General features: G+C 41.0%; 2 protein-coding genes across 9 annotated transcripts in view; both read left to right on the plus strand.

Annotated features, from left to right (window-relative positions):
* Nucleotides 1-4299, plus strand: part of pacrg (PARK2 co-regulated) — a 275559-nt gene extending 271260 nt beyond the window's left edge. For 5 of the 6 annotated variants that reach the window (XM_054796973.1, XM_054796971.1, XM_054796972.1 and 2 more), the window contains one exon: nt 2153-4299. In XM_054796973.1, the coding sequence (XP_054652948.1) occupies nt 2153-2313 (161 nt within the window). In that variant the 3' untranslated portion in view covers nt 2314-4299. The remainder of the gene's footprint in view (nt 1-2152) is intronic. The other variant, XM_054796970.1, reaches the window with a different exon arrangement.
* A 17741-nt stretch (nt 4300-22040) lies between these two features.
* Nucleotides 22041-116841, plus strand: qkia (QKI, KH domain containing, RNA binding a). Of its 3 annotated transcripts, none has more exons than XM_054796672.1 (8): nt 22041-22497; nt 53310-53452; nt 72347-72463; nt 84097-84240; nt 105377-105464; nt 107678-107977; nt 110927-111001; nt 113636-116841. In XM_054796672.1, the coding sequence occupies exons 1-8, from the start codon at nt 22353-22355 to the stop codon at nt 113650-113652; spliced, it is 1029 nt and encodes a 342-aa protein (XP_054652647.1). In that variant the 5' UTR covers nt 22041-22352; the 3' UTR covers nt 113653-116841. The 3 variants fall into 3 exon arrangements, with proteins under 3 accessions (XP_054652647.1, XP_054652648.1, XP_054652646.1); XM_054796673.1 differs by lacking the exon at nt 113636-116841 and adding an exon at nt 110750-110762 and having other exon boundaries at nt 110913-113629; XM_054796671.1 differs by lacking the exon at nt 113636-116841 and having other exon boundaries at nt 107702-107977; nt 110927-113629.
* The last annotated feature ends 27338 nt before the right edge of the window (nt 116842-144179 follow it).

Genomic DNA, 144179 nt, shown 5'->3' on the forward strand with positions numbered 1-144179 from the left:
TGTTGTGCAACAGCTGAGCGGCCCACTAACTAGCATGTCCTCTACGCTAGGTGTGCTACTCTCTCTGCAAGCTGCCTCATTAAACTTTCCGCTCAACTTCCACTGCCGCTGACACAGGGGCAGTAAATGGAATCCAGCTTGTCCGTGAACTTGGGGGGTGGGGTGGGGGGATTACACGACAGAATGGATAACAACAATGTCTGCAAAATAACGACAGAGTTGGAGACTGAAAACACAAGCATTTGGTGATGCAGATAATAGACAACGGCGCACGGATCTGGAACTGGATTTTCAGGACATTCGGCACCCTGCAGAGGTGTACCCAGTTCTTGCACGGAACGGAACACATGGCGCGAGGGACAGGAAGTGTAACTGCCTCTCACAGCTATTAAACACATTTGAATTCCGTTTTACACATGATTACAGGAAACGGTAATCCCTCATTTACTGCACTTCCAGACCCGACGGTGATAAGTGAATTTCTGCATAGTAGGATTTCTTATTTAGAAAAGAAATATTTTGGTAGAGCATAAAAAAGTTGTTTACAACCTTCTAAATACATTTTTTAACATTATTAGAGCCCTTTAGACATGAAACAACACGACTATAGTCACTTTCATACTTGTATTAGTGGCCATGATAGGAGTAAATAAGCCATTTCGGACATAAATAAGACTCATGCTGGTGTGTGTTGCTGTAAATGTGTTCCGGTGCTCGGGGAGCTGAGTGGGGGGTGGACAGGAAGTGACATCGGTGGTTCGGAGTTGGGTTTTAGCTTGGCATGGGGGTTAAGGCCGCAACAGTTGCCCGTGTTAGGGATTATTGTGACTGTATTGTGATGGAGATCATTCAAACCTGGAATAAAAGCCTGCTGTTCCGGCTATCAAGTCTACTGCTTGTTTGTCTCACCGACATTTGCAGTAACATTACTGACACCCAGTGGCCAGTGTAGAGTACTACAAATCATCACAACATCTTTGAATGTGTCGATTGAATGCCTGATATTTGCAGTTCATTTAGCCATTTTTATGCTTGAAAATGCTTACCTGAGGCAGAAAATACATAACATTTGCTTAAATATGCATATATTTTTACTAATAGGCCGTATTCAACCACAAAACAGCATGATTTATGAATTAAAAACATGCAGTTACACAACGTCACGTCTTGATGACGCATCTTCCTGCTGGGAAATGTTGAATGAATTGACTTAGATAGCTGCAGCACTCTTTTCCCCATGCGTCAAACCACTTTCTATTTAAATTACCATTTTTAAGAAAAATTTCAATTCAAAACAGAGTACAGTCGTCCCTCGCTACATCACAGTTGGAATATTGCACCCTCGCTCTTTTGCGTTTTTTGAAAAATGTATTAATTAATAAATGATCGCAGTTTTGTGGTTGACTACGGCCTTTTAGTAGTCAAAATACATGAAAAGACAAGTCATATGTAGCATTCTGGTCACTAGGCATCAGTAACGTCACATTCATGAGACATAGATAGCATTACCTGAACACTGCATGGAGTCATGGCATGTCCAATATGACAGAGTGAAAAAAGTTCTCCTCCCATTCAGTGTGGAAGTGGTAAGTTTTTCGCCTCTTACGTTGTCCTTCTTCCCCACTCTGTTTTAAACACTTTCTTAAGTTTAGAACAAATAAATAGGAGGCTTACTAGTTAGCTCGGTAGCTTGCTATATGCTATGAGCGACAGCCGTCTCTATGTCCCTACAGAGATCCCGTAGCCTGCGCATTAGTTTGCACAATGTGGGTGTAAATCAAGAATAATAGGAGTGTAAAGGTCACTATGGGGGTGTTATTTCATGTCTACAGGGCTCTAATAATGGTAAAAACCGTATTTAGAAAGTCATAAACGGGTTTTCGAAGGTCTAATTATGAAAATATTCAGTTCATTCGGATTGAATCCTACTTCACTCATTGCGGTCGGGTCCAGAAGCAATTAATAGCGAAAAACGAGGGACAGCTGTAAAGAAATCCACAAATATGCGGGGGAGCCGTATGCCAAGCCATGAATAGGTGGGCATGTAGCGTTACGCCGCTAGTGTTGTTTGTAAGTAGCTAGCTGTTAAACCTGTTTTATTCCTCCCGAAAACCAGAATGTGACTCAATGTCACTTCTCTCTTGTCCCGCAGTCAACTCCGGAGACGCCATCGACTACAGCCAGCAGAAGCGAGAGAACGTGGGCGACCTGATACAGGAGACTCTGGAGGTGTTGGAGCGCTACGGTGGGGAGGACGCCTTCATCAACATCAAATACATGGTGCCCACCTACGAGTCCTGCATGATTAGCTGAGGGCGTGTGGGGATTTCACTCTCGCTCGTTATTATCCACCGACTCACTTTTTTGATTCTTGACAGCCTTTTCCACTGCATAATGTCAGCTCGGCTGTTGTCGCCCGTCGTTTTTTGACCCTGGGGAACGAGTGTCTCGTGTCTTTAGGAGACACTCATGTTTTTCAGAAGGAGATTGAGGGCAGATGCAGCAAAGTGGAGACTGCGGAGTTTAATCCTGCAGGTCCAGAGCTAAGGCACAGCAACAGGGTAAGGTCATGTTAGCATTTGTCATTATTTTTTTGTCATTTCTCGCCGCAAATGACGCAGTAAATCTGCTTGGCCAATAAGCAACCAGCAGTGGTCACCCATACCATATTTGGTTTGGCACTCTTGGAACCCTTGGCTGACAGGGTACTAAAATTAGCTCATGGGGTGTTCTAATTTTTTCATATGACTGTAAATGACATTTGTGGCGCCCCCTATGAAATGTGGCAGTACATGCTGAACATCCTTACAGTTTTAGAACCGTTAGATGAATGCTCAATGGCTTATAGTCGATTAGCCCCGCAGTGCCCCAGCAATGGCATTTTGCATGATGGAAGCCATGTTTTTCCACCAATCTTCACATTTTACACACATGTGCTCGACAGCCCCCTTTAGGTGTTCACCACATCTTGTGGCAATTTGGTTCAGCACCTTAAAGTTACAGTAAACTGTCCTGAATATCAAGTCAATTCCAGCCATGGGGTCAAACTTTAGGGGTTAATAACAGCGCCACCATGTGGTGTATTTGTCATCAAAAATAACAGCACAGCAACACAGTAGCGGTGCACGTTACAGTATGTGCACCAGCAAGCATCGATTGTGAGTCGATACTGTGCAGTGGGAAAGGCAAATTATTTGGATTATTCCTTTTCCGAACTGCATCATGACAATTTTATCCAAATATATTTTTAACCCCTTGAGTAACGTCACAAAAGAGGGTTTTTTTTACCCTGCTTAAATGTGAACGTAACATATACGCGAATTTAAAGTCTCAAATGAAAATGTCTTACAATCATTTTAGATTTCCACACCTTCTTATGAGAATTTAGTGGGATTCTGTTGAAAATGCAATGTAATACGAGCAAAAACAGATTTTAGAGGTTACCTGAAAATGTGATTACTGTAATGCAGGGGTGTGCAAACTTTTTCCACCCTGATTTTTGTGAAGCAACACGTGTAGATATGCTAAGAAGTTGTACATATTTCAAGTAAAAACGGCATCTCAGCTTTGCTTTGTGATATTGGCGAAACAGCGCATTGTTAGTATGAACTTCGGTTTCTTCGGGTCTCCCATTTTTGCTGTTGTTGTTTTTTTAATTTTCCAAATATACCAACTCTCTTCTCAAACTTCAGAAATGTTCTTTTTGTGATATTTTGACTTTATTCCCATAATATTATAACTTTTTCCCCAACTAAAAATTACAACTTTACTTTGTTTTGTTTGTGTCTCGTAATGTCCCGACTTAAAAAAAAAAAAAAAAAAATTGTCTTTAATATTTCAAAGCTCCATCCGTCCATTTTCTCACGCTTTTCCGGGCCCGGGTCGCGGGGGCAGCGGTCCCAGTGGGGAAGCCCAGACTTCCCGTTCTCCGGCCACCTCTACCAGTTCCACCGAGACGTAATCTCTCCAGCAATATTTCCCTCCAGTATTTCAAACCTATACGACTAAAGTGATGATTTTCCCTCGTAATATTATGAATTTATTCTCGGTAAAATTCTGAATTTTTTTCTCGTTAGAACATGAATTTTTTTCCTGAATATTTTCACTTCATTCTTGTAAAATTACAGCTGTTTTTTTTTTATGTCACAACTATTTCAGCTTTCTTCTTGTGAATTTTCTTCTCGGAATGATGTCTTTATTTCCATAATATTGTGACTTTATTCTTCTAACATTATAACTTTTATGGCAACCTAATTCCCCCCCCAAAATATTAATAATTATTTGTAATTACAATGAAATCTCATTATATATTATCTTATATATATTATCTTATTATAACTTATTTGTCTTCATATTTTGACTTCATTCTCATATCATTTTTGCAGATTTTTCAATTTTTTCTGTTTTTTTGTTGAGTTTTCTTGTTAAATTATATTTTCACAATGTGCCGCGGGCTGCAAATGGCCCCCGGGCCGCAACTTTGGACACCCCTGCTTTAACAGATGATAATACAGTGTACTCTAACCCGAGGGTGTCCAAAGTGCGGCCCGGGGGCCATTTGCGGCCCGCGGCTGCGATTTTATCGGCCCACCGCACAGTCTAAAAATGTAATTTAAGAAACAACAGCAGCAAAAATGGGAAAATCAATGAACAGTCAAAATATCAAGAGAAGAGTTGTAATCTAGCAAGGAAAAAAAGCCATAATTTCTTCAGAATAAAGTAATAGTATGAGGAAAAATGTCATTTTACTAGCATGAAGTTGAAATACTAAAGAAAAAAGAAAAAACAATAAATTAAGTTGCAATTTTTGGAAACTTAGGTTGGCGCAAAATGTATAACATGGGAATAAAGTCAAAATCTAGAAGTCAAAATAATAGAAGTTGAAATATTTGGAAAATTTGAATTAAAACAAAATTTGACCAGAGTAAAGTCCAAGTATTAAGAGGAAAGAGGAAAAAATAGTTTTCTAATTTGAAAAAAGTTTCAATTTTATGAGAAGAAACTTTTAAAATGACGAAAAATATAATTTTAGTAACAATGTTGAAATAAAGAAAAAATACATTATTGTTTTAAAAGATATAAAGTTATAATTACGAGAAGACAATTTACAAGAGGAAAGCTGCAATGAAATAGTTGGACAGCTGTAATTTTATGGGAAAATAAAGTCAAAATATCAGTCATAATCGAATGAAAAACAAAAGTCCCAATTTGACAAGAATAAACTCGTATTATTATGGAAAAAAACATCATTTTTTGTAGCATTTCACCTTATTCCAGCTCCATTCCAAAGGTGGAATGCTTCTTAGCATATCTCAATGTGCTGGTTTAGAAAATATCATCCTGTCATTTTCCAGTATGTGGCCCTCGCTGGAAGACGTTTGGACACCCCCGCTGTAACCTAAACAATACCCAGCTGTTACACTTGTGGCAAAAGACATCATTTTGAGGCTAAATGTTAGCATTTTTAGCTTGTAAACATGTTTGTGTTCCACTACTAGAAAACAGTCCCTTTATGAATAGGTTTTTCTTACTAAAACCCCCCCTGCACAAACGCTGCACGTTTCCAAACGTTTGCATATGCATGTATGATATTTTGGAGTGAGTCATGTTTCTGTAACTATGCAATAACCACAGGAAGGCCTTATCGATACATCTGCTGTATACCGATGCAAAACTTCCATTAAAAAAACCACCCTGATTGAAATTCACGGGGTATTCCTTGACTTCATGCCAATTCATGTCCGGGCTGTTATAGATCTGTGCCGCTCTACTACGCGCTTCTTTCTTTGGCTGAAATCGCACAGCTCCGACTGTACTCATTCTGTCACCGCTGGAGACGAAGCATGTCGAAACACGCAGGGAAGGAAAGACGCTCCGGAATGACGGCCCTCGGCATTCCGAGACAAACTCATAAACACAAGTTCTGCCTGAGCTTCCCTCTCGACTCCACGCCCCGCAGTCATCTTAGAGGACTCGGTGTAGTGCCGCTATTTGTTTTATGCCCGACTACATGCACGAGATATTTGCTTCTGAGTGACACTGCACTCATGCACACCATGGAAACCTCTTAGAGGCTTTTCTTCCACACACACCTGTGGATTTACTGGACATATAGACACACTATTAGCTTCACATGCACGACCGACTGCTCCAAATGTTTACCTTGACAACGTTCTTTCCCACAGGAAATAACGTCCAGCGTAATATCGTCATTTCAAGCTCACAATCACAAAACATCCTGACATGCAACTGTAAAGACATGTTAACTATGGCAGTGACTCTCAGCTGGTACGTCAGGACCCTGAAGTGGGTCACGGATCCACTCTGAGTAGGTTGCAGACAGAGAGTCAAAAATGACATTAAAAATTTGTATGAGCGTAACCCCTCGTTTATCGCGGTTAATTAGTTCCAGACCTGACCGCGATCAGGGATTTTAGCAAATGTGATCATAGAAAACCTGTTCATGACTTTCTAAATATGTTTTGGGTTTTTCCGTAATGAGAGAAAATAAGCCATTTAAGACACAAATAAGACGCATGCTTGTGTGTGTTTTAAGAAATGTCTTCCGGACGTGTGGACAGGAAGTGACGTCAGGGATTCAGAGTTGAGTTTCAGCTGGAATACGGCCACAACAGTAGCCTGTGTTATTATTATGATGACGATGGTGACTATTATTATTATTATCATTATGTTATTATTGTTGCGAGATCAAGAATTATAAAATAACAAAAGCCTGTGGTTGGCAATGAAGTCTGCTGCGTGTTACTAGTGAAACCTCGTGACCAGTGTAGACTGCAGTTCATCAACGTCTTGTATTTCCTTAAACTGTATTTGTATTTGCTATGCATTTTTATGCTTGCAAATGCTTAATTTAGGCCAAGCATATGTAACACTTGCTTAGATATGCATTTTTTGACTAATAATAGGCTGTACTCAAAGACAAATCAGTGATCATTTATTAGCATTTTTAGTTGAACTCAAAAACGTTAAGTATCCCATATTATACTATTTTTCCACCCATTTTAAATAAATCTCAGAGGTCCCACAGATGTGTATTGTCCAAAATCTATCCTTGATGCTGAAGATGGGAAGACACCGTTTTGTGTGTCTTGTAGGTTTAATGCTAATGAGTTGTGTTTCCATGCCACGTCTCGAACAATGTTTCCAAAAAGTGCACTTTTATGCACTTTTTCCATATACACTGAAACTCTGCACTTGTCCAAGGTCATAGAAGCCGTATATCACATCCAAAAACGTAAAATTGAGGTGTGGGATAGCGGGACACTAATGTTAGCAACACTAGTATACTGTAGCTATGTGATCTACAGTGCTAACAGCAATAGCATGATCGGTTAACTTATTCACTGAAGAAAAACAAAAACAATCAAACTTACCGCTTTCACATCTGTAGCTGACTGACCGATAGTTGGCAGAGAGCCAGGCTGTGTTTTAAGATGTGTAGCAAAGCCTGCTTTATTTTTTATTTTTTTATATTTACAAAGATGTCCTCCGTTTGGGGGGGGGTGCTAATGTGCATTGCAATGCAGGAGAAAAGCTCAAGTGGGATACATTTGGGACACCATGTGTTCATTATTGTAATCTACCCCTGTTTTTGTGGACAAAGGACTTGGTCCATTGCCATTGGACATATTTTAAGATGTGTAGCGAAGCCTTTTTTTCCAAAGGATGTTATGGGAACTTGCAACTTAAAAAGCAAGCATTTGAGTGCCTCTTCTCTCAACAGTGGACTACTATTACACTGCATCGAGTTCTTTTTGTTTGTGAATGGATTTCGGTGGAATTTTGTTTAGTTTTGTTCAATAAATTGATTTCAATCTGCGATCTCCATGAGGTGGTTTAACAACACAAAAAACCTTCGAGTGAGATAATGACTTATCTCCAACAGATATCATCTGCTGGTAGGAAGTAGAGCATGAAGTTAAGGCCTACTAAGTGCACAAAACATGCACACTGAATATGAAAGCGTTTTTTTTCCTGGAGCATGATAGGCCACCCGCAGTCCAAAAATGATAAATTGCTCATTATGACTAAAAAAAGAGGTCACGGTATTTTAATCGGACTTGCGTGATTTTCCGCTAGACAACACGTACGGAATAATAGGCAACATTTGCATCAGGTCAAATGTTTTTTCCAGTCTGCAGGTTTGGACCAATCATGCACCGATGCCTCTGGTAGGCAAACTCACCTCATTGGCTGCTCATTTCACTCTGTTACTTGCATGAGCAATTACGGCTTAGTGATGCTGTTAGGTGCTGTTTGACATTCACGTGTGCGTGCAGGCATGTTCAAGCTCTTGATGCGGGAGACCTCGTCCTCCGATGTCCCTTTTCCAGGCGGCCACCTTACCTAATGAGCGGCTCTGACTTTCCAGAAGAGGTCGAAATGGACACAATTTAGCATTTAATGCCCATTAGCGCCTGTGATGTGACCTAATTGAGCCATCACATGGCCTGGCCCTTTAAGTAGAAGTACACTGGAGGCCCTGTCTGGACATTATGGTTTCTGTGACATTGAACGCTCGCTAAAGAAAAAAAAAAAAGGTACAGACGACGCAACATGTCAGTGGAGTTCTACTCTAGAACCGTGAGTTCCCCCCCCTCTCTGTGGACCAAAGACCAAAGCCTGTGGCTCAGTCAAATTGGGCAGGTGAGGAGGGACATTGATACACTTCAACTCAACCGCAGGCTAGTCAAAGTTTGATCCACCAATCAAATGTTGAAGGGCACCCACACTCAACCACCCTTTGTCTGCAGTGGCATGGCACGGCTTTTTCAGTTCCATCCCTTAAAAACTGAATCCAGATTGAATCCTTAATCAGATGTGGATCAAAAGTTAATATTTTCTTCACACCAAAATTCACTGAAATCCAATCACACGCAGAATGATCTGGATCCAAATAGATTTGGATGCAGATCCTGATTGGTGGTGTGAACTACTGTCTTTTCTGGACTAGAAGTCATTCCAGAGTATAAAAGTCGCATTAGTCAAAAAATGAGGAAAAAAAACACATACCGTCATCCCTCGCCACTTTGTGGCTCACTCTCTCATTGTTTTTCAAAAATATATGAATAAGTTATACTGTTTCGTGGTTGCATACGGCCTATTATTAGTCAAAACATGCAAATTGAACCAAAAATGAAGCAGGTCCAACTTGTCGTGGTATATCAATACAAAACTGATGTGGATAAAGACTGCAGATTGTGATCCAGATCCTGATTCAAAGGAGATTGATTTGTCCCTGGGTCACACCAATGCTACACTCCAAATTTCAACATGATTTAATTGGAACATGCGGGTACAACGTTGGCCGCGCGGCGGCCGAGTGGTTAGCATGTTGGCCACACATTCAGGAGATCGGGAAGATCTGGGTCTGGAATCTTCGTTGGGCATCTCTGTGTGGAGTTTGCACGTGGGTTTTCTCCAGGTACTCCGGTTTCAAAAAACATGCATGTTAGGCAACTCTAAATTGTCCATAGGTATGAATGTGAGTGCTCCAGCATGCCCGCAACCCTACTGAGGATAAGCAGCATAGAAAATGGAAAATGAGTGGATGGTACAACATTTTGATATGTCAGTACAAAAAGTATGTGGATACAGATGTGCAAATTGTGATCCAGATCTAGATCCAAAGGAAAACAACTTGTCCTTGGGTCCCACCAAAGCTACATGAGAAAATGATACCTTATCTCCAAAAGAATCCTGGACGACTATAACCCAAATTTAATTGAACAGCCTTTGTGATTCATGGTCGATGCAAAAGCGATCTTGCCTCACATCCAAAGTGAATCCATTGGCTGCACACCAAAATATATTCCCTGTTCAGAGTTGTGCTGGTAACAAACCAACATACTGTACATATGTGGTCAGAGGTAAAAATAGCAAAACTCCATGTGAGAGAAACCACTATGTGTGTTGGTGCAAGTTAGCTATCAGACTGCTAACTGGACTTCCAGGGAAATCACATGACGGCGTTTTCCAGGAGCTTCCAGTCCTCCACAAGTTACAACCCCACGTTTGACCACCGGGTGCGAGGCATTCCTTTGCACCTATTGGTCCTTTTCAAGGATAAAATGGCTTCCTCTAATCCACAACCAGGCCTAATCCTCGCTCACCATTGTAACCCGACTCCAGGGGTCAACCCAAGACGGCGCTTGGGCCCCCCCTCAGGTCCTCACTTAGCTGCGGGGGTTATTATTACCACGACAGCTGCCACTGCCCTGACTCCCCTTGAGAAGCACATGTGAGTCATTTGGGGATGAACTTCCTGAAAGCTCAAGTTTGTCCTTCTCCATCCAACCCTCCCACGTCCTCTCTTCACCAAATCATGGTCACCGGCCAGCACAGGCTTTTGGCTCGCATGGGGGAACGCCGCGGAGAAAAGCTGTCCAAACACGCTGATAGCGTTTTGTTGACGCAGGGGAAAATGAGATTGAGAAAAGTAGAGAAAAGACAAAGAATGAGAGAGAAGATAATCACACCAGAAGAGAGAGAGTGTGGATGTAATATTTGACTTGTGTGTATGTTCAGCAGATAGAACAAACTCAACTGGAATGGCACTCCACAGAGAGCAGACCTCTGCCAAGGACATATGCCTTACAAACATGGAAGCAAATGTTCAATTCCAACTGTAAGACAATAATCTTACAGCCGGAATTCAAAAAATTACAGGAAGTATTGAAGAAAAAAATAACCAAATTCGTAATCTACGATACTTTTCTTGGCCCTTGCTACAACCGTTCACTGAAAAATTATGGAAAATGTGTGTACGTCAAAATAAAAAGAAATAAAACAATTGTCACTTTCAAATCTTTAAAGCATAGAAGAAATAAGAAAAATAGATCCAACAATTATTTGGCTTTTTCCATGACACTTGCCATAACCATTTACTGAAAAAAATAATACAAGAAATCATAACAAAGTCACACTATTAACAAAATTTAAAAATAAATAAATAAATACATTTTCACTTCTGTTGCCACTATTTAATATATAAATATAATCTAAAAATATATTTAAAAAATAACCAATTATAATAAACACAATTACTTATCCATGTTGTGCCAATTTTGAATGGCAGGCATTTCACTGAAAAATTATGGAACATGTCGAAAAAAAAAACAAAACAACAATAACAAAATCTTCCAAGATTGACAAAAATAATTGTATTTCTACATTTATACTTAGACAAAAGTTTAACTTTTTGGAAGGTGTGTGTCCCATTACATCTGGCATAAAAGTAACGCCACATTTCAGAAAACGAACATCATACCAACAGTAAAATATGGTGGTGGTAGTGTGATGGGCTGGGGGTATTTTGCTGCTTTAGCACCTGGAAGACGCGGTGTGATAAATGAGACCATCAGACAATTCTACTGTCTACCAAAAAGTCCCGAAGGAGAATGTCTGGCCATCGGTTGACTGGCCATTCCGTGGCCTCAACCTGAAACAAACTTGGGTTCTGCAGCAGGACAATGATCCAAAACACACCAGCAAGTCCACCTCTGAATGGCTGAAGAAAAACTAAATGAAGACTTGGGAGTGGCCTAGTCAAAGTCCTGACCTGAATCCTGTTGAGATGCTGTGGCATGACCTTAAAAACGAAAACCCTCAATTGTGGCTGAATTACAACAATTCTGCAAAATTCCTCAACAGTGCTGTAACTGATTGCAGTTGTTGCTTCTAAGGGTGGCCCAACCAGTTTTTAGGTTTAGGGGGCAATCTCTTTTTTGCACAGGGCCATGTAGGTTTGGATTTTTTTTCTCCCTTAATAATAAAAAGTTGAATTTAAAAATTGCATTTTGTGTTCAGTTGTGTTGTCATTGACTAATATTTACATGTGTTTGATGATCTGAAACATTTAAGTGTGACAAACATGCAAAAAAATAAGAAATCAGGAAGTGGGCAAACACTTTTTCACGCCACTGTATGTGTTTGAATGACAACTCTCTACAACATAATCATGTATTGACATCAGGTTTTACAACATCGGTACTCCCTGTCACTCACGACTGTTTCAGTCATTTTTGTACTATTTTGAAACATTTTGACAACGTTGTCGTCTCTAAGTGAAACTAAAAAAAACAACAAAACTCCTTGGCTTAGGTAATAGGCCGAGGGGTGATGCTCTACCAAGCTTGACGACGGGTTGTCCAAGTGAGAGGAGTCCAACAATGACAGACACATTGATGAAAGAAGACATTGTTGTGGTCAGAGTTTGGATTTAGGGGCAGTCAGCTGCAGAGTCAAGAAGCCGAGTCAGCAATTCAATCCTTCCGTTGATCACTTCCTTCCCTTTTCTTTCTTATTCTGCAGCTTTCTCTCTTAGTCTGTTACTCGGACAGGGGTGGGCATATTGGATTTAAAAAATGCCTGAGGGGCCGGGCTATATACTGTATATGTATATGTGTGTTGAATAGTATATACTGTAGGTATATATCTGGATAGTATGAAGGTGTATACCCACCTGGAATTATTTTGTAGCTGTAAATGTGTCATATGTGCTGGGGTCCCTTAGGACTACTTGAAACATTTGGCGATTGCTTTGCATTTTTGCTTCTTAAAGTGTTATACCCAGGAATACCAGTTTTTACTGAATAAGGATGTACATGAATAATGAATATAGGATTTACATGTTAACTATGGATTTCAAAAAACTGAACATCAAGAGCATGTAAACACCCCTTCTTGTTTACCTCCAGCACCACCTCCTCGACATGTTTTATAATCTGGCAAAAATGGGACAAACAACAAGACGAAACACAAAAACAAACTGTAAAAAAACCACACAAATGTCCGGTTTCTACAGTACGTCATAGAACGCTTGCTGTGAAACAGGCCTCATCTTCTCTGAGCTGCTGTGATGTTGTCCCTTGAACTCACATTCTGATGTCATTCACGGACAGGCTGAATAGCGCTGTTGTATGCCATTAGATATCAATAAAGTTGCAACAATTTGCCATTCTGATTGATACTTAGAATTTGGGAATGAGCCACCGTGCCATCTTTGTCTGGCACTACGCTTGGCATGTAGGGACATTTTCACTCATTCATACAGCAGAAAGGCAAGGGTGAGGGGTGTGTTTGTGTATGTGTGTGTGCGTGTTTCGATTGCAAACCACACCGCCAGGTCAATCTTCCTGTGAACGCGCATGATCAATGAGGATTCTCTATCTGGCTCTCTGTCACACTCCTTCCTTCCGTCCTTCCTTCCTTCCTTCCCGCCTGTGAGCTCCTCGTCCGCATCCTTATCACTCACAAACACTCCGTTGTGTTACCGTTTTGGGAGTGTGCACATCCTCACAAAAACGGTTGCGCAAACAAGCAAAATGTTTAGCCTTGAAGTGAGTCTTGAAAGCCAGTCGGTATGTTTTCAACTGTTACCCCCAGCCCCCAAACTTTTAAACAGAACATGTGACTTCCTGCAGGTTGATTGACGATTAACAGGTTTGGAGGTGATGCTTTTCTATCACAAGAGGCTTCAGCTGTCCTTTAATCCCACCCCCACTCTAATATGTGACAACAGGCATGTATTGCTTTGGTCTGTCCTGCAGCCAGCCCCCCCCCCAAAAAAAATACATTGTAATAAATACATTTAAAAAACCACCACAATGTTAGTAAAAGGAAAAAAAAGTCCCACTTCTATTTCCGTTATGAAATATATAAATACATAAATACATTTCTATTAAGAAGTACAGTTAATTCTCTGGAAGCCCATTTCCCCCACTGAAAGAAAACAAATCCTAATGGTAAGTCATAATTATGAGATTAAAAAATAGAAATTATGAGATATGAAAGTCATAATTATGGGATAAAAATTGAAATTATGAGATAAAATGTCAAAAATTACAAGATAAAAAGTCATCATTAGCAGCCAGGAGGCAATATGTGAAGCTAGGAGAACATACATGTGCAAACTTGATTGTATCGTGCGGCGTACCTCGGGACCAAAACTTCAACCTATATATAAACGACACCTGTAAAGTCACGAAGGGCTTGAAGCTGGTATTATTTGCAGACGATACAACCGCATTCTGTTCTGGAGATAGCACACAAGAGCTAATTTTAAAAAATCACAGATGATTTAACTATACTGAAAAGATGGTCTGATAAAAACAGACTATCCCAGAACCTAAGTAAAACTAAAATTATGCTATTTGGTAAGTGCAAAAAGGATACGCATGCGCAAATACAAATTGACTTTGTGGACATTGACAGGGTGAATGAAAATACATTTCTCGGGGTCATAATAGATGATAATATGAACCGGAAATCTCCCATTAAAAATATACAACATAAAGTGGCAAGTAATACCTCAATACTAAATAAAGTAAAATTTATTCAAAATGAATTCAATCATGACCATTGTTATGAGATAGGAAAGTCATAATTATGAGATGAAAAGTTTGAAATTACAAGATAAAACGTCATAATTATGAGATAGGAAAGTCATAATTATGAGATCAAAAGTCGAAATTACAAGATAAGTCATAATTGTGAGATAGGAAAGTCATAATTATGAGATAAAAACTTGAAATTATGAGATAAAAAATCATAATTGTGAGATAGAAAAGTCATACTTATGAGATCTAAGTCAAAATTATGAGATAAAAAGTCATAATTACGGGATAAAAGGTAAAAAATTATGCGATAAAGAGTCAAAATTGTGAGATAAGAAAGTCATAATTATGAGACGAAAAGTTGAAATTACGAAATTCACTCATCGCTGTCGGGTCTGGAACCAATTAACCGCAATAAACGAGGGATGACTTGATATGGAAAGATCACAAACGACTACGAGTACGAATCAAAAAGCGGCAAGCCAAGAAAAACTGACCTGCGACCACATTTCATGTCCCAACCCTGATCTGAACCGAAACACTCGGCAGGGAAAAGAACTGCTGATGACAAGAGCAGAAAATGTCTCAAACAAATGCAGATACAGCGTCAGATTGCAGCGATATAGACTTCAACTGGAAATCATTACTAGATTCTTTGGAGTTGCAGGGTAGTGTCGGGGTGGGCCATTTCTAAATCATTCCACAATGCTCGTAAAAATCAAACTGGCTTAACTTGAAAAACGTTTTTGGCCCTTTCGTAACCCTGTCATCCAGTCAGCAGGTGGGTGTCAAATGTAACATGATGGCTAGAAGTCTACCTTCCCACCTAGCAAACCGTAATAGAAATGTGGTGTTTTCGGCCCTGGAGAGCCTGCTCACATCGAAACTGAGGCACATGGTTATGTTATAATAGACTACAACTTAGGGGTGTGTATGTATTCAAAATAAGATTTTTTTGGTCCTGAACTGAAGGCATACCAAGTTCTCACATGGTTCACATGATGCAAGTGACAGGAAGTATAAGCCGCCTCGAGATATACTGTAGTCACGTCTCTACTTCAGAAACAAATGCAGTGCAGACCAGACTTTGGCTAGTGGCTTCCAATAGTGCCAAGGAGAAACCAGAGCTCGAAAAACCCTCTTCTGTCTTTAAAGTCTCCTGGCCATCCCAGTGAAACACGTAAAAGGGTAAAGGCACGCGGATAAGACGAAAGCAATGTGCTGACATTTTTCTGTAGAGATGGGGAAGAGCGCTCCAAGCTGGAACTGTTAATGCTGCACTTCAGCCAATAAGGAACTTTCATTTACTAAACATAAAATAATAATTCCGACTTTTCAAAAAATAAAACCGTAAACTATTACTATTACTAATAAACTATGACATATTATTTTGCAACCTTCCTGATTTCTTATTTTGTGCATGTTGGTCACACTTTAAATGTTTCAGATCATCAAACAAATTTAAATATTAGTAAAAAATATACTTCACATTGAATTTTACATGCACATGAAGTCATTCATTGATCCAGGTCATTGTATTCTCAGGGCGTTGAATTGATCGCAACTGGACCATGAAAGCTGTCTGAGAAGACGTTTCTCCTCACATCTGAGCAGACTTCATCAGTTTGAAGACTAGACAGGACCGCTCAAGTCTGAAGGAATGGTGTAGGACCCAAGTATTTATCCGGTCAGATCCCAAACAAGAATGGCTTCACTCTTTTGGGACGCAAATCGACAGTCGTTCCGATACAATGAGGTAAGACCTCTCAGCCAACGACAGTCGTTTGGGTGGAATCCCCCCGGTTAGCATTCCGCTCAGTTGTAACAATGGCCACGGACGCACCTGAAAGCCAAAAAGAAAGTATGCTGCCACAAAGAAACTACCAGCTCCTGTCAATCATGCTCACTAACAAGAGTTAAAAGACATCCTGGAATAGTCAGCATCATCTATTAAAAGCTTTCGGTATTTATATTTCAGCCTCTATGTCAAATTTGGACCCTGTGTAAGTGAATGAAAGTTGGGCCACTGTTCTGGAAAAAAGAAAAAACACCGTTTGTAAATGTGCCTCGGAGCTTTTTTACTGCCATCCTCAGGAACCACATCACAACGTGTCATTGTACAGTTCAGTCCCGCGGCGCCAGGCTGCTACCAGAGGCATTATGTCGCAACCAGCCAGCTCGGCAGCCAGCGAACGCTCCTTGTGAGGGAGCTAACAGCCTCAACGCATGTTCCGTAATTATCTGGATCTTTGTTAATTGGATTAATTATTGAACAGAAAGCGTGTTATTAAAAATGACGAAGCCACAAAGGCAGGGGCAGCCAAGGGGATGTGGCGGATTAATATCACCGCTGTCTCTCTCACATACGCAGTCTACCGTAATAGGGAGGGGAGCTCATCCTATCTTTTTCTTTCCAAAAGGGATAAAAGAGAAATGTGCAAGGTAAAGACAACGGAAAAGACAGCACACACATGCACATTTAAGTTTGCATGTCTCCACTGTGCATGTGTCGCTCTGTTGACATAACACTGCAGATGGATGAGCTGTACGAGCAAAGATGTCAAGGTTCAAATTAGCATGCGCCCCATTACAGATAAGAACTAAAGCTATTTTCAAAGCCGGGGAATAAATGCCAGGCTCCATTTGATGCCAGACGAGTGTGTGACTTTTTCCACCCGCGTTTATAGCGGAGAAAAAAAATAAAGTCAACAACTCAAACACGTAGATGTCTGCAAGGAAGCATTTTGGTTTCTTTCTTGACTGCATTTATTTGTGTTTTGACTTCTAGGCCGGTTTTACTCACAATCCTATAATCTATAATCTAGATCCACCATTCATTTGTCAATTTCTCAAAATGTTCACTCCGGTATGTATTTACTTATTCATGTGTTCACTTATTCTGTACTCACTCTAATGTATTTATTTTATATTTATCATTCATTATGTTTCTTCTTATTTTATTTGCCTTTTTACATTTTTATGTATTTGATTTATCCTATATTATATTAAAGAATATATACAGTATGTCATTAAACATTGCGCAAGCTTTACACTGTCATGTTTTTAAATTCATAAAAGCTCATTAGCACAGTGGAACCTTGGTGAGCCTCATTAATCCGTTCCAGAATTTCCGACTCTAACCAAAACATACTCTAACCTCGGTGTTCTCAAATGGTCTCAACCTGGGACACATACTTTCCAGTGGTCATTAAGTCGCCACCCACTTTTATTTAAGTTATTTGAAATTGTATTTCTTTTTATGTATATGTTTATTTAAGTCATTATCATTTTTATATTCATTGAATTCCTTCGTTATTTTATTTGCATTTTTTACACTTTTATTTAAGTCATTTTCATTCTTATAATTGTTTATTTCTTTATTTCATTTATATTTTTTATTCTTTTATTTAAGTCAAACCAAGCAAATGTATTTGTTTTTTTAAAGCCACTTGTCATCTTTTCAGTGATGAATACACGTCCGAAGTGCATTTTAGAAGGCTTTTTAAGGCATTTTGTCAAGGAAATGAGGAAGAACATCCAGAATGGATCCGTGACCCACTTTTGGGTCCCAACACACCATTTGGGAACCACTGCTCTAACCGAATACATGTAAAACTGATAAATCTGTCCCATGAAGCCATTTTTATGGATTTTCAACTCTACTTTCCCATGCAGAAAACACATTGAAATCCACATAAATGAGGACTCCGAAGGATAAATGAACATTTAACGTCACTTACCTGAATTAAAGACGTGACAAGGATGACGATGTGGCAGCGAGACCCACTCGAACACCACCTTCGTGTTTTGCTATGAGTTATTTCTTGAACTCAGTAGTGTTTGCTCTCCTTCTTTTTCAGAATGCTGGCAATTGCAACTTTCTTTGGCTGCATTTTGGGTTATTTTGCAGCCGCGATCAAAAGAAAAGCACAGACTTTTGTGGCGTAACTGGGTTAGCTAGCAAAGACCTACAGAGTCAACCGTTGATGACATCATAGACGGGCAATGTTCCTGTTTCCATGTATTAGCGAGCTAATAGGATGCTAACAAAAATGTTTTGTGATAAAAAAAATACATTAAGGACACAGTTGGACTCACAGTGTATTAATATGGTGCGACAAGACGCCCGCCATATTGCACGCTAACCGAAACATTTATGTAAACCTTTGACGTAAATTTTTGCAAATCACGCATATCCATCGATACACATTTCTCTATTATTTTCTCTTTCATTAGAAATGCTGACACAGGTAGTGAACAAACCGTAAATTGATATCCATAGAGAAGGGGTAGGATTAAATAAGATCTGCTTCTTCCTCCTTTTTTTTGGACATGTGAATTGCTGTGCAAATATGATGTTGCTTCATCTAACTTGTTGAAGCATGTCCCAAACAGAAAACCCTATCATACCATACCATACCATACCATACCAGACCATACCAGACCATGCCATGCCACGCCACGCCACGCCACACCACACCACGCCACACCACGCCACGCCACGCCACGCCACGCCACACCACGCCATGCCATACCATGCCATACCATACCATACCATACCAGACCATACCAGACCATACCAGACCATACCAGACCATGCCATGCCACACCACACCACACCACACCATACCATACCATACCATACCATACCATACCATACCATACCATACCAGACCATGCCATGCCATGCCATACCATACCATACCAGACCATACCAGACCATACCAGACCATACCAGACCATGCCATGCCACGCCACGCCACGCCACGCCACGCCACGCCACGCCACGCCACACCATACCATACCATACCAGACCAGACCAGACCAGACCAGACCATACCATGCCAATCCCAACTGTGAGGAGGTTTGTAGTCGTTAATGAAATCAAACTGCTTTGTGAAACATTTACTAACTTAAAATGCTAACTAATTCAGTTTCAAATATTACAGTATATGCAGTGTTGTTCATGACTAATATTTCAAATACTGTATATGAAGCAAAATACAGAGATACAGTACTATGATATCTGTCTTTATTTCCATGATTGACTGAGGGAGAAACTCAATTAATTATTTAAGTGTAGTTGTTCTGAATTCCCTCATCTCTGACTGCTCTGAGCTCCTGTTTCAATGCTGGCGTTGTACTTCGCAGAGTAATGTTCAATTTCAACTGCTTGAGACGGAATCAACAGCGCCTCTGCTGGCTGCAACCAAGCAGTGCACTCCATTTGGACTCAATTGCTTCAAGACGTGATTAATCACAATTATAATTATTAGCAGTCAATTAATATATGAATGCCCATTGTTAAAAACACACTTAGTAGAAAAAATTTGATTTTGTTAGTACGACTGAACCAAACTTGTAAACAACTACTGTAAGTTAACAACTGTAATGGATGCTAGCTGGTACAGCTGTGCTGATGTGTGTTGGTAAACGTTACTCCCTGACACATTAAGAGTTGCGCTGGACATCGAGTCCGGGATTTTAACTCGATGGCTGGTGCTCTTGACTCTCATTCTGTGGACCCTGATAACAGTAACATAGCGCGGCTATATGTAAGCACTGGCTAAAGGGTGTGGTAGCACGAAGGGCATGCTTGTTCAGACAACTGCATAACAGCAGAACTACAGGACGTTCAGTCTAATTCACATTAAACCCATCCAAACACATCTCCCAATCTCCATTTGTTTGATCAGTTTACCGCCACCCTTCTCTTCGAAAGGTTCAGACTTAGCCGTCACCAACACAATGGTGACAAGCTGAAGCCAGAGAGGGTCAGAGTGCAGCTGTTGGAGAATTCATCGAGGCGGCAAGGAGGCTGCTTTTACAAAGACACGAGTGGGCGAGCAGCGAGTGTACAAATTGAACGAAGTCTCAGGTTTAACAACTCGTCCCTCCCCCACTTCCTTTTTTTGCAGTCAGCAGCTGCTTAAATCAAAACTGGACCAGTTGTGCTTTATTTCCGAGCCGGGTGTGAGAAACTGGAGGTAGCTGGTTTGTGTGTGTGTGTGTGTGTGTGTGTGTGTGTGTGTGTGTGTGTCCCATTGATCAGGGTTGTTAATCTTCAGAGGATACGTAGAAAGGTCCTCCCAAGGACAGGACGATGAAAAGGTTCTATTGATTACAGCAGCGTTGATCAATCGGTCCCAAGACGGATAACAAGATGTACAGGTCTTGAGTAACAATAGGCGTCGTGTAGGACGTGGACTGCACATGTTGAGGTTACGTTTTTGCTCATATTTCACCTTTTTCAAGCTGAAATGACCTGACTTAACATATTAATAGTTGTCCAAATGAATGAAAAAACAGATTTACACTTTAAAAATTCTATAATCAGAGTGCCAAATTGGTGGCGCTCGCCAAAGCCAGCGTCAATGACCTTGTGCTACTGATAGGATCTCTGCATTAAGTAAAAGTTAATGCAACGCCGTGATGCCTCGCAATCATGTTAATGAATTTTTACCATCAAGGACTTGGCTGCTGGGGTCCACGCATCGTACAATGTCGCACAACGCTCTCATTGGGCCTCATCAGGCTGTCCTGTTAATCACAGCCACAGCCTGTCCTTTAAAGCAACACATCACACCCAACCAGGGATTCTCAAACTTTTTCAGCTCAAGGCATGAATTTGCTACCCAAATGTCATTTATTTACTACAATGGACATTTACCCTGCTACACACCCGACGAAAATGACCCTTTTTGGGTCTCAACCCTTTTGGGATCATTGCATGGACAAACTAAGTTATAATTGCATCACACAAAAAGTGGCAATATTTACGAATAACAAATGCAAAAACATGAAACCCAAGTTGGAGGTTTTTTACATTTTTTTAGTTTTTTGCTATTTTAGTCTTTCTAGTATGCATTTTACAGTATATTTAATACAGAGTGATTTTCAAAATTAATGTAGTAAAAATGAATGTATCAATAAAAATGTCTCATGAGCCTTGTAGTCTTGTTTTTGTATGATTGTACACCTGCCGACTCTCCCTGTCCTTCCATTGCTGTGTGGTAAAGCGTTGGGTTTGTATAAAAGGCACAAGCAAATACAGTTAATGTGGGATCTACTTTTTTTGTGGGAGGATCTTGGTGTGAAAGTAGCTGTAGCTTTCCTACCACTTAGTGATAAGATTAGCTAAAATAACAAAGATAAGTTTTAAGCTATTTTTGGGTTGTCTACAGTGCGGCCCACAGCTCGTTTCTTATTGACCGATTGGTTATTGGTATATTCTACAGACATTATTAAACATGGCCAGCATTAGAATGTTACACTACAAACAATGAAAAAATGCAAATGACCCAACTCCCCCATAAAAGACTGTATACTGAATGATAAAAAACCAATGCAAAAGAAATGCTTCAAATGCCAAAAACACACACAAAACAAAAAAACTGCATGAGAGAAATGTTGCAAATTCACAGCATTATTTAATTTTAGCGTTTTAATCTGCAGCATTTGTGTTTTGTTTTTGTTTTTGGATAAATGATATGTATGGAGCGTATGGACTTTGGACTGTACTCCATTGGCCCTTAATCCTGTCAATCACCTTCCGCTTCTCGATCGAGACACGCCCCTTGGGGGGCTCAGCTCTGAATGTTGATTGGTTGAAACATTAGTCCAATGAAAGTACACTGGCCTATCGCGGACGAGGAAGGAGGGACATTCAGTCCTTCGCGCCTACAGTGTAGGAATCGACCGTCCCTGAGCGCACACTGTTTGCAGGAGAGTACCAAGCGCCGCTCTCGGGAAAGGAACTAACGGTTTCTTTTTTTTTTTTTTTGGGCTCCCCGTCTGCGATCTAACTACACGAACAAATCGAGCCTGATTCCGGGAAAGGGGGGCTCCCATTACACGTTATTGTTCTTACGAGGAGGAGGGAAGCGAGGGATTGGAGCTGCAAGTTTTTTTTCTCGCCGCTTTTCTTTATTTCTTTTCTCCCCAGCAAAAGGATTCTGTGTTCGGGCTTGTGTGTGTTCCGCTCTCGCCGCAAAGATGATGGTCGGAGAGGTCGAAGTGAAGGAGCGACCGAGGCCGAGTCCGGACTATTTGATGCAATTGTTGAACGAGAAGAAGCTTATGACCAGTTTGCCCAATCTCTGCGGCATCTTCACGCACCTTGAGCGGCTTCTCGATGAAGGTAAGCGGCGGTCATGGTGGTGGTAATTAGCAAAGGCGATGTCCGGCGTTTGCACCGATCTCACATATCGGTGTCCCCTATGGACACACAACTACAAAATTAACACCTTATTTAATCCAAATCGCCACAATTAACACTAATGCTGACTTTGTTTGCATGTGAGAGTCATGGGGCTGAGATTAGCAGTGTTATTGACTTTGTGACTAGACGAAAACTTTCTCTCGAACGCTTAAACATCATACTCCCATCAATGTGGTTAAAATAGGCAACCTTAGGGTGTGTTTAATGTGGACTTTGAACTACTTAGGATGCATTTTTAAAGTTAATTTAGCCGGGCCTTACTTCCACATGTTCCAGTAGTTTTAGCTTTAGCCACATTTGAAGCTAGCCACACTGGGTGTGTGTGCACGCGTGCCGCTGGACTCGGTAACGTTTGCTCGTCACTTCATCTTTTCCCCAACTAAACACACCAAAACGAACATGCCCGGCCACTTTTAACACAATCGAAAAGCTTTTCGTGTCTTTGTCGTATTTCTTGTAAGAGTTGTTGCCCAGTGGCCGAGTTCATACCGCGGAGGAATGCTGCGTGTGTGTGCTGTGTGTTGACCAAACAATGGCCACTGCTCCGAAGTTTGGTAAGCCTTCCATAACTTCTCCTTCAAATTAAACAAACCTCTCTTTCACTTCTCCTTGACTTCCCCCGTAAACTGTCTTCTCTACCCCCTTGTAAAATCTTGTTTTTGTCTGCCATCTTTGATAGCTGTGATCTACACCAAGTACTCATCGGGATTATTCGTCCTTTTAAATGTTGCTAGTTTCAACCTCGTACCCACGTTTTATGTAATCGAACTAGGAGGCGCTCCCTCCACACGTAAAGTGATTCACATTCTAACAGACTATGAATATAATATAAATAAACCTTGTTCACGGAAATAACATCATACTGTAGTTTCAGTGTTGCCCCATTGCGTAGGCGCCCGGAGTATGTTGCTGCAAAACCGGTCTGCACAGATTTCAAGTCTCCGTTCCAGATGGATGATAAGCAAGTCACATAAGAGGAGTGAGTTAGCCAACTTAAAAAAAATGCCTTTATTGCACATTGTAGCTCAGCTGAAGAAACCCAACTATTTACTCAGTTGTGTTGCCATAGGTTGAACACGCACAGAAACAGGCTGACAGTATTAGGAAAGCAAGTGTTACACTGCTTGGACAGATTCAAGTTCTTGAGTTTGTGAGGTGGATAAAGCACGGAGTGTTTTAAGAAGAATTGAAGTTGAACTAAAATTACATTTGAGCTCACTGAAGGAACAACTCGATCCGTGCTTTTATAGCGTGGGCATCAGTCTAACGTAGATATCCTCTCTCATTGAACATTTGATTACAACCCGGTGTTCTGTCGAGTTGTGCGTCCCGCACAGCAACAATGATGGATCTAACTAGTGCTTTAGTAGCTATATAAGTACATTTTCCATGTAGTCACATGAATATTGTAACCTAATAAATGGAACATTGAATAGGTTGTAGCGTAAAACATGTTTATTAAACGACAAAATTAAAAGATACCCATTTGAAAGATTACTTCAAAGGGGATTCACATTTTGAACTTTTAAAACCGATTTCCTTGCATGCGCAGTAGCGCTAGGTAGCACAACTCGACAGACCACCCGCTCCACAATTTTGGGTTTCTGGTCCATTTCCCCCCCCTACATAATGTATGTTCATTGCAATCATAAAATACTCACAAAAGAGGCTTTATTCTCAAGTATGTTGGGCAATAAATTGAGCAGAATGGAGTGGAATTTTTGAAGGTCCTCGCCAACTAAAATGGCATTTGGTGGAAGCTTTGATATGACTAAAGAATAACTGGAATCCCGGCTATGATCAGTCTATTGCTACAGTTAGGTTGGCATAACTCTACAAAATGTGCACAGACTTCCATTATGCAATTTTTTCTGTGCACATTACTATGCGTATGAAATGCTCACCGAAGAGAAAGTTTGTTTGGGGATAGGATCGTTAGTGTTGTTGATAGAAGATGGTTGCCTTAATACGTTTGGTGCTTTGTTCCAGTATGACTGAAGAACAGAAGTACGCACATATATATCTATAATTGTGATTAGTTTGCAAGAAACTAGTCATGAAATTGCAGTGCAACCTCATGAAGGATTCATTTTTGATTGTGTCTGGATTATGGATCAATGTCTGTACGCAGACACACCACTGTGTTTACATATTGAGGATTGTTACCAACGGGGACACTTTTCTGTAGTGTCTGCAGTTTTGTTAGTCGTCTGTATGTGGCACTGTGGTGGTACGCAGTCCCTCTAGTTCCCATTGTCCCAAGCTGTTTCTCAGCCCGCACGGCATACCTCTACCCGTCCCCCGATAAGTCACAAAAGACCTACCATGTACAATGTCCAGATGTGCCTTACAATTTCCCAGAATCCAAACCACCATGGTTCTTAAAAAAGTCAGCTTGTTGTTTTGTAATGCTGATAAAGTGCAGGAGCTGGAGCATTGAAATAATTGGCAATGAGATCATAGCGTGTGTGGTTTTTGTGAGAAGATCAGCGAGGCCTTTGGAGCAAATGCTGTAACTAGATACATTTTTATATGCATTGTTGCATTTCCTAAAGTATTTTTAAAACCAGTTTGTTACAAAAAGTTCTTTATTGGTCCTGGTAAAGTCTCGGCGCCTCCTGGACCTTGCACACTAATTGCTAAATTCGATTTTGACCCATGAGATGTGGCATGATACTAAACACACATTTTAGTGTGTTTTTCTGCTGCCAAAGTAGGAATTTTAGTACTTTTAGTACCATATTGCAGTTGTTCCGGGAACAGATGCAAAAAGAACAAAACATAACTCCCAAACCTCTCACTTCCATCCCCACCCGGGCCGCTTAAAGTTTACAAGGGGGTTTCCACAGCACCAGCCCAAACATTACCCCAGTGCCAGAAATTGCGTGTGCGTGCTATGAAAGTCACCCCAGTGCAGAGAAAGGCCGGACCGTCTGGAGCTTGTTAGGGAGTTTATTTGCTTTTCTTGCCCCCTTCGACTGGCTTGCCGCCCTGGTGCGACATTCAGGGGCCGACGTTTTCACAACACATGATGTCAGTAGACCCCACCCATGGTGAAACTTTCGGTTAAATCTTGGACTCTGTACACCAACTGTCTAAGTAGTTACTACTAAATGTGAGATTGTCCGAAAGTATGTTAGCCTGTATGTTAGCCCCCCCCCCCCCCCCCCCCCCCCCCGCACACACACACACACACACACACACACACACACACACACACACACGCACACACACGCACGCACACACACACACACACACTTCACCCACCCAGTTTTTAGTGCATGTCTTCACAGCTGTTCCTATGACTGGGAGGGGAAAGCCAACCCCACCCTTGTGTCTCTCCCACCATGCTCCATGCACTCACATTTTGTTGCTGACACGCATGTAGTGCCTCAAGGTCATTGTGGCAGATTGACAGGAACGCACCCCCCCCCCCACTACGTTGCAGTTGTTCATCTCCCTGAGGTGACACCTGCTATGGAGGTTTTTTTAATATTTTTTTATATTTCTCTTTACGGCCTGCTAGTCAACAAGCAGCATCAAATTGCTATATTTTTCTCTTGTTAGGATATGACCATAGAACATGTAGCGATGTTGGGAAGTTTTGTTAATGTTAATTTTTTCCCCTACGATGATCCAAAGAGTGAGGTATTGATTTTGAATTGTTTAATCAAAGCCAACCTCTCCCTCTGGGCTTGTTTCGAGATGCGTTTGTTTAATAGATTTAACGGGCCATTGTTGCATTGCAAAAACGCTGCTGCGGAGTAACGTGGTGCATGGTACCACTTGTTCCCCCCGTTTTACAGCACCACTTTTGTGTCTGCTTGTTTTTTTCCTCCTCCACGAGCTTGACTTTCCCCCGGGGAGCTGTCAACAATTGGAGGACAAACGGTCCCCTGTCCACCGCGGAGCCTTTTGTTAGGAGGCTGTTCCTTTGGGAATGGTTGTTTAGAGAGTTTGATACAATGCCGTACATCTGCAGTTGTTTTCTTTATCCTCTCCCCATCCTTGTCATCTGGCTCCTTGTTATCTCTGTCTACATCTGGGTAGAGTGAGCACATTTTCTAGGTTAACTCTGTGTATTCGGCACAGGACAGGACCCACGCTAACCTCTGACACACAATCAATGCAGTATCTATTAGGATAGAGCGCAGCACTGCTTAGAGCGCCGATAGAGGCTGACACAATGAGTCAATCGGGGGTGTTTTGCCGGGCCGTCGTCGCAAGCTGAAACCTTTTTTTATCCCCCATCAAACCCCCCTGCTCCTACCTCGACATCCTCTCCCAAAGCTCCACTTTATAAGCTGGGATTTAATTAACGAGCACCATTCCGCGCAACGCTTAACTGAGCCGTCGCCGCCATTGAGAAAATACAATCTGGAGGTTTTGTAGGGTCTCGTTCTGTCTGCCTCTGTCTTCCTCTCTTTCCACAACGTCAGTGTGGTCCCCAGGAAATCCCAGGAGATCCAAAAGTAACTTCACAAGCCTCAATTTAAAATTAAAAATAATACAGCTAGTTTAAAGGGACTGTGTGCAAGGGGTTCCCCAGCTGCCTAGAGGGCGCCAACATTCAATTGTGCTGCAAGCATTATATCCCGCCCTCTTCCTGCTTTGACAACATACAGTAAGTACATAAATTATGTTTATTGTCAGCTAAGGATGGCAATTTGACAAAGTTTAGCTATTCACGTTAGCTATCATTGAATGTGTGGCCTATCATAACAACATTAATGTAAATTGTTGGTGGCCTCTCTGAGACTGCGTTTGTGTGTGTGTGTATGCGCCACGACATGTACGTGAATACCAGACAGCCGCAAGTGACAGACGTGAAAGGCAGTTTAACAGGTAATTGTGACAAATATGTTCTTAAATTTTTGGTTGGGGAAAAAAATGTAATATTGAGCCAGTTGCATACCGTGACATTTGATAAATAGTAGCCTCTTTCAAAGAGAAATCTCGCAGGGTAGTCTCATCAGATCTAGGAATGAAGCGATTTATTTGTTCATTCATGTGCCTTTTTTATAAACAACCCACTTAAGCAGAATATTGCTGCAACTGTGTGCACTTTCACCCAGCAACACAGAATCTAGCAAAATGGGTATTTAGATGCAATGTCGGATTGAGCAGCAGATTTCAGACCCGTTATGGATTACCCTTGCACACAGGTGGCGTCCTTTCTCTGTTGCTGCTCTGATGCTGCCCCATAGACGGAAAATCACCATATCTGTGCTGTTTATAGAGAACAGCGATATGGAAAAATGCCAGTTGTTGGGTCTGGACTATTTATTTACTTTTGGACTGCTCCGGTATGACAAACGCTGTTCTACAGTAGTAACTACTCTCAGTGTCCTTGTGTAATTAGAATTTAAGGGTTTAGTACTGGAGGCAGGATTTAAATTTGCCTTGCCTTCAGGGGGCCTTGTGCCAGAGCTCCGCCACATGGCCCTGTTGAGCTTCGGGCCCCTCATTCTGACCCCCGCCCCATTCCACCCTTGGCCCCGGCATCAGCAGCGGCACCTCCCAGCGGGTGCTGCGTGATAAAGTCATCCGACATCAGCTTCGGGGCTCTTATCTCAGGCTTCAATCCCACAAGTGCCGGGGCCCTCCTTATCAGCGCCTGCCTCTGCTCGGCCTCCTACTGTCTCTGACTGCTTGACTTACTATCAGAGTCGCCATTTCCTGAACGTAACCCAGCTTTAAGTCAGGAGTTTTAGGTAATCATGCGTACATGTAAGGACGTAGCTTGTCTTTTACACCTTTACCTTTACCGCAAACCACAGATCCTCCCTCTGCCCTCAAATTATGTCAGTACGGATCGACAGATGCTCTTCCGTTTTTATTCGTGTCTGGAGCAAAAACACCTACAGGAAATGACACAATAAGAGTCAAGAGAAGGCAAAGGCTGTGGTTTGTTTTCCCTCTTTCGAGACAGGGAGGAGACAGCCGGCTGTGACAAGCGACGCCTGTTTTGCGTCCGCCCTCTCCCACAGAGGCAGAGTCGTCTCTTTGATTTCTTTTTTTGACAAACTAAGATTCCATAATGACCCGCCTCTCGTCCTGTCTCTCCTCCACAGGTTCCTAAAACTACTACTATCACCTATCCACATTCTTTGAATGGCAGTCATCATCTCCATCTTCAACTAACATTGTTTCTTTCAGATTCACAAACAGAAGAGACTGTATAACAGCGACAACATGAATCACGCGATCGACATTTGGCACTGTCTGTCTCCTCCCCTTTTATCCCAGGAACGAGGCAGCAAAATGAACTGAATGCTCACTCTGTCTCCTTGCCCGCCCACCCCTGCTGCATTAATTTCCTGTGTCCTTTCACTGGAGGAATAGGAAGCAAATTTTGGCAACCAGCTCAGGAATTTCTCTGCACTTAACCTCCACCACGTTTGTTTGTTTTCCACAGCTGCACTCTGTCGGCGCAGGTATACTGAAATATACCGACAGTTTTCACAGCATGTCAACTCTAAGCGACTCTAAAGTATGCCTAATTTTTTTGCATTTGCCAGACACTTTCAGTGTTAATCTCCCTTTATCCCGGTCCAGAGCCTTTAGTACTTTGGCCTCCCTGCGGTTCTGAGCCTTTTACCGTGGCGTCTCACTAGTTTTCAGCCGGACGATAAATCAAAGGTGAATAATTTACCTGTCCGATTCCTGCCTGTGTTGTTTCTGTGAGGCCTGGCGAGAGCAGGCGGAGCTGCCATCACCTTCCCTGAGGGGCCACAAAAAGTGCGTCAGTTTGATGCCTCTGAAGTTCTCTGTCATCTGAATATGAAGCGCCGACACTGTCTAACCTCGCTGTCAGCTGCTTGTCTCAAATCTGTGCGACCTCCGTGCACTTCTAACGCATCACATTCAACGTTGCACTTCTCTGGGATAACTGACTTTATTTTTCAAGTCGGTATATACTGCTGTCAGTGCAATTTTGCCATCAATCACAATCTCAGTCACCATTAGGTGATGTTGCTATTTGCTTTCATGAAAACTCGCCCTGGTTTCCTTATTCACCTCATGTGTGTTTAGTTTCTATGCTTGGATTAATCCATAACTTTCATACTCCCACTGCAATTGTCTCTTGAGTCATCTCCAAACAATAGTTGTGCAGCTCTAACTCAGACTGTGTCGTGGCAATTGTATCTTTTTATTTTTTTGTGATTTTACCACAGGCAGTCTCCATTTAACAGGCTTTGTATCTCCGAAGCCTGCGTCTCGATGTAGTCCGTTTAGATTTCCCCAGTCTTTGAATGAAATTGACACAGTGTGTGAAAGTCTTTCTAGCGTGACTGCCACCTTGGAAATAGCACCGAAGACAAGCAACTGACTCTTCTTAAATTCTCACACATTGCTGTCTTTTTTTTTAAAATATATCGTACCATTACTTTATCCCTTGCTAAAAAGCGGCGATACTGGATTCCCCCAGTTCTGGGCACAGTGAGCCTCTCCTCAGAGAAATATAATATAGCTAAGGCCTCCACTATTCCCTAAAAACTGATTTGCTGGAGCATATTTTGGGGAGCTTTTTGCTTTCCCCAGCTCCTGCTTACTTGCTCACTGTAGGAGGTTAAATTTGCCATTGAAATTGATTTGGGATAATGCTCTTGTGTACTCCCAAACAGAGCAATGTCCAGGTGTTCTTCTGGATGACTGGGCAAAAAAAATCCCCATAGACTAAGGATGCGACGGTATGTGGTAAAATACTGGACTGTTCGGTCAACCCTGTGCGAACACCCTTACAGACCACAATACCTGTCCAGTATTCGCCGTGGAAGTGGCGAGCTAGACGACAACAGCCCCGCTTCTTCTGTTTAGCCTTGTGCACATCGACAGATGTGCCCCGCCCATCTGCGTTGGCAATGCTCAGAGGCAACGCTGGTTTTGCATTTTGTCCCCTTAGTGTACCAGAAATTAATAAACTGTGACGTCAGTAACGACGTACGTATGGAACTGTGAAGGTGCCATACAGTTACACCCCTGACATAGACACACCTAGAGGGATGGTTTGGATTTTTTGACATGAAGATGTATGACATCCCAATCAGCAGTGTATTACATCAACAGTGACTTACCCCTCCACTTGCTCCCGCGAGTCAATTTCCGGTCAGATTTCTGTGACAAGGAACGTAGTTCCGCTTAGTTGCTGGTGCCACACGAATTCCACTCTCTTGCAGTGACCTGGAAAAAGTGTCTTAAAGGTTCGATAAGTTGGCAAAAAGAGGAGTCACAATGTCAATTTTAACATAATGGTGTTCAATGAAGACGAGCCATCAACTGTCCAGTAGCAAATAAATATATGTTTTAAACACTTTAAAATGATTCTGTATTTTAGTCTTATATTCGGGATTGTATTATATTTGTGTCAGTATGGTACTTTATAGTTCATATAATACATCTGCCCTTAAGATGCTTCTAACAACTCAACAGTTTTAAGTTCGTGCCAATTGTAAACCTTTGCATCACCACACACACACTGCGTTTTTTCTTGGATATCATGCACTTTGTTCATACAGGTCATTAATCGACTGTGCCCCCCACGATACTTAGTCAGCAATGTTTAAGCTGCTGCAACAGGGGCCTCAGCAACACAAAGCAAAGCACAGGCTGTTTAGTTACATGTTGGACATTGGAGCAGTGTCGCCCGGTGCGTTTTTGTAGACAACGCCATGACAGTGCTACTGTATGTTCCACCCTGACTGTTTTGACTGTGGCTTACCCACGCATGTCCAAAACGAAACACATCACTTTTCAATCAGTTTTCAGGTGTTATCAGTTCAACACAACCCAAGAGTAACTGCAGTTCTGTCTCTGTGTTGTTGAGTCTTGCTGTTTGTCGTCATGATGAGCTCTGCCTGTCCTTATCAGTGCAGTTGTTGGGGACAAGATTACTGTGCCAAATAAAAACAAAGGGATGTTTTATACTCATGAAACAGAGAGCTCATTTGTATCGTGCAAAGATTGGCATGAAAAGCCCAAAGTCTGCTGCTCACTTGATGGATTGTTCCCACTGAAAGGAGGAAGGCGTGTCAGGGGAAGGAAGGATAGTAAGTATGATAAAGAACAGTGGTGCTGGTTGTGGGGCAGAATTCCTCCCATGTGATGTGAATGAGGTCATCTTGTTAGCTATGGGGAAGGTTATTGACCCCCTTGCTCAGCTCCACACGCCACCCCCCGGTCCCTGCCTTCCTTGCCTCTACCAATAATAGACGCAATCGCACACAATGGCTGTTTTGTGTTGTTATTGGGCCAGACACACACTGCTGTGGTCGTCCCTGCTGCACACAAGTGCTGTCTGTCCAATAATGAGTTGAACCATCACTATTTCATGTCTCCTAATGTGGGGTCCTTGATGGAAAGGCAGATTTTTTGTCAGGTTTGCTCTGAAAAAGATTACTTATCTGCTCTAGTCTGTCTGGTGTAAATATTTCCTTTGAGGGCATGTCAGGGCAAGCTGGAGGTTTAAGCGATCCCGTCAGATAAAATAAGAATGTTATTTTTTTAGTTCGGATGGATGGTTGATAACACTTAATTTATTGCTTTGCTGTCTGTCTCCTTGGGTAAAGTGCACACTGCTGGGCAGTGATGATGCGTAGCTACAGCCAGGACAGGTGTGTGCTGGTGCAAGCTGTCAAGGTGCTGTCGACACCTAAAGGTGCTAGCGTCAAGCCATGGACTTGTCTTCCCTGCTCCTGAAGTGTAGTCTTATTTATACTCCGCCTCCATCGCCATGCACTTCATCACCTTTATCTGTCTAAAACCTGCACATGCATTCCACTAGCTGGTAGGAGGAAGCGTCCTGCTTGACACATGGCATGTTCCATTCTTGTCATCATGTTTTCCAAAGTAGAAAATTGCTGTTCCCAGGAGAATGACTCATTTTCCTGTTTTTCTTTCTTTCTTTCTTTCTTTCTTTCTTTCTTTCTTTCTTTCTTTTGTTCTGTGTTTGATCGGAATGACTAAATTTCATCAGTTCATCATCTCTTCCTCTCATACCCGAGCTCAGCATTTCCCCCTCCTACTTTGCCCTCTTTTTTTTTTTTTTTTTTTTTTTTACATATGTTTTCTTTTTGTAGCTCCTTCTTGCACTTGTGTGCGAGATATTCCGCCTTGAGGCGCCCTTTGCCTCGTTCATGTGAGGACCAGTGGTGACGTTAAAGGCCCGAAACGTGGCTTGTCGCTTCGCATCAGCCCAGTGCTCGCCTGGGATCCTAGCAGTGCGCGGTGGCTCTTGACACAATCACTCCAAGGCTTAAATGTTGCTCGAGAACAACACGGCGGGAGCGACGACCGCAGTCTTGTGTACATTCTCCCTCTCGGATTTGCGAATGCTTTGAGAGGGTACACTGTATTTAATGACAGTGGAGTAGGGGTTCTTGTGTTTTTCTTACAGCCCTGTCAATGTGCCTTTTTAAACATTACTTTGGACCCTATCCAGAAGACATAACAGATCCACCAGACAATCTCAGAGTAAACAACATGTTGTGAAACAGCAGCTCTTTAGAGAAGGACTTCCTCCAAGGGAGTTTTTTTCATGCCTCCTTCATAATAAGCAACCACTATAAATACGCATGTGTCCTTTATAGTACATGTCATAGTAATACTACCGTTTCTTATATCAGCAAACGTAGCCAAAAAAGTATCAGTGAACATAACTGGAAGAATATCAGCAAATTTATCCAAAAGCGTATCAGTGAACGTGGCTATCTCCACAGATGCACTGCTAGTGTCCTCCTCACTTGCGCCATACACAATACAACACTCCACCTGGCACGTTCAAGGCCACACAAAGCAGTCGGACATCACACACTCTTTGGCTGGCTGTGAAGCTGAGCTCTTGTTTGTGTGTGCGTGTGCAGCACTGCAAGTGTGGAGAAAGCTACGTTCGCTGATATTCTTCCAGCTCCATTTGCTGATATTCTTGTGACGTGTTTGCCACCGACAGTAACCTGTTTTGTTCAGTAAAACGATTGTTGATCGACAAGCTCCTCATTTGCAGACACTACAATAATAATAAAGCAAACAGAGCTCTGGTATCGGCATAGTATTGGTAGATATCCAAATTCAGGATTGGAACGGAAGTGGACAAAATGTGGATTTGTACATCCCTCGATGAAAACCAGCAGATTTGTCTTTGACTCCACAGTCTCCACTTTGCTGCAGTGCTTTGTTTTCATGATGTCCTCTTGGATAAAATCAACCACATGCCAAGAAGTAAATACAGGAAAGCTGTGTTCTGTTGCTTTTTGTTCATATTACTTGTTCCGACAAATGCGCTGTGGTACCCACAAAAAGCCAAAAATCCTAGTTAAAGGCAAACTAGCATGGTATCACACCAAACTCACCACAGATGAATCAAAGAAACGTCATTGATTGTTGAAGTAGTTGCATGTTGAGGTAGCCTTTGTTTGGCTCTTCATAAACAATTCAAGCAACAAAGTGCCACTGGGGAGTGTTTATAATAGCGTAAAAATGTCCAAAGTCTCAAAACTCCCAAAACAACTGTGAAGCGTGTTTACACGCCAAGGGACAACAAGTAGCTGTTAGACTGGAACTTAAAGACACTATCTCCAGGCCTCAACAGGCCGTGTGATGAAGGATGGATCCTTTTTTCCCAAAACTAAATTAAGTCCATAAATGCTTTGGCATCCCTTTTTTAGTTTTAAAGTGATTTAAATGTCATGTTTATGGCTGGCGGTTGACACATTACCATGCTATTCTGGAACAACTGTCTACCTTTTTCTCTTGTTTCTCTGTGTTCAATTTTAATTTTGCACTAGAAAACTGACATGTCTGTCAGGGACAAACAGATCTTGCGACGGGAAATTTGAAAGGTGAAGACAGTCGTCTCGGTTTTCTTTTGTCTGGTGGCATCAAAGCTTTTGGTGTAGTAATCGAGTGACCTCATTCTCTCGTAATGAGAGGGTAGTGAGGGGAATGTGCCTTTTCCTCATTCTGTCATGTTTGCTCACATTCTCAACACTTATTTTTTTGTTCCTGATGCTACAATCTTGTCCTCAAACAAAAAGTCAGCGGAGGTTTGGAAAAATTTGTTAATGCCTTACAATTACTTTGAATGGAAGAGTGAAGGATTGCCATATGCCTCGAATAGTGTGTGAGTGACTCGATTGGGGAGAAGTCGTTAAGCGCCATCTTGCTGGTTTGCTTGTATAAATCCCTACGCCCCCGAATGTGAGTCGACATTTCTTTCTCTATATTCTGGTCTGTACGGTACAAATCTAATTTCTACAAAATGTTTTGAGATGCAAGTCCAGACAAAGGCACGTTGATTAGATTGAGAATTCTGTTGATGTCTAGAAGCAATTATCGGGCAGTTTTACCTTGATAACGACAAATGCACGATAAACCCCCGACCACTGTATATCTTCGCAGGAAATGCAAATTAACTGCTTTTCATCTGGCAGACATTACTTTCAATGAAATATAAAATAAGTATAAAAATCCCTTGTAATGATTCAAGTATAAACTTTTGTGAAAAATATTTTTGCGATGTTATGGTGTACCTCTTCTCGGCTACTTTCATGAGGCGTTTGCGCTCCGCTGTAGCTATGTGGTAGGCTATCGCTTTTGTTATTTCTGTCCACCTCGGAGACGTTCTCTCGTATGGTGTCGCCCCTGCAAATGCCTCCGTTATGGGCTGCTGTCTGGGGGTGGTACTTTTCGAACCTTGCTTTTTAGCTTTTCGCACAGTAACGAGAGAACGTAAACGTGAAGCTAGCAGGGAGTTTGGAGGGGAGCGGGATAGACATTTTTGCCATTTTTGTCTCGGAACATCCACTTATCCCAGCTGACTTTTGGGCGGGAGGCAGGGTACACCCTGGACTGGTTGCCAGCCAATCGCAGGACACAAATAGACAAACAACCACTCACACTCACATTCATACCTTAACCCAGTGCTTGTCAAATAGTGGGGCGGGCCCCTCGGGGGGGGGGTGTGGTGAACTGTCAGGGAGAGCAGAAGAGGCAGGGAGTACAGTACTTTCAAGGTTAGTGCACACTTGCCAACATGTACATATTTATTGTACTCAACATGCAATTTGATCTCTTGAATACGCTTGTATGTGCCACAGCTCTCCATTGTGTGGCGTTGTCCTGGTTTCAGTTTTGAGTTCAGTTTGTACAGGACAGATAAATAAATAGATATTATCAGTTTCGCAATAGTACTTTAAATGAGGAGGGACATTTCCGTCCCCTGGGGGGTTGGCCATGACATAAAATGATTGAGAACCACTTAATTAACCTACCGTGTATTTTTGGAATGTGGGAGGAAACTTTGCAATCTGCATTACGGCCACCTAGGACTCGTACAGTATCAACCACAGTGTTTTTACAAGTTGGCCCCTGCTTTGTGTTTGCTCTTGAAATTCTCCCACATTTGTTGTGAGGACGGTGGTCTCCTCTGTTGTTTGGGTGAGGACAGGAAGCGGAGCTGAGGTTATCTTCGCCACCTGTGTCTACAGTTTAACTTTTCCTTCCTCTCCCCCTACTTCTTTCATTTCCTGACTGCTGGACTCTTTCCGGCCATTGTTGCCCCGAGCAGTGTGCGAGCTTAGTTGCAACTTCTGTGCTTTTTTGTAACTTCTTGATTTTTACATTTTGTCACCCTTCCTTGTTGACTGTTTGTTTTTTTTTTTCCAGAATGGGACTAGAGCCGTCCTATCTAGTTTGACTGGTTTGTGTCCCACCTAGTCTTTCAGCATGAACTGATGAAGCATGAACTGAGCAGGCGAGACGAAACGTCTTCTAAGACAACCTGAACAGTTGCGAGAGAATACAATGACCCGGATGAATGAGAATATTCACAGGCATATTTCAAAATGTTGCTGAATTAGTGCTGGCTAGTGCGGGTTCTTTCGCTTCCGTTTGGCATCACGTTGCATTGCTGGAAGGAAGTGTCCGTCTTTATATTTGCGCCACATGTCAGGAAACGTAGTTTGGTTGTGTCGTCTACAGAAAATGTGACCAACACTTGCTCTTCCAACCCACTTCTTAGCAACATCCTGTTATTCTGCTTTCTTCCTTATCATACACTGTCACGTCACATGGCGCTCTTACAGGGTGCATCCTTTATTTAACATAGCTATTGTTCTGTGTTCTGGTGGTCTTTGCAAGGGTGTTGTAAGAAAACGCCCAAGGCTGCTGTTTTTTGTTTTGCTGCTGTGTGTGTACATCAACAAAGCACAGCAGGCAGCAGGGATGGATTCAACTCCAGCAAAAGTAAAGTAGGATTTCTTACGAGCACTGCTCAACTTTGGCCCCATCTGTTTGTTTTAATGATTTAGCAGGGAACACTATATGATTTTATACGCATGCCGGGTAAGGGTAAAATGAAAACTGTGGCAGCTACTGGTTTTTACAGTACCTGAGGTTCCCTTTTTTGCCGGCGAACACAGCAATAAAATATGTTTACTTGGTCCTTCAGAGGGAGACCTGAGTTTGCATTTTGCGTGCATTTCAGTTCGAGCTGAGCTGCGTATTTGTGCAACTGATAAAGCTGTGCTGAGGAGATGTGCTTCATTTGCTGAAAGCCTCAGCTTGGGCTGCACTGAATTACTTGTTACAACTACAAATACAGGATAATTACGAAGGAATTGGCTTCCAACAGTGTGTTAGCGGGCACTTTTTTGATGAACAGTGGAACCTATAATCTTCTGGAACACTGGACTTCTGGTTTGTTTAGAGTTTTTAAACTTTTTTTACTGATTTGGAAATAAAAATGGTTGTAAATCCTTTTTTTATATATATATTCAGGCAAATTTTAAGTTACATTGTAACTTTCTTGACTGGCATCCGAGTGTAAAAATAAATTAACCACTGTCAAGATTTCAACCCAAAGACTATAAAATGGAGGTGAATCGTATATACTAGTGGTTCTCAACCGGTCGGTCGGGACCCAAAAGTAGGTTGCAGATCCATTCTGGGTGGGTCGTGGACAGCAAGCCAAAAATGACATTAAAATATGTAACATACAACTGATGTCTGACTTCTTTTGAAGTAAAGTTGAGCAATATTTGAGTAATCTTCCTCCTTGGCACATGCACATTGCACAGTTATAAGTGAAATATCAGATTTTTGTGGTCTTTTTGATATTTCATTTTACTTTATGCATTATTTGTATACATGCAGTTACCGCTCTTACTCATTTCTTTGACAAAATGTCCTCTAAAATAGACTTTTGACATGTAACTATGTGTTTGTTTGACTTAAATGAAATCATACAAAACAAAACAAATGAAGGCATAAATATATATGAAATATAAATTACTTAAGTGTAAAGTAATGCAAATAAAAGTGACTTAAAAGTGTAAAAAACAATAAAAAATAAGTGTGAAAATACAAATGAAAAAAATAGAAATGACTTAAAGTGTGAAAGTATAAACAAATAATAAAATTAAAAAGAACTTAAATGTGTAAAAATAATTTAAGTGAATACAAATAAACCACCGTATGGTGGTCTAGTGGTTAGCACGTTGGCCAACACAGGAACAGCCTGGAGATCGGGAAGACCTGGGTTCGATTCTCCCCTGGGCATTTGGAGTTTGCATGTTCTCCCCGTGCGTGGGTTTTCATTCCAAAAACATGCATGTTAGGTTAATTAGCAACTCTAAATTGTCCATAGGTATGAATGTGAGTGTGAATGGTTGTTTGTCTATATGTGCCCTGTGATTGGCTGGCGACCAGTCCAGGGTGTACCCCGCCTGTCGCCCGAAGTCAGTTGGGATAGGCTCCAGCATGCCCCTGCGACCCTAATGAGGATGAAGCGGTATAGAAAATGGATGGATGGACAAATAAAAATGACTGAAATAAAAGCGTAGAAATAATCCTAATTTAAAAATGGCTTCAAAGTGTAAAAAAAACCAATACAAATAAATACAAATAGAAATGAGAAAGTGTAAACACTTTTTTGAAAAATAAAATCAATAAAAATAACTTAAATAAGAGTGGGTCTTAACTTAATGACCATTGGAAAATGTGGGTCACAGGTTGAGACCAGTTCAGAACCCCTGGTATATACAGGTATGTTGAATCCATTTCACTTTTTAGCATTCTAAGCAGTCTTAAATTCTTAGGTAGTCTCTCACGCTGCTAGATTTGAATGACTACAGTTACATTTTTTGAGGATCCACAATTTGTGAGGATGTTCGGCTAAAATAACCGTTGCTAACCTGCTCCCCAGGGAGAACTCCAGTAGCTCAAACAGCTGAACCCATTCCCACATAGAGAATAATGAATGTTACCGTTTTAAGTTGTGTCTACCCACCTCAGTCTATGGAAGGGGAGACCATTACATTTGCACAAAACTGGCACTCCTATGGCTCATTGAGCTGCCCGCCTCCCCCATACACCCTGCCTATTACCACAACAAACCCCCCATAGAGCAGTCTCACATCATCAAATATGACGATCCCCAGTGCTAATTTTAGTATAATGGGGTCTTAATTGCAAGGAACTTGTTTTGTTGCTGAGCCCAGTAATGTTGTTTTTATAAATGTACAAAACGCTTACTTTCCAGTGCAGTTTAAAATGAAAGAGACAGTCTTTAGTTTCCACTTTCCTTAAATACACTTTTGGCCAGCACTGTTTCAAGTGTTTTTCAGAATGTTGTGTTTGTCTTACAACATGTTCGCCTTTCCTGCAGTGTCTCTCCTTGTCTGTCTGCATGGTTTGTCTAATCCACACAGCGACATGCCGTGACACACTCCTGGCGCACGTACAGTAGTCACTGCGTCACCACCAAGCGGTCAAAAGACTCTGGGTGTCTTTTTCCACCTTCTCTTCTCTCCTCTCTTGCATGCATTCACACAATGACAGCTTCAGAAGTCGTGCATTTACTACGGCCTATGATTAATGGCTTTGCAGATAGCTCCTCCAGGATGCCACCACACCCACACACTATACTGCTTTGCTATGCTCTGCTGTCCATTCAGAGGTGAGCAGAATGGCAACATGTCTACAGCTCAGTCAAATCAGTCAATTTTTAAAAAACTAAAGATGAAGGGTGCTTTCACGCTGTTTCCACCCTGGTTTGTTTTCTTTTCGCATTATAAAAAAACAACAAAAAAACAACAAAAAGACAAGTGAATGGTTATTGACGGGTGTAGGAAGATTAATAGGAAGTTTATAAGCACATCCTGGAACTAAACTTGTGTACAGTACAGGACATGCAAAAAAATAACCATGTCCACTCTTGGGGGACGATTTCGCACAATGTTCAGTAAATCGCCAGTCTAATCTGTATACTTTTTGTTGTTACGTCACCACCATTACGGCACTTAGAATAGGGATGGAAACAGTATTTATCGATAATCCGTGATAACATTTCAGACAGTTATTGTATCATTTTAAAATGTTATTAAAGTAATCTCTCATTTATCGCGGCTGATTGGTTCAAGGCCCGACCGTGGTAAGTGAATTTTGGCTCACAACTCACGCCAGTCACTACCCTCTCCACGACAGTGTCTTTGCTCCACTGCTGCTAACACTCATCTAAAGACAGTAAACTGTAGCTAGCTGACGTCACACACGTCACTTCCCAGGCCTTGCTTCTTAAAGGCGCACACAGTGTTGTTTTTACAGTGTTATATTACTTATATTGCACGAAGGAAACTTGGCAAATCAGTTGACATCAATATATTTTTGCGACTACGTCCAAATCGGATATTGGGATTACTGAGAACCGTCAAAATTGTGGTCACTAATCATGACTTAAATGTATTAAAATGAAAGCTGATTGGTTCATTGGCCAGTGGATGGTTGGTTTGTTCCACACCTGTGTTCACACCTCAGCAAACAAACCACACCCCATTGGGAAAACAAACTCAAATTCGATTAAACTCGTTGTTCCTACACATTGCATTTGAGTTGTCCTGCAATAACCTTTTTTTGGTCGTGAATTTTTATTGAACATTTTTCAAACACCAAACAAAAAGTGCAAACATGGCAGTTCTTTTATCAACAGCATTTCAGTAGTTCCATATTTGTTTCTCACTTCCTGTTTCCATTATGTATTTTGTCGCTGCTGAGATGCAGATATTGTCCATCTAGTTCATTTCACCTTGAATCGGTCTCCTGCAGCCGTAGGTGATGCTTCGGCCTTTCCATTATGTGAATTTCCTCCGCCATTGCGTTCCACTGATCCTGTGTAGGCATGTCCTCCTTACCTGATTTCCTCATTATGACGTTTCTTGCCCGCTGACGAAAAAACTTTGCCAAATAGGTTTTTCACACATACATTCCTCTCACGTAGATTTCCCCAAATATATAATCGTGCAGGACATGGGGATCTTCTATCCAAATATTTCCATTAACACGCCACTCAACATTTTTCCAAAATTGCGTTATTGCATATTATATCTTCTCACATTTCCAGCAGATATGTGAATGGTCTGCATTTATTGCGCTCCATTATCCCCAACATGGCATTGTTTTATGGAGTAGTTTGCTCTTGAGCGGTGGCGTGACAAGAAAATGCATAATATTCTTCCAGGAGAACCAGGTCTTTGTGGATGTATTTCAACCTGTTTAGCCATTCTTCATCTGGGATTTTGATTTGAAGTTCTGATTCTCAGTTTTCCTTTATAATATGTGAATATTAAAGATCAATATTCCACAGTCATAATGTCAAAAAACGATTAGACTACCCTTGTTTCTTCAGTTTCTTGTTCATTTTAATGCCCGATACAACTAAAGGTACTTTTGTTTGGACAAATATAACAATGACAACACATAGCTCATAAGAGGTACATTTTTTGGCAGTACAATGCTAGAGCTATATTTGTTATCATCATTATATTTGTCCAAACAAACGTACCTTTAGCTGTACCAGGCATTAAAATGGATCAATAAACTGAAGAAACAAGGGTGGTCTAATCATTTTTTCCATGACTGTATATAGTTCAGATATAATTCCGATTCCGGCTTCTTTATGTGCTTTCAGTATGATTCAAATCAGCCGTAGGAGCTGTGGTATAGATTCCTGTAAACATACCTTTTTCAGTTTAATATGTTCTCATCGCAATACATTCTCCTTTTTGAATTTTATTGAATTTTATCATGGCCTTATTTCTTTTTAGTGGACTGTTTAGACCAGTTACATTCAGCGACATTATGTTAATTTTATTCGACCTCTTTATTCTCTACCATCCTTGACCATATTCTCCCAGACAATTACTAACCAGGCACTTATACAAAAAATGTCCAACGGCAAAAACAAAAACAAAAACAAAAACTGGCTTCCATCTGTAGGGTAGTTGACCGCTCCCTATGACTCCCCGTTGGTGGGTGGAAGAGAAATCCTCATCACTAAGAGGGGCTCCTCCCTATACTCAATTGGTTCCCGCTTTGAAAAGGGGCACTTTAAAAAAGGTCTAGATATGTCCAACTGCTTATAAAATAAACATTAACATCTCCCAGCTGGGTGAAACTATTATTTTGAACTATGACGAAGCCTTTAATGGGACCATGGTGTTACCTCCCGCGCTCATTCTTGATGAATTCCTGGAGTTTTCCCCTCACCCTTAGGCCGTCTCACGTCGAGTCTCCCCTTTCCTAGCATGCTGCCACTGCGGTATTCCTGGTGTCCTCCCTGCTGCTTTCAATGCATTGTCATCTCCCGGAATATCCATGGCATAGCCCCTCGCTCTCATCTCCCGTGCGGGTGCTGCGGCACTGTCGTTTGTCTCCACTCCATCACTCCAATGAATTGGTATTTTGGCCAGCGGTGTCTGAAACCGAAACCTTCTCTCCTTTTAGCACCTTTTTTAATGCTCGAGCAGGACTTTCGCTTTTGGACAACTTTGGCTGGATAGTTGTGGTCAAAAAAACTTGCTTGTTTCCTGTTTGCACCTTTCTCTTCCGTGCCGTCTTTCAAATTGCTTATTTCATCTCAAACTTCAGACAGTTGACAGTAATGGATCTGGGTGCAACATTCGGGTTAGTTTTTTGTGTGAGAGCATGGTGGGCACGTTGAATGGTACAGCTCTAGTTCCTCTGGTCGTTGTAGCTCTGTTTTTAGCCACTGCTCGATGTATCTACTCACAGGGCCCTCCTCCAGGATGCAGAAGATTTGGATGTTACTCCTACTGGATCTTCCCTCAAGGTCTATTAGCTTTTCTTGCGTCCAGCTCGCTTGGTCCAGCATCTCTATCATCGCCTCCCCAGTACCTGCCCTCCACCCTGCCAGCTCTGCTGTTCGTTTCAGAGCACCGGCCGGAGTTACCTTCTGTTCATGTAGCTTATTTCTACTAGCTGTTAGCTTGCGCTCGGTATCCTGCTGCAGGACGTCGATTTCTTCCTTCATCTCCTGTTTTAAGAGTGGCAACCGTGTCTTTTTTTTCTTTCACGCTTCTTTTATGTCTTGGCTGATGACAGCAAGCCGAGCCCCCGAAGTCTTGTTGTGGTCCTGCTCGACCATTTCCCCTCTGCTGCCCTCGTGTTCGATAGCTTCGCTTTCTGTGTTTCACCCGGGTGTTTCACGGGCTTGGTCCAGCCCACAATAAGCTTTCCTACTTCCTCTTTTGATCCCCTCGCCCATAATGTTTCTTGGAGCTGTCGAATTGTGTCTATATGGTGCGTTTTTGATACCCGACTGGTATCCCAAGAGGTGACGGCTACGCGTTTTCTCTCGCCGTCATCTTACCGGAAGCCCCTGCAATAACCTTTTTAATGTTTCTACAGTATATCAGTGAACATTTTGTCAGGAAAAACGTATCTGGCTGTTTTTTAGAGTTGTTTAGTAGAGTTGAGGCCGCTCATGCTCACTATATTTCTATATTTAGGACTTCTGTTGAGTTGTATTTATTTATCAACTTGGAACAGTTTTCATTTCAGTTTTTTTCTCATTAACCATCTAGCTAGAATTAGAAGATGCAGAAGGCATTTGAGGGTGGCGAGAAGAGGTCTCCAAACTATGCTAATCACAAGACTGCACACATAACCGCAATGCTCCCTGAGTGATTGTTTTGCTCTCCAGTGGACTGTAGGAAAAAATGAAAATGACCTCAGAGCTAATGTGACATTGAATGAGTGTGTTTTGTTACCTGTGCATAGACACCATGTGCAGCTAGTGTTCACACAAACAGTTATACTAAAAAACGTCTCTACAATCGTTTTTTTTCTCCAGTTTCTATGTCACCGGACTTACAATGAGGTCTGGTCTTGGAATGAGGCAGTTTTAAAATAAATAAATAAATAAAATGAGGTGTGACTCTTCATTTCCTGCCCTTTGCGTGCGATATTTGTTTAACAGATATTTCTCTCAGGCACTTCTCTGCCTTCTACCTCCTTGTCTCTGGGGAGTCCAGCCTTCAAACACAACAGCTCATTAGCCGGGCTATGTGGGTGTTTTAATGTTAAGCTGGGTGTTTGTTTTTATCTATGTATTACATTTAGTTAAGTTGGTATCAGGGCACACATTCCTCTGCATGGATTGAACTGCAGCTGAACTAAAAAACTTGGTTTGTGTGCGCGTGTTGTTGTCTGTGTGTGTTCCTAGGCTCATTATTGATGATCACAGAGCGTAACGTGCTGATTTCTGGGGCGAGTTGGCTGCAATATGCATGTACACACCCGCTTCGTATACACTTAATGCAAATTCTGCATTATAGACTTCGACAAACATTAAGCTGCCTCTGTGATTTTTATTGGAGTTACTTTCCAAAAGCATCCATTACCAAGGGAGGCTCCGGATGAGAGTCGTTCTTCTTTGTCTTGTTTGCTGTGTGCCCACCCACGTTATTACTTTCTTCACCTTGCTCCCAGAGGAGCACATCGCCAAAACCTTGTTACACCAGTCTTTTATTTAGTGGCCTATGTACTTAAAGACCTGACACCAGAGCTTTTCGCCCAGTGTGCCTTTGGAGAATCCCTGACACACACATCATAAATCTCTACCCGTGGCTGCCAGCAAACTACACTGTAATTTCTGTCTACAGACGTTTAGACCTTTCCACCGATAGGGGGGATGGTACTTCAATCCACGTCATGTATGGATACAGGAACTACAGTATGTGCACAAGTCAGTATAGCTCAGCCATTATAGGTGTCTTGAATAAGCATAGTTGGCTTCCAGGACAGGCAAAGGCATACAGTGTAAAAGTAAGTTACCCCCTGTTAACAGTAACCAGACATGTAAATAAAACACGCAATCTTTTTCCATTAGAAACACCGCAAATATTCCTGCATGAAAGCTGTGACAGAAGATCAGACATCTATCTGCCTTTGCTTTTTACATAAAACCTAGCAAAGCACGATATTGCCGCAAGCGGGGCATCCTGCAATCAGGTAATGTGTGACGTATAAAATACTTATAAAAATACAGCAACATTAACGTATGAACTGCAGTCCCGCCTCTGTACAGCACGAATATTTGCTGGGTGACCTCTTTAGAGAAAAACGTGGAAAATGACATTACAGGCAGTCTGAAAGGGACTATAGATTTATTGTAATTTCCGGACTACAGAGCGGACTGTTAGTCGCACCCACTAAATTTAAAGAGAAAATAAAGATTTGTACATATACTGTATACTGTATAGGCCGCACCCATTCACAAGCTGCAGGTGTCCATGTTGTAACATGGGCTATTTAATTAGTACACAGAACGATTTTTTTCAACTTTCAATTAAATAAATGTTTTTTTGCAAACTGTGCGTGTAACAAGTCTGGTTAAACAGTAGCCCACCAGAAAAGTCATGTATTGCTGTTCTCCTCCTGAGAGGTAAAACCTCTGAAGCTGGATGTTGGAACCGAACAGCACCACAATTTCCTGCCGTCGGCATCTCTCCTTCTTTCATTGTCGCTACCGGCGTCTCCCCCGCCCTGAGGCAAATCAGCCCACGAGCCTGCACTGTCCCCCCCCCAAAAGCAAAAGCCGCTGGATTGATCGCCTTCAACATGAAAGCCGCGCATCACATGTTCTGCCAATTCATACTGCAATATCAATACCTCCGATACCACATCTTTGGGCTCTAAAATCGATTCTCAAGTCAAAATATCAATACTTTGACACTTCAGTCATTTGAGGTAAAGTATATCATGAACAGGAACACAGTGGGAAGTTACTAAATTATTGAGACCTTGTCTAAATGTTATGCAGTTGTTTAAAATACATGAATGAATTACTCTTCTTTATTTTATGATTTCAAATACACTACTTTTTCAAATTTACTTGACACGTTGGGGACACGCGTAATAGCGATATCAGATCGGTATCCCTGATACCAGCCTGAATTCTACTCCGCATCAAATTGGAAAAGAAATCAGTGGTATCGCACATCAGTAATGATGGGAGCGCGCACACAAAGCACAACGTGACTGCTCCGAAGCACACGGGATGTTGCAAGACCAGAAGGCGACCACAAGTTAGCCGTTTCACTGCATACGCTGGAGGAGGGTTCAAAGCAGCGGCGCTTATACGCTGGAAATTATGGAAAGTTAAACGACGATGCAATCGTGTCACAGAGCCATTGAATTTTTGTCCCTACATAGGTCAGTTATTGTTATTGTATCTTTCAAAGAGTTGTCAGTAGCAAAGTGCACTTTTATGAGTGGGACCGATTTGGGACCGGTAAAAAGTATATGTTTTAAAAGGGTCTTGTGGGTTAAAATTGGTAACTGTGACACACAGGTGTAAACCGATGTTTAACCTTTGTAAAAACAATATTGACACTGGAATTGTGGTAATTGTGACTTGTGCACTCACATTCTCGTCGTAACACCCCTTGCTGAGGCCACTTTTCTTCTTGGCAGTAAATATTGCAAAAAAAGCCAAAGGAAAAAAAAAATCAGTAGCTATCCCTTATGATTCTTACTCAAGTGAGTTTTTGCTGGGGATTTTGTACGACTTTTTGTTGAATCCCGACCTGTACGACGACGGGGGCATTTGATAGAGGTTTCACTGTATGGGGATCTTTGCTTGGTGTGTCTACTTTTTGTCTTTGACCACCCAGTGTCCCAAAAAAACGTCCAGAAGTCGCCATCAAAGTTGTTCACTGCAAACTTTTTTCCGAAGGCAAAACTCCTGGGACATGAACTTTTTCAAACCTAATGTGGGATTTTCCTTGTAAAAGCTGCAATACATATGCCTGTTGTTCACGACGCTGATGGTACATCACACTCATTAAGAGCCCTGAAATAGTTTGTGCATGAACATCAAAGGCTTGCGTCTGGTCTACTGTTAAATCAAAGATTAGGAAGTAAAAATAAGACACAGGCATGAGAGGAGGGAGGGGGGAGAAATCCTTATAAAGAAGTGGATGGATGGAGAGAGAGGAGGCAGCTGTGAATGTGATGATAAGCCCCAGAAATGCATATGTTTTCATGGCTCAAACCCCTCCCCCCGCAACACACACACACTTCTTCTGCTTTTTGCATTAAGAAAAGAAAGTTCCGTCTTTTCACATGCTTGGCCCGTCAAACCCCTAAACTGTTCAAGTGGAGTGTCGTCTCGAATAAAGTCGTCCGTGCTGCGAATAAAGGGCAGCGATGCATTAAACATCCAAATCCTTTTTTCATAGTCAGACTTTGTGATGGCTAAAGCGCACAACTTCTAAGTGAAAAGGCTTGTTTGTCGCCCGTGTCTTGTTTCACTCGGCGCCAGCACACCTAGGCGTGTCTGTGATTGACTGGATTTCTTTTTTTTTAAACATAGATTTAGATCATCCCTTTCCATTGTGCCGTTTACCTTACCTAATGTGACGTATCAACTAGGAATCAGCATTTGAGTACATTTGCAAAAAATAACTACATATGGAAATGTATGAAAATGATCATTATCAATATATTAGACACTGATATCAACATGATAATGTTGAAATCTGTTTAAAATGGAAATGCGGTATGCCTGCACCTCAACTGTAATCCTCTAACATTGGTTAGTTGATTTGCCTTCCGCTATGTTTCCTTTGTAATTAGGGATTCACTGATCCACATATTTTTTCACTTTACATCCCTTGCCTGAATCTGGATATCCACCTGTAACGGTACAATGCTGATACCAGAGCTCTGTTTGCTTTGATACGTAATCACGCCAAATGAATATCAGCAGACGTAGCCGTCTCCGCACACACAGCACCACACACACACCGGACGCGTTCACAGTCAAACACATCCCACATAACTTCCATGTTGCTACATGATATTTATTGTTGACTTTTTTTTATGAGACTGGAGCAAACGTCTCTCTACAGGCAATTATGATACTGCAGCGTGAGTGAGGAGGACGGCTGCGGCGCATGGGCGGAGACGACTGCGTTCGCAGATACACGTTATTCGCTACGTTTTTCGAGCTACGTTTGCTGACAACAACAAAGTACAGACGTGGCTCACGAATTTGAAGTCTCTGCCAGTAGCATTGACAATTTCCGAAACGTATGCATGCATGCATGTATCGGAACCCGATACCGATACTGGATCGATCCCTAGTTATACTAAGGCAGACAACGTCTGATGTCCGCTCTTTTCCAAGACACGTTTTTGGGAAAATATTTTTTAAGACGTTTGATGTTGTTTTCTGACAGAACGATAAAAACATATTAAAGCAGAACACAGAACAAACGTTGCTTCTTAGATGACTATCGGTTTACAATGAAACTAGTTTGTGCCATGTACATAAATGAGAAGGAGAGGGTAGCGAGGCTTTCATTCATTCGGCAATGGCAACCTAGCCTGCTAACGTTAACAGCAAGCTAGTATTCACACCCAAAACTGTGCTGTAAACATTAAATTACACAAATACAACTTGCGGGTGTCCAGGCAGGTCTGACCTGTGCCTGGGTCGTCTTTTGTGATGGCTTCTAGGGTTTTGGTGGAGTTTGGAGAGAAGTTCAGCATTGTGGTATTAAACAAAGCAGCACCAGCAAGCTGACACGGCCGTGTCTGTGGCCCAAAACTTTGCTGAGCTCCTCAAAAGAAGGCATTACTCTTCGCCGACCACTGCCACTCCTGCTTAGGTCTTTCTTTTGGTCTCTGCAGGCCTTCTTTAATTGCCGAAGTTTGTTATTTGTTCGAAAGACCGAAACCCCCCCCCTCCTCCGCAGCATCCATCTTGCCTCTTGACGCATTCCAGTGTTGGCATGGTTCTTGTTTCAGAATACTTCGGCACACCTTTCTTTGACTGTCCAAATGGGCAAGAGCATGTTTCCTCTGGTGTCCATGTTTTCATAGTGTTTTCCATTGCTAGAGTTGCAATTCAATATAAGAAAATTGGAGGTAATTTGTTGACTTTTTTTTTTTAAGGTAACCCCGCCCACCTTATTATGCAAATCGTTTGCTCACTTGGCCCAGCAAACTTTTGGAGCCAGAGTTGACCCAAAAAAGACAGCTTCCGTTTGAACCATTGTGGAACCATGAACCAGCTCCAAAAAAGCTCCGAACCAGTCACAGTGGAAACAGGTATTATTGCAGATCCGGAAGCAGTTAATCGCAATAAACGACTCTGTATGCAAGAATGTTTTGATGTTCAAGGTCACCATGAAGTGGATTTACATGGTTTTCTAGACAGCATTTTAATGCATACTAACCCAAATTGGTACTCGCAGTCATTCAACAGCAATGGGTTTTAATTAGAAAGTACCTTGTTGGACTTTTTTTTTTGTTGTTGTTTCCGCTTGTCTCGTATGGCTTGCTCCATCTTTGATCTCGCCGCTAACCCATCCGCCAAGTTTATCCCGATGCACTGTTTACTTTTCATTAGATCAGAGCGACTGGTGCATTTAAAAAAAAAAAAAAAAAAAAAAAAAAAAAAAGTAAAAGTTTTCCTACCCCCCATTCTGTCCTCATTTCAACCTCTCCTGGACTGTTTTTTATCCTCGCAGTTGTTTGTGTGTGTGATCACATTTTTGGCATCAGAACCTGTACATAAACACAAAACCTTCATAATCGCAGTGTTAGAATGCCAAATTGCACTTTTCAGAGTGCATCTAATGTGCTTTTTTTGACAATATTCAATGATGAATGGTCTCTATTGGTCCACAGTCTTTTTTTTTTTTTTTTTCACTGCAGATTGAAGGCGATAGGCAGTAATTGAGAGAAACAAAAAAGATAAGGATAAAATGAGCACTTTTAGCTGGAACAAAAAAAAAAAGAAGTGTGAATACAGCTGCTTGCTCAGCAGTCCTTTTCTTCTTTCTCGCTACCCTTCAGCCACTTTCAAGGGCGATTCCCCCCGCTCTCTCTCTCTCTCTCTCTCTCTCTCTCTCTCTCCCCCCCTTCTTTTGTCTGAGAAAAGCGGACAATTAGACTGTGTAAGTGTGCTGTGTCCCTCCATTAGGTAAATAGACAAGATAGCAGTTTATATGTAGATTGCTGAGTCATGTTGCAAGATGACACAGTGGCACACAGCTATGAGATGGTCCAAGTGGAGGAAGTGCTAACATCTGGCTGGCTCCTGCAAAACATTTTAAGAAAATTGCCTGGCCTGCCCTTGCCTGCTAATATTCCTGTTTTCCCTTCATTTTTTAAAAATCTCATCTCCCAAGATAGCAGACTTTCAGTACCCACCCCACCCCCACCCCCACCCCACCCCACCCCCACCCCCCGCTCTTTCTAACGCAATCAGCCTTTTTTGTCACGGCGGACAACTAGACAAATGATTTTGTCAGTCTCGCAAGGTGTGGGGTAATTTTTCGGTGAGTGCAGCGCTTCAGAAAGGACTCCCCACATTGAAAATAGGGGTTGTCAAATGCTACACGTCTCCACTGATAGCCTAGCACGGCCCCTTATGTTAATGTGGCATTTCGGCAAGAGGAAATAGAATTAGGAGGCAGAGAGGGTGCGAGAGAGAGAAGGGGGGGGGGGTGCACGTGGTTGTTGTCGCACTTTTTTTTTTTTTTTTTAAGGCTCATACAATCCATTTGAATGATCCATTTTACAGATGGCTTTTTTTAAATGTTATTTTTAATGCTTCTGTGAGTGACAAGCTGTGCTGCTGTTACATCGACCGCTTTCAAATATTTGAGATTGTTGTAGTTTAAGACCAAGCAGCACGCTCTCTTTGCAAAAAGGCAGTGCAAAGTGAACAGCTGTCCAAGCGTGTGCACAGCATCAATCGATCATATAACCACCACTGAAAATGGCTTTGTCATTTTGCCACTATGCAGTCGGCTGTTTTATAGAAGACTTGTCGTAAATCTGTTCTACAAGGACGTACATCATATAACAGCCCATGTTTTTTTTATGATTGTAATTTGGACAGATACCCACCTCCTGCATATACCCCATTCCGTCCTTGAGACTCATGAATTATTCACTAAGAAATTAAGGAAAATGTGGGGGGAAAAAATGCCCCTTGCAATTTTAACATAAGGTTCTTCCAGTAGTAGGAGTAATCGATTAGTGGTTAAAAATTCTGTGCAAGGCTTCTGTGTGAAATGTTGATTGAGCCAAAAAAATAAAAAGAGTGCACTACTTGTCTGCAAGAAGTAAAGACGTGGAGCGTGACACCCACCATCCTACATCCATGTATGCCCCCACTATGGCAGCCTTATACTTCGTAACTGGCATGGAAACAGGAGCTCAGAAGAACATTCATATATAGTTTCCCCGATCTTTCTGCAACCCTACAGACTTGCAAGAAGTAAATACTGACGAAAACCAAGAGGTACAAAAATTGGGGTAATAAAAAATAATAAATCCAATTAATCCGTTCCAGACATGAGAAAATATGAACAAAAAAGGCATTTTATGGCGAGTAATTATAGTTTTACACGCAAAAACAATGTGAAATAATTAAATATGGCAGCTGGATGGCTCTTATTGTTGCTGCAGACTTCCCGTACAGAGAATTCAATAGGGTTTGTCGCCTTCTTTATTGAAGTGCTGGCACGCCCAACTTTTTTTGGCCCCAAATGGCGGCTTGTGTAGTGGCCAATAAAAAATAACTCCACTCATTAAAAAATGTGAGTCAGCAAGGCGCAGGGTGCTTTGTTTGACCACGCGATTTTTAAGAACACTACAGTACAGAGCAAAGTGACGAGTTCGTTCCATGCAATATTGTCGGAAAACGGAACATTTTTGTCAAACTGGGGCGTATGAAAATAGGTTTGATTGTAGATTGACTTTACCCAAGCTATGAATTTAGCACGCAGGTTAATAAAGTTAGCAGGCCCTAGCATCTTTCACACAGAGCTCCTGCAAAACCTGTGCCTGTTATACAGAACTAAGTGAAGCGTCATATGGCCATGTCCGTGTGTGCTTTCACACAGCAGCACATAACCCTACAAGAGGAAAGCTAGATGCGTGATGCATGAAGTAATTGTCGGACAGCGACATTTGCTTACAAAACAAAAAATTGGGAGAAGTGAGTCTCCCCTTGCGCACACAGACATAAACTCCTTTCCCGGCATTGCGAAATACCCTTGCACGCAGACGTTGTCTCTCTGGCATTTGTCCATCTGTGCCTTTAACACAGAATCAGGAAAAGCAGGATACTGACATAAATGTGTGCGCTTGCACACAGTGACAATTGATTGTGTGATGAAGTTTGGAAAAAAAAAAAAATAGTGGGACAGCGGCAGTTGCTTTTAAAACGACGCGTCTTGAGAAGTGAGTCTTTTTCACAATTTCACACTCTTATCCCAGCTTTGTGGAATACTGCCCGTGTTACGGCTCTGAAGTAACACTGCCTCGTGAGCCGCAAAAGGTCCAGGTTGACCTTGTCCATTTGTTTATTCCATATTGGTGCAGTTTATACATAACAGCAACACTAAAAAAGGTGGAAAAATGCCATCTTTTTGCTGCTGATTTCTTTTGGGAATGTTCAGGAGTGGTCTGCGAGCTTTACCATCATTATTTTGGAGGACTAAGAGTATGTGTGTACCTGAGTGATGAGCTAATATGGGAGGGAAGAAGTTGATGCGTCCCGAAGGTGTTGTCCACCAAAACTGCAGGCCAGATGTCGATGTCCACGTGCCCATGAGCTCATCAATCACACATCTCTTATTCACGGTTTTTCCACAGCAACAGGAATTCCCCAGCAAATGAATCAAATGAGTAATTCCATTGGATGTTTTTTTTTTTTTTTTTTTGGTGTGTAACACAATATATACACCTAAGACCCCTCTCTCTCCTCATGGGATACTTGGAGTATATAAGTATGACCCACCTTCCAAATTAAGTTTCAGTGCAAGGTTAAGACATGGAGGCCAGCCGTGCTTCAAATTAGTAGCTATAGCCGAGTGTCAAGTTCCCCTGCTGGTGTTTTAATATGGAGCTCTCCCAACTGTCCCTATGCCGTTTTAATGTGCTAATTCCGTCTACGGTAAAACAGATCCTATATTACTGATGCTTTAGCTCAATGCTTCAGTGCTGGAACTGTGAAGTGAGCCCCCCCTGACCAAAATGTGTGTCATTTAGCAATCGATTCCCCCTACATTACAAACTGAACACATGCCCACCTTGCTCACCCCACCCCCTGCAGACTATTGGACCATGTGGCCTTTTACCCTGTCATTATGCACCACTTAATGGCTGTGTCTCTGTTGTGTCCAGCTGCTATTTTGTGCACTTGTGAATAATTGCTACCTGTCAAAATTAGGCCTAACTTTTTTTTTTTTTTTTTTTGCAACACGCTTTGATAACACCTTAATCCTTTGCCTGGAACCAAAACAACAAAAAAAATCAATACAAGTGACACATCTAATACCAAAGCTTGTATATTTTTATTTTTTTGCCATCGACTTAGCTTTCTTTTTTGTGTGTGTGCTTTTTTTCAGAGATCAACAGAGTGCGCAAACACATGTACAGCGACACAGTGAATGGCCTTGTGGACAGACACCCTCTAGAGCTGCCAGAGCCTGCGGGACCCGTGGTCTACCTGCAGGAAAAACTGTTTGTGCCTGTTAAAGAGTACCCAGACGTAAGTAGCGAAGCACCACAGATAGTTTTGACTTCGGAATAAAGCTGATCGGAAACAGACGATGGCGTCTGCATTATTTATGGTTGAGTTAATCGCTCACCTTCCTGTCTTTTATGGTAATATTGGGACATACACTAAAGGGGTTGTGCACCAACAGCACCAACAAATGAACAAACAAACATGGACGAGGTAACGTAGGATAAGACTCATTTCAGTGCATAGTCTTAGCCAAGTCATGGATTGCATTTCCTCTTGAATTCATACTTGAGATTGGTTTGGATTATTTTAGCTGCTGCCTACCGTCAGACCCTCCCTTGGAAACTATGGAAATATGAATAATCTGTTCCAGGGTCAATCAGTTGCCATTGGCAATGTTTTTAACATTCTTAGCTATCTCAAAAATAAGCTAATTGTATAATTAACTATAATAACTTAAAATAAAAATGCTTAACCGTGGATGACTGGTGGTTTAAGAAAGTAAGGCCTAAGTTACCGTCATAAAATGTACTAAGAAACTCTTTAAAATCAAACTATTGACGTAATTCTCAGGGCGTTGAATCGATCACAAAGGGATTGTTCAGGTTGTCTTGGAAGACGTTTCTCCTCTCATCCACTTCATCAGTTCATGCTCAAAGACTAACTTGGATAATCACTAGTCAGACTAGATAGCGCATCAATGATGGTCATAGACCCACCTGAAACCAAGGTGGCTGCACCTTGTTTATTTGTTAGAGGCTACATGATGAAATCAGCATTGTATGTGGGAGAAAGGTGGTGTCGCAGACCTCCCCCCTGTTCAGAGATAGTTTATCAACTTTAAAGTAGGTAGTTTTCCTCACTCCTCTTTGAAACCATCTGTCCATGACCATGATTACATGTGAATGGAATGCTAATGAAGGTGATACCATTGTTAGGGGGAAGAGGCCCCACTCCGTTGTATCCTAACGACTGTCATTGACATCACAAAACAGCAAACCATTCCTGTCCAGACATGCCTCCTCTTTTAGAGGATAAATACACTGGATCTTGCACCAAATTCTTAGATTAGAGCTAGTTTATGAGTATGAACTGGTGAAGCCTGATCGGATGAGAGGTGAAACGTCTTCAGAGACAACCTGAATGGTCCAGTTGCCATCCATTCAAAGGCCTGAGAATCCAGTGACCTGAATGAATGAGAATATTCACAGGCATATTGACATAAAATAAATCTACTGATCCTTTGACACGGGGCATGTCGACCTCATGCAGCGCCATACGTGTGTAAAAAGAAGTAAACCTCAGAATATTGAACGCATCTTAATATAAAATAAATCTACTCACCTTTTCACACGTGTCTTTTAAGGTGTGCCAGGGAGGCGTAATATTCCCTTTTCTTCTTTTTCTTGTTATTGTCATTCTGATTGTTCATTGACTTCATTTAATGTCTATTTAGACACATTGTACTGAGCAGCCAGGACATAGCGCATCACATTTTTCCTCATTTTTGCAGTCACACATCCAAAAAAACACTGAATAAGACACCTGGAATGTACATGAATAGAGCATGTGTGATATACAATATGAACTGCGAATGATAAAACATTGACTATTAAAGAGTCTGTGAACGTCCCTCTTTTTTTTTTTTTTTTTTTTTTTACTTCCCAAACGGTGCAGTGGTAAGTTAAGCTGCGTGTCACATATTTGTTGACTTGTGTTTGTTTGGCACTATCGGTGAGGTAGTTGTCTGTTTAAAACCATCAAAAGGTTATCTCAGATTGACTGACTGTGTCTACTTGCAAGTCATGTTGCCAGCTTGTATGTTAAAAGTTTAAATTCAATACTTTGGAAGCAACTGGCGGGCCGGATTCAAATGCTTGGCGGGCTGGACGTGGCCCCTGGCCCGTAGTTTGCCCACCCCTGCTTTAGAGGCTTGCTTAATTGAAGCCTCGCTTAATAAGAGGGCTTCTTGTGTAGCGCCACACCCAGTGATGAGTGTATTTGCCCCCAAAATTACCTTAGCAATTTGGAGGTTGCGCTGCCTCAAGGTCGTCGGACTACCTAATTAGCTGCAATAATCATCATACATTTGAGCTTACACACGCAACTATTAAATGTCCTTAAATGAACCGTTGCTTTACCCCCAACCCCCACCCCTGTGTGCCCGACGTGCTTTGCTGCACTGCACTGAGCAGGGCGGTAAAGTCAGCATTGTGTTTACAAGCTGCCAGGAAAGCTACTAAATTAATTAGGCCTCCCCCTTGTGGCTGACATGATTCAGTGACGACCTTAGCAGACACACACATTCATTCAAAGGACAGACAAATGGGCGCAACACGGTGATGCAAAAAATGGCACACAAATCTTTCTGTTTCAGTTCGCACATGTCGTTGAGTGTACACCCCCCCCCCCCCCCCCCCAACACACACACACACACACACACACACACACACACACACACACATTAGGTCATTACAAGACAAGAAAAAATGCCAGATAGCTTTGTTATAAATAGACATAGTGATTGGAACCAAGGGAAATCAGCTGCTGGTCTTAATGGAATTATTTGCTATTCATGCCTCCTGTGTGCCTCGCCTTGTGCTTTGTGATTCACGCTAACCTTAGCTACATGGGGTGAGTGTACAGTAGCTTGTTTCAAACATACTTCCACAATTCAGCATGCCTGAAAGGAGTAGGAAGAAGCAGAGCTTATTTAAAGCTACCCCTTATCCGTCTGTTCACCTCCTGTGTTTGAATATGTTAACATCTTATCATTTTCTTATCGGGAAAGAAAAGAATGATGACAATAACGATAACAGAATATATGCAAGAGTAAATACTAGGCTTGTCATGATAATCAATAAATTGATTAATCGAATGATTAAAAAAACAGGATGATAGCCATGACGCCCTCAATAAATTGACATGTGCATGTATGCGGGTGTTTCATCTGCTCGTCTCTCTGTGCCACACAGGCTGGATGATGAGGGTTTGCTCTGCATCTGTTTGTGCGCATTGGTTCTATAGTGGAACGGAGAGAGTGGCCCCTCATCTCATTCAGCCTCTTTGTGGAGGCAGGACTACTAGTGAGTGGATACAGAGTGTTTAAACTAACAGGCGAAGGCGCAGAAGCGATGTTTCTGAAGCAAATGCCACAGCCGACAGCCCCAGTGTGGGACTATTTGGTTCTTAAACAGAATGATCACATGAGCGCATGAACGGTGACGACCAACACAGACAGTTTTCTCATTTGTGGGGGGAAAAAAAACCTACCGTTGGAGGTCCCTCGGGCAGCAGAGCCTTCGCCCCGACAGTCAACGCTTACTGAGGTGTTTGCTCGGCAAACATCAAGAAAACAGTGCAAAATGGTGTGCGCTCACTATGTCGCTGGCTACATTGTAAAAACATACATACAGGAAACTTCTGTGTCAAGCTAATGTCTCACACAGGTTCATCGTACACTATACTTGAGTACCATCTAATGGTTAAAATGTGAATTACAGCTCATGACAAAGGAAAAATGATCTCAAAAAATGTTGTTGATATCATCGATTATCGACAATAATTTGCAGCACAATTATCGACCAGCAAAATTTATCGTGACAGGCCTAGTAAATGCTGACAAGCTTTGTACAGTAATTTCTGGTTTATTGCAGTTAATTGGTTCCAGACACCTGCTTATGACCTGCTAAATACAGTCGTCCCTTGTTTATCGTGGCTAATTGTTTCCAGATCCGACCGCGATAAATGAATTGCCATAAGTAGGATTCAATGGAAAACCTGTTTACGATCTTCTAAATAGGTTTTTTTAACATATGCACACTCAAGACATGACTTAACATCACTACGGTCACTTTCACATTTGTATTGCCCAATAGAGTAGATGTAATCACAGAAAATAAGACATATTAGACAAAAATAAGATAACATAGACTTACTTTAGCAGATTCTTGTTTTTTTCTCTGTACAGCGTACTTCCAGCTTAATTCTGGCTTTAAATGGCTTTGCACTTGTATTACCCAGAATAGTAGACAAAATGCGAGTAAATAAGCCATTTCAGACATAAATAAAAATGCTGCTCGAGTAGTGTCAGAGTAAATGTGTTCCCAGAGGAACCTTATGATGAGTCTAGTGCCTGTCTCATCGAACAATTACTGACACCTAGTGGCCAATGTAGAATACCACATTCACAATTGGAATCCTCCTGCCTTTTATTTCCATTTTAGTTCATTTAATTCATTGAAATGCTTATTTTATGCCAGGAATTAGTACAATTTGCTTAAAATTGCATCTGTTTTTTTTAACCAGTGATCATCCATTTTCTGTGCCGCTTGTCCTCACTCGTGGGGGTATGCTGGAGCCTATCCCAGCTGACTTTAGGTGAGAAGCAGAGTACATCCTGTTCTGGTTAGAAGCAAACAGCCATTCACACTCTCATTCTGGGAGCAATTTAGAGTCTCCAGTAAACCTAATATGCATATTTTTGGAATGTGGGAGGAAACCGGAGCAAACCCATGCGCGCACGGGGAGAACATGCAAACTCCACACAGAGATGCCCAGACGGGGATTCGAACTCGATCTCCTGACTGTGCGGCCAACATGCTAACCAATAGGCCACCGTGCGGCCCCAAAAGCGATCGTGTATTAATTAATTTCAAAAACCCAGCCCTGGACCAACACAGCCAAGAATGCCGATTTTGGACACACTTCTCCTTCACCTCGCAGCACCTTGCCTTCCAGGGGCAATCCCTGTACCGTGGTCCTTGCAGATGTAAAATAAACAAAAACCTAGCGAAAATGGAAAAACGGACCAAAAAGTCATAATATAACTTAAAAAAGCCAGAATGTTGGTATTAATAACTACTAAAAACACAAAGATGATCATAACAGTGGTTTATATGGTAATATGAGTGTGAATGATTGTCTATACTGTATGTGCCCTGCGATTGGCTAGCGACCAGTGTAAGGTGTACACTGCCTCTCGGACAAAGTCAGCTGGGATAGGCTCCAGCATATCCGCGACCCCAGTGAGGATAAGCCCAAAGTCAGCTGGGATAGGCTGCATACCAGCATACCCCTGCGACCCGAGTGAGGACAAGCGGCACAGAAAATGGATGGATGGATAATGTCTTTGAGCGTCAATTTGTGGGGAAAAAATACACACCTGCATTGTTTTGGGACTCAGTAAAATAAAAAAGTTTGTTTGTCCAGTCATAATTTTCATTGCACTTTTATTAAAATTAATGTTAAAGTCTCGTCGCATCTCGTGGACCCATCGTACATAATCTTGTCTTGTGAGTTGGGTGTCTCGTGTCACCCCTAGTACTTTGTCAAAACCATTAGCTTCGACTTCTTCTTGAACTGGCTCATATTAGCATATTGCTTGAATCTGTTGCACAATTTTACCCCGCATATTGATGTGCTCAGAGATTCTACATGTTTTAATTGCAATTTTGAAAAGAATCATTGAACATTCATATCAGGTTTAGCTTTAGCTTTTTCAGCTTTAGTATGAAAAATGTACCAGTTCTTTTCTTTTCAATATTTTCCATTGATGAAGGCCCAGGTTGCTTTTAGGAGTCTTATAGGGGAGTCATTTTCCAGCAGCAAATGGGTGGATGATGTAGCATGAGGGTGAAAATTGAGACGCCAGGAATGATGAAGGAGAGAGCAGCCGAGAAAATTCTTATCTCCATCTGCCCAGAGCTAAAGGAAAGGAGACGGTAATGATGATTGGGGAATATTTTCCACTGCTCAAATTTCCAACTGATTCCCCAGATTTCCCCTCAGCTGCTAAGGTTTTTTTTTTTTTTTTTTTTTAGTAGCATGAAGTTGAAATATTAAATAAAAAATACATTATTTGAAAGCCTTAATATTATGAGAAACAAACAAAACTTAGGTTGGGATTAAACTATGGCAATTATGAGAATAAACACATAACATGAGGAAAAATGTCATTGTAGTAGCATAGAGTTAAAATATAGCAAAAATACTTTTTATTTAAAAAAATCTTAATATGAGACCCAAAACAAATCAAAGTTGTAATTTTAATTAGTTTGGGGGGAAAAATGTACAATATGGAAATAAAGTCAAAATATTATGTCAAAAAATTTATAAGAAGAAAGTGGAAATAGCTGGAAAATTAAACTACAGCCAAAATTAAAAAACAGCAGAAATGAAAAAAGTGCTGTATTTTTACAAGAATAAAGTCAAAATATTAAGAGAAAAAATCACAAGAAAAAAAATCTTTCAACAATTTCACGAGAATAAACCTGAAAAATGTCATTTTTGTTGCATATAGAGTTAAAATATTAAATGAAAAATACATTAAATCGAAAATACATTAGTTTTTTTTTAATTGTAATGACAAACAAAACAAAATAAAGTGTTTTGCTTTTATTGGATTGGGGGGGTTAAAAATGAGGAAAAAGAGCAAAGACCGCCTTTCCACCCATATCACAAAGATGAGATGCCCTTTTTTTGTGAGATATATATATACACACACACACACACACACACACACACACACACACACACAGTCAAACTTGTCTATAGCGGCCACTAGAGGGGGTCTGCAAAAGTGGCCGCTATAAACAGGTGGCCTCTATAGACAAGTTGGCGTCCAGTTTGAATGTTGACCAGGAGAGGAAAAAAAAGAAAAAAAAAAGGGGGAAAAAAATTAATAATAATGTTTACCAGTAGAGGGCACTGCGGACTGCTGATAAAAGTTGTACAGCACTACTAGGCTTGTTATTATCATGGTTCATGGTTTTAATCCTGAACATGCATGAGTCAAACAGTAGTACATCACATAGTACAATTCACAATTTTGCATGTCCAAAAAGGAGTAGGAAGAAGCAAAGCTTATTTAATCCTACCCCTCATCAGTTTCACATCAGTTGCAATACATTTATTCACCTCTTGTGCTTCCAAGTGTACTTTGTAGGTCTACATGACAATGTAGTGCAATCATAGCCAAGGTTTTTACTTACTAAAAGGAAGCTAGAGGCTTAATAATAACTGATAGAATATATCCACGACCCACAGAACAAAGCTGTGCTAGTAATGTCTTACGCTTGTTTTTAATATTTTACGGCAGACAGTTTTAGTTCATCAGGAAGTGACGGGAAGTGACGGTGGGCGTCCTGAGCAGGAGAGCTAGGCTCAGTGCTAGCTGTGAGTTTGGAGAGAGTTGGGAAGTGTGTTTATGTTGGCGTGGATGTAAAGTCCTGCAGTGTTCTCCGCTGTTAATAAAGCCATTAAAGTGCATCGGCGACGTGAGTCTCTCCTTCCCCACAACAAGCGGCATTACAGTATTGACCAGTGCACACCAGGAAATAAACAGTGTCACTTGTTACAGGCATTGGCTGGACAGCTATGTAGTGGGGCTTGTTTAACCTTTGACTTGTGGGCAAGCAGGAAGGAGAGACAATGCTGAGAGATGTGTGTGTGTTCTGAGCTGCTGTCTGGTGGCCGCGTTCAGTAAAAGTTGGCCGAAACAACAGGAGAAGTTTCCTTCTTTGCTTCGGAGCTGAATAACACTGACAAGTTAACAGACTAGTAGCGAACAGAAAAGAAGATGGCTTTTTTTGTGTCGAATACAGAAGATGAGGACTTTGATGGATTTGTGGATGAGGATTGATGAAAAATAACGTGAGTACATTCTAAAATACTTCAATTAAGTACAACCGAACTCAGTTTTGCTCCCCCTGCCGCATGCATGCTAGCGTATGTTTTTTTTTTTTTTATTGTAGCGTCGCTGGGAGCACGTCCTGTTCCCAGCCTAATTTGCGGTAATGTTTTGGTGCAAATGCTCTTAAAGTTACATGTTTGACCAGGAAATAGCAAGCTCAAAAGAAGACGGCTTTTTATGTGGAACAACTGACAGTTTGTGTGGATCTTGTGAATGATTGTGACTGAGCTAGGACTCAGTAATTAAAGTCTACACACGACGGCTTCATTGATTGAAAAACGAAACTTTTTTGTGCATGAAGCTTTTACTTGAGTTGGTAATTTGGCCGCTATATGCAGTCAGATATTGACCAAGGGAGACAAAATGGGTGGCCGCTGGCCGCGTTGGACAGGTGACTGCTATACACAGGGTCTATAACATGTAAATTTGCTGCGGGGGGATTTTTCAGTGGCTGCTATAGGCAGGTGGCCGTTCTATAAAGGTGGCCGCTAAGACAGGTTTGACTGTGTGTGTGTGTGTGTGTGTGTGTGTATATATATATATAATTTCTTAGCATATGCTTTACAAAATATCAAGGTGGCCATTGCATTCTCAAATTTTTCAGTATGTGGAAAAAGCCCAGAGACCCCTGTATTAGGACATTGCTTGATTTTACTTTGCATGCTGATATGCTGAAAGTTATGTTTCTTTCTTTATACAGTGCAATGTACTGTACTTGAACGTACATAATGAACCCATACTTATTGTACTTCCCACGTGCACGTGTCCCGCCCTGTTTCTTTATTGTACTACTGTGCCTCTCTTTGCTCACTTGAAAGCCAGCGGTGTTTGCCTGACATCGTCAGCCATGCCGAGCGTCACCGTGGCGACCGCATCTTGACTGACAGCTAAGTCACAGGCTATCTGATAGAGTCCACCTTCAATTAAATGCTATCTGTGGCGCCGCTTCTCACAGAGTATACACACACACACACACACACACACACACACGCAGGCAGGCAGGCAGGCAAGGCAAGCCGGACGAGAGCTTGGCACGTCATTTCCATTGACCTTCAGGCATCTGACGTGTCTTTTAAATATGTCTGCCATTTATTCCGTTTGTCTTTGTATTGGCCAGCCGTGAAATTGCCAGTTTGAGTGCAGGCAGGTCATTGGGGTTCAGAACACTTGTGTACATGCATATTGACTGATCATTTTAACACAATTTCACCCTAGTTTTAAGCCATTCCTGCTTTCAGAACTGCTGTATAGTTCACTTTCTCTGGTCCAAATCAGCTGATGGGTTTGTAGTCGTTCCCCTTGAGCAATGTAGTGACGTTATGCTCTCTGAGTGTACATCCGTGAGCTTTTAGAGTGTGGAAAATTAGCATGAGTGCCTCACGAGGATTTGATTCTACTGCATGGTTCAAAGAATAGGGAGGGGAGGGAAAGGGGTGTCCTGCACTTTGGCTGTAGTAAAATTACTTGGCCAAATCGGGGAGTCATTAAGCTACCTTCCCATGAGAGTGTCATCTCATATCGTACCAGCACCTGATATCCTTCTGACCGCCCCTTAAGTCATTACCAAATGTACCACCTAACACCTTTGCACGATGCCAGAGAGGCTGCAAATGAGATTCTATGGTGTACAGCGATTCACATAGCTGTCTTTCATGCATCAGACATGGGGTTAATTCCCTGCATCATAAAGCCTGCATCAATGTGCAAATGAAAGCTGTTGGAAAGATTTGAGTTGGTTAAAGTGGAGGAAAAATGATACAGTGGCACCTGGGTTTTTGTTATTAATTTGTTAATAAGTTCATATTGTACCGCTCACAAGCCTGGGAGGAAAAAGTAACTCTTCATTTAGCAAGCAGAGTAATAACAGAGCTCACAACGAACTTACCAGCTCCGTAGAAATCACTGGTGGATTATCATTCCGTTATCATTCCACATGTCATTCTTACTCACTAAGAAAGAGCTAAAGAAACATCACACAGCAACGTAATTGGTAGATAACAACAGACAAGACACTACCAGCAAACAATGCTGACTAATCAACAACAATGTGAGCCCTAAACGTGTAACTTGGCAGCCATTTACAACAACAGTACAGCAAAGCACGCTTGGAAACAGGAAGTGCTGTTGTCAAAACGATACACGTAGATGCAGCATCGAGCGCTGAGCCTTACGTCCATGTCACCGCCATGTTGGATGTGGCAAGGCTGCGCTGTAAGCGAATACAAATAAATGTACTTACGTTCATAAAGCGCCTTTCTACAGAGAAATTTAACTTTTAATGCCTCTCGTTTATACATTCACACACGCACTAATATACTTGGCACCAAAAACAATGTATTTCATCTTCTCAGATGGCTAAGATAAGAACTTTATTGATCCCATTGAGTAGTTGTAATGCAATAAAATAAGAACATGAAAGTTGGCAATCAAAATAATAATCGGCAAATTTGTGTATCTTAAGAGAAAATAAGGGTGTAATAAAAAAAAATCCTCTAAATTGGAATTGCATCGGTAACTACCGCTTCCTTAACCATAAGCACAACCACTATTACACTATTTTTCACCTCTAGTAATATGGAATCCATGATAGTTTGGGCTATTATTATTATTATTATTATTATTATTATTATTTTTCCAACCCTATATTTAGTTTATATAAAACTTTTAAAACCTAATATGAAACATTTTTTTTCTGCAATATTTTCACTCTTACCGCAAATGAATATCAGCTCCAAATATGTTTTCGGACTCCTTGACTACTAAAAATCGGTATCTGCTCTGAAAAAAACCACATCGGTCGATTTCTCGTAAAAAGTGTAACTTAATTTTTCATGAATTAATTGTGTCGCTCCTCTTGTATTGGGCAGTAAGACCCTTTCTTATGCAGGACTGTCTGATCGTTTCATACAGGGATTGACTTTGAGTTGAGCTTAGGTCACATATTACCACTGCAGACATGGCTTTGTAAAAGCTGTGGCATTGGAGTATCAGTCCTCGGTTGTTTATGCCGAAGTTTGGCAAAGTCTGAACTCAGCCGATGTCGATCTTTTTAAACGCTTTCCATTTTTCCTTTCCCGCTATTTCCACTCTGCCTGCAAACCCCACAACAAATCCAAACAGAATTATCAAAGGAGGCCACGGATTAGGTGCTAAATGCTGGATGTGCTAAAAAGAGAGCTTTGAAGTCTACGGGGGCTTTCAGGCGAAAATGTCACCGTTGGAATCAAAACAAAATTTACCTTCCCTCTATCGCCCGGCTCTTGCGCCCTCAGACCCTCTCATATAGGTCGACTGATGCTGTTTTGACATTTGCCAATTCTCGATTTCCACGTTCCTTTTATCCTTTTACCATATGGAAATGTGCCGAATTGCTGTGCATCGGGGGTTTCAAACTAAGGACCTCCTAAAGACGAATGGCTGACCAGAGGGAGGCTGCCCAGCAGGGGGTGTGTAAGCTTTTGTGCTGTGCATGACCCAAAGGCATACCTGCTCAAGCTATGAATAGAGCAGGAAGGCAAATACTGTCAAAAATAGGCTTTCTTTCGATAAATGATTGGAATTGACGACAGGCTTTAGAAAGCAGAGATGGCATTGTCTGGGCTAACCGTGGCTTCTACCTTGCTTTGATAACACTGATGAACCATTCCTCATTTCCATAAGCCCACCACAGCCAGCTAATAAGTAATTGGTATTCTCAGTCGCTCCCCCGGTAAACCCTGCACGCACACATCCAGAGCCCCTCAGCATGATCTCATTTCCTGTCTCAACACCGCCGCACAACACACGCTGTTAAAGCAACAATTGTTCAGCTTCTTCGGACATTGTTTGGTGGAACTACTATTGTTTCACAGTGCCTCACCTCAATACACACACCCACGCACACACGTATGACAATAGGCTCTGGGTGCTTTGGGTGTCTACAAAAGTTCACGCTCACATGGTTGTTTCATACACAAACACACACACACAACATAACCCGCCTGTGGTGTAGCGATAACTGGGGCTAAAAAGAAAAAAAAAAAAGTTCCTTTTAATGTCATTGTAAGCCCTTGTCCTGAAGGGGGCTTTGTGTGCTTGTGTGTTTGTCTCACACAGCAAGGCGCTTTTTCTGCAATTGTGTGTTTGGGGAAAAATGGCTAAAAATGGGCACTAACAAAGTTCAGAGGGAAAGAGTTGGTCCAGGAAGATTCCACTGGATTGCACATGCTGGTGATGAGCAGAGGAGCAAAAGCATAGTTTTGGTAGTTAGGAATGGGCGACATAAAGGATATACCATAGAGACAAATGTGGCCTATGATAGAGATTTTAAGTCTCATCACCCTATCGCAATAATGCATGCGTGTTGATGGAGGGCCCTCCCGATTAAACCGGTTTGATTTTTTTTCCCCCCAAATTCTGTTTTAGTTTTTAAAATTCTTCTTTTTTATACCTTTTACACTTATTTTACCAGCATAGAGTGTGTACGTTTGTGACTGTTACTAAAATGTTCATTCATTTCATGCAAAAAATCCCTACATTTATTGGTGCGATACCTCCAGTATTTCAGAAGCAAATGTAGCTTGGCTAACTTTTCTCATGGGGATGCCAGCCTCTGCACACATTGCTACACAATCCTCAGCAAACTGTAATGCCCATGCTTGTGGTTATGGAAGATCTAGACACCATGGCAATTCCAATTGCGTTACTAATGTAAAATATTTTTTGTGACGCCCTTATTTTGTTTACAGACAGAATGTGGTGAACAGTGATCTTATTTTGAAGGCTGGAAGTGTGTTGCATATGTTGAGAATGTCTGTTGGCGGTTAAGACCAGCTGGGAGCAAGAATAAACGTGCCTCTCGTCCTTATTTCACTCAGAACTTGCACATCAGCAGGCATCATAAAACGCTTTGTTTGCATTAACAGTAGTGGTAAAACACAACACAGTGTAAACGGCCTGAGTCACACACACACACAGCCGCACTAGCATGCGCTGCTAAACAAAGCTAACCCTGCTAGCTTCTACTCAGTTCCAAATTTTTTTCGCCAACTTTCACCGATGTTTCAGGTCGTCGTTTCAACATGTTTAGTTCGATTGAGCGGTCTGCTGGGGAGATATTTAGAAGGTCGTGAACAGGTTTTCTATGCTATAAGAAAATATTCAAAATTCTAAATAACGAATCCTACTTTGGAAATTGAAATTCACATATCATGGTCGAGTCTGGAACCAATTAACTGTGAAAAATGAGGGACTACACTATGTGTATTGAAGGACATTGGTTTTGTTGCTGCTATGTTGTGCAGTAAACATGTTAAGGTAGATGCATCTCACAAGCTACATTTTCCTTTCCACTTTCTCATGCAAAGCAAATCATTATTAAAGTTTAAAAATCAAGTTGTATTTAGGTTTTAAAACTTAATTTAAACTTGACACTGCTAGCGTCCCATCTACTGTATGTCACAGCTTTGATACTACCTCCAAACTCCACCGTAATGGCATAGTAATTGTCGGGTGCCTGTGATACAAACACCTCGGCAAACCTCAATTAAAAGCAATGGCGCATTAATTACCTTCTGTGTTTACAGTATAGAAAAATCTTTGAGTTGGTGTGGCATCATGCCAGTTAGCTGTTATGAGTGGATTCAAAAGGATATAAATACTGTGGTGTCACATGAGAGTTAGAATAACTAGCTACTGTATGTAGTAGAGAGGAAGCTGTCATCTGTCCTATTTCCTTTGAATGTAATGAGTGGAATTCCTGGTGTGTTCATTGGCTTTCTGATAACTCTGCAACTTGGCTCTCTAGTTTTTGTATAATGGAGTGCAAATTTAAAAAAATTTAAAACCTCCATCAATGGCAGATTGCCATTCCATTCCATTCCATTTTCCTCCGCTTATCCGGGTCCGGGTCGCAGGGGCAGCAGTCTTAGTAGAGGAGCCCAGACTTCCCGGTCCCCGACCACCTCCTCCAGCTCCACCGGGAGGACACCAAGGCGTTCCCAGGCCAGCTGTGAGACATAATCCCTCCAGCGTGTCCTAGGTCTTCCCCGGGGCCTTCTACCGGCTGGGCATGCCCAGAACACCTCACCAGGGAGGCGTTCGGGAGGCATCCGGAGTAGATGCCCGAGTCACCTCAGCTGTCTCCTCACAATGTGAAGGAGCAGCGGCTCTACTCTGAGCTCCTCCCGGATGACAGAGCTCCTCACCCTATCTCTTAGGGTGAGTCCTGCTACCCTACGAAGAAAACTCATTTCAGCCGCTTGTATCCGGCAGATTGCCATTTATGTTTTATTATTTGGACAGGCAAGATTTAACAGAATGAGGCAGTGTTTTTAAAGTTGCTGTCAGAAGTCTGAATCATCATTTGAGAGTTTGTGTTTCCATAAAAACACATGTGACAAGCTGGTCCACGCCTGCAGAGTAGTTGCTAAAGCAGGACGAATGTTTTTTGGACACTCTTTCTCCCTGCAAGATGTCTGTTGTCTCTTAGCCTACTGCTCTCGTGTCATCAACTCCTTAACCTTTTCAATCTTTATTTGTCCCGGCTTTTCCTCTGTCATGAATATGTTAATGACAGCGTTGGGCTCTCTGTCAAGTGCAATTGTTATCAACATATCCGTGTCCTTTGAGAGTAGCTGGTGTCGTCGGCAGTGGGAGAAGCAGCCTAGTAAAATATTTAATTGCTCTTTCGCTATGATTTGGGGATTTGGCACTTGAATGTGACAGACCGTTTCCCGTTTATAGACCCATAAACATATACAGTAGGAAAGACTAGGGTTTTCCAAACTACGGCTTGGTGCCCAAAATGAGTCATGGTTCAGTTACTATTGGGTCGCTGCTTGTCAGAGTAAACTATATTATTAATCATCAAAGAAGGCACACGATTTCTTGGCAAATGGCTTTGGGGGGGCATATTTGTTGTAGCAAATTGTTTTTTTTGTGTCCTTTAGTGTTAGTTTAGGTACAGTCAATATTATGGCAATTAGGGCTGTCCCGATCCGATATTGATATCAGATATTGGTCCGATATCAGCCAAGAAAAGTATCGGATCTCTTGCCACTTCAAGGCTCGAACTGCGCTCCCTCACTATATTGCGTTTTTTTCCAAAATTAATTAAGTAATAAATGATCACTGTTTAGTGGTTGACTATGGCTTATTATTAGTCAGAGGTCTTGAAAGACAAGGCATATGTAGTATTCTGGTCACTAGGCATCAGTAATATTGCATTGATGAGGCATTACCTTACATTATATGGAGTCATGGCATGTCCGACATGACATAGTGGAACAATGTTCTCCCATTCCATGTGGAAGTGGTAAGGTTTTTAAGCTCCTTTCTTTGTCTTTCTTCCTCACTCTCTTTAAAACCCTTTCTTAAGTTTGCAATAAATAAATTAATAACTAGTTCAGGGTTTCCGCTACATGTAATTGATGGTGGCGGTGCGCCACTACAGAATAAAAGCCGCCACACTTTAAAAATGAGGTTTTTTTTTTTTTTTAAAGTTGAAAACAATTTTAAGTAATATATTTTATGAATGTGTACATATATGCTATGTGGATACACATATGGCTTATTTACACACATATTTAAGACAATTAGTTTGAAAATGATTTAAAATATCACAAAAATGTTTCACTGCGCTTTATTTTGATAAGCATGCACCGGAATTGCCTGTCGGCCTTGCTGGCACTTGACCAGTGACCAGATACACGACACATCTTGTCTTGACTTTCACTCTGTTTCTTATTATCGGGAGAATGTACAATAGCCCGTAAAATGTGTAGTCAGTTGACGACGATCTATGCCAGTGTGTGTGGTTGCTCACGTTTCAATGTCATTCCGAGAAGGCACACAATTTCTGGGCAAATGGTTTTTAGATTCATGTTGGTTGTAGAAAATGTATGTTTTTTTGTTTGTCTGTTAGCAGTAGTTTAGGTGCAGTGAAATGTTATGGCAGTTCAATGGAAAACTTTCTGGGGCTCCATTTTGAGGTGAGAAACACTACTGAATTCCAGAAAGAACTCATGGTAAAACAGGAAGGTGGTGCTCGTGTGGTGTCTTGCTGCCACATCGTGTCTTTGGGAACAGTCAGAGCAAGAATCACGTCTTCTAGGTAAAAATAACCTTAAATGTTCATTTATCGCTTTCATTCGTCATTTGAATGCATTTTGTTTTCAGCATGTAAAGTTATAATTGTAAAACAATACAAATGTGTTTTGTGTAACATGTTTAGTTTTCTGGAACAGATTAATTGGATTTACATTATTTGTTGTGGGTTAGAGTCGGACCTTCTGTAACGAATTAATGACGCTAACCAAGGTTCCACTGTATATGATGTTTGGTCAGATGGAGAAACCAAAGTTCTTGAGCTAAAGATGTTGGGCAGGTGCATGGGTTTTTCAAGTGTGAGGCGTATTCCCCACTATTTACTGTTATAGTCAACCAGTAAAAATTCCTTGTTTATAACATGCTAACATGCAGTCTTCATTGGACAGTCTTCACTGTCCTTCAAAAGCACATACAGTACCTCCGCTTCAAACCACATTTCCTGTTAGTATCTGTTTGACAAAGGAAGCCATGTGCAACGTTGAGTGAAAGCTGTGAAATGATAGCTTTGGTGATGCTAAAGCTCTCTAATAACAGTTGTCTGGGGTGAATTTATTTGTGTGTCAGATAATCACCATAATACGTCATACTTGAGGCTGGTTATGTTCAGATCGCGTTGTGTGCATGCATCTTCAGAAGACTGCAGAGGGGGCTACTGTGCATTGTTGACCTCCTTAGCGGACGTGTCCCCCATGCACCCTGCCGCAAGCAATCCCACCCTCATGAATAAATAGCCCATTGCAGCAGTCGTCCTGATGATTGAAAGATAGGGATTCATGTTGTTCTTCATAGCAGCATAGGACTTTTTTCCCCCCAGCCAGACACATTCAAAATGACAGCCCACCCCCCAATGTCCTTGTTTGTGTGTGTGTGTGTGTGTGTGTGTGTGTGTGTGTGTGTGTGTTTGTGTGTGTTTGTGTTTGTGTTTGTGTTTCAAATTAGTAAATCTTCGTGCCATTAAACGTGACTTGGGCTGATGGCCCTCTCGTATGTTGCAGAGGCACCGGTGCAGTGGGGTGCGTAAGCAGATGTGACTGTGTTTTAAGAATTTAATGCTGCGGTGTCAAGGCTCGCCGTCATAGCTCGAGAGAGGAACAGCGGCGTCTTTGTCAAGGCAAACTTTTTACACTTCTTCCCCTCTGCCATTGTGCACTAGAAAAGTAATCATATCACATTTGAACAGTGTCAGACATCTCCCAGCCGTCGTGCCGGCTGAATGCATAGTTTAAAACACCAGCGCTGCCTCTATCTTATCTTTTACGCATCACTGCGCATCTCCCTCTCTTGCTACCCTTTCTCTTTTTTAATTTTGGAAGCTGTTGGATTATTTCAACACGTTTTCCCTTTATCCCATTGGAAGGCAGTTCCAAGTGGAGGGGATTACCTCCGTTTATCCCTTTTTCCTTTTAGTACAAATTCACAAAGCAATTCACAAAACAAAAGCAGGCATTGATAAGACATTTCATTTGCACACAACCTCGCCTAACCTCTGAACTTCTGTGGAGCTGCAATCCTGCTTCCTTCAGAGACTGCTTTGGCACCTTTTCTTGAATTTGTGGCTGTACTACATTGGGTTTAATCGCTGTATTTCCACAACTGTGTGAATGGGTATTTAAATATGCCAATTTGTTTTTGTTTTGACAGAATGAAGGTACAATACTGTAGAAATTCATCTTAGCTTCACTTTAGAGTAGCTGGTGTACAGCTTGTATCACAGTATTGATTTGCAATCCACAGAAAATGATTACACACACAGCCATTATTGTCTAAATAGCTGGCAACACAAAGTGAGTAGCAAGATAATGGTATTTTGTCTCAAGTCAGGCATGGCAGTGGTAGCGTCATTCTCTGGGGCACGATTGCTGCTGGCACTGGGGAGCTGTGGTTCATTGAGGGAAATGTGAATTCCAACATGATCCCCTGCTGTCAGAACCTTTGTGAGCTGCTGTACTACATCTAAAATTGATGTTGTAATCTCTCTGAATGTTCTGAACTCCTGTTTCCATACAGTTGTTGAACTGAACAACTGCTGTTGCTGCCAGTAGAACTTGAGGCCAAAGTGCGGCCCAGGGGGCATTTGCAGTCCATGGCTGTTTTGTATTGGCCCGCACCACATTCTAAAAAACTCTAGAAAAAATAAAGTAAAGCAAAAATGGAAAAATCTGCAGACACTTTAAAAGTATAAAGTCAATATATTAGGAGGGAAAAAAGTCATATTGTAAAAAGGAAAAAAAAAACATATAATATTGTGAAAAATATTCATATGAATATTAACCCATTGACTGCCAGCCACGTTCAGAGCAGAGAGCTCCCATCACTTTGCTGAACTTTCAAGACCTCCAGAATATTGACTTTCAGGACTACATAAACATTGAAGCGATCTAAAGAAACTTTAGACTCTTTTTCCATCAGAAAAAGATTGTTTCTAGCCTTTTTGGGTCTTTAGATATTGGCGGTAGAACATAGGGTAGTTTCAGCAAAAACACCTGATTTTGACCAAAAAACTGAGAACACAAGCTTTTTCTGCAGAAGCCAATTCAAGCAGAGTGACGGTGGGGTCTGCTGGGTGTGGGGATGAATCCCTGCTCCTGATCGATCAAGACGGCAGCCATTCGTCAGAAGAATCAGGGTCGGGTTCTGAGTCACCCGACTCTGAACTGCTTCCGGTGTCAGGCTCCGGTGTCGCGCCACATGGCTCAGCAATGCTAACCACTAGCTTGTTGCTTCAACTGCCATTGTCAGCTGCATTTGTGTCTACGTCACCTACATCACCCATGTCACCTATTTTTCACGATCGCGTCGCTACTAAAGGCAGATCCACCGCCAGACAAGCCTGAGATTTTGATCTGTAACTCCCGTGGAAAAAACACAGCAAAAGACTTTGGCAGTCAGCGTTACTTTTTGAAAATACCTCAATAGACGTCTTTGGCAGTGAAAGAGTTAAACAGAAAACTAGTCTAGACTAAATCAACAGTGCCTCTGCTGGTTACAGCCAAGTAGTGCACTCTAGTTGACTTGTTATTTCTTGTCTTCTTGTTCGAGTTTACCAATGTGATGCATAATAACAGCGTTTCAAGAGATTCAGCTATATTAAAGTCTGTGTTTTCATAACATTTTGCCCCTTCTCTTTCTGTTCGCAGTATAACTTTGTGGGTAGGATCCTGGGCCCTCGGGGACTCACGGCCAAACAGTTGGAAGCAGAGACGGGCTGTAAAATCATGGTGCGAGGCAAGAGCTCCATGAGAGACAAAAAGAAGGTAAGCACATACCAGTGTATTTTACCCCTCATTATTTTTTCAAAGCTCGCTCCCTCGGCGCATCCGACTCACCGCTCTGTGCAAATGAAAAAAACACTGTGATGTTACATTAATTATTGCACTGCATGGACGCTTTTGGTCAAGATTCGTTTATAGGTATGACGCAGTGATTTAAAAGAGTGTGGCACTTGATGGCTGGATGCTGACATGTGATCTGTTTGCAAAAGGCTGTGCAGTGGAAAATACAGAAGGCAGTAGTAAGGCAGACGGCCAAGGCCAGGGGCAGCCTCTATTTCTGGAGTCACTGAGCTGAGGTTGGAGGCATAAAAAAGCTAATGCTATGTGTGTTTACGTGCTGACATCCCAGGGGTGGACCAGCCCCCACCCCCACCCCCCCACACCCCCCCACACCCCCCACCCACCCCCAACCCTTGCCTTCATTATTCTATAAGTACGCTTTTGCAAAGCATTTCATGGCTAAATTGAAGCGTTTGAAGTATAACCTCGAAATCATAATTTTAGTGCAAGAGTTTGATAATGTCCTCTTTCACGTGCATATGTCCTTTTTTTTTTTTAACTTACGGCAACATTTCCATAATTTATAATGCGTTGTTTTCAAGGTGCTTTTTTTTTTTTTTTATGCGGTTGAGATTTCATGACTTTAGTCTGCATGAGTTCTTCCCCTACTCTGTGCCTCGCGTTTATGTTAACGTCTCCTTGACTGTCATTGACCGTTGATCTGAAACTTTTTATTAGTAAAGATTTCAAGGTAGTTACAGTATTTCTTGGGTAAACAGTATTGAGTAAAAAAAACACTTTTTTGAAGGCCATTTCACATTTGTAGATAGCAGTTGTATGAATCTGTTACCTTTAATATTTTATGGGTAGTGAATTGGTCTGTATTTTGTTTTGATTTCGTAGGGACAAATGTTCATAATATATAACGTAAGTTAAGCAACACATGAAGATATGCTAAAACTTATATATTCAATAAAAAACTGCATGTCAGCTTTGTAATATAGGTGGTAAAGCCTATTATTAGTATCAACTTCACTCTTTGCTCTTTTTTTCAAATTTTTGCTGTGGGATTTAAAAAATTTTAATATTTCAATTTTTTTTCTTCATAATTGTTCTTCTCTTAATACTATGCCTTTATTCCCATAATATAAGTTTTCTCCCAACCTATTTTTACTAAAATTACAACTTGATTTGTTTCTCATAATATTACAACCTAAAAAACCAAACTTTAAAAAATGTTTTTTAATATTTTAGCTTCATGCTACAAAAATTACATTACTTTTCCTCATATTACATTATTTTTGCAAAATTACTGCTTTTTCCTGTACTTTTTTCTGTTAATATTTTTACTTTATTGTTGTAAAATGACTGCTGATTTTTCCCTTTTTGCTGTTTTTTGTGTGCTGTGGGCCAATAAAAAAATCAGCAGCAGCCTACAAATGGCTCTGGGGCCGCACTTTGGACACGTATATGCTCTAATTGTACATAGCGTTACTTAGAAGCAGGCAAGAAATAGAGACCTAACAACTTCATTTTGTAACTTGAAAAATGACCTGGAGTGCATGAGAAAACGAAAACATAGCCCACATCATTTATTAAAAGGTATGTTGCACAACACAGCAATGACAGAACCAATGTTGTAATAGCGGTAAGGCGCAAACTGCTCACTGATGAGTTTCACACCAATAGCTGAGTAGAGCAACCGACATTTTAAAGCGCATGCAGATGCAGATAGCAATGGTACTTTAAATGTCAATACTGCCATCTTGTGGAGGTATTCAGAGCTACATTATAAGTCTCCTACAGTCCCAGCTGTTAATGTCAGTGTTTTTTGACCTGGTTGTTTACGTTTATTTCAACCACACACTGGGCAGCTTGGCAGTCAATCAAATAGAGGCATTAAACACTGCACACACGCTACATCTTCATATCATTTTTAGGTGGGTGGATGTCTGTGGTTGTGTGACAGTGTTGAAAAATCTTACCCTTGGGATTATTAAATAACCCACCATGATCCAATACGTCCATTCCAGACTACTTCTTCTCCTTCATCTTATCTTTCTCTTTCTTTTTCGTCTGCACATCCTAGCTGTCCTCCAGTGATTCTTTATTGTATTACATTTACATAAGTCAGAGGAAATTTATTTTATCCCTTTCATTGTGGGAATACAACTCATCTGCACACCGTCTCTCCCTCCCTTTCTGACTCTCTCTCTCCTCAAACACACACATACACACAAAGTCCACACAGCGCATCGTTACACAAACAGTTCGTGCTCGCAGACGAGCACATTTTCGGCTGAGTCATAATCTTAGAAGCTGCCTGTTTGCTGCAGGGCTAACATTTTTTTTGTCCTTTTTTTTATGGAAATCTCCCATTCTTCTTTTAATTTCTATCTCTCCTTCCCCATTTCCCACAGAGTGTGTTCATTAGAAGAGAAGAGGATAAGGACACTCTGCTCTCTTTTCACAATTAGAGCCACAAGTTGGGCCTGTGCAAAAAAAAATAAAAAAATTGCAGTGAACACCAGACTCCCGTCTTATCTAATGAGACTATTTTTCTTTTGCCCTTCAACGTAATGCTGTTCTTGTGACGTGTTAATTTTATGAATGATGCACAGTCATCAAGCCACTGTCGAGTATATTTCATTATTATTTCCTGAAGAAAAGCCACATGAGCAAACACTGTGGCGATGGAGGCAAGGAAAGACCCCCTCAAAGTAAGAAAAATACTTTCCTCCATAGTTGATCAAAGAACTTTGGTCTAACGTCCCTACATGATACCATTGCTGTTTAATATCCAAGAATCTGATGTTCTGATGGTATGATTATTAGGGATGCTTCGATCAGTATCAGCCGATTTCCGTTAAAGAATAATCACGTGATCGGCATATGCTGAAATTTCTTTCAACGCTTATCACAAAAGCGGATCACCTGTGGCTAGCACTATTGCAGCCCGCAGCGACCCTTTCTTGCAATGTCGAGTGTAGCCCAAGCTAACGTCTCGGGCAGCGTCGTCCTCTCACTTCGCTTCAAAACAAAAGCCATCATGTCTGCCGTGTGGAACCTAACTGCTAACACATGCCACTAAAAATATCTTGCGGAGGTAGCACCTTAAAAAGCTTTAATACAGCATTTGAAGAACCACACTTGAACGGAGTATGGTGCCTGACTTTTCCCTTTTGTACAGCACCCCTGGCCAACAGCACTCATCATAAATAAATTGAAAAATGTCAAATTAATCCTTGTGATTGGTATTGGTATCAACCGACTTCAGTCCTGGATGATCGGTATTGGAATCGGCAGCATAAAACCATGATTGAAGCATCCCTAATGATTATCAATTTATTGATTAACAGCCACATCAGGTATTATCATTTGCGATTATTGCAAGTTATTCTCCGATTCCCAACCCTGTTGCCCCACTATCACTTAGGGCAGAGCTGTCCAAAGTGTGGCTCGGGGGGCCTTTTGCGGCCTGCAATGTTTTTGTTTTTAATTGTTCCACAAGCATATTCTACAAATATAATTTAACAAGAAAACTTTAAAAAAAGCAGAAATGTAAAAATCAACAGACGTTTTTCAAGAATAATGTCAAAATATTGAGGGAAAAGAGTTGGAATCTAACAGGAAAAAAAATACATTTTACCAGAATAATGTCCTACTATTATGAGGAAAAATAGCATCAAGTAGCATCAAGTTGAAATATTAAAGATAAAAGATGTTATTTTTTGGAAGTGATAATATTTTGAGAAACAAAACAACGAAAAACGTTGTAATTTTTGGACTACTAGGTTGCACAAAAAGTTATGAGAATTAAACCAAAATATTATGGGAATAAAGTCAAAATTACAAGAAGAAAATTTACAAAGTTTAAATAGTTTGAAAGTTAAACCACCACCCACAAAAAAAATATCAGCAGAAATGGGGGGGAAAAAAACAGCTGTAATTTGACAAGAATAAAGTCAAAATATTAAGAGAAAAAAGTTACAATTTTATGAGAATAAACTCATAATATTATGAGGAAAAATAATGTCATTTTAGTAGCATAGAGTAGAAATTTTAAAGACAGTCATTTCTTTTTTAAGTTGTAACATCAGGAGAAATAAACACAACTAAATAAAGTTGGGTTTTTGGTAAAATTAGGTTGGTGAAAAAGTTATAATATTATGGGAATAAAGTCAAATTGTTATGGGAATAAAGTCATATTACAAAAAGAAAATTCACCAAGATTATTGAAGAAGAAAGTTGAAATCATTGTAAAACTAAAATTAAAAAAAAAGAACAGCAAAAATGGGGTAAAAAAATGGAAAGAGCATAGTTCATACTAATAGGCTTTTTCACCTACAGTATATCACAAAGCTGAGATGCCGTTTTTTCCTTTTACAAAACATTGAACTGGTCCCTTGCATCATTTTTCACTATGTGGCTCTTGCTGGAAAAAGTTTGGACGCCCATGCACTAGGGTTTTGTTAGTGGACCACTGTCTGAGAAACACGGGTCTAGACTAAAGTGGTGTATGGATAAATATAGTGACCGGGCTATGTTGTCCCTTGACTCGAACGGCTGTCTGCCAGTCTTTTAAACCACAGTTTGTTCACAGTGCTTCCATATACTGCATTTCCGCTAACCCTGGTGTTGCATAATTGCGTCTCTGTCTCAACCACAGGCGCTACTACCCCCCCCTCCCCCATCACCCCTATATCTGCATCTTCAACCACCCCGCATTCTCCCGCTTCATGCCCCGTGGCGGGCAGAGGAAGCCACGGCAGCAGCTTGAGCCGGCGTGTTTATTCAGGATCCATTAGCGGCAGCGTTTTTATGCTCTCAATAATTCAGCTGGTTGCTCCTGGGCCGCACTGGCTGACGGCGGCGGCGAGCGGGCGCACTGAAGCTTGCAGGGCCACGAGAGAAAGCGAGAGAGAGAGAGAGAGAAAGGCACAGTGAATCACTTTGCAAGTGGAGAACAATGGCAAGTAGAAGGAAAAAGCAGAGAGTAGAAAATGGGGAGTCAGGATGAAGGTGAAGGGCGAAATGTGGTTATGCGCATGAGTCGGGATGTAGCAATTGCTCTTTTTTTTGGAAGGAGGGGGTTTGCAGCAGATTAAAGTCTTTTAACATTGAATGGGATTGGACGATCTTTACTTTATTTTGCCTTAAAACTTGTGGTAGCCCATTTGTCTTAAGATACACTTTATATCCTTTTTTTTTTTAAAATAATTTTGCTATTGTTTGCCCTGTCTGTAAAGACAAATCAGATTTTCCTCTGAGTCATGTTTATCATTTTATTTATTAGTTTTTGAATTTATTTTGTTTATTGTTATCAGGGCTGCAACTAACGACTGTTTTCGTAGTCAATCTGAAGGTTGTTGTTTCGACTAATTGGTTAGGCACTAGACGGACCAAATCAATATGAACGAAACACAAGTGGTTTGGTCTGCAACATGTCGGAAAAGAGGCAAAAATGGTGATCACTGTTTTCCAACGTCAAAGCTCGTGTGTGTGCTTAAAACACAAAGATAAAAGGTCCGCTTACACGGATGACTAAGGAAATTAAAAAAAAACCCCTCACATTTGAGAGGCTTAACTCAGAGTGTATTTACATTTTTAAATCAAACAATGATTAATCCAATGCCAAAATTGTTGTTAATTGATTAATCATTGATTAATTGTTGCAGCTCTTACTGTTATACATTCTTCCTTCTTTTCTCTGGTAACATTTCAACACAGGAAGCGAACAAACTAGTAGTAATTGCTGAGGCATGTAGAAGAGGTAGGATTAAATAAGATCTGCTTCTTCCTACTCCTTTTCGGACTTGTTGCACTGTGTGTACATTCACATGTCTGGAACTGATGTCCATTTTTGTAAACTTCCCTTGCCATCCATCCCCAAATGTTCTCAATTGGATTCAGATCAGGGGAACACGCAGGTTGGTCCAGAAGAGTGAGGTTATTGCTCTGGAAGAAGTCCTTTGTCAGATGGGCATTGCGAACTGCAGAGTTGTCCTGTTGGAAAAACCCAGTCAAAACTTCAGTCATGAGGGATGCCCCCTCCAACATCTCCACATAGCCAGCTGCCATTTGACGCCCCTGCGCAACATGTAGCTCCATTGTTCCATTGAAGGAAAAAAAAAAAAGCACCCCAGATCATGATCATGATGTGGAAAACATCTCAGGTGGAATCTCCTTGTCATGCCAGTAACGTTGGAAGCCACCAAGCCCGTCAAGATTACATTTTTTGTCATCAGAGAATAAAACATTCTTCCTTTCAATGTCCCACGTTTGGTGCCTCATGCAAATGCAATCATGCAAAACAATTTTGTGGCGTTAAAGGAAGGTCTTTGAAGATGGTGTTTTTTTGTTTTTAAAACTCTTGTCTGGCAGATGCCATCCAATGGTTACACTCGGACTGCACTCGGCGCCAGTAACAACCTTCATTTGGATTGTCCAAATGACAATTGACAATGACAGCAAGGATTGTCCCGTTTCTCATCTGCCACTTGACTTTTTTGTTCCATAATCCTCAGGATCTTTGACTTTTCAAATGGCTGTCTTACTGCGTCCAACCTCAGCAGCAATGGCGCACTGTGAGAGGCCTTGCCTATGCAGCTGAACAGTCAGATCGCATTCAAAGACAGAAAGCTTCTTTGCCATCAAGAGTTCATGACAGTGTGAACTTTAATGCTTGTTTGCAATAAATTGCTTACTCAGAACATTTTTTGTCTCACTCCCATTTCTTCTTTCTGCATTTTGAAGCTCCACTCTTTATTGTATTGTATTGTATGTACTTTATTGATCCCACAGTGGGGAAATTTACTTGTTACAGCAGCAAGCAAGCAAGACAAGTAAAGAGAACAGTAAAGTAAAGCACTACAACATGGTTCAGGTGGTGCAGGTGTTGTAGAGCCTTACAGCGGTCGGTATAAAGGACCTGCGGAACCTCTCCTTCTTACACCGTGGGTGTAACAGTCTACTGCTGAAGGAGCTGCTAAGGGAACCCACAGTGTCATGTAGCGGGTGAGAGGTGTTGTTCATGATGGATGTCAGCTTAGCCAACATCCTTCTCTCCCCCACTTCCTCCACGGAGTCCAGAGGACCGTCCAGGACAGAGCTCGCTCTCCTGATCAGCCTATTGATCCTGCTCCTGTCCCTGTCCGTGCTGCCCCCTCTCCAGCAGCCCACAGCATAGAAGATGGCTGAGGCCACCACAGAGTCATAAAAGGTCCGTAAAAGAGTCCTGCACACACCAAAGGACCTCAGTCTCCTCAGCAGGTGGAGGCGACTCTGGCCCTTCTTGTAGAGGGCGTGGGTGTTGACGGACCAGTCCAGCTTGTTGTTAAGGTGAACACCCAGGAATTTGTAGCTGTCTACCAACTCTATGTCCGCTCCCTGGATGTTCACCGGTGTGAAGTGAGATGTTTTCCTCTGGAAGTTAATGATCATCTCCTTTGTCTTGCTAGTGTTGAGCTGCAGCTGGTTAAGCTCACTCCAGCTGACAAATTTTTATTTGTCAAGTATTTAAGATCCAACAGTTTCAACTGGTCTTAGCATTTTGTTCAGGAGTGTATGACATTGCCACCCTGCGAAGATGCGTTCTTCCAGAGAGGTCTAGCTGGCTTAATGAAGTGATCAGAAGGTTAGTTTTGTGGTAAAACAGCTAAACCCATCTGCGTGCCAGTGTGTCGATTCCGCCTTAAATAGGGGGAGACAGGACATATTAAAGGATAATAACCCGTCCCAAGATTGCACTTAACACTGATCAAATGCCTCTCGCAACCTTTCTCTTTGTGACACATTTGTTCCGACAGGACGGTTTGCACAGCAATCCCTTAGAGAGCACTCGCTTTCACTATCAACACGACTTGTACTGCTTCTCTTTCTCTCTCGCTCTCTTGTATTGGCGGCTTTTGTTTGTTGTCATGGAATCTTGTGATGGCTTTCGAAGCTGGCATGCTGGGTAGTTTTTTTTTCTATATTTGTATTTTTTTGTTGTTAGTGCACAAATAGCAGGAAGGTAAATAAGGCTAGCTAGGTAACATTTTTTAATGTAATGCAAGGAAAGAGAGGTAGAATAGCATTTAAATTTGTTTATTAAACTTAAGTCTGTAAAAACATTTCATTTAACATTTATACATTTGATTTTTGCCTCAGCGGATGTAACTCTCCATAGCTGACATGTCATGTTGGGGCTTCTTTAGACAGCAAATGAGTTGCGTCTCTGCTGGTCGCGGCAAGTAGTGCACTCCATTTTGCCTCCCCTTGAATTTTACTGCAGGTTGAATTTTTTTTTGAGGCACTATGTAATATAATTTGAAGAATTTGTCCAGTAATAACTATGTTTGTAAGGGACTTCTTCAATACGGAAAATTAGTGGTGCCTCTGCCGCTTCCTCTTAAAATTTCACTGTTGTTGGTTACATTTATTTAATGCACAAAGCAATGCAATTTAATTTAAGCGTTTGCAAGAGACTGTGCAAAGATATTTTATCCTCTACATCTCTGCCGAGTCTGTTGTGTCCTTCCATGTGCCCTGCGGCTCTATACACTGCACCTGTTTAGTCTGTTGACATTTAGCCTCAATTTAGAGCAACTCCTTGGCTCAAAAGAGACGCGTACTGTTCAGAGTTGAATCGTTGCACCCTTCCCTTCAGTGCCACATGCAACATAGTCCACAATCCAATGTAGGAACTAACCTTCACTTACGTGAATACCATACTATTATCGGTTCTGCTCTTATGTGCATCTAACAGAACACCTGCAACCAAACTGTAAAAATGCCTAAACGCACTGTGAAGCATTAACATCAAACTGATTTGAATTTTAATGTTGCAACTGCTTACATTTTGGAGTTTCATCCAAGAAATAGGCATGTTTGCTTGTTTAATGTGAAAAGAAATCCAACAGCAACAATTTCAGCAACAAAAAACTGAATTCACATTCACAGCAAATCTTTGGTTAATGAATTTGTATTTGTACAATTATTTCATACATTTTATGTATACAATTCTAGTGTATTTTTAGGGCTGTCAAGTGGTTCACATTCGTAACGTGATTCATTGCCGTTCAAAAATGAATTGATCATGATTACTCACTATTAATCACCATTTCAAATTAATTAAATATATTAGTTATTCCTTAATTGGCGACTGTAAATTGTCCATAGGTATGAATGTGAGCGTGAATGGTTGTCTATATGTGCCCTGCGACTGGCTGGCGACCAGTCCAGGGTGTACCCCGCCTGGACATTCTGTTAGAGCGGCATCCGGTGATGTGTGTGTGTAATGACAAGCTTGGTTGGCCTACTGTCCTGCCCATATTAGAGTCAGCCACAGTGTTTCCAAAAAAGACTCACAAGCACTCAAGATTTTAGGAAGCTTTTGGGGCAAAAACATCATCGGAAGAAGAGTGGAAATATACACAGTTGTGCTTTTATATTTAAACCAGCCTGTCTCTGTCCTGTCTAGAAAATGCTGAGTTTCCTTTCAGTCTGTGTCCCCGAATGGTCCATAAGCAAACAGCCATGGTGAAATAATGGCATGAAACTACCCCCACCCATGTGGAAAAGGTGAAAACGAGAGTGGAATGTTGAACTTTTTGTGTGTGTTGTAAAGAGCAGTGCCATGGCAACAGGAAGCAGGTGGGTGGCACTCTGCTCCAAGCTTCTCTTCCTTGGTGCTTGACGTCTCAGTTGGAAACATGTCAGGTGGGCCTCCTGCAGGGGGACACTGCCGCAATGCGTTGTGGGTAGTTGGACAGCTGCACAATGGTGAAAGAATGGTTGACAAAGGCATAGACATAGTTGTTCTAGAATCACTGGGAGCGTTTAAACCCAAAAAAATACTGCCTGCCATAAATGGCACCTGCAGGGGATAGGTGACAAAAGTTGACTAAATGTACCACCTGCTGAGTGAGTGTCAAGAGACAGGTTGATGCCTGTCTGCAAGGTAATTCTGCAATGCCAAGACAGGGGTGTGAGGTTGTAACACCCGAGACTCACTTCTCCTGCCCTATTGTGTTGAAAGCAATTGGCACTGTCCAACAAGTCTTGCCACACATCAAATTATCTGATTTGTGATGGTTTCTGGGTGAAAGTGCACAAGCTTGTGGCAATATCCTATTTTACTAGTTCTGTGTAAGGGAAAAAAAGTAGATGGGCATTAAGTTTTACACAGATTCTTACTAAAGCAGGATTATGCTGCAAATGAGTGCGCTTTCAGACAGCAATAATGCATCCCATATTCAGATAATTGGATGCATGACAAGTGCCATAAAATACTTGGAAAGTGACCAGACCTGTCACGATAATCAATCATTCAATTAACCACGCACAATAAATAAAAACTAACTTGATCATTTTGCCGGCCTCTATATATTGACATGTAGATGCCTGTTTGTTTTCCTCCTCTCTTGCTACTAAACAGGCCGGATAACAAGAAGGGTCACTTGGTGCATCTCTCTCAACACCTGGACCCGTTGGTTTTATGGTGGAATGAATGGAGCGAGTGAACAGTTGTGGATAGTTGAGTTAAAAGTTGTAATCTAACGAGAAAAAGTGATTTTATGAGAATAGAGGCATAGAAGATGGATGGATGGATGGAATATCGCAATTACAGTATATGAGGAAAAATAACGTTATTTTAGTAAGATAAGTTGTAGTATTAAAGAAAAAAATGTATTTCTTTTTAAGACGTCATATTATGAGAAACAAACAAAACTGGAAAATTAGGCTGAGGTAAAGATATCATGTTCCAAGAATGCTTGGAAGAATGCTTTGCGAACTTTGCATGTTATGGTCTCTTGCGTGCTCTATCGAAACCAAACCACCTCCATATTACAGCGGTACCTCCCCGTCTTTGCTTCTCCTCCACCTTCAGCCATGCTCAAATACGGTGTGCCACCACGCAGGAAATACACGTCGTCAACCATTGTTTATACCATTATGTCATTTTCTTATCATTGGAAGAATGTATACCGGTGTATATGAAAATTATCGCCCAACCCTACAAAATATCAAAGTGACCTTTTGTATCCTTTCACTTTCTAGTAAAAGTCCCCCCCCCTCCACCCCCCCACCCCCAAATATCCGATCAGTTTATTGTTCCACAACCTTTTGAAAGCGGCCGTGAGAATAGCATTACCTTGTCTGTTGTATGCGAACCGGAGCATAAGCTAACGGAGCTTCCACTGTCTCCCTCTATTGTACCTAATTTTATCTGGACACCGTTGTTCACTGCAAAAAAAGACATATGCACAATGTCAACCGCAATTCATGAATTATGATGCCGTTCTTACTAGTTAAGTTAGAACACTTGAAAAACAAAAAACAAAAAACATTGTCACCCATGTCTCAGATCTCGACCCGGTCATTTTTACACGGGTATTAATTGCCGCGGGGCATAGCTTTTTGTCTCAGTTAAGTGAGTGTTCTATTAAAGAAGGGTGTCATTTCAAAGCAAAAAGCTTAATGGCTGACTAAAGGACCGTTCCTGTCATCCCTCCTCTATTCAAAGAACCATGTCTTTCTCTGATGCTGTACTGCTGCATTACCTCTGCGGTGTGCTCCACAACACACCCGCTGCTGTCACGTTCACTCAGTGTCTACCTCTTTGTTTCTAGGAGGAGCAGAACAGAGGAAAGCCAAACTGGGAGCACCTAAACGAAGAGCTCCATGTCCTGATCACAGTGGAGGACACGCAAACCAGAGCTGAGATTAAGATGAGGAGAGCCGTGGAGGAAGTGAAGAAGCTCCTCGTACCAGCTGTGAGTACATGCCACCAAGGATAGAAACAAAACTGTGGTTAAGGTGACATAGTGCTGACTTGACCGCTGTAGTATGTTGGTCTGAACAACAGGATAACATATGGCACGCCGCTCGCATGTCACTGTTAGCATCCTGTTTACGAGCACACACAGAACGCAGGAACAGGTTGGCGCTAACCTCAGCCGAGTGGGAAAGAAACAGCTAGCGGCACTCGCCCACTGTGGCTGCCACATTCCATCTCCGCTTTCCTCACCCCCCCCCCCCCCCCCCCCCCCCCCCCCCCCCCCCCCCCCCCCCCCCGCCCCGCCCCGATTTCCTCATGCCACATGCTGATAGCAGTCTGGCTCGTGGCGAGCATTTTCCATGTTGACTGCAGTGACCAGGTGGATGGGGCAGCTGAAGGCCCAGATGACCCATCAGGTGGCAACACGTAGAGCTTGGTGGTCTTGGGAGCCTGGGATCAGCCAGTGCCAGGACTAGAAGGTTGATGTTGGGTGATGTAATGTGACGTTCAGGCCATGTGTAGGGCCCGGAGTAAGCTTCCGCTAAGACAATATGCAGTAACACGATTGGGGCCTCTTCGGCTTCTGTCCGGAGCGTATTTGGACATGGAGCAAGTTTTCTGAACTAAAATTAAATAAATTGTCCATTTAAGCATAACTGAAGCTCACTTAGGAGGTTTTAACAACATTTTTCAAGATGCTGTGCCTGCCCTGAAATCTTCTGGAACCATCCAGTAAAGACCCGCATCACACCTTGGAAACCCCTGTGTTAAGGCCTGGCAGCTGTTGCTTTAGAGATTGATAAATTGGTCCTTCTGTTGGACTTGCTCACAACAAGCTAACTACTAGGGGTGTAATGAGACCCTCAGTTCAGCAGATGAGACAATACATGAGATTGCATCTGTCAGGAGGAGACAAGATTTTAACATTATTTTTAAGACAGGTAGAATGGGGGGGAAAAAAATATATATATATATATATATATATATATATATAAAGATCAGACTGTTTTGCACTTTGTGTGTATATTACCGGCCCCGCCTCCACTCACCGAGACATAGACTGTATGACTGAGAAGGGGGCTCACGCCATTCATGTCGTTGTCCTATGGAACAAACATGGAAAGGTGCTGAAACTATTGCACAGAGTGAACACTCTTCCTGCATGTTTAGAAGTGGGAGACGAGGAAAACAGACACACAAGCACATCAGTCTTGGATGATAAATGGCCGGCGTAACGCTTGGGGAGTTGCCAAGTGTCGACATAGGCTGGTCATCTTTTCTGTTATGGCTAATGACTTCCCGTCATCCTGTGGGAGTTTCTCACGCTTTGCAAATGTTTTATCAGCGGTGGGTGTTTCAGGAAGCAGCGGTGTTGCGAAAATCCTTCTTCAAATGCGCAATGAGGTTGACAAGTTTTCTGGCCGTTAATGAAAAAAAAACGCACGGCCGACATCACTTCCTACACCACGTTTACCACGTTTGCACGCACGGTTGTAATCACGTGGGCTCTATCCGGCCGCTGTTTGATAAACGTGCTGGAGCGGACTGATTGTATCGGTGTGCCAATAGCGGAGATTTTAGATGCAGGCCGATATAATCGTTTTTTTTGGCTAATTTCGCCCCAATATCCGATCAGTTTATTGTTCCAGAACCTTTTGAAAGCGGCCGTGAGAATAGCATTACCTACTGCACACACGCACACAATCCGGGAGTGGAAGTGACACATTCAAAGTAAAAAGTTTCAGTCATCGAATAAACGCACATAAAGATGCTAAACAGTTAGCGGCAAATGGATTTGTGGCGGTCAAAATTAATTGGTACACTAAATAAAATAATGTATGGGAAACACCGAATTGGCTGATCTCTTCAAATTTTGCATGTTTGTAACAGTACTTGAGATCTCAACATGGGCCCAAAAAAATGTATTTCTTTCAGTGGTTTTGATTTATGCACATTTGTAATGACATATCACAATCCTCCTGATTGAAACCCAGTCAGGACAGTCGGATTTGAAGACTATGGTGCCAACTGTTGGTTGTTGCTACAGTACAAGAATAAAAGCCTGACTTTCCTGCCTGGGAATGGTTGTTTATACCCTCACCTTAGCCCAGCTTGACAGTGTGGAAATCACTTCATGTCCTTTTTTCCCTCCTGCTTGTCTGCCTGTTATTTCTTTAGGCACTTGTTTTGTTCCCAAAGCCTGTATGCACACAGAGGATGTTGACACACTTGAACGCTATCTCTCTCTCTCTCTCTCTCTCTCTCTCTCTCTCTCTCTCTCTCTCTCTCTCTCACTCACTCACTCACTCACTCACTCACTCACTCACTCACTCACTCACTCACTCACTCACTCACTCACTCACTCACTCACTCACACACACACACACACACTCAAATATGCGCCCCCCCCAACACACACACACACACACACACACACACACACACACACACACACACACACACACACACACACACACACACACGCGCGCACACTCAAGAATGAAGCCATCATCGGTGGTGACAGTGTACCAAGGAGCGATGCTGTATGAGTCACCGCAAACACACTCACACAACAGAACAAGAGTCCCCCCGTTGGCGTCCTTTTAAGTCAATGACTGCTCTCAAAAGCTAACACTCATCTGGATGGAGTGGCACCGAAATAGCTGGCATTGTTCTAGAAAATGCCCCCTTACATTTTGCAGCTTGACAAGTGCATTTAAGATGCGCAGTAGTTGATTACCTGAAGCGTTTGGACAGTTAAGGGGATAAACTGTTGTTTCCGCCATACTCATGAAAAGTAGCTTTTTGCTTTAAATTTTATTTTGTCAATTTAAACATTAAAAATGTTTTAAAATATTTTAATTATGAGGAATTTTTTTTTTTATAAAAATAAATTTTATTATATTAATGAAATTGCCTATTTTTCATAGTGCGCTTCTTTTTATATTAGTTGTGTCGGCCTAGTACATATTATTGTCAAGTTTTACCTTCAGATTTTCCAAATAATGAACCTGTCTGATTAATCCATTTCAAGATATACAGTACAATGTGTGTCCAAACTTTAGGTATTCACATGCATATCACCACAAGCTGCTCTATGGCCAATTTAAATGTCAATAGCCATTTTTGTAAGCCACAGTAAGTACCTAAATGTCCTTTCCTTGTGTGATCCGTTGCCGTATTTCATTTCCACATAAAACCTCAAAGGGATTGTATTTTTTTTTGTCACACACCAGGAGTGGGTGGGTGGGCAGTCGTGCTGGCTGGCACTAATGCCCTTTATCATGCTAAACTAAATTGGATTTAAGTACGGCTTTGGAGCACAGGCATTGTCCTAATGAAGGGCATCTTCCCCACATCTGGCGGTGTAAAAAAAAAAAAAAAAAAAAAAAAATCCCCTTTACGAAATTACACAGGAAACAAAATGAGGTCATGCTTTTATTCATTTTCAGTGAATAATCTTTATATTTCATTGAAGAGGACCAAAACTATGTTCATACTGCAGGGTATGATGCTCAGGTTGGATTTTTTGTTTAAATTTGATTTTTTTATGTGGTTGTTAACATTACCAAAAAATGCTACGCAAAGCGCCCGGAAAGTGACGTGGATGCACAAAAGCACTACGTCACACACTTTTTTTGTGTGTTTACGGAAGTATTGCTGCGGTGTGTGTGTGTGCTCTCGTGATGTGTGATGCCACTGATTTCATTTCTGATCCGATACTGGGTAAAATTCAGGCTGGTATCGACGATACTGATCTGATACTACACTGCTCAAAAAAATAAAGGGAACACTCAATTCACACTCAGTCAAAACGGCTGCGCCGTTATTCAAACTGTCCACTTTGGAAGCAACACAGTTTGACAATCAATTTCACATGCTGTTGAGCAAATGGAATAGACAACAGGTGGTGTCTTTTTCCACTTTAATTTTGAGTGTGACTCCAAATCCAGACCTGCGTGGGTTAGTAAATTTGATTTCAGTTGATAGTTTTTGTGTGAATTTGTTGTCAGCACATTAAACCATGTAAAGACCAAAATATTTAAAATTAATATTTCATTAATTTAGATCTAGGAAGTGATATTTTAGTGTTCCCTTTATTTTTTGAGCAGTATATGTGCAAATACACCTAATGTGTCTGGTAAATTTTTAAAAAGGAGTGTACAGAATTTCAAATCATAGCATACAGAATCAAGACATCATAGTAATTTGTTGATTTATTTTGAATATACTGAGATAGAGGGGTGATTCATCAATATAGTGAAAAAAGCTAATATACAACATCAGAAAAACAAAGGACAAAATAATATGTCTGAAGTATCAAAAGTATCAGTATTTTGATTTGAGAATCGACTTTAGAGCATGAAGAGCTGGTATCGGAAGTATCGATATTTCACGAGCGCGCTCTCCTTAAAGCGTTTGTGGCAATTTCATGGGAGTCTATTTTCTCGACCAAATGATTTTGTGTAGGAGATTAAGAAGAAAGAGGGCAAGAATTTTTGCTATGGCAGTTCGTAGACAACTTGCTCCGACGTCTGTTCCAAGGAGCATGTGGGTCGATGTCGGAGGCAGGGGTGGTGAGACATTGACAAGAGCTGCTTCACTAATACCTTTTTTATAAGAAAAATACTTTTCGGATGAGAAGAGCTTTTGCCTGCATCGGTGAGTACCTTTTATCCGAGTCTTGCACGATAAACCACGCCTTTCAATGACGTATATATCGGATATATGCGACCTGACCGTTCAGACTGCAGTAGCATCAGATATGTATCGGATTAATATCTACATACGAACGAGGCCTCATGAAAAAAAACTGATAGAAAAACATAGTATAACAGGCTCCACTATGATGTTTCGAAATTTTGTTTAGTTTAGTCACTCTCACATTTTTTGCTGTTTCATAGTTGAATGCAGCCTTTTTTTTGTCAAATGTGCATATTGAAACAATTTTGCCTAAATAAGCATAAAAATGGCTAAATACATGTAAGACATTCACAAGATGCATTCAAAGACTCTGTGAATATGTAGTATTCTACACTGGTCGCTAGGTTTCAGTAATGTTACGGCAATGTTTCAGTGAGAAACACAAGCTCCAGACATGGTCGTCGGAAACAACAGGCTTTTAGGTTTGAATTATCTCACAACAGAAATCTCAGAAAAACACGTGCTACTGTTGAGGCCATAACCCACGGTAAGATGAAACTCAACTCTGAACCCCCAACGTCACTTCCTGTCCACTACATGTTGGGAACACATTTATTTCAACACACACGAGTCTTACTTATGTCTTATTAAATGGCTTATTTACTCTTATTATATCTACTCTATTGGGTAATACAAGTGTAAAGGTAACTATAGGGGTGTTACTCTTTGTCTAGAGGACTCTAATGTTAAAAACTATTTAGGTCACAAAGACGTTTTCTATGCTGTAACTACGAAAATATTCCATTTATAAATAAGGAGTCCTACTTTGCAGTAATTCACTTATCATGGTCGGGCCTGGAACCAGTTAACTGCGATAAACAAGGGATTACTGTTCTCTAATTTTACTTTATTTTAGTTTTATTTAATGTCATTATACAGTGGTCAACTTGTCTTTATATTTGCATGACAGTTAGCAATGTTAAAATGTTACTTAAATCAGCGCCTGTACAGTTAATGAAGGTTTTATGATGGGAATAACTTGATCCGGGATCCATTATAATGCTGGTTATAGTAAATCTAGCCTGTTCCATAACCATCTTGATGGACATACTTGCCTGGCGAGAGCTGACAATTGTTTAACACCCTGTCAATCTACTGTCTCTACAGGAAAAGGGGCTTTGATTGCATGTTGTTAAAGCCTCCACCTTGCTCTCTGTTTCTCCCTCGGTCCGATGAACTTTCGAACCTCCTACCCCCACCCCACACTAACTGGGAATAGGGGCTACATCGGCAAAAGGATGAGATTCACAGGGGGGGGCAGAGATGGGTGGGTGAACGCGATAGAGCTTCTCTCTTTCAAGTGTGGATTTAGTCGGCTGATCCTGCCCTAGCACACACCCCGAGTGCACGCTCTCGCATTGGTATGCCCCCAAAACCTGCATCCACATGCACGCACATACACACACACTGTCTTACATTAAACTGCTCTGCTCATCACTTGAGTCTTTGGTTTAGCAACCTTATACAGAGCCGGCAGCTGAGACATGCTGCACTTTGGGTAACCTCTACTCAGATACTTGACTATAAAACAGGACATACATCTGAAAAGTGAAACATTAAAGCTATATTTGATCTAATGTTAGCTCGAGGCCTTTCCATGGGTTGAAAAATCAGGTGGGGTGGAAAAAATATCTGAAATGTTTTGGTTTATTTGCTGAATTTCACTCGTAAAAGTCTTTAACACAGTTAAGTACAGTGGAAGGTTGAAAGTTCAACGCTGTGTTCTGCAATGCAGGCCCACTTCTGATTTCTTTGGATTAGTAGACAATTTTTACCATTTAAAAAAAAAAAAAAAAAAAAAAACAACAACAAAAAACACCAAAACGTACTTATTTTCCAGACTAAGTTGTTTCGGCATCTACGTAAATATATTCAGGTCTGAAATTTACTTGCCACAGATACACGCTTTACTTTTAAAAATATTTATCCATTAGGGGTGTCACAAGATCTCCTGCCACAAGAGCTTGTAAGATTAAGATCTTGTGAGATTAAGATGTGACAACATTTCTCATTTAGAGAAAAGCTTACTCACGAGAGCAGGGCAGCCAGAAGCCAATCAGACTGTGAACTATGTTCTGACCACTGTGAATGATAATACACATAAAATGGAAGTGCCAGTGCATGAGGCAGGATTGGAACCACGTAGTAAGTGCTTTATGCACACTATAAACCTTGCAATCCAACCTACCTCTATGTTGCCAGCGTCACTCGCTTGTGATGTGTGGCTGTTTTTTTTTTCCTTCGGGATGGAACAACTGCTGCCGTTTTTAATATCCAGGCAGAAGCTGTACTAAATGTACACTTGGTCAAAGTTACTTAAGATTTGTCACATAAAAACATGATTACTGGATAAGACTTTTATCAAAACATGTGATAGTAGCTTTTATTTCACTACTTCCTGTAGTTCTTTTAGCGTAAACGTAAAACAAATCATAACTACACGTTAACATAAATGATGTAGTAGCAGCTACAGCTGCCATCATTATTTTAACAGGAAAAAAGTTCAGCAGCTAAAAGCATCATGGTTATGCATGCAAAGTTAAATAAATGTAAAAATGTTTTCTAATTTTTTTTGTTTTGTGACACAGTTTAATAAAAAGTCTTTGTCCATTCCGATATTTTGTCGTTGTAGTTTTCTTACAAGTAATATTAAAATATTGTCTCATCTCATGAACACAATGTTGTGTCTCGTATCGTGAGCTGAGGGTATCGTGACACCCTTAATATCCGTATATAATGTCCATAGAATTAAGCATAAAAACATTAAAACATGGTGTAACTTTGATAACACTTGGATTCTGGTATATGTTTTTATTCTCTGCTCACGTTCTTAAAAAAATCAAAATCAAAATCAATATTGTGACGAGGCCACAAAAAGCCAAAGACAACACATTGGGGTAAATCATTTGATGCTGTCTGCTGAGGTCTCGTTTGGTGCGCTAAGTTCCCACACGATATGATGTCTCAAACAGCGAGGTTTCTTATGAAGTTTCGTATTATAAGACCATAGTAGAGGTTCCACTGTATTTGCTTGAAAAAATGCCATATTTAAGGCTACACAAACCAGTGGTTCGAAATTCTTTACACTAACATTAGAAACATACACAAAATAAATCAATATGTGCCATTGGCCCGTGGATTTAGTTTCGTTGTAATATTGCCAGTATGATAAATGAAGCATATCATTTTCTCTGTAAAGAAACAGAGAGTAAATCCTCAAATATAATTGTAAACATGTTGCCCTGGAGACAATTTCACAGTGCAGCATATTTTGCTTGCTGACAGATTAAATTGTTACGCTGTGCAGATAAATCGCTTCAGAATTTCAAGTCTCCCCCCCCCCCCCCCCCCCCCCCCCCGCCCATGTGTTAACGGATTACAGCTATCAAGTCGCAAAATCTTAAAGATTTAACACGTCAATAATCAAAAATACATTAACAATTTCCATGCAAACATAATGACAGAAATGCATGCTCGTGCTGCCACTGCAGCACTCCTAGCATCACAGGCATGGTCTCTGAGTGTAAATAATGCAGAATGAAGTCGACACTGAATATTTTTATTCAATAATCACATTTTTTGTCTTTATTCTGTTTCATCTCTCATTTTCTCCTCCTCACTTGTCAGCGGTGTATGACAAATTAGTACAAAACACCATCTGGCTGCATCCATCCATGTGTGCCTCCCCAGTTAATGAGGTTTATTTTCCTAGGTCTAACCCATCACTGTCATTCTCCTTTATTTACTCTTAATGTACCTCATGCGTGATATTTATTGTGCCTTATCCGTAAGGGGGGAGGGAAAGCCATCATCTCCCATTGAAGCTGAAGGATTTTCTTGTTTGTTTAATACATTCCACCTCAATTTGAAAACACTGTTTTTGCTACAGGTATACACTGTAGTGTAATTGATCTAAAATGTCAAAATTTATAGGTTTGTGATGATTAATGATGATGGGAAATCCTAGGGAAAGGCCTTCTAGCTCGTTACCTATAACCCAACAGGCTGAGATTTAATGAAAGCTGGGCTGCATAGATTTGGCAGTATGTTTCTACAAATGAAAATGCAATAAATCACAAATCACAGCAGCATTATTTAATGAAATGCCACTGCCTAATAGTGACGATAGTCAAGGATACTTACAGGACATTTTAGCAGGATAGGATATGGGTAGATGTTTTTTCTTGTATTTTATTTCCCTCTAGACTATTACTACCTTCATCAGGCTAATAAGAGTTGGACTGGATCATATTAACCTGAGATGATTTGCACCTTCTTGGATGCCAGCAGTCTTGTACATTCTTGCATGGATGATTGTGAGCACACCACCTGCAAGTACACACCACAGTATCTCCCACATGAATGTTAATCACGGTTTTAATTTGCCTTCTTGATTCGGCGACCCTTTTCTCAAGCCTGTTTCTCCCTTCACGCTCTCTTCCTTAGGATGACGTCCTTGTGTGTAATTGTTTTAGCGTCCGTTTAGTCTTGAGTGGTAGTGATGAGTGAGCTATCCTCGGAGGCAATTTGATCTTTTTACCCCAACGTCGTCTTTTACCCTCATCCATCTTCCCATCATGACACTCATTTACCCAGCCTCCAAATTGGAGGTCATGTACGAGATGAGCCATATGTTGAAGTCTAAAACTGAGTCTTTTTTTTTTTTTGGCAAGAGAAGCGGGATCTTCAGTAAAGCACAATGTAACCTCATTATGCATTACCATTACCAAGTGGAAGTGTAACATTGTAACTTAGTCATGTTTATGTATTTGCATATTATCCCTGTGTCCATCAGCACCACAAACTGAGCAAAATGCACCAAATGATTACATCATTGGGTTATTTAAGCATTACCACTAAATGCTGCATATGTTGGTGACTTTTGTTACTTTTATTGTAGTTTTTGTCATTTGGGTGTTATATCCACACTGTATGAGACCACAAATACAGTACAGCATTAGCCTTTCTGCCATAAGGGGTGGCCAATAAACATTCTAAAGGTAAGCTTGTTAGTACTATGCAATTATTCACTATTTCTACCAATACCTGAAAGCCATAATCAGGACCCAAGAGTACCCTTTACATCATTTTTTGCCAAGAGTACTTGGCTTACTCTTAATGTACCGGGGCAGTTTGCCCAACTAATATTTTTTTCTGTTGACTACAAACATGTTTTTCATAGATTGGAGAGATTGTTTTCCTCCCACAAAAACAAACTATTATTTGCATGGACGCCAATACCTTGTTGTCAGCCCACTATCGAACAGGAGGGATTTGATCTGGTCTTGGCTGAAGGAATCTTTCCTGCTATTCCTTCCCTACAACACTCCATCTGCCCATCCCATTTTGTATTGAGCTTTACTGGACCTCCTGAGGGGCAGACAGGTGGCGCCGACCATAAAGAAACAGTACCCCCGTAGAGATGAAACCTGCCTTTGCCTGACGGCCTTTTCCAATCGTCTAATTTCATTTGGACACTACTTAGAATTGTACATGTATGGAAAGTCAACCATATTTACTGCAGGCACCAGTTGCAAATGATCTGTTAGCTCAAGTGAGCAGGAGAAGAATGCAATGGCACTGCAAATACCGAAACATGAGTAATATAAAATACGTGGAATGAAGGCAAACAATACATATTTTGCTTAAGTTTTAGAAACAGTGGATCCTCATTTAGCGCACACCCCGGTTAGCGTGGTTTTCAGTTTACGATGAAAAAATGTTCTTGGTTCACATACACCTGGTTAGCGTACAATATGGATTGTCGTGTTAATACACTGCATCAGTCCAACTGTGTTTTTTATTATAAAATGTTAGCATGCTCTCAAAATGAAAATCGGAACCGGAAGTCATGGTCTCCGAGTCATCACCACTTCTGTGATGTCTTCAGCGGTTGACTCTGTGGTTCTTTGCAATCTAACACAATTAAGCCACAAGTCTCTGCTTTTCTTATTGATCACGGCTGCAAAATAACCCACAATGAAGCCAAAAAAGTTGCAAGTGCCAGCTTTTTGACAAAGAAGGTCAAGAAAAAACATCACAAAACACAAAGGTACACTTGATCAAACTTAAGATTTGTCAGATCACAACACGATCACAGAATAAGACTTTAAATCGTGATATTAGCTTCTATTGCAGAAATGCACTACTTTCTTTTTCGGCATTCTAAACTTCATGGGAACTGTTTTTCTTTTAGCCATAAATTAGCTGCATCATTGTTTAAGCCCCAGGGTTCAAAACATGTAAAAAAGTACCGACTTATAGGCTTGAATTTACACTATACAGTGTCTGTTCTTCTCCCTTGCTGTTTGTCATCACCGTCTTTGTCAGCAAAAGTCTTCAATCAAGGTAAAAGTGGAGTTAAATGTTCATTTATCCCTTTCATTCTGTTTGTATATGTAGTTATATGCATTTTGAATTGTGTTCCGCATGAAAAAATATATTTCTTCTATTTGAAGTGTTTTGTGTGTTGGGTGTCTGGAACTAATTGGATTTGCATTATTTGTAATGGGAAAAACTAATTCATTTAGTGTATATTGTGGTTTGAGCTAGACCTTCTGAAACAAATGAATGACACTGACCAAGGTGCCACTGTACTCCATTTAAGGGAAATAACAGAACAAGAAAATTAGATTTGCCAAATGCCACTTTAGTTGTTTCAATCAGATTAGCCTAAGAAAAGATCTTAAAACAGCATCCTTTCAACAATTGTTCTTATTTCTCCACGGACGATCTTTCTCCCTGGGATCAGTCTTCCACAAGAATTATTCTTGTGTATTTCTTAGATTTTCACCATCATTCCTTGAGTGAAAATGTTCTCCATGTACACAATCCCTCAGCACCAGTGACCAAATTGCCTTCACTCGCTACTCTGTCTTTTTTAATTTCCAATTCACACACTCATTCTCGGAACCCCTAACCACAAAGGTACCTTCCATCATTGTAACGCCATTCCTAATCCACCTGGTTGTCCTTCAGGGGCTTCCTCAAGTGGCCTCATACAAAAAAACCCAGTTTGAAGAAGTTGGTAACAAGACTGTGTTGAGAGCAGCAGGCTGTTTTTAATCTGTCATGGTCCTCCAGTGGTCATGAGAAGGGACCCTGCATGCCCCCGGCCAATCTCTCTGCTTCACTTTGAAGGTCCTGCTAATCCCTTTTACCAAGAGTCAAGCAAGCATACTGAAGTGTGTTTGTGATGTGCATGTGCTTGTGGCTTGATGGTAGGGAAGTCACAGTCACAGAAGTCACCATGCATCTCCAAGGGCGCCTTGTCTCATTAACCCAAATGTTCATCCAAAGTATGTTTTGTCTGAACTTGCCTAGAGGGTTTAACAAGGCCAAACTTCTGCACAGTGTGAACACACATGCATGTACACTTTTATGTGTGTTCATGGGATTGGGTCGAGCTCAGCATTGGATGGCCCAAAATCTGCTTTTCTAATGCAGTTCAGCCAACTCAGGACTGATCCTCTTCGTTCAGGTTTTGTTTGATGCGTCTTTTTTTGTTTGTTTTGTTTTTCTGCAGTGCTTTACTCTGCATCTTTTGTCTTAAAGGGGAACTATTATACTAATTTTCGGGCCTATGTATTGAGTTCTGGACTCCTATAGAGCAGCTACACATGTTAACCCGCACAGAAAGCTTCTATGCCTCTTATCCTCACTAGGGTTGCGGGGGTATGCTGGAGACTATATTTTTTAGCCTGTTTATAAAATTTTTAAAAAATTTTATTTTATTTTTCTGTATGCGGCCCTCGGAGGAAGTGTTTGCACACCCCTGCAATAAGTAATTCCTAGTAGTATGGGGTTCAAATTTGCACTACTGAAGCTAATATAGTTGTTTGAGGTTAAAGGTAGCTCAAATATTTAAGGTAAAATTGCAGTAGAGGTTATGAACTGACCTTGATTTTGCTTGTTAGGGAAATATCCAAATTCAAACATTCAGGAGGACTCAAAGAGTCTTAAGTATTCACACTGAGAATTCTAAAATCCTCAATGGTTCGTTAGCTCTAAGGGTGCAGTTAGTTTTCTTGATTGGGTCAGGCCCATGTACCACATAAGAATATCTGGAAAATGTCTGAAACTGTAGTTCAAACTTAATTCACTAAGGACCAGACAGGTTCCGGATTCGAGTCCCACATCTTGCCAGTGGCACTTTGATTTATGTTCTATGGAAAAGCTCCGGTGATCATCTCTGAGTCAGGATCTCTGAATCTGATGCAAATCCTCTGGCAGTATTTAAAGCTCCCCAAATCATCCCTGGCCAAATCCCCTCAAGATATTCCCTGCTCGATTGGAGGGCATTAAAGGATCGCGAGTGACAGAACAATACACCGTCTGGCAGCCTGGTCGAATCAGGGATAAATGGGAATGGAGGAAAGAGAAAGCAGAGAGAGAAGTGCATGACTGAGGGTAGAGATTTGGCGTAAGGGCTGGAAGGGGTCAACAGAGAACAAGAGACAAGGGACAGCTGCTTGTTGTGTTGTACAACATGGTTTAAAACGACCTCATCCTGCCTGCTCTTAGTCTGCAACATCATCTGTCAAAGCTGATGCACAAGCTCGAATAATCGTGCTGTTAAATCTGTATATATACTTTTCAAGGTTATTTATATGGACTTTAATCCACTCTTAATGCTGTTATGCTACATGAAATGCCAGCCTGCTTTGAGGATAAACAACATCACTAAGAATTTCAGCTTTTGCCTTTTACTACCGGGAATGTTTTTAATGGAAAAGGGAAACATGTATTATATTTTTAGCTCTCAAATGGATGTGATTTTCTTTTTGTTACATTACTACACTGTAGAAGAATAGGCGGCTATCAGATTAACACTTGGGTATCAGACATACTTTAAAACATTTATCCACTCCAAGCTTTGTTGTGCACAGAGAAACTTATTTCCGAATTTGTAATATGCCACTTACAAAAGTGTATTTCACTAAGGCGTTTGATTGACTGTAATGGGGAGGAGCAGCCGTGATGTGTTAGTAATAATCTGACTGGAGTCAGGTTGACTTCTATGCTAATGAGCCAGGGTGTCGGTGGTTTAGCATGACTAATGGCTCACATTGCTAACAGAGCTGTCTCGGACTGAGGAAGTGAGCAAAAGGTGCATGGGGAAAAAAAATGAAGGGGCTTTGCAGAAACATTGGGAAGTGTTACTAGAGATTGCGTTGCTCGGCTTTTGGGAGTTTGACTCCCTCGTCAAAATAAACGTGAAAAAGGCGGCGAACGTTGCAGCGGGAAGTGCATGAGTTGCACACTCTTTCAAGGGGAATTTTGTACGATAGCAGAATATGTGTGTCATGTTGTGAGTCAGGAGTTTGCCTGGTAATCCGTGTGTTAATTGTGCATCAGAATGTCCTTGAACAAGACACTAATCCCCAAGCTGCTGGTCTGCACCTCACATCTATCCATGTGTGAGTGTCACTGATTCATTGAGAACTAATACAGTCAACCCTCGTTTATCGTAGTTAATTGGCTCCAGACCCGACCGCGATAAGTGAATATTCTTGAAGTAGGAATCGATATTAATAAATGGAATATTTTCATATAGCATAGAAAAACTGTTTATGACTTTCTAATTTTTTAATTTTTTTTTACCATTATGAGAGTCCTGTAGACCTTTACACTCCTATTATTCATTGTGCAGCTCTTATGCACAGGCTATAGAATCACTGCAGAGACACGAAACGGCCACCGCTTTAAGCACAGCATGCCACCAAGCTAAACTAATTAGCCTTCAACTAACTTATTCTAAACTTAAAAGTGGTTCAAATGGAGTGGGGGAAAGGATAAAGTAAGAAGGCAAAAACGTACCACTTCCACACAGAATGGGAGGAAAACTTCTTTTTTTCAGTTTGTCACGTCGAACATGCCATGGGTTAAGGTAATGTAAGATAATGTCTCATCAGTGTAACATGACTGACGTCTACTGACCAGAATACTACATGTGACTTGTATTTCAATAATAATATTTTTTGACTAATAATAGGCCATAGTCAACCTCAAAACTGTGTTAATTTATTAATTATTATTGCGGGGGAAAAACGCGATATAGTGAGGTAGTGTTGTTCAAACCAGAAAGTGTGGGATGACTGTATAGTGGAAGTAATTGGTTTTTAAGGATTATTTTGTTTGTATGGAATTGATTAGTTGCATCTTGAAGCAACTGAGGCAAAATAGAGTGCACTACTGGGCTGCAACCAGCAGAGGCAGTGTTGATTCACTGTCAACTAGTTAGCTGTCTACAGAAGCACAACATGACGTCAGCTATGGAATGTATGGCAGCATCTCCAGGCACTGGCAAGACACTGGCAAGGAAACTGAAGTTTAGAACATTTGGAGAGATGGATATGTGTACATTTTTAAATGTACTGTATTACAAATGTATTTCGCTGCTATAGTAATTTAGTGTCAGTTTAATAAATTGTCTGGTCTATATATAAAAACAAACAAAAAAACCCAACTGGGGCTCTAGTTCCTGTTTCTGTTTCTACCTCAAGACAGCCCGCGAGTTTGCTTCAGCTGACTAAAATTGATTACCCACGTCGTCTTTTGTTTATTTAGCGTTGGGATGTTTTGAGGCCTATTACAAGTGCTCATTTCTTCATCGCCTTTAGCACGCCACTTTCCTGTAGAGTGCGGAATAGTTGATTAGTCATTTTGGCAGCGTGGTGGGAGTAATCATTTTCCTCCAGATGTTGAGTTTGGGACGAGACCAAACTGAAATGGGAAACTGGGAGGGTGGAGTGGGATGAGGGGAGTAAAAACAGCTGCTGCCGCTGCTACCAGATCCACCCATCAACAGAACATGAAGTCATCTACTCCTCCCTCCTTCAGGCAATTGACTGTCCCTCCCTTCTCATTCCCGCATTCCACCTCACTCAGTATCCCAGGAGGTACTCGTGGCAGGCTGTGTTTACCTCTGAGGTAATTGTGGTAGTTTGCAGAGAGTCCGACCCCGTCCCTGCTAAGGCCCAAGATTACGTTCATGCGGTCAAGCGTGAGAGTGTGTGCGCGGATTTGCAATGACTGGCAGTGAGGCCGATGATGGAAAGCAAGCCTTAGCCAGTGTCGGCCCACGAGGGAGTCGACAAATTGGTTTTCACTACCCTGTCTGTCTATTCTTGTCTCCTACTCTCCAGGTATGCCTCTCTTCCTGCATTGTCTCCTCCAAGTCAAAGACAATCATTTAGACTTTCTGTTGCCTTCTTGTTCCACCGTGCTCTTCTTTCCTCCCGTTGTTTCTTTTTTCCATCTCTCTGAATGCCCCGTCATTGAATCTCTCCAAGCTGTGCCGCAATAGACGACAGCGCCCCCCTTGGACCCATGGTCTCGTCATGTAGAGAATGCGGCGTGAACAAAGCTCAAAAGACAAGACACTCATCTGTTGCATTTTCTTGTCACTTTACAAAGCAACAACCCCATCTGATGATAATTTGGACTTTTTAACATAATGATAAAATATTCTCCTGCATGTACCATTAAAACAGCATAGTTAAGAAGCCAATGGAAACAAGTTGTGTGTTTATATCTTAATATCTTCATTGGCTGCCAGAACTTCAAACCACACCTCCCCCACTGATTTTGTTGTGAAGACACAATGAAGACGAGTCGATGATGCCAAAAACCATGGCTCATGAATGTAATGTTTGGAGCAGATAATCGACAATACAGGTCGAGCCTTATTGCTACATACAAGTGGACACATTAACTTAGGGGTGTCCATAGTGCGGCCCAGGGGCCATTTACACCCCGCAACTGTTAGTTGTTTTTTTTCTTTTTTAATTAGCGCTGGGCACATTCTAAATAAATAATTAAACAAGGAAACAAAAAAAAAGAAGCAACAATTGGAAAAAAATAATAATTTTTACGAGAATAAAGATGAAATATTAGGAGAATAATGTCTTAATATTAAGAGGAAATAAACAGCATATTTATTCATTATTATTCATTCATTCACAGGGCACATACAGGCAAACAACCATTCACACCTATGGACAATTTAGAGTCTCCCGTTAGTAAAATTAACCTTTCAGAATGTTATACATGCATCGATAAAAAGCTAGATTTATGTTTCTGTCTAATAACAGTCAGTTGTGGTGTGTTTTTATGAAATATTTTGTGATAAAAGTATTTTATTGCTCGGATGTGTGACATACATGGTTGGCACAGGGCTGCAAGGATACATTTTTCAGCTTGGTTATTGTAATTCATCAGCATATGGATAGAAGCTTAGGTCCCGACAATAAGGGGGGAGTCACAACGACAATTTAGCATGCATGGAGTGACCTCATTGCAAGGTTGTCAGGAAGGCAGTGGGACATGGCTAACCTACTTTATCTCATCATGCTGCTGTCTACCTTGGCTTTCCTCCTCCTCCTCCTCCTCCTGTCTTGCTCCTCCCTGATAGCTTTTACCGCTCTGCTGATCTCACAAATAGGCCTCATTGATTGAATCTGATTCTGGTGGATAGAGCAGCATTATTGAGTGGCGCTTTTTTTTTCTCCCACTGATGGACAGGAGTGGGGGGCTGGTTGGTTGTACATGCATACATGTGTGCATGTTAGGAATACTAGGGGAAAATTTCCTTTTCTCGTCTGTTCATTCTGTAATCTAGCAGCCATGCCTTCCTACTCTCTCGGGTATTCCAACTCCTAGATCATTACACACACACACTGCCTGCGTGAATGTTTTATAGCTGGTGAATCCTTACCAAGGACTGTCTTAATTGTGGCAAGATTAAAGTGTTAAACTGCGCTCCCCGATGGCGTTCATCAAACATTGATCCAAGCTGCGTCTGCGGTCGGAAGCGTTCAACAACACATCGGGTGGACGTGATTTAAGACAACTCCACTCCCAGCGGTCCCACCAGTATTATCTCAGGGCTTTTTTTTTCCCTCCTCCACATCTTACCGCGGCTGTCTGCAGACGTTGCCGAGCTGTCATCTTTCCTGTCTTGAGCAAACTGGAACACGTATGCTGGCAGGTGTACTTCCCGTGCTTTCGCGGAATACCACTAGAATACCACTAAAATTAGCCTCTGTGAGTTGCAAAGAAAAAGAAATGTGGTGTTTGGGGGATTTAGCTAACAAACTGCACTTGTGTGAAGATGGAGTTCAATCAGCAGCATTCCTGTGGGTGTACATGAAGCGACACACACAAGCGGCGTCATCTTTTAAGAGGTTCGCTCGCTTTAATAGGACCCTACTGTATGCAATGCGGAGCAAAAATGATGGCAACCTTTTTTTCATCTGTGCCCGTTTAACCCCAGCAATGCCAAAAATCCATGAAAATACCACACACGAGCAGTCCATATCCCAACATCCATATCCCAGCACGACTTGATTCCTTACTGCAGCCTGCCACTGAGCTCTCTGAACCGCTCCACGCTAAAGAACACTTGACTAACTTTTTACTGTCTGAGGTTGTGGAAAGATAATGTAAATTTTGATTAAATGTCATCGGGTGTTTAGGGTTGTTAATTAATATGTGCACTTTGTTTTTTCAAGGGCTGCAGGATCTAATTAGTAGTGATTTTTTTTATTTTTTTTTGAGGTGGTGCTTACTGTGTCAGCCAGTGACCTGATACTTGTTAAATTACTGCAGTGCGGTTCATGCTGTCAACAATGCTTGTAAACGCCACCTTTTGGCCTCTAAGGAGGATGCTGGTAACTGGAAAACAGCCAGAATGAACATACTCTACCTTGTGATCACAATGTTATTACAATATATTGCTCATGGTAATGTCACCATACAGCAGCGCTTACATAATCAATAGTAACACCACCTTTTTCCCCACATACGATGCTGTCCTTTCATCCCTTCCTAAAAGGATTCAATCATTTAGCCTCTAAGAAATACATAATAAAACAAGACATAGCCACCTTGGTTTCAGGTGAGTCCGTGACCATCTTTACATCTGAATGGGATGCTAACGAAGGTGGTGCCACCCAAACGACCATCGTTGGCGGGCAGAAGTCCCACTCTATTGTATCCTAACGATCGTCATTTGACACTACTACAGAGCCAACCAATCCTGTCTGGACATGCCTCCTCCTTTAGAGGATAAAGAGATTGGCTCTTGCACCAAGCTCTGACTAGAACTGTCCTTGTCTGACTAGTCTGCCTGGTCTGTCCCACCTAGTCTTTCAGCATGAACTGATGATGCCTGCTCTAATGAGAGGAGAAACGTCTTCGAAGACAACCTGAGCAGTCTAGTTGCCATCGATTGAATGCCCTGAGAATGCAATGACAGACATGCGCTAGCGGTACTGTACTGTTAGCAAAAACTCCATCTTCTTCCACTCACTACATAAATGCTACAAATGAATGCAGGAATGTACATATTTGGTCATCGGACCGTGTGTATGGATACAGCCACACAGTATATGCATAGAGTGAACTTGTTTATGTAGGAGTCCAATACCTCGAACCAAAACAAAAACAAACTATTTGATGAATACACTGACAGTCTTTTCCTCTTCACATTAAAATCGACATTCTTTCCTCAAATGCTTGATGCAATTAATATTGAATGAATGAATTATATATGCTGCATCAATACTAATTGAAGTACCACTCCCACCCGCCGCTTCCTGCCGTTTCCTTGATCTGTAAAGGTGGTAAAGTGTTGTAGCTTTAAAAAAAAGTTTTAGGCTTCAGGAAATGAGACTCGTGAGGTAACAAGTGGTCAGTAGACAACTTTCTTGCCTTGTTAATTGGAAGCTCTGCTCCACTAAAACCCCATCCGACTGCCGTATATTTAGTCAGCAGAGACCAGACCTGTCACTTTTTTCTCTTCCTAAACCTTGCCCCCCCCTACCCCCGAGGAGTCTCTCAGGGGTAGGCTTTGTAAGTCTTCACCCTCCTTTATTCCCCGTGTCCCCGTCTTTCCTTATCGTCGCCTCAGTCGAACGGCACACTGCCAGAGAATTAACTCCAGTTGTCACTTCTTTTATTTACAAACGTGCAACTGTGACACCACGTGGTGTTTACACGCAAATGAAGAGGGCCTCCTTTGCACATGGTGCAAGAATACAAGAATATTCTCTCTGCTTTTTATTCTATGTTATTAGCCTATTACCTCCATTCTCCCCGCTACCCCCAAAGATGATACATTTGCTGAAAAGTCAATAGATCACCCTCAGGGTCGTCTAAGCGAGTTTCCCCCCTCCATTTTCAAGAGTAATCCACCTTGACCCCTGCTTGAATTAAGACGTACTACCTGGGAAAAGCCTTCTGTGTCAACACGGTTATTGAGTGTTCAGCAGCTTCAGGAGAAATGGAGTTTGGGTGCAGAGGGGTGGGGAACAGGCGGGTGGGAAGGGTGGGCGTTTTAGTTAAAGGGAGGGGTGGGGGTGCACTATCTTAATTGCTTTTTGTGAATAATTCCAGCCCCCCCAATTTAGCAGTAATGAAGGTGGCTGCCGCTTTTGTATTTATTTATCCAAACATTAAGTGACTGGGGCTGACGCTAGCCAGGCTTTGGTTATTGCGCATTTGATTGTGCATGAGGGAGCCAAGAAAACTACTGTAATTGTCATTCTGATATGATTTATGAATATGCATTGCAACACTTGATGCCTTTTTTCCGTTTTTAACAACAAAGCTAAAGCGCAAAGTAAGGATAACAACACTTAATAGCTTAACTCGGTGCTTCTCAAATAGAGGGGTGCAGTGTGATGTCGGGTGGACGTGAGAGGCAAAGGGGGCATACTCCTAAAATTTCCTGTAGGTTGGCAGGTCTGTTTGTCTTTATTTATGCTGGAATGATGCAGGTGCCAGGAACTCATACAGTGGTTTTTACAAATACATAAATACAGGTTCTCATTCATTTCTGTTCCTTAGGGAGACCATGACAGAAAATAATTGAGAATTATTGAGAATAATTGGCTTAACTTCATCAGTTCTTCATGTATTGCCATAACATCGTCAACACATACGTATGATCCAGTAAAAACTGACCAAGGACCCAAACTCTAAATTTGGGACTATTGCTTGTGAAGAGACGTCTAAGCGAGTGTTTTAGCTGACCTGCTGTTGCTTTTTTTATGTGCAACACCCACACATGTAGTTTTGTAAAATGGTTGTCATGGTGATTGTTTGCCTTGCCTGCAACGTGGCCTCCCCTTGTGTGAAAATGTGTTATAGGGATGGACACTCAAGTCCATCCCTATTACGAAGTTGTATTACGAATGGCATTGGAGAAGTTTCTGAATGTTCTGAGCTCCTGTTTCAAACCCAGTAAGCAGAGTAATGGTACACGGCGAAGTGTGATGTCATTTAGTTCAGACTGAAGTAAGAATCATTTTAATGCATCAATCCAAACAATTCCACACAACCGGCAGAATAATGCCCATTGCCAATGTTGTGTTTTGGAGAAATACTGTAATATTGACATGTGTTTTTTTCCCCCCCAATAGGCGGAGGGTGAAGACAATTTGAAGAAGATCCAGCTGATGGAGTTGGCCATTCTCAACGGGACATATCGAGACAACAACGTCAAAGCTCGTAAGTGAACTACAATTAACGTCCCTCATGTACACAGCTCGTCATGTTGTAGGACACATCATTGACCTGCATGCACCACATTTCATTAATTAAAATAATTTATTCAGCTGATTTTCTCATTAACTAACAGTGTTTACCTCCACAAAATCAGCGTTTAGCCAGATCGGCTGTGTACATATCCTCCTCATATGTGTGACCACCAGCAGACGCCTCTCTCAAGCTGACCAAATAGTTTGTGTTTACCTACTCCACCGCCACGAGGAGGAGAACCTACATGTTCTTTTCCCTTTCATCCACCCCTTCCCCTTTCCACAGCCATCTTTTTTCTCCCTCCCTCTACACCTTGCAATCCAGATACGAACACTCGGTATCAACTTGCTCTTGGCAGAATCTTAACTTTGCAGCACACCGCTGTCGCTCGCTGTGCTCAACTCTGCATGTTGGCAAACAAGTTCACCCATCTGCTCAAGGAAGAAGCATCCATAGATCACATGGCCATACTAATAACCGAAGCCTGCGCTTTAGTGGTGTTTGGTATCACTGACATCTACTGTTGAATTTACTCAAATATCTGCCCAAATGGTCAAACAATAGTAACAGGTATTGGTATAGGTATTGGACTACATTTTCATAATTATCTACCAATTTATTTATGTTTTTTTTTTTTTTTTAATGGGACAAATGTTCCATTTCCTTGCCATTGCATGGATGTAGCTCAGCTTTCGTATGATTTAGTTTTAGCCAAAAAAAAATTGTTTTTTTTGTACATTATTGCATGTAACAAACTTGTCCGTTTGCCCTGCCTGTCTTTACGCGGAATCGAGTGCCCCAAAGCACCCTAAATAAACCGCCATGGGGCCAAAGAAAGTTGTACATGCCAGAAATTTGATGCAGACGAGAAACACTATTGAATTCAATCCCACCAGGATGTACGGGAAGTCCGTATCAACAATAAGTTCCATCCATCCCTCATTTATAATTATTTCACATTATTTTCTACATGTAAAACAATAATTACTCTCTGTAACATATTTTTTGTGAATATTTTTGGGTGCCTCGGATTTCATATGCTATCGTCAGACCATTTTCGAACAAATTTACAACAAAAACCAAGGTCCTATTGTCGTAGAATCAACTCTGCTGGTTGTAAACCAGTAGTGCACTCCCATTTCACATCAATTGCTTCAGGACATCATTAATAAATGATCATGCCCATCCCTATCAGTAAGACCATCTAATGACTATCAATGGCATTTGATTGAATTTGCTTCTGGGGAAGCTTGTGCCAATTAAAGTAACACGTGCCAAAACGGGAAAATATTTGTGAGTATCATGTTAGGGATGCACCAGTTAATTTTGTCGAAAGTCTGCCCTATGAATTCTGAAGTTGTATGATTTCTTTAAATCCTCTAAATTCTCTAAATCCTCTTTGCATCGATAATTCGTAAGTTTGTTGAGTTTATTTGTCTGCCCTAAATCAAGGGCGTCCAAAGTCTGGCACGGGGGCTGTCTGTGACTCGCAGGCTGTTTTTAAAAAAATATCTATATACAGTCGTCCCTCACAAGATTGCGGTTCGATTATCGCTTCCTCGCTATAACATGTTTTTTCAGAAATGAATTAGTTGATAAATGTTGGCTGTTTCATGGTTGACTATGGTCTATTATTAGTAAAAACATATTGAATTGGACACCCCTGATTTAAATGTTTCAGTTGCTGTTCTGCGACAGTATATACAGAATGGCTGCATCCCTAAAGAATATGGCAACCTAAAATTAGCTGTGTAAAGGGTGAACGTTCCATGCAATGTCTTGTGTGTTTTACTGAAAGCTCAACTTTTATTGGCCTATTGCTACAGTCCACAGTTCACTTTGGGTTGATGTGTTGTTGATGTCTGTCGTGCTTTTATTTCCAGCAGATGAATGAGCTGCAAGGTGATTGTGTATGCTTTGCATTGGGATGACTGTTTTGGTGTCAGGGGTTGTTTTTGTTTTTGCTATGTTGGCTTTTATGTGGTTCACCACCATGATCATTGCATGGACTAATTTTCCCTTTTGCCCCTCCCCTCTTCTCTCCTCTGCCACCTTCTTCTTTTCCTCCTTTTGTATTTTCACCCTTCACTGTTCATCTGTGATAATGATCAACACCACTACGTTTTATCTCTTGTCTTCTGTCTTCTTTCTACTTCTGTCCTTCGCTTTCTTGCTTATGGCAGCCACCCTTGCGTTCTCTCTTGCAGCGGCGGCAGCGGCCGCTCAGGGACCCCGCCTCATAGCGACGCCCACAGGTCAGGTGTTGCCGCCCCAGGCCCTGCGGCCCCCGACTCCTGCCGGGGCCCCCATCATGAACCTCATCCGGCCCACTCAGATGGCTGCCATGCTGCCCAATGGCACCCCCACTCTGGTGCCGCCCACGCCGGACGGCGGGCTCATCTACACCACCCCTTACGAGTACCCCTACGCCCTGGCACCCACCTCCCTGCTGGAGTACCCCATCGAGCACAGTGCGGTTCTAGGTAAGCGGGCCTGGGGGAGCATGAGTGTGGCAGGTACGGCGGCCAGCTTTAGCCAGCCCGGACCTGAGGGCTTGTTTTACCCTGGCGTCGGGGTGCTGGACATGGCTACCATGAGCCACAGTCAAGACTTGTTGAAGGGTAAATATGTGGTGTCCACTTGAGGAACTAAACATAAACTGTCAGGGTGGCTGAAGCGGTGAAGCTCTTATTAAATGCAAAGACCAGCTCTGCGGACATTTTTGATAAACTGTCAAAAATGGGGGAAATGACTAGCCTTTATTGACGAAGGTTATTTTACAGTTAAAATACGCTTCCAGGTACACACTTGCCTCATCCATACAGGCGGACTTAGCAGAGTCTGAAATGAGGCACCCCGACAGAAACAAGCTTGCATACACGCAGCCCGCTCTCTAACCCTTTCATGCACTGGCCTGGAGGCATATTCAGTCTGGCAGTAGATCCCTTTGGATTTCTGCAGCTTCTGAAATCATTTTTCTGGGCTGCAGGCAGGCCTTGATGCCTGTAGATAGTCCCTCTGTCACTCCCACTGGGGATGTTCATTAAATTCCTCCAGTCGTCCTTTATTTTATTTTTTTCTCCTTCCCCCTTCCTTTGTTGTCTCAGCTTCACCCGTCGTGAACCTGGGCTTTGTGCTAATACCTGATCTTCCCCTCTGTTCTGTGCCAGTAGTCCAGTTCACTATGAGGCTCTATATATTACATGAATTCTCTATGGTGCTTTTAGCTGACAGCATCTGCTACCAAAGAGACAACTGAGTATCCATTGAAGGAAATTTTGATAACGGCTACCAAAAGCAAGACCTGGCCGACATTATCCATACACAGAGGCTTTGTGCTTTCATTTGACACACTTGTGATGTCGTGTTTAGCATCAGACTGCAGCATGAGCGTGTGCATGTCAAACTCGCCTCTGGGAGTCATGTGCAGCACAGACGGGGGCAGCCGGCTGGCTTCTCTCTCTTTAACTCACGGGGTTACACCGGCTTAGTGCATTTTATTTACTCACTCTATCGATCGGTGCCTTCAGCAACACAGGGCCCTGCGGAACGCGCTCACTGCCATTCTCACACATTTCCATGCGCTCGGCCCGGTCTGCTTGCGCCACTTTATCTAGCCGCCATTGGCTTCATTGACAGCAGGGAAATGTAAGGCCATCTGGTGCTTCTGAGCCGTGTAGGTGGATGCAAAGCAGTTTGCCAAAAACTCCCTGTGAAATTGCCACAGTGAATTTCTTTACACATCCCCTGACTTTGTGTGTTTAATTCCTGCAAAAGCTACATTTTGTCATACAGTGGAACCTCTGTGGCAGAACACAATCCATTCCAGCATGCTGCTCAACCTCCCGTTTGTTTTGAAACATTTTCCCGTCTGAAAAAATGGAAATAATCTGTTGTTGGGTGAAATAGCTGTATCATAAAAGCAAAGCCGACTGCATAGGCAACTTTTAAGTGCCATTTTTAGCACTGTTAAGTGTAACAGTAGCCTCTTTCACACACAGTTCTGCAAAATAGCTGCAACAGTACAGTATATCCGGCATTTCTTTGTATCTGTGCCTTTCACACAGAACCCACGGCGCAGTATCTTGCAATCACAGTCAATGTCCGCGTCTGAAATGTTAGATGTTAATTAAACTTGACAGTCCAGTGCCGATATTACGGCTTTCCCTTCAGGGATCGTCCCGCCTCTGCTACAGCTCATATACTACCTCCAGAGGCGGAACATTGCCAACTGTTCAGACTTATTGTAACACTTAGTGTGAAAGTAGCCCCTTTCACACACTTCGAGCTCTTCAGCCGATTCAGTACTGTAAATCCAGCATTTATTCTCCTTTTACATCGCCCTGAGCGGCAACACGGCACCCAGCAATCAGAAAGTAAGTGTCTCATGCCATGTATTAAATTGTCGAACAGTGACAATTGCTTTCAACAGAACAGGGCGAGAGAAGTGAGTGTCAGATGTTCAACTTGGCACACCAGTCCTGGTATCACCTTACACAGATGATAGCCGCCTCTGTTACGGCTCTTGGTTCTAACTGCAGAGCTGGAGAGCCTGTTTCGGCGACAACATCATTGAGAAAACGTGCGAAAGCGGTTTTAGTTAAATATTTGCAATAAGACAGCCTTCGGTGTTGGAAAAAAAATCCAAAGAAAAAGCAAAACGCTCGCCCAGATTGAATGTGGAGTCGTCTTGCGTGATATGCTGAGTTTCACATGATGTCAGGCAGGGCAGTGTGTGAGAATTAAATGTTCCACATGGATTTTTTTCCCCCCACCAAAATAGTCAAATGTTGCGACTTCGGAGGTTCCACTGTACTTGCGCAGAAAGTGACACACAAACGTAGCGTCACATCAGCTCCGATGAGACATAGGAGGACACAGCCCTCCCACACCCAAAGGAAGTGCTGATTGGCTTGAGAGAAATGGCGAAGGAGAAATGAAAGAGGGCGTCGAGAGGCAGGTGGCGTCTGGCACTATTCAATTACCGTCAGAGCTGTATTGGATTCCCCCCCAACCCCCCCCACCCCACACCCGCCCCAACCTTTCAAAATAAGGAGACAAATTTCTCTAAATCCCCTCTCTGGAACCCACGGGAAGAATCACATTATTTTTCCCAGACTGCCTGGGAGCCATTACCCTTCACCTACCCCCCCCCCCCCCCCCCCCCCCCCCCCCCCCCCAAAGAAATCAAAACCAGAAATCCTGAAAAAAAAGATGTATTTTGTTTTCTACTGTATTTTTTTTGTCTGTGTTAGTACAAGCTACGTGATGTGCATATGTACTATAATCTGTGTTACGTTGCAATTCAGTGTATTGTTGTATTATCCCAGCATTATTATGATAACGGTTAAAGAAAATGTGAATGTTGCTACTGTAATATATGACTGCTCAAAGTGAATGGTTTCTAACCTTGTGGACCTGTTACAATCTAGGTGCAATGGCTACTAAAGTGAGACGGCATGACACGCGGGTCCATCCTTACCAAAGGATTGTGACCGCTGACAGAGGTCAGTTTAGTCTCTTAGCTACACTCTGCTCTCAATTGATGCATTTCAATGATTGTGATGCCTCGATGCCTTAGTTGGGAATTTCTATTGTGTTGTCCATATTTTATGTGTATGTGTTCCCCCCCCGCACTCCTCCTGACCCCATATATACCTTCACTATATGTCCACACGCCAGCTAAATGGTGCAATGTGGCATGCACATTTTGTTTACATTCAGTCCTTAACTTAGGCAGAGCTCATTTGCAACAACAAAAGTGGACTTTTTTAAGATGAATGCATTTGAAAGATACTGTATTTCCTCATATATATATATATATTAAAATAACGTGCCTCACCTCAAATAAATGCCACCTCCATTACTAATAAAAACAGCAGCACCTACCAAAGCAGGTGGGAAAATGAATTAGTGTGAAGTTTTACTGGCTTCTACTCTTGGATGTTTACATACGAATACGCAGTTTGAAACGTCTTTGACTACATCGCTTAGTGCCTTCATATTAACTACGCCCACTCAGCCTTTGTCCGGTCTGCCTTGGTTCTTGCCGTTTCTTGTGTGTGTTTTTTTTTCTATAACTACTTTTGTTAAACTTTTTTAAAATGCAAATCCTGCAAGTTGGGATTTGAGGTCTGAAATTACGTTATTATATAATGGTTTACTTTCTTCCGACTCACTCACAGTAGTTGTAGCTCAGTGGCTAACCAATAAACAAGCCACCACCTGGCTACCAATACACCACAGCTACCAAAATGGTAACTGTGTGGGGAAAAAATGTGATCTTGATACAGCTGATCTAGTTTCTAAATGACAACTAAAAAAATAAAAATAATGTTACTTAGCAAGCAGCATCACAAACAAACACTGCCATTTTACTCAAGGACTCATTAAGCGCTGGTGTTAGTGTCTTCCTCCCTAAGCTCCTCGTGCCTCACTGGCCAGGGCGAGTTGACTTTGCTGCCCTGGCTGGTGATTCTCTCCTTGCGCATACAGAAAATTGCGATCTCAACATTCATACAAGGAAGTACAGTTATCCCTCGTTTATTGAGGTTAATTAGTTCCTGACCTGGCTGTGATAAATGAATTTTCGTTAAGTAGGATTCCTTATAAGGGAATATTTTATTGGTTCCAACATAGAAAACCTGTTTATGACCTTCTAAATACGTTTTTTTAACACTATTAGAGCCCTCTAGACATGAAATAACACTTCTATAGCCATCTTTACAGTCATATTACCCGATATAGTAGACATAATAACAGAAAATAAGACATTCTGTAATATAGACTCACCCATGTTAGCACTGGGAGATTTCCTCGTTGTTGTTTTACTTCCGGGACTTCTTGCCATGGCTAAAGTGTAACATTACTGACAGCTAGTGAGCATCAAATTTGCCTGCATATTTTTGACTAACAATAAGCTGTAGTCAGCCACAAAACAGTGAGGATTTATTTTGAAAAACTGAAATGGAGTGAAGCCGCGAAAATGTAAGCCCTATGTGGCAAGAGACGACTGTATAGTTTTGAAATTCTGGCACCACCCTTGACATATATTGCAATATGTATTCATTTATGTATTATTTGATGAAAACAAATACTCTAATACCCGTACATAATCTTTTTTTATATTATTTTTATGAAAAATGCATCTGTTCAAACAACGGCCCTTTATATGAGGAAATACAGTCAATCTGCCACACTGTTGCTCCATATTAAAAAGGTCTTATGTGTTTATTGCAAAGGAGCCCTTCAGTAAAGGATATGTACACTGTGTATAGTATTTCAAAGCTCAGGCAAAAAGATGATATTAGCAGCTTTGTTTTTTTTTTCCTGGTTAATGCAGCTGTGAAGCCCAGTACAGGTAGTACTTTGGAGGCAGTGCTCTACGTGTACACCTATATTAGACATTCCTCTGATGGGAGATTAGTCCCCCGCGCATCTCCTCGGAAGCAAAGGAAGCGATTCCTCACTGCGTCCGAGAGAGTGAAAAGAAAAGTAGCCATGCTTGCTGCTACTGGGCACCATTTCACTTTGGAAATGTTTATTTTGGATCTTTTTCTATTTTTTACGGGAGATAAAGTCACACAGCTTTTAGGTAGCTTGCATTCCCTCGATATTAATTCACTTGTACTCGAGGTACTGTCATTTTATACATACAATATATTGAAAGCATTTTTATATCAAAATGTATTTATGGTTCCTGTGTATTATATTTATATTCTATAAAAGTATACTGCTAAATAAAGAGTAAGACTCGTACAAGTTCGATTCATGTTTATTGCACATTTAACAGTAGTGTCGTAACATTAGTTATTACTGCACTAACTGGCACACAAGCAAAGACACACTAAAACACTAGAATGTTGTTATTTTATGTTTGTCTGTCCACCTCTTTGCTTCTGTGTTTTGGTTTTGCGGGGCATTGTGCGCTAAATACAAAACAACCGCCGCTGCCTCAACACGGCTGGGCAGGGTGCTTGGTTTTACCATGTAAGGAGAAAGGGGGCGGGGCCACATGAGATTGTTTGCATTCATTTTTTTATTGTTCAAATGATGTCATTCCAGTCTCTTCTTGCTGACACTAATATCCTTTCTATCTTTGTTTTCTGTTTGTTTTTGTTTTTGTTTCTAACCACCTATAGCCGCCACCGGCAACTAACACATGACCTTCTGACCTCTGAACTCTTCACCCAATGACGAGCCGCCCCAAGCCTGCCTGCTGATCAGTTAACTGGTAATTTGCCTTTCGCTAGCCTCTCGGACGCAAGTGACAGAGCGAGAGAGAGAGGGAAAGAAAGAGGGCGAAATAAGAGGGAGGCGCCTACCCTAACAAAACCTTCACACAAACATGACAAAAAAGTTGTGTAATACGCCATTATTTTTATGTTTTCAGCCCACCCCCTCCCCCACCACCCCCTCCCCTCCCCTTTCCTTCTGTTCATTAAGTTCAGTTCCCATTCGTTCTCTTTCTTTTTCTTCACGAGTCACACAGCGGGTGGGGTGTTTGTGGTGTTAATCATAAATGTGCACTGAAGTTTAATAGCAATAAGATGCCAACCAGAACCCACCCGTACCCGTGTGGGGGGGGTGAATCATCTAATGTGGGTTTAGAATGGCAACACAATGCCCCTCAAAAAAAAAGAAAAAGAAACAGAAGGAAAGAGAACACTCACGCTCTTAACTTGGATTTTCTGTCAACATGTTAGTGTGGTGCTCTTACTAGGAGCGAGCTGACACATTCTGGGTGTGCCGCCCTTTTAGCCTTGCCCCCAACAGCTTTCTGTCTGATTGGTGAAACACATGCATGGCTGTCGTGATTGCAAACAATACGCTTTGTTTTTTTTCTCCTTCTTTTATAATCTGTGTGTTTCATTTTTTGGGGGAATCTGCGCTTAATTTTCTGTTCACATGTTTTATTTTGTTTATTTTTTTTTTTACTAGCAGCAGGGGCGGGTGGGTGTTTTTCTGTCACGCAAAAAAAGAGGCAGCCTGCTAACGCTAAGATGGGATGGTTATAATTTGGAATGAAGGGTTTATGTATGTGTGTGTGTGTGCTTGTGTGCTTTCTTTTATGTTTTTCTTTTAAATACTATAATGAAAGTAGGGTGTTATGAGGCTTTGGGGCATCCCCTCTCCCCCCGCCACCCCCAATCACACTACATTCATTTAACAGTGCCTGATGCATTTAGAACAAAACAAATGAGTTCGCTTAAGCTGTGATGATCAAAAAGACAAAAAAAAAACAAGTATTAAGTGTGTGTATTTAGCCAAAGGGTTTCCTATGAATTATTGTTATGATTATTATACATCTGCGATTATGCATCTGTCTCGCAGAGGGTGTGGTTTTAAAAGTTTGCAAAGGTGTGAATTTGTGGTGCCTGCCTTCAGCTGGATGAGGCAACCAGTCAGTTAGCGTTTTCATTTTGGATTTGGATTTGAAAAAACACAACACTAAAACAACTATGAGATTACCGTAATTACTAGAAATGAAGGGCACTCGCTTTTTTTTTTATTTTTCCTATGCCACGTTGCCAGTTTTTGGGGGGCGTTTTTAATGATTATATTCGGCCAATTTAGTCACATGGGAACGCGCCAACCTGAAGGCGCATCCACAATGTGTCACACCTCTCGGGCCCCCCCACCCCCCCACCCCTCCACCCCTTCCACAAGTTTTGTTGAACTCTCAAGAAAAAAAAAAGGATGTGAAAGCCATGCCTGCCTGTTTAAATTGCTTTATACATACGTCTTTTATATATATATATATATGTGTGTGTGTGTGTGTGTGTGTGTGTGTATACATATATATCCATATATGTGTGTGTATAAATATATATACATATGTATATGTGTGTGTATGTATGTATGTGTGTATATATATACACACACACACACACACACACACACACACACACACACACTAATGTAGATACGCCATTGCATATATAAATACAGAAGCGAACAAAAAAAAGATAATTTTACAGGGTGCTGGTGTAGAGAGAAAAAAAATCTATTTTTGGCAATTTTAGCTTTTGATACTTTACTTGCAGATACAAAATCTGGGGAAAAAAAATGACAAAAAATGGGTGAGGAAGTGCAAATGCTGTTGGCCTGGATTTGACTGGAAAGGAAGTGTTTTTAAAGGAAAAAATAGACAAAAAAAAAAGAAGTGCCTTATCGAGAGTGGTTTCTGTTTTTCTGATTAGTCCAGTTGTGTTCAGTAAGTGAAAAAGACAAAAAATTCCAGCACCCACCCAAGATGGCGCAGCAGAGCGGAGCGGCTCGTGTTTTGTTTTATTTTTTATTTTTTGCCGCCCCCGCCGCCGCCGCCGTCGTCGTTACTCTATGCAACCAGAATTAGCTAACCAGCTAACTATGTGCCATGGGTTTTTTTTTTTTTTTTGTCTTCCTCAGATTAGTTTTTGGTTTTTTTGTTACTTGACGGCCCTTTACTCTGCTGTGTGAGCAGGCTTCTGATTTGAAAGAATCACACCATTGTTTTCTTTTTTGCGTGTGCGCGTGACTTAACTTCCTAGAAGAAACGGAGCTGCCGGTAGCAACGCAGTAGGACACATTCGAGTCGATCATGAGCTGAGAAAAATACATCCACAGTGTTTGTTTCGACGCCAATTGAAACAACGTCGTAATATCAACATTTATTATCTGTTATTAGCTGTTTCGTTCATGGCTTTCTCATCAAGCCGTTGCACCGAAAGGTCAATGAAATTCTCTTTTCTTCCAGTGTTATTCTTCTTCTGATATTATTTAGAAAAATTGAAATGCAATATTAAAAGCGGAGACGGCTATTCAGCATTTGACAGTATTACCCGAATTCTCTCCGCGATGTTACGCGCTACGGTGTCATTGTGTTCGGCTGTCCATCAGGTGGAAAGTTGAAAGACGTTACCGACCGTATTCTCTTCTCTTGGCCTGCCTATTACACATGTATGATAATGTAATTAACAGCCATTGTTACAGGTTTATAATGTATTTTTCTAATCTCATTTTATATGTATATTAATCATGTTTCTGAGTGCTTTTTTTATGACCCCCCCTGTCCCCCAAACCCTTCCTTCTCCTCCCCCTGCCCTGCCTCCTTCACTTTTTTAAGTGTCTCTGGTGGGGAGTGTTGCCTTCCCCCCCCACTCCCCTGTTAAAATTATATTTTGTTTCAATGCCCAGCTTGTTTAACTCATTAGCTACTTGATTAGTTTTTTTTCCTTGTCATAAGTATTTTTACATGCTTGCCATTTAGTTTTCATGGTGTATGCTGTTATTTTTTTTTTCTTATTAACCTCTTGGCATTTATTTTAATAAAACATTCTTAGTAAGAATTTTACTAACTCGCTGATATTTTTGTCTTGTGTTTTTAACCAGTTTCATGAATGTATTGACTAGGTCTGGTTCACGGACTAACAGAATTAAAAACTGGTGGCTCATGGACACTCACACTACAAACGCACACACCGAGAATGTCTTCTCATGGAAGTTGTAGTAGAAAATCGTACCCCCAAAATGCTATTTTTCACCCGACATTTACCCCAACGGACGTCACAAACTAAACCTGCAACAATTACTCTATGATTAATTGGTTATCCAATTAATCGACAACAATTTTGTTGTTAGATTAATCGTTTTGAGATGACAAAATGTAAATACCCCCTGATTTTCAGCCTCTCAAAATAGTCGAGAGTGAATCAAGAGCGCCTCTGCTGGTTGCAGCCGTGTAGTGCACTCCATTTTGGCTCAGTTGCTTCAAACCTGAATAATTGACAAACAAGTCCATGCAAAAGTACCCGAAACATTTTTGTTCAAGAAATTGACCTAAAATATTGTCTTAAAGGGATAGTTCAGATTTTGTGAAGTCGTGTGACATCCCCATCAGTGAAAAGTCAGACCCCTCAGTCACTCGGCGTTATTTCCTCTCCCGTCGTGTCACTACGCGCTCCCGCCTGTCCATTGTTGTGTGTGTGTGTGTGTGTGTGTGTGTGTGTGTGTGTGTTCCACGGTGTTTACAACTTCATGTCAAAAAAATCCAAACTATCCCCTTAAAGTTGAACCACAATCCCAAATTGGAGGAAATCATATTTTCCCCCCTCTTTTTACGTATTTTGTGTGTACCCCACATACCCCACATAGGAAAGTCATGATTGGAGTAGAACTTGTTGACGGTAAAGTTCACTTCAAAGTTTGCATTGCATTTCGCTATTAAGAGGGACTTGTATGATTGCCCAATTTGACCTAAAAGTTTCCTAAAGTTGAACAAAAATCCTGACCACACAGGAATTTTTGGGGGCTTTCAAAAAAAATATTTTTTTAAAATACGCATTTAGTTTTGTAAGGTTAAATCATCCAGAAAAAATGCTCATGACAAGAAAAGGAATTTAACAAAAACTGGACTTGTTGACGGGGAGGTTAGGTGCCTATTTTGTTGGGTTTTTTTTCCTTTTTCTACTAACTTTGACAGTTAGCACTGCAGAACTGTGACTTGAAACATTAAATGTGCAGTATTTTAAGAATGCAAAAAAGCAGATGTCATGTACTTCTTTTGACTGCAAACGAACTGAGACTGAATGGAGAACGCCTCTGCTGGTTGCAGCCCGGTAGTGCACTCCATTTTGGCTCAGTTGCTTCAAAACCTGAACAATCAACAATGAAGTCCACATAAAAGCAACCTAGAAATGATTATATATATATATATATATTTTGCACTTTCTCTCAGAATCTGACCTAAAATATTGTCTTAAAGTTGAACCACAATCCCAAATCGGAGGAAATGACCAGAAACATGTTTCCCCCTTTTTACATATTGGCTATCGATACCCCAAATAGCAAAATGCCAATGATGACAGTAGAAGTTGTTGACGTTAAAGTTGACTACAACTTTTGTATTAAGCTTTCGCAAGTAACAATTCATGTAACTTCCTTAATAATTATGATGAAATTTCAAAAATAAACGACTCTGAGATGGAAACTTTGAAACTATAACATATGAGCCAAACCTTAGCGTTGTTGAGCTCTATTTAAACGTTTTGTCACAATTTAAAACCTGCTGGGGTGAGAGCTTTACGGTCCGTGCCCAAACCCTACTAAATTCCCATGAGAAGGAACTTCACCAGCCACATGACAAACACGATCTAACTGGAAAGTGCACGAGTTGATGCGCGTCCCTCACTCCTCCTGCTCACGCATTTCTCACCTCTGTGCTGAAAACGTGAACTCTGCTGCCACTCTTCATACTTTTGCCCTGGCTCGCCCAAACACCGCTGCTGCGTCTCTCCCGGAGACCCCGCTCTTCCTCTTTATTTTTTTTATTTTTTTATTTTTTCTCCATGTCCTGTCCTTCTGTGTCTCGCACCCCGGGAGGCGACAGGACGGTTACTAGCAGGGAATAAAATGTCTCGGAGTTTGACTCGATGCCAAAACACGTCACCTGCAAGGGATTCATTGCACAGAGCGGAGCATGTCGTCATTGTGTGGGGGGGGTTAGTGTATTTAAAAGCCAGCGAGGGAGTTTTGTCATGTCGAGATAGCGACGTTCTATTCATCTCTAGCTGGTGCAGCATTGGCGTTATTGATAAAAGCGCTAATACCAAACCCTGGGGGAGCCTCCATCATCAAACACCGCAACCACACGCCAGTATATGAACCACTTAGGGATCAAAACGAGCGCATTATTCCTTCCCAATATGGATTCCAGCTATTTATTCTTTGACTTTTGTATTCATTTACTATTGTCTCAAACACTGCCAGTGTCATTCTGCTGCTTTTATTCCTCCTCCCTGTACTCGAGGTGTTGTCGCTGACACACGTTGGAAAAGATTAACGTCATTAATCCTTTTTATTGCGCCTACACATTTTCCGACTGCGCTTTTTTTCTGTGGGCAACTCGGCCCTTAGCGATTCTCCTCAAGCGCACAATGAGATTAAACATGTTTAACATCAACTTTCTGATGAATTAAGTGAATTATTAAGAAGTCCTGTCATGACTGGATTACAGGGAGTCAGCACAAACCTGATAGTGTTTTTTTTTCCTCAAATAGTGGCCTCTGCTCGAGTCAACACCATGTCTTGGTTGATTGCAGGATGCGGTGTCCACTTAAACCAGGGGTTTCCCAAGTGCGGCCCGGGGGCAATTTGTGACAGGCGGGTGTTTTTTTTTTTTTTTTTTTTAAATTGGCCCGACGGACGTTCTGAAACTATAATTTAACAAGAAAAAAAACAGCAAAATTGGAAAAATCTGCTCTAATTTTACAGGAATTAAGTTAGAATATTAAGAGAAAAAAAGCTGTAAAAATGTTGTAATTTGACGACAAAAATGTCATAACATTACGAGGAAAAATAGTAAAAAAAAACAAAAAACCTTGAAATATGCAAAAAAGGACCCTTTTTTAATAGGTTGTAATATTGTGAATGAATAAATAGAGTTATAACTTTTGGGAAAATAGGTTGTGAGAAAAAGTTCTAATTTTACGAGAATAAAGTCATAATTATGAGAAGAAAATGTACGAGTGGAAAGTTGAAATAGTTGGAAAATTTAAAAAAAACAACAGAAACAGCAGAAATGGGGAAAAAAAACAGCTGTAATTTTACGAGAAGGAAGTCAAAATTTTAAGAGAAAAAGGTCAGATTTTAAACGACAACATGTTACAAGAATAAACTTGTAATATGAGGGAAAATAATGTCATTTTAGTAGCAAAGAGTTGAAGTATTAAAGAAAAAAAAATATTTTTAAAAAATGGTTAACGTGAGAAACAAACAAAATAAACTAAAGTTGTAATTTTTGAAATATAAAAAAAATGTATATGCGAATGAAGTTGTAATATTTTGGGAATAAAGTCCAAATAATATGAGGATAAAGTCATGATATTATGAAAAGAAAATTTACAAAGATTATTTTGAAGAAAGCTAAAATATTTTGAATATTAAAAAAAACAAATGGCAACCAAAAAAAAGAGCAAAGGTCATACTGATAATAGGCTTCTTCACCTCTATCACAAAGCTGAAATGCAGTTTTTTCTTGAAATATACATACAGTATATATAACTTAGCATTTGTTACTTATCAACGAGGCCCTTGCATCCTTTTAGTCACTATGTGGCCCTTGGTGGAATAAAGTTTGGACACCCCTGACTTAAAGCAAAACTTTTTTGGGCAGCAGGTTTTCCCAAACTTTGTTATCGGACATAAACAGCAAAACTAAAATTGTAGCTATTCTTTGACGTCCGATAAGCAGCCAACAAAATACACTCAACAAAATACAAAAACAAGTAACCCTTGTTTTTATCAGGGATTATTGTATTGTGTGTAAGTCAAACCTGCAATAAAAGCCTGTTGTTTCGGCAATCAAGTCTGGTGCTTGTGTGTCTCATCCAACATTACGCTAACGTTACTGACACCTAGTGAGCAGTGTGGAATACTGCATATCATCACAGCGTCTTTAAATGCGTCTTCTGAATGTCGACTTATCTGTATTTTAGTTCATTTAGCCATTTTTATGCTTAAATTATTCATTTAGGCAAAAAATATGTAAAATTTGCGTAAATATGCATTTTTTTTTGTTTACAAATGGACCATATTCCACGAACCGCAAAGTAGCAAGGGATTATAGTACAGATTACTTAAGATAAGCAAATTGAGCCACCGTCATAAGCGAAAATATATTGTTCATCAAAGTATTTATTGATTTCTGGTATTTATTGATTTCCGGTGCATGCGTACAAACAGACGCCTAATTCAAATAAACACCCCTCGGCCACTATTTGAGGAAATGAGGAATTATCCTTGATAACTTTTGCTTTTCATCCAGTTCCAAGTGTGGGGGAAAAAAGATCCTCTAAAGCACAATAAGACGTCCCAAATGCTGCCTCTAAGAAGTGCCTTCTTTTGTGTTAAATCACTCAAGTGCCACTTTGGTCTCCCACGTTCTCTCGTATACAAATAAATCGATGACACGCATTTGATTGGACCGCGGTATATCGCCATGGCCGCTGAAAAAGACGCGTCTCAGGGCATTCAGTGTAATTTTTTGTTTTGTTTTTATTTTTTTTGGACCTACTAACGTTTCCCACCTGTCCATCTTGCCTTGTCTCTGGCTAACAAACATTCCTTCAGTGAGTTAAACGGCAGGTTTGTCGCACTCGAGTGGAAAATGACAACAAAATTTAAAAAAATATATATTTTAGCCCCACCGGATGTTTTTCTTTATTTTTATTACATATGCGTTCATTTGCAAAATACTAGAATGCTATATATACTGTAAGGTCCTTATAGTTCCCAATAGTGGTGCACTACAATGTGTGTGATGTGTAGTGGCATATTGTGTTGTTTTTTTAAGAGGGGTTAGACTGAGAATTTTGGGTGTCAAACATGTAAATGACCGTTTTGTTGCTCACACCAAAAAAAAAAAAAAAAGTAAAAAGGGAAAAGAAATGTGTGCAATAAAGAATCATGTGTACAAGTGTGACTTCCCTTCTACTCTACTGCTTACTCTTTATCCGTGACATCGTCGCTTTGGATTTGCGGGGACCTTTTTGGCCTTCAAAGGTAGGTTATTTTTATTTCCCTGCAACGGCAGAAAGTAAATGTTATAAAAGTTCACAGCTGGAAAAGTAACTGAGAAGAAAGGTGGACTTTTTTGTATCATTGTGTGTGTATGTTTTTATTTTTATGTTGACTTTCACAAACCGCATCTACTTGTGTCTCGTGGCACACACGAGTGACTTCATTAAGAGTTGGGGTGTTGCAGCGACCCGCCACATCCAGCAGGGGGCTTTTTTCTAATAAATAAAGAAAAAAAACATCAACCTTTAAAAGAAGCATGCATTTCCATTTTTAGCTGGAAAAACAACAATCAAAGCATAATTTTGTGTGTGTTTTGTGCATAAATATGAGTTCACAAAATGATTTTTTTTTTTAAACGCATTTAATTTGGAAAATAATGACTACATTTCTTGTTTCATGCAGTTCAGGTTCACTGGTGCATTTTAATGTGAATGCCAAAGCAGATTTAGAGTTTTTTGGGATAAACATTCAAAACTCAAAATTTGGAGATGCATGATTTATTTTAACATTAATATTAAGAGTATTATTAATTGAATTACATTTCTAAAGTGTATTTTTCTGCTGGTTTGAAATACTGAATGCAAAACTACTTTTCATTCCACTGCAGCGTTTTATGTTGATATGAAGGGCAAAGGTGAAGTTGTTTTTTTAAAATAAATAAATACATGGATACTAAATTTGCAGCTAGATGTTTTACATTTAACACCAACTATTTAATACAGATTATATTACATTATTGGAGTTTTTTTAAATACTCCGAAGCAAAATGTGCATTCAGCTGCTTTTCAATAAACACCATTAAATCTATTTTAGATTTAACTCCGAGTAAAGTACAGTATTATTGACAGTTTCAAAAATACATAAAGACAAAATTTGAAGGTGGTGACGATTGATTTTTTTTTTTTTACTAGACAATAGCATGCAATTTGTATTTACTACAAATAGTATACAGTACAGTATAGAGTCACTGATAAAAAAAAAAGATTAGTTGTCTTTTGTATGTTATATAAACTTTTCAAATTGTGCATTATTGTGTGAATGTGATTAACGGTTGCTATCAAGGAAATATAATCAACTGTTTCGAGTGGAGAGTGGTCGTCTACCCAAAAATCAAAATGGCACTCTCCGTCCAATCATATTGCAAGCCTTCATGAACCAGGAAGTAGTTGCCTCGCTAACAAGCTGTAGTAGTGCCCTTTTTCAACACCTTATTAGCATGGTGAGCTTCCATCTTAAAGGACGAATCAAACCAACTACTTCTTGGCTTTTATTATTATTATTATTACTTAATAAGCTAGTTAAGTAAAGTTATGTTTAATTTGTTGAGGCTGGCCGTGCACCAATTCAAAATGGCGGCAACACGCTAACTAGCATGAGGACTCCATGCAGCTACGTAACCACAAGCGATTGCATTCACGCTTAAAGATACAACAAGGAAATATGAGATGCATGTGGTCAAACTACATGGATGAAAGCATCTGGACATCAACAGGAAGTGAAAACAGACGAAAAAGGAGCAGCGAGAACAGATTCTACTCGTGTGAAAAGACTTTATGTCCGTTCAACCGGAAGAAGCAGAAGGTAAGGCTCACACACTCAAATACACTACAGTATATGGATACACCTGCAAAATGAAGGGTATAGTTTTAAAAACATGCGGTAATTGAGCCTATTATTAGTGTGGCCTACCACTGGAGACAGATAGCTAGAAAGGTTGAAGTCAATTTAAACTTTACATAATATACAATTAAAAAATACAATATTGCCATTTTATGAGCGTTTTGCTATTTATATATTTTATTTTCTTTAGATTACGGGTAACAATGTGAAACAATAGTAGTAATATATTTAAAAACATATTTAATAGACAACATTTTTTACAGGTGTTTTTGCAGTAGGCCCCTTAAATCTGTAGCCTGCTGTCATGTAGGATCTTTGAAGAATAGCGTTTTTTGGCAGTAAGTTCTTCAATCCATCCATCCATTTTCGAAACCGCTTATCGTTCGGGTCGCGGGGGTATGCTGGGGCCTATGCCAGCCCACTTCGGGCGAGAGGCAGGGTACACCCTGGACTGGTCCAGTACGTTCTTAAAAACAGCCAATCACTCTTGGCATATAGACGATCTTCATCTCGCGTTTTTACACTATGTCCTTAGAAACAGCAGCGCACTGCTGTCATATAGAGGATCTTTGACTACTTTGTTTGCAGTTGGTCCTTAAAACAGCAGTGTTCCTGTCTTTGGGTACTCTTTTTTTTTTTCTTCAGTAGACCCTTAACAGCGGTGCACCTATTATTATTATTTAATGGATCTTTGAGTAGCATTTATGCAGTAGGTGCACTCCTGTTATGTTGATTTGTGACTTCTATTTTTGCAGTTGGCGCTTAAAAACAGCAGAGTGCTCCTGTCATATAGAGGATCTTTGACTACTTTGTTTGCAGTTGGTCCTTAAAACAGCAGTGTTCCTGTCTTTGAGTGCTATTTTTTTTTCAGTAGACCCTTAACAGCGGTGCACCTATTATTATTATTATTTAAAGGATCTTTGAGTAGCATTTATGCAGTAGGTGCACTCCTGTTATGTTGATTTGTGACTGCTATTTTTGCAGCAGTTCCTTAAAAACAGCAGCACACCATTGCTAAAAGTTGCTGAATATTGGCTTGTGTGTTTTGAAGGGGGGTGTAATGTCTCACAACAAAGGGGGCTGCTGGAATTGACTTTTAATATGATGCATGCATTGGGGGGGAAGAGAACGGAAAGAAGAGAGGAAGTAGATGCCAATGGCGGCTTTGGCCTCCAGGAAGATGCATCAAAGGAGCATTTGTCGCTGAGCCCAGCTGGGAGTGCGCGCGTGTGTGCGTGTGTGTGTGGCAAGAGTGGAAGGGTTGCATCAGTAGTGACAGATGAAGCAGCTTCCTGCGGAATGAATATAGGGCATTCATCAGAGTGCAGCTGTTTCTTTCTATCACTATGCTTGTGTGAAAGTGTGTGTGTGTGTGTCTATCTTGTCTTTATGTGTTTGTGCGACCCAAGTCTCGACATCTGACCTTTTAATTGCAAGGACATGTTTTTTTTCTGTGGCTTTTTGGATGGTCCACACAAGAAAAATGGATAATCTCATTCAGCCCCATTAGACTTTTATGTCTCGTGTGCGTGCGCATGGCACCTTTTTAAAATGAAATGAAGTTACACCGTTTACTCGTAGGTCCCAACACGGTCCCACTTATAAAAGACCGAACAGACCTTCAGATTCAAGCGGAGATATGTTTTTAGTTTTTAATACCGTTTTGTCATAACTTTGTTTTTCAATGGGGGAAAAATAAAATATGTAATATTTTCCAAAAATTAGTTTTTCGCCAATGGCAGACTTTTATTGTTGTAGAACTATTTATCTTACAATAGCAACATTAATAACATAATAATAATAATAGTCGTCATCATCATTAAGCATGAGTCTTATTGATGCTTATCTTCTCTGATTATATCCACTGCAGTATATTGGGTAACGTGAGTGTAAAGAGGGCTCTCATAACAATAAGTCGTATTTAGAAAGACATAAACAGGTTTTTCTATGCTCTAACTACGAATGTTTTCCATTTATTAATATAGAATCCTACTTTGCGTAAATTCATTTATCGCTGTCGGATCTGGAACCAGTTAACTGCGGTAAACCAGGAATTACTGTAATAAAGTACAATAAGTACATTATAATATGTTGTTTATATATGTATAACATGAAGCAAAGATAAACTTATCATACAGTCCTAATATATTACATGAAAATACACACTTCAACAGATTATATTTATTTATTTATATTTTGTATTAATTTTATAATGATGATGTCGGGCTTGTTTCCTTCAAATTGTAAGAATTAAAATTGTATTTTATTACGGGTACAAACAAATTAATGGAGTACAAAAAAATCTATTATTTTTTTATAACATTTATTATTAGTACTACTTGTATATCGTACATAAAATGAAAATTCAAATGCACACTTGAGCAAATATGTATTTTTACACAAGTGCACTCAAATTTATTCAACCACGACACATTGTAAATTACATTTATTCACTTTAAACATCCAAAATAACATTTTTTTACAGTGGTTTTGTTGCTGTCCTACTAATAAATAGAATATAGCTTTTATACATATGAGCTCTGTCGGGGCTGCACACGACAATATGGCTGACTCAACCGCACCGCCATCAATGTAAGTTTCGTGTTGTCTCCCTCCCTCTTGTCATTAACACAGGTTAACTTCCTTCTACACATAATAAATATCTTATGATGGCCACGGTTTGACACTGGAACAGACTAATCCACTTAACTTGATTTCTTTTGGTAAACATTGTTTACGAATATTCCAAATCAGGGCTTAAACTGCATGAGTGCGTGTGTGGTTGTTGTCATCTTTTTGTTGTTTAACCTTCACAAACCGCAACACAACACGTACTTCCTGCTGATGACCCCTGCTCCACCTGGACCCCCAGCCTTTTGGCCGATCCAAGACATTAGAGCCGTAATTGAAGCTGACAGCCACATCAATTTAAAGGGCCGGCTGGAACGCAGCACCAAGCCGGCCAGCTCATCAATGGTGACAGCCGAGTGAGAAGTGATTGTGCAGTAATTAAGAGCGCTCGCTGTGGCTTTATTAGCGGGAGCATCACACTGGATTTTGTTGTTTGATAACCCCTGATCTCTCACTCTTGTTTAATGGAACTGTGGCCAAAAAATGTGTGGATACGCGCTGTAAGATGCTAGTGCTTGTCGCACTAAAAAAACAGAATTGATCAAAATAGGTTATGTCTGCATTTTGCTTTCCTAATGTTTTCGCATGACTGTTTGTTGGTTGTAAGCCTGTGGTGTCCAAAATGTGGCCCTGGGGCCATTTGTGGCAGAGAAAACAGTTGTAAACTAACAAGAAATAGTCATTGTTTTGACAATTTCTTATTATAATTACAACTTATTTCTCTTCTCTTTCTCTTGATTTTGCTCAATGATAGTTTCCTTTGCTTCTGTTTCTTCCTCAAGAGTGGCGCTCGAGTCTGCATTATCTTCCAATGGTGCCTTGATATCATGCTGCAGAACCTTGATATCGTTGCGTAGTGCTCTATTTTCTTCCATAGGGTTTTTAATCTCTTTAACTGCGTTATTAATGTAACTTGCTCGATGTCAGCAGGCATCGTAAAACGCTTGTTTGCATTTGCGGTAAAATACAACCCGGTGCGAACACACACAGCCGCACTAGCATGATCTGTTAAACTAAGCTAACCCCGCTGGCTTCCACTCACGCTCCGTAAGAGAGAAAAAAAAAAATATTGCCAACTTTTGCTGGTGTTTCTGTTTGCCCTTTCGACATGTTGATTTCGGGGGGTTGGACTAGTGTTTGTGATGAAATTCCTCCAGGATTGAGCCGTGTGTATATCGTCCTCACGATGATGAGCGTTTCACTCACATGATGTCAACTTCTACGACCTGATGAACATTTACGTATCTGAACACGTGCTCCCCTAAAAACTCAGTTGTGCCCCGCCCCAGGAAAAAATACTAGGCCGTGATCAACATGAAATTTGGTGGATATATCGATCATGACAGGATGCACAAAAAAGTCTTAAGCACCCATGCCTGATAGGGGTGTCACAAGACAGTCCATGAGACGAGACGATCCACAAGAGTGGGTCTACAAGATTTGAACATTCCTTTTCTTAAAAGTACAATGAAAAAAAAAATACATGACAATAAACTGCAATATACAAATTTATTTTCTACTACGTTACCTTGCAGTGCTCCTCACGAGGCTGCACTCTTCTGCCCTCTGTGTGTATGCTAGCAACCCCGCCTCCACCCACCGAGACAAAGACACTGCATTACTGACAAAAGGGCTCACTCCATTCATGCCGTTGTTCTGTGAAACGCGCCAAGATGCTGAAAGCAATGCAGAGAGTGAACCGTCTACCTGTTTGTTTGGAGGCGGGAGACGAGGAAAACAGGCACACGCACATGGCAGTATGTTAAGGCCGGCAAAATGATCTAGTTCATTTTCATTCATGGTGCGATCAATTAATTCATGTGTTATCGTCCCAGTCCTAGGCCCCATGGGACATTTTTTTTTGGAACGAGAAGTCTTGTCATGTTTTTATCCCGGGAGGTCTTGAGAGACGAGATTTTGTGACATACTGTGTCAAAATGCTTGAAATCAAAAAGGAAATCTGACATTTTGGTTTGAGGTGGCCATTTTTTTTTTTTTTTTTAATTTTAAGAAAAATCCAAAGGTTGCACTTTCACACATTATTTTTATTTTTAGATAATATATGGGCATTTATCCAAGGATATCTTGGTGGTGTATTGGTACATGCTTCTACTTTGCATGGCAGAGGGCATGGGTACGGGTATGAGTAGCAGGCAGGGTTGCGTTACGAAGGGCATTTGGTGTAAAAAGTAAGCCAAAAACACTGTGAAAAGGCAAATCGGGTGGAAATATATGCTATTTTGCCTCACATTATTTTGATTCCAGAGATATGAATGTGTGTTTTGAAGAACACCGGTCAAGAAAAGTTAACGCCGTGTCATTATCAGGTAGTATTTTAATGATTGCATGACTGCAAACCTTAGCTTCTAATGCTCTTGTTGGGGGGAAAATGTATTTCGGCACTGGGGTAATTGCTAGCGGCAGCGGAGTTGTGTCTTGTATTCACCAGGGAGGCCACAGAGGACTTGTCCATGTCAGCTCTTATCACGCTGTACATCTCCTATCCTTCTTTATCTGCATATCCACTTCTCTTATGATCACCACAGCTTTGCTTCACGTTCACCAGTCCTTGGCTGCATAGCCTCCAGGTCTGAATTAGCACCGTTTGCTTATTTATTAACACCTTTAGTAGTGCAACCGGACACAAAGAGAAGGGTCTTCAATAAAAATGTTCCCTCATTTAGCTAACGCTGTGGTATGAGTGCAAGCCCCATTAAAATAGACCCATGCTCATCTAAATCCTTCAGTCATTTGTGCACTTTTCCGCTTCCGTCAGTGTGAGCGGACGCGAAGAGAAGATTCATTATCTCTTGTTTGGACAGGGATTATGCCGAACGGGCGGCTTAAAGCGGATGATATAAACACTCTTAATAAAATTCTGCAGCAGTGTGTCTTCTTTAAAAAAAAAAAGAAAGAAAGAAAATATTGAGCACATCCACCGCACCATCTTTGGTTGGAAATCTCAACGTTTGTGGTTCTTATCTGTCTTCGACCCACTCACATTCTACAGTATAGTATTGTTGATGAAAGGCATGGTCAGCCTAAAAACTATCACACCAACATGTTAGCCTCGTTTTTGCAAGCCTTGGAGTTAAAAGCGTTAATGCAATCATCACAACTGATCCCAAAGTGAGCACTGATGCCTCTTTATCATATAGGATTAGCTCGAAAATACACTTTTGGTTGATGAAAAGCAGTCGATAATGCGATTTTATTGCTATTATTCTCCCAAGTATTCACATGTCCATCTGAGTAGAATTTGTGCAGATTACTTTTACCCAAAATATTCAAAATAACATTTCATTTCCACACCTGAAAAGTCATATTTCAATCCATGAAAAGATGGAGGATTATGTTCATATCACGGGCAGACAAGCCATGGCTGACTGGCTACTATATGCACGACAGCACAGGTTCTTTGATCGTTCCTTGTCCTGATGGACATGCACAGCGGATTTCTTGTCAATCAGACACGCTTGTGGCGTGTGCTAATTAGGGGAACACTAAAATGTCATTTCAGTTCGGTTCAGTTTCTTAAAGTGCTCGGTTTGGTTAACTTTGGGTACAAAAAAGGGAGGAAAAAAAATGCAACCAGAACTTTCTTGAAATAAATAAAAGCGACACATTTGGGTGATATTTCAAATAAATTAGACACTTTGTTTTTTGTAAATAGAAAAAAATATTGAGTTTTAAGACTACATAAACCATCATAACCACAGAAACCATAAACCACAGAAACCATCTAAAGAAACTTTAGAATCTTCTTTCATCAGGAAAAAAAGTTTGTTTCTAGCCATTTTGGGTCTTTAGATATTGGTGGTAGAACATAGGGTAGTTTCAGGAAAAACACCCGATTTTGACAAAAAAACAGAGAATACGAGCTTTTTCTGCAGAGAAGCCAATTCAAACAGCGTGACGGTGGGGTCTGCTGGGTGTGGGGATGAAGCCCTGCTGCTGACCGATCCGGACGGCAGCCACTCGTCAGAAGAATTGGGGTCGTGTTCTGAGTCACCTGACTCTGAACTGCTTCCGGTGTCAGGCTCCAGTGCAGCGCCACATGGCTCAGCAACGCTAACCACTAGCTTGTTGCTTCGGCTGCCATTGTCAACTGCATTTGTGTCTACGTCACCTACATCACCCATGTAACCTCTATTTTTCACGATCGCGTCGCTACTAAAGGCAGATCCACCGCCAGACAAGCTCTGTGACAGTGTTGGCTGCCTGTATTTTTTGTCTGCGCTCGATTTCTGCATGTGTTTCTCCATTTTCCTCTCTCAACCCACAATCTGTATTCTTCATAGACAATCTGTCGCTGCCGCTTGGAGGAAAAGAGAACTGTTTCCCCCTACAGGGACAGAAATACATTGCCTACAAGTTCGAAATTCACACACAGATGAAAAAGACTTTGCTCTGTAGCTCCCGCGAAAAGAAGCAAAAGACGTCAATATACGTCTTTGGCAGTCGTTTCTTTTTGAAAAGACACCAATGGACGTCTTTGGCATTGAAAGTGTTAAAGACGTTTTATATAGCAAGGTTACACTTTGGTGCCCTCCCCCCCAAGCTACAGTGAGGATGCTATTTGATACTACCAGATGTGTAAAAATGGTATATTGGTTGTGCCGCTGTTAGCATGTCACTCACAAATGTTCCCCTTTATTAATGTGCTTAATGGTCTTAGACATCCCGCAGTCAGAGTCCTCTGCAGCTGCAGCTCCACTTAATGTCGTGTTGTTGTTGCCCTGACGGTGGTCATTATATCGTTATCTGTCTTCTTGATGTTAACCTTCACCGAGCCACAGTCTGCCTTGAACGAGTGAACCTCGCCACTTTAGCAGAAGATTTCCTTTTTTTCCTCCCCGACTCACGTTTTGTTTTATAAGTTGGTCACGAGTTAGATAGGCCATTAAGGGGGAATGAGAACGACTACGCTGATGCATCTTTTCGTATTTAAATGTCTCGTTTTAGTCGAAGTGCAGCAGGGAAATGATTAGACGTGAGTCAACAGCATTATTCAATGCAAAATAAGTATACACACACACACACACACACACGCACGCATATGCACACCATGATGTGCCAAACAACAAGCACAGACATGCACATGAATACACACACACAAGAAGTTAAATGGGCTAAATGAGCTTTTCTATGGCTGGGTTTATGATGCGATTCTGATTTAATGTCTATATGCGATTTTTTTTATTTGTTTTTTTTGCCCCCGACAATGTACATGCATTTTTGACAGACAAGCCCCTTTCACACCTTAAAAGCTGGCTTTTTAATGTTCTTTTGCTGTGTGAACAAAATCACTTAATCACAAAATGAAATTAAACAAGACGTGAGAGATGAGAAAAGAGAATAAGAATAAACAAATTCGCTACCCCTACAACGCGGTTCGAACATCGCTCCCTCACTCTACCGCGGTTTGTCAAAAATGTAATAATTAATAAATTACTTCATTTAGTCATTTTTATGCTTAAATGCTCCGTGTTGGCAAAGAAAATACGTAAGATTTGCCTAAACATGTAAATGTTTTGACTAATAAATAGGCCGCATTCAACCAGGAAACAGCATGATTTATTAATTCATGTTTGTTTTGTTTTTTAAAATAGTGATAGAGTGAAGCCGCGAAATCCGAAGCGGCCAAGGACGACTCTAGTACTCTTGTATTGTATTTATTTTGAAAATGTATCATAACTATGATTCATAAATGCATAAAGTAATTAAAAGTTTTTTTTTCATTTAGACTTACCACGGTTGTTTTTATTCATCATAGGTGTTTTGTCAGTGCATGGTTCAAAATAGGTGTCATGGCACTTACTGCATTCAGTAAGGAAACTTAAAAAAAAAACATACACAAGTTGGTGTGTTTGTGTGTGAGCGCGTGTGTGTGTGTGCGTTCACATGTGCGCTCGAGAGCGCCCGCACTTGAGACGCTACTACCTGCTCTCCCAGAACAATTAAGCCGAGCCTCTTTACAGTATCTCCACTCCAATTAATTTTAATATTTCAACAGCCGAGCGGAGACTTGTGAAGCCGCTAACGGAAGATTAGAGTAAACTCAATTAAATATTGATGGCTATAAATAAACATGCTAATTTAGAGAGGCGCCACGGTGCACAGTAAATGAGAAGAAGAAGAAGGAGAATGCTTTGTGACGACGAAGCTGCTGCTTATCAACTGAGCAAATGTTGAACTGGGGAAGCCGGGAGGGAGGTCAAGAGAGGAGGTGAGAGGAGGGTATATACCTGTGTGTGTGTGTGTGTGTGTGTGTGTGTGTGTGTGTGTGTGCGCATATATGTATGTATACAAGCGCCCTCCATAATTATTGGCACCCCTGGTTAAGATTTGTTCTTTAGTTTCAAATTTTTTTTGTCTAAAAAATATAGGCCCATACTGAAAATTGAAGAAAAATGTAACCTTCAACTCAAGAATTTTAAGAAAGTAATGAGAAAAAAGAAATGATCATTTTTCATAAAATGACCCTGTCCCACAATTATCAGCACCCCTAACAATTCCTAGGAAACAAATGTGATTGAAGTATTTCTGTCATTGCTACAGTAATTTAGAAACTTGGAAGCCTTATCTTACAGAGAAAAGCATCCAAGCCCGGCCTAATTTTGCTAAAAGACATCTGAAATCTCCCAAACGCATGTGGGAAAATGTGTTATGGTCTGATGAAACCATGGTTGAACTTTTTGGACATACACTAATTTCAAAAACAGCCTTGCACATCACCTAAATAACACCATACATGCAGTGAAACATGGTGGTGGCAGCATCATGCTTTGGGGCTTTTTTCTTCAGCTGGAACTAGGACCTTAGTCAGGGTGGAGGGGATTATGAACAGTTCCACATACCAGTGTTGGCACAAAACCTTCGGCTTTCTGTTAGAAAGCTGAAAATGAACCTTTCAGCACGACAATGACCGAAAGCACACATCGAAATTAACAAAAGAATGGCTTCGCCGGAATAAGATTTAGGCTTTGGAATGGGCCAGCCAGAGTCCAGACCTGAATCCCATCCAACATCTGTGGAGTGATCTGAAGACTGCTGCGCCCAGGAGATGCCCTCACAATCTCTCGGATTTGGAGCAGGTTTGCAAAGAAGAGTGGGCAAATATTGCCACATGAAGATGTGCCACGCTGATAGGCTCCTACCCAAAGTAGGAGTGCTGTAATAAAAGCCAAAGGTGCTGCAACAAAGTATTACTTTAAGGGTGTGCATATTTATGCAACCAGGTTATTTGAAGTTTTTTATTTTAGATTTTTCCCATTTTAAAGTTTCAGTTTGTTTTTCACTTGCATTGTACAGGTTATAGGTCACATTAAAGATGGAAAAAGTTGTGAAATTATTTGTCTTGTGTGTGTATGTATGTGTGTGTATATATATATACACAAGTCAAACTTGTCTATAGCGGCCACTAGACTGAGTCTGCAAAAGTGGCCGCTATAGACAGGTGGCCTCTATAGACAGGTTGGCGTCCAGTTTGAATGTTGACCAGTAGAGGAAAAAAAAGAAAAAAAAAAGGGGGGGGGGGGGAGAAATAATAATAATAATGTTGACCAGTAGAGGGCACTGCGGATAAAAGTTGTACAGCACTACTAGGCTTGTTATTATCAATTCATCCTGAACATGCATTTGAGTCAAACAGTAGCACATCACATAGTACAATTCACAATTTTGCATGTCCAAAAAGGAGTAGGAAGAAGCAAAGCTTATTTAATCCTACCCCTCATCAGTTTCACATCAGTTGCAATACATTTATTCACCTCTTGTTCTTCCAAGTGTACTTTGTAGGTCTACATGACAAAACCTGTCTTCCTGACAAACCTGTCAAACCTGTCTTAGCGGCCACCTTTATAGAACGGCCACCTGCCTATAGCAGCCACTGAAAAGTCCCCCCCCAGCAAATTTACATGTTATAGACCCTGTGTATAGCAGTCACCTGTCCAATGCGGCCAGTGGCCACCCATTTTGTCTCCCTTGGTCAATATCTGACTGCATATAGCGGCCAAATTACCAACTCAAGTAGAAGCTTCATGCACGAAAAAGTTTCGTTTTTCAATCAATGAAGCCGTCGTGTGTAGACTTTAATTACTGAGTCCTAGCTCAGTCACAATCATTCACAAGATCCACACAAACTGTCAGTTGTTCCACATAAAAAGCTGTCTTCTTTTGAGCTTGCTATTTCCTGGTCAAACTTTGTAACTTTAAGAGCATTTGCACCAAAACATTACCGCAAAGTAGGCTGGGAACAGGACGTGCTCCCAGCGACGCTACAATAAAAAAAAAAAAAACATACGCTAGCATGCATGCGGCAGCGGGAGCAAAACTGAGTTGGGTTGTACTTAATTGAAGTATTTTAGAATGTACTCACGTTATTTTTGATCAATCCTCATCCACAAATCCATCAAAGTCCTCATCTTCTGTATTCAACACAAAAAAAGCCATCTTCTTTTCCATTCGCTACTAGTCTGTTAACTTGTCAGTGTTATTCAGCTCCGAAGCAAAGAAGGAAACTTCTCTTGTTGCTTCTGCCAACTTTTACTGAACGCGGCCACCAGACAGCAGCTCAGAACACACACACATCTCTCAGCATCATCTCTCCTTCCTGCTTGCCCACAAGGCAAAGGTTAAACAAGCCCCACTACATAGCTGTCCCGGCAATGCCTGTAAGAAATGACACCGTTTATTTCCTGGTGTGCACTGGTCAATACTGTAATGTCGCTTGTTGTGGGGAAGGAGAGACTCACGTCGCCGATGCACTTTATTGGCTTTATTAACAGCGGAGAACACTGCAGGACTTTACATCCACGCCAACATAAACACACTTCCCAACTCTCTCCAAACTCACAGCTAGCACTGAGCCTAGCTCTCCTGCTCGGGACTCCCACCGTCACTTCCCGTCACTTCCTGATGAACTAAAACTGTCTGCCGTAAAATATTAAAAACAACAAACATTACTAGCACAGCTTTGTTCTGTGGGTCGTGGATATATTCTATCAGTTATTATTAAGCCTCTAGCTTCCTTTTAGTAAGTAAAAACCTTGGCTATGATTGCACTACATTGTCATGTAGACCTACAAAGTACACTTGGAAGAACAAGAGGTGAATAAATGTATTGCAACTGATGTGAAACTGATGAGGGGTATGATTAAATAAGCTTTGCTTCTTCCTACTCCTTTTTGGACATGCAAAATTGTGAATTGTACTATGATGTGCTACTGTTTGACTCATGCATGTTCAGGATGAATTAAAACCATGAACCATGATAATAACAAGCCTAGTAGTGCTGTACAACTTTTATCCGCAGTCCTCAGTGCCCTCTACTGCTCAACATTATTATTATTTTTTTCCCTTTTTTTTCCTTTTTTCCCCTCTACTGGTCAACATTCAAACTGGACACCAACCTGTCTATAGAGGCCACCTGTGTATAGCGGCCACTTTTGCAGACTCCCTCTAGTGGCCGCTATAGACAAGTTTGACTGTGTGTGTGTGTGTGTGTGTGTGTGTGTGTGTGTGTGTGTGTGTATATATATATATATAGTTATCCTTTTTTAAATGCACAGTTTGAGTTTTGCATTGCTAGGTTAATTATTGTTAATTGGCGACTCTAAATTGTCCATAGGTTTGAATGTAATCATAAATGATTGTCTATATGTGCCCTGCGATTGGCTGGTGACCAGTCCAGGGTGTACCCTGCCTCTCCTCGAAGTCAGCTGGGATATGCTCCAGCATACCCTTGCGACCCTAATGATAGAAGATGGAAATGGAAGATGGAAATTCCATCCATAGAAAATGGATGGAATGATGGATTGATGGAGTTTTGCATTGCTACGTCGTCACACAATAAAAGCCACAATAAGCCACAATAAGATATACAAGTACACCTATCATATCTTTAGAAGATCTCACACTGGAAGGAATGTTAGTCTAATTTTATTTGGCTTGATGTAAGAAGGCTTGAAAATGTTTGCGCTCCCTCACGTCCTTGAGAGGCACGTTGATTGACAGAGAAACATTGATGGAGAGCAGAGACGTGGCAAGAGCTTAATTAAATAAGTCGACTTGAAGGCTGATGAGACAAGGAATGTTTACCTAATAGGCCTCATAATCTTTGCTTAAGGTAGACCTAATCACACATGTGAGCACCATGGAGGTAAATATCAGCTTTGTGGCGATGGCCGTTCATGACCGCTGTGAGGGTGGTGCGAACACACAAACACGCACATTTACCCTTTTATTTATTCCTCTTTTAAGCTCATGAATTCTGCACACGGAAAGCGGAGAAGACTACAACAAGACAGCTTCCTGACAGTGCAGACACGCAGAATGCTACTGCATTTTTAGATATACAGTACAATATATATACTAGAGCAAAGGTGAAATGTCACTTGAATAATATCAATGTCCGTGTCATATACTCTAGATAATTCAATCACTCCTTCCACCAGTTATTAATAATAAGCACCACCTGAATATATGAACAAAATGTCTCAAAATAACCAGAAAACTCAAAGCCCACGGTACGCTCAATGTGCATGTCATGTAATTCATTTTGAAAGTCAGTGATTTGCAAGTCTCAAGTCTTTCAACCCAAGTCTCGAGTCTCAAGCAAAGATGTGCAAGTCCAAGTCAAGTGTCAAGACAAGACTGGTGGAGTCCAGGTCCGAAGTCATAGGCTTGACATTTTTGCGTTCCTACAAGTCAATAAGCGCTTTTTAGTGTTTACCAAATAAAACGTTACAATCCATTACATTTGACATATCTGACATAGCATTCAAGATTTAGTCAGTGCAATTTTACTTAACACACTCACTGAAAATCTCAAGTATTTTCCAGTCATCCGACTAAAGTCAGAGTCAAGTCCAGAGTCATTGATGTTGCAAGTCAGGTTTGCAAGTCTTTGATGATATTGTTGAGTCCCAAGTCAAATCAAAATTGTGACTTGAGTACACACCTCGGGCTCCTTCTGCCAGTTATCAATAACCGTCCTCTTGCATAATTGAAATACTATAAATACAAAGACTCAAAATAATCTACAAAGTTAAAATCCATGTTGCAGTCGCTCATGCACCAGCACCTGTGCGTGAAAAGTAGACAAGTCATAAAATGAATGCAACTTCTCCACCTGCCAGATATTAGCTTAATGTCATCTTACACAGTGGAAATAAATTGAAAGACTCAAAATAATGCACAAAGTGAATGCCCATGGTATGGTTGCTTATAAATGAAATAAAGGTAACGCCTCAAAGTAATGCACAAAGTCAAACCCCATTGTATGGTCACTCATACGCCTGCTCACACAATGTAGACGAGTCATCTGATCAATACAATTGCTCCTCCCGCCAGTTATTAACGATAACTAATGCCATCTTGACCAGTGGAAATAAATAGAAAGATGCAAAATAACACATATAATCATATAACCATATAATTAATGTGATTACTCCTCCCACCAGCTATTAACCCATTCAATCCCAGCAATTTTCAAAAGACAAGCCCTTCAGTACCGGCCATTTTAGATGATTTTGACTGATTTTTTTAAGGCACACAAAAGATTGTGTTCTATGCTATATAAACATGCAATCTACCAAAAGAAAGTTTAGACTCATCTTTCATCAGAAAAAAAAAGTTGTTTCCTTTTTGCTTTCTTTAGTAATCAGCAGTAGAACATAGGTAAGTTTCAGGAAAATATCAGTTCCCATCAAGAAAAGGGAGAAAAAGCTTTTTGTGAAAAGATACATTTCAAGCATAACTTTCACTTTGACACGTACAGTATTTTTTGCTTTTTTGATTCAAATATCTAAACAACTACACCTCAACACAAACAACACAAAAAATGTTGTTTTACATTAAAATAACAATTTATTGACAAATATAACACAATGAACTATTTACAATTTTCAAATTTGTGTGTGCATGTGTTAAAATTTCCCTACAATGCGTAACCTTCTGCACGCTACACTCCTTCATGCTCTTCCACTTCCTCCTTGCTGCCGAATGTGTTTTTACATGTAAATGATCAATGCCGAGATCTTATCAGATGCACTTCTGCCACGTAGTGTTAGTTTTTATGGCTTAAAACTGCTCTTTTTGCCGTCTTTGGGATCGGGCGTTCGGGTTTATAAAAGCGGATAAATACACTTCCGGTCAAAAGTTTTAGAACTGTGTGCACAATGTAGACGATTCATGTAATTAATGCCATTGCTCCTCCCGCTAGTTGTTACTGATAACTAATGCCACCTTGCAGAGTAAAAATACATACGCTCACAGTGATGCACAAAGTCAAAGCGCGGGGTTTTATTAACCGTGCATGGGAAAATGTGCGCAAAACATAACCATAATCACATCACTCATCTCGCCAGTTATTAACCACCACCTTGCATTGTAGGAATAAACAGAAATATTCACAATAATCGGCAAAATCGAAAAGGCGACAGTGTGCTGGCTCATGCATGGGCCAACGTGTGTTGTTGTTAATGATAATCGCCACCTTGTACTGTAGAAATAATCAGGAAGACTTGAAATAATCCACAGAGTCAAAGCCCACGGTGCATACGGCACAGATACACAAATTGTATGTGTCACATAATGAATATGACCACTCTTCCTGCCAGCTACTCATGTTACTGTGGACTATATTTATATTATTGTTAGCATGAGTTTCCTATCGATGAGTAATTCACGTGACATTGCAGAACATAAACTACATCAGAGTTTACCTTACATGATAGAAGCCGCCATCAGATTTATAAATGTCATGATAAAAACATTTGAGTCTTTGTTATATGTAACGAAAGAAAACCTTGGAGGCCGCCATGTTGCATTGCAATGACGTCAGACAAATTAGCCTTGGTCGTCGCTAGCTGAGTCTTCAGACTTTGCAGGTGTTTGCTTGGGAACAAGGGAACTGATCAGTTTTCACACTGGTAAGGGTGTTTTTAAGCTGCTCTCTGTGCGTCATTATTGACTGTTGTCAGTGTTTTTCATTGGCTTCAAATGGGAAGACACTTAGTGACTTTGTAAGCTTGTAAACGTACAAAGTATTCTGATTTACAATCACCCAGTTCAATTCTGTTTTACAATCAAACCAAGATGTTTGCTCAATTGACATTCCTCTCTCGCATAGCTGGCCTCAAATTCAAAGTTTTGTGTGTTCATATTGCCCCCATTCTTCTTGTTATTTCCTCGGGTGGTTTTTTTGGGTTGGGGATGTGGGTGTGGGGGGGTGAGCAGAGGCATAAAGCAGAAAGGGAAAAAGCCTCCATTCACAGCACCATAATACTGTATTCATGAGGCCCCTTGAGCCTTTATTATTTAAAGCATTCTGGCAGCACTTAGAGCTCCATCCTGTCTCATTGTGCCGCCGTCGTCTGAGGAGCTCCTCCATCCACACGAGCAGAAATAGTCCTATTTGAGCAATAGCGATTATCTTACGATGGGAGCCGCCCCCGAGGGTCTCAATGAAAGGGAATACTTTATCCCACATGCCACCGTGGTGGATTGTGTCGTCATATTTACCTGGATTCACTGCCATCAAACAAAATCAGTTTAATGAAGTTTATTTTACCCAGGAGTCGACTTTATCTCATAAAAGATACATTTTACATTTTAAAATACACTAAAGTAATCTAGAGTAGCGGTTCTCAACTGGTTTGGCTGCCTCAATGACAAGCAGCAACCCAAATTACTGAATTTTTCAACTCAAATTTCTCAAATATCGTATCTTTAAAGTGATACGTGTTTGCAACACAAGGCTGCAGCGCTGAGATGCTGTTCTCTCTATGGCGTGCGCTATCTGCAGCTGTGTGTTGGACGGATAGCACGTCCGTCAAGCTCAAGTTTGTCAAGTTTGGCGAGGTGCATTCACAGATATCGGGTCTTTACATAATTTGTTTTTTCCCGGGCATAGACCCGCGACCCATGAGTTGAGAATCACTGATCTAGCGTATGTTATTTTCATCTTGCAGTATAAGATCTTGAGTCCTATTATTGGAATATATTTAAATAATAAAAAAAATGATTTTTATTACTTGATTATTATTATTATTATTAGTTTTTATTATTATTTTAGTTATTTTCTATTATCGGACTACATCTACAAACTGAAAATTGTTCAATCTTTTCAAAAATATTTTTTTCTTACTATAAATTTGTCACTCTTAATTATTTTCTTTCTTTTTTTTATGATTCTACATCATTATTAACTATATTCTTTTTTTAACTGTTTTTTCTTTTTTCAAATGTATTATTAATAGGATTACTGTTATATTTAATATGATGATGATGATGATAATAGGAAGTATTATTATTATTATTATTATTATTATTATTATTTATTTATTTGTAATAATAAAAATATAACTTGTAGTAATAATAACAGTAAATTATTATTGTTAATAATAATAATAATAATAAATTATTATTGTTCTTGTTATTACTGCTACGACTTCTACTACTACTACTACTACTACTCCTACTACTAATTAAATAAATAAATAAATAAATGCACTTTCACTTCTACACGTGACAGTGCTAATTAAATAGTTTTAAGCGGTGAAATTCTTTGTGTATTGATATGCACTCCAGTTTACCTGAAAATGCTGAAAAAAGCCATTTTTAAGAACACCATGTTCAAAAGTCACTTGTTGCCTCGCAGGAAGAAGGTCCCTGGTTGGATTGAATCTTAGACCAGTCTTAACACTCGAAACAAGCATGGCTTTTCTCTCGATACTTTTTCTTTTCAACACAAACAAAAACATGCAGGGTTCATTTCCAGCGAGAAAAATGACACTTAAATGACGTTAACATGGGTTGGTTTTACCGACGCACAACGGTGCAATCGTCAGTGCTAACCAATTAGCATAAAGCTGAAGGGATCCAAATTATAGGCTCCTTTTTGAAGCTTTCCAATACAAATCGGGCTGAAAATTACGATGCTGTCGCCGAGGCTGACGCTTGCATAATTGAAGTGCGCAGCTCTGCTTGGCACAAGTAGGAGGCGCAGACATGTCTCCCTCGATTGCTGCTATTTAGCTCCTTCATACTGATTGCGCTCATGCCGCCTGGGTGACAGGTAGATGTTAATCCGGTCACGTGTCTCTTTGACTCATCCAGGCAAATTTCCATCAACGCTCGTTCAGTTAGGCAGGACGGTGGCAACAATAGGCCCGAGCATCCACATGAGCGACGTGAGCTGATGGCACCATTCAGCATAGCTAACGATGCACACGTGTAAGAAAGTACGCTGCTCATGCGATGATCAGAAGCGGCAAACGCACACTGGCATCCTTCCATGGATCTTTCTTCCTCGGTTGTCACATTGCTTGCAATCTGACAAGTAAGGAAGGGAAACATTGGTTTCATTTGCAGTGATGCAATGCGAGAAAATCGTTTCAAGTGAACATTTTACCTTCTTTTGCCTTGAGAAATTAGCCATGCATAATTAGGTATTTTCGCACACACAGGATGATTAATAGGCTGCTTTTCCAGGTGTCAATCATTTGTGTGAGCAGCTACAAGGAAGATTGCATCATACATAATACACATCATTTAGTGTATTTTCTATTGTTATCCTTTACTTGTACTATGACTGTGTAAGACATTTTATATGAATCAAATATTATCTACAGTACAATTATGTCATAATATATTTTTATTGTCAATATTTTGTATTATATTTGATAATAAAAATTAGGTTTTAAAGTCGGAAACGAGTGCTGTTGTTTTTTGTGTAATTTCGTCCTAAATGCTGCACTTTAATTCAACGGAAACGGAAACACAAAAACAACGTTGCGATCTCTCGGTGAGCATGATTACGTGTGAATATTATTATATTACATTTCTCATTCGCTTTAATTGGTCACGGGTCCGTGAAGGGCCATCACTGGGTCCGTATCTGGACCGAGGTTCGCCATTTGGTGATTTTCGGCATATTCTTTTTTTTTTTTTTGGGCCTATGTTCGGCCTATTCCAATCAACGCCTCGGCGTCTTTGTGATGTCGAAAAGTAATGTACAGCGTTTGTAAGCGTGTCGTCCACGCTGTTACGTGGTCAGCTGCATTTACAGGTAGTGTATCATCATCACCCTCTTCATCGTCACCACCTCAAGACAAGACAAGACTCATCAACTTAAAATCTGAGCTTCACATTTCGGCACCCCAATACCCCCCCCCCCCCCCCCCCCCAGCACACACACAAACACAATTCCTGTCCTGTTCTTATCCTCTTTTTTAACTATTAATTCCTGACTTCCGCTGGCGGGACAGCTTAATTAATCACTGCCTGGCTCTAATGAATTGACCAGGCGAGGTTGTTATTGATCCTTGGGGTATCAGACGCCCCTCTCTGTGAAGTCTAACACCCCTCATGGATCAAAGAGGAAGGAATATCACATTGAAAGGTTTTTTTTTCACCTATAAAGTTGGAGAAGGTCACTGCTAAAAAGCCACCTCAGCAAATGTTTACATCCTCCTCCTGTCTCCATGCTGTTACACACGTCCCACATTCCTTAAGGGTTATATTTCTGGTTGCCTTCAATGAAAGGACGGCTTATTGGAGTCATCTTGTTATGGCAACAATGCTGGATGCTGCAGCGCCCGTAGGCTGAATCATTCCGGGTTAAATTAGGCTGCCTTTATTGCCATGCCAGCCGCATACTGCATCGATGTTGACAGTGAATGAATGCATCATCAAGCTAGTTATTCATTTCTAATTAGAATAGACCTGCAAAAATTACTGTAAGGTGCATGCCAGGCCATTAGGCGCTGTCATTTTGTAAAGAAGGGTGGTAGAGTGGTCATCTCCCAATCTAAGGTTGCTGGTTCAATCCTCCTTCCTCCCGAGTTATCATAGTAGGTAAATGTGGTAAGAGTGTCTGAAGAGCTTTGAGTAACTTGAAGGTAGAAAAGCGCTATATAGTAGTCCCTCGCCACTTCACGCTTCGACTCTCATAGCTTCACTCGATCAGGTTTTTTTAAATCATGGTTTTATGGGGGGGGGGGGTTGGTCTAAATTAAGCATTTTGAAGCATAAAATGGCTAAATAAACTAAAATATAAGGCATGCAGAAGCCGCATTCAAAGACGATGTGATGAGATGTAGTATTCTACACTGTTCACTAGGTGTCAGGAATGTTACATTGGTGAGACAATAGCCACCGCAGGAAGTACTGTACAGAAACTGGAAGTAAAAAAGAAACAACAAGGAAGTCTCCCAATGCCAACATGTGTTATGTCTATATTGTATCTTATTTTCTCTTATTATGCTTACTATATTGAGTAGGTGTGGGAATTTCTGGCCACCTCATGATTCGATGCCATCACGATTCAGAGGCCTGCGATGCGATGATGAAATATTTATCAAAGCATCCCGATGCATCTTTTTTTTCAATAGTTTGTCCGTTTTGTCATGCATATTTTTTTCCCTATATATAACTTCTATATAAAATATATTATATAATATAATATATAATATAATAATCTATATAAAATATAGATTTCTGTACCAGCGGCTCAGTAGTAATGTTGACAATAATATCTTTTATTGGCAATAATGTGTAGGACAATTATCATCGTTATTGTGACAGTCCCATTTACATTCCTTAGAACAGGGGTCACCAACGTTTTTTCTTGCGAGAGCTACTTTTAGAAAATGAAAATTGCCACGAGCTACTCATTTTTGTAGAAATGATTTTCATACCTTATTTCAACCCAAACAGAATAAATATGCTTGATTTACCAAAACATTCACAAAATGCTGGGATCCACAACTCACATTTTATGTTTCAGAATGCTTTTCTTTCGAGTGTTCTCACATTATTAACTTAAAACCTGAATGAAAAGCAGGCTTGCGGGCGCCTCATGTGGTC

Source organism: Dunckerocampus dactyliophorus, chromosome 13 (assembly GCF_027744805.1).
Source record: "Dunckerocampus dactyliophorus isolate RoL2022-P2 chromosome 13, RoL_Ddac_1.1, whole genome shotgun sequence".
NCBI classification, from domain to species: domain Eukaryota; kingdom Metazoa; phylum Chordata; class Actinopteri; order Syngnathiformes; family Syngnathidae; genus Dunckerocampus; species Dunckerocampus dactyliophorus.

What these genes read in the sequence shown, in the direction of transcription:
- qkia (XM_054796673.1), top strand. Translation starts at nt 22,353, where the DNA reads ATGATGGTCGGAGAGGTCGAAGTGAAGGAGCGACCGAGGCCGAGTCCG. An exon ending in AGAAGCTCCTCGTACCAGCT is followed by an intron (nt 84,241 to 105,376) that starts GTGAGTACATGC and finishes CCCCCCCAATAG; the next exon opens with GCGGAGGGTGAAGACAATTT. An exon ending in AGACAACAACGTCAAAGCTC is followed by an intron (nt 105,465 to 107,677) that starts GTAAGTGAACTA and finishes TGCTTATGGCAG; the next exon opens with CCACCCTTGCGTTCTCTCTT.